The sequence below is a fragment of the Bos indicus genome, chromosome X (assembly GCF_029378745.1).
Source record: "Bos indicus isolate NIAB-ARS_2022 breed Sahiwal x Tharparkar chromosome X, NIAB-ARS_B.indTharparkar_mat_pri_1.0, whole genome shotgun sequence".
Taxonomy (NCBI): Eukaryota; Metazoa; Chordata; class Mammalia; order Artiodactyla; family Bovidae; genus Bos; species Bos indicus.
The window spans coordinates 150,076,924-150,221,102 of record NC_091789.1 but is presented as its reverse complement, the minus strand read 5'-3'; the positions used below and the strand labels follow the sequence as shown (position 1 = coordinate 150,221,102).

At 48.6% G+C, this 144,179-nt stretch overlaps 1 protein-coding gene across 3 annotated transcripts; it reads right to left on the bottom strand.

Annotated features, from left to right (window-relative positions):
- Window positions 1-58,026: 58,026 nt before the first annotated feature.
- PRKX (protein kinase cAMP-dependent X-linked catalytic subunit) lies at window positions 58,027-117,817 on the bottom strand. Of its 3 annotated transcripts, none has more exons than XM_019956123.2 (9): window positions 117,544-117,817; window positions 95,366-95,534; window positions 83,385-83,648; window positions 75,204-75,323; window positions 70,037-70,132; window positions 68,182-68,239; window positions 66,245-66,322; window positions 64,248-64,396; window positions 58,027-63,244 (listed from the first exon to the last, which is right to left on the bottom strand). In XM_019956123.2, the coding sequence occupies exons 1-8, from the start codon at window positions 117,674-117,676 to the stop codon at window positions 64,271-64,273; spliced, it is 1,044 nt and encodes a 347-aa protein (XP_019811682.1). In that variant the 5' UTR covers window positions 117,677-117,817; the 3' UTR covers window positions 58,027-63,244; window positions 64,248-64,270. The 3 variants fall into 3 exon arrangements, with proteins under 3 accessions (XP_019811682.1, XP_019811681.1, XP_070641537.1); XM_019956122.2 differs by having other exon boundaries at window positions 58,027-63,248; window positions 117,544-117,816; XM_070785436.1 differs by lacking the exon at window positions 117,544-117,817 and adding an exon at window positions 98,475-98,525 and having other exon boundaries at window positions 58,027-63,248.
- Between the last annotated feature and the right edge of the window lie 26,362 nt (window positions 117,818-144,179).

Sequence of the window (144,179 nt, the reverse complement as noted above, 5' to 3'; positions counted from 1 at the left end):
AACAAGTGGCTGCTCCTTGTCTATGGCATTGGAATGACACCTTTTTCTGCAGAAGTCTCGTATGGAAGACTCCACACACGTCATCTCCTGATATTTTTACACCTTTGGGGACATCTCGTCTGCAGCGCTCATGCCACCCGACAGACCCCAGCTGTTGCCATGAACAGGCGTGTCCGTAAATAAATCCCTTTTGGCTGTATTAGTAGTGTTAGTCGCTCAGTTGTGTTCAACTCTCTGCGACACTGTGGACTGTAGCCCGCCTGGGTTCCTCCGTCCGTGGGATTCTCCAGGCAAGAACACTGGAGCGGGTTGTCACGCCCTCCTCCAGGGGATCTTCCCAAACCAGGAACTTCTTCCTTGTGAGTAGCATCACATAGCCGTGCTCTGCACAGCTTTCATGGGTCTGACTCACCTCCTTTTAGAAACCTCGGGCCATCCCTCTTTCTCCCGCAAAGTGTCCAGGCCGCCGCATCCTCTCCCTGCCAAGCTCCCACAAACGGAGATAATCCTAATTGCTAAATGGATTACTGCAAATATCCATTTCGCAAGAACTTAAACCCCGACGGCCGCCCTGAAGCCCAAGGCGCCTTCCAGAGGGACGGCGTTGCGGGTGATTTAGGAGGAGCATTAAGGAGGTGATTGATGGGGGAAACATCTCCAAGAAGGGAGCTGAGAGGATGCAGGCGGGATCGTGGAAGCGGCCGTGGCGTCAGGAAGGAGACAAACGTGGAGAACAAGGGTCCTCTCTAGGGATCGTGGGCGTCTCAGGTCCCAGAGACGAGATATGTAGATATTAGATGATAGAGTAGGTAGATAGTAGATGACAGATAGGTATCTATCTACCTGTCTACCTGACAGATAGGTATCTTATCACCTGATAAGATAGATGATAGGTAGATGGGCTTGGCCTGGAAGCTCAGCGGGTAAAGAACCCGCCTGCAATGCAGGAGACCACAGTTCAATTCCTGGTTTGGGAAGATCCCCTGGAGAAGGGACAGGCCATCCACTGCAGTATTCTTGGGCCTCTCTGGTGGCTCAGCTGGTAAACAATCTGCCTGCCATGCGGGCGACCTGGGTTCCATCCCTGGAGTTGGGAAGATCCCCCCCACTGGAGGAGGGCATGGCAACCCACTGCAGTATTCTGGCCTGGAGAATCCCCATGGACAGAGGAGCCTGGTGGGCTGCAGTACATGGGGTCGCAGAGAGTCGGACGCGACTGAGCGACTAAGCACACACATACACAAAGGGAGATACACAGAGACAGAGATTAGACAGACAGACAGACAGACAGATAAGATACATGGTAGGTGAGATGATATACAGATACGATAGGCAGGTAGATAGACAAACAGAGCCATAGACAGATTAGATAAATAACAGTTAGAATGATAGACAGGTATGATACATGGGTGAAGCAAAGTAAAAGCCGCTCAGTTGTGTCTGACCTTTGCGACCCCACAGACTATACAGTCCATCGAGTTCTCCAGGCCAGAAGACCAGAGTGGGTAGCCTCTCCCTTCTCCAGGGGATGTTCCCAGCCCAGGGTATCGAACCCAGGTCTCCCGCATCGGTAAAGAAACCCAGGCAGATTCTTTAACAGCTGAGCCACACGGGAAGCCGGATACACAGGTAGGTAGGTATTAATAGGTAGACAGACGCACAGAGTCGGACACGACTGAAGCGACTTAGCAGCAGCAGACAGACAAATAGAGAGACAGATGGATAGACAGATGCTAGACAAGATGACAGATACTGGTAGGCGGGTAGTTAGGTAGATAAGATAGACGGTAGATAAGACATATGATAGACAGACGGATACAATAGGTAGGTAGACAGACAGACAGATAGGGAAGACAGACAGACAGACCGAGACAAAGGGAGAAGCAGCCACATACACCAGAGCTCACATCCCCTCTTGGTCTAAGCAGGCGTCATCTCCTGCTCATGAGACAAGATGGGTTCTCCTCCCAGCATCTCAACAATGATAACATCACCTTCTAGGTGAAGGCAGCCGTTGGTAGTCATTCCAGATACAAGAAGGAGGGGCTGGGGAAAAAGAACCATCAGTTTCCCACAACTCCTGTAAGTAAGTGAAGGCTGCTCAGTCATGTCCAACTATCTGTGACCCCAGGGACTGAAGCCCCGCCAGGCTCCTCTGTCCATGGGATTCTCCAGGCAAGCATACTGGAGCGGGTTGCCATGCCCTCCTCCAGGGGAATCTTCCTGACCCAGGGATCAAACCCACATCTCCTGCGTCGACAGGTGGATTCTTTACCCCTGAGCCACCAGGGGTGTCTTGCATATCAAAACTTAGAAAGCTGATGCTTTGGAAATTCTCAGTTTGCTGGCACACTCACTTTGGAAGAAGTGATGATGTCCCCTCCCTCCCCCACCACCACCATAAATAGGAATGATACCTCTGACCCCTCATCCCTCTGAGTGAGGGGACTCCACACGACCTCCTATTGCGTCTTCCCATTTGCTCCTAGAAGAAAACGTCTCCAGGCTGTTAATAATGGAATTCTCAGCTTTCCGCACTGAAAGGATGATCTGGAGCTCCAATGCGTTTGGAAAATCATTCTCAAGGCTGACCTCACCCGTCATCGACGTCTTTTGGCAGAGGCTGTGTGTGCTTCCGTGCCCGGTCTGCTCGGCAGACACACCAGATGGACGTGGAACGCTGTGCTCTCCACCGACTCGGAGGAGCGCTGACCTGAATCTAAAGGTCGAGTGTTTCCCGTTTCTGCTGCTGACTCGCCTTCGATCCCTCAGCATTTTCAGAGCTTCCGGGTTCCCAGGCAACAGCTTGGGCAGGGCGGGGCATCTGGACGGACAAGGACTTCCTGGAGGGTCAGAAGGCAGGAATCAAGGACCAGAAGGTTTGGGTGACGTCACGCCTCTGTTCTCAGAGCATGTTTGGAAAGGCCTCTCCCTGTTCATGCTCACCTCCATTCTCGCTTCCCAAACCTGCTGTGCATCCGGACAAAAAGGAGACACTGATTCGAAACAATAACATGCTCCTCAGTGTTCACGGCAGCACTGGGTACGACAGTGAAAATGAGGAAGTGAAAACCTAAGTGTCCACCGGCAACTGAATGGATAAGGAAGATGTAGTACATAGATATGCAGTGGAATATTACGCAGCCATGAAAAAGGATGGAAGAATGCCATTTGCAGTAACATGGATCAACCTAGAGAAGATCATACTCTGTGAAGTCAGAAAGAGAACGACAAATAGTCTATGTTACCATTTACACGCAGAATCTAAAAAGGAAATAAAGCAAATGAACGAATATATCAACACAGAAAAAGACCCACAGATATTACCAAAGGGGAGAGAGAAGGGGCAGGGTCAAGACAGAAGGCGGGGATACAAGGTACAGACCACTGTGTATAAAACAGACGAGCTGGAAGGATACATTGTACTTGGAATAACACGCTAAAGGATATACTGTCCAGCACAGGAAATAGAGCCAATATTTTACAAAACCTTAAATGGAGTATGCTGCTGCTGCTGCTAGGTCACTTCAGTCGTGTCCGACTCTGTGCGACCCCATGGACGGCAGCCCACCAGGCTCCCCCATCCCTGGGATTCTCCAGGCAAGAATGCTGGAGTGGGTAGCCATTTCCTTCTCCAACGCATGGAAGTGAAAAGTGAAAGTGAAGTCGCTCAGTCGTGCCTGACTGTTAGCGACCCCATGGACTGCAGCCCAGCAGGCTCCTCTGTCCATGGGATTTTCCAGGCAAGAGTACTGGAGTAGGGTGCCATCGCCTTCTCTGAGCATAATCTGCAACAATTACGAATCACTATGTTGCTCATACCTCAATAAAAAATTAAATCATAAATACATAAAAGCCAACAAAAAAATAATAAATAAAATTCTAACCTTGAATAGCTGGGATTTTCAGGCAGGGCTGAGCTCTGCAGGGACTTCTTGTCCAACAAACATCACATCCCCAGATTCTAGAGACGAGGACCTGATGTTTTCGGACACGGACTCAGGCCACGAGAGAAACAAGCTGTCACAATTGTGAAGGGTTACGCTTTTTTAATGATTACCAGTCCCATCACGGTTTAGCGAAGATGGGCACGTGGCTGGATCGTGGCCGTCTGTTTCTCTGCTGGAACGGAAACAAAGCTGGGTTAGAATGAAAACGAACCTCGGGAGTTTGCCCTTCAGAGTCTACAGACGTCTGTGAGAGGTCCCGGCGGGGGACAAAGGAAGACCAATTGCTGCTGTTTACTCTCTCCGTCGTGTCCAACTCCTTGCAACCCCGTGGACTGTAGCCCACCAGGCTCCTCTGTCCAAGGGGATTCTCCGAGCAAGAAGACTGGAGTGGGTTGCCATTTCCTCCTCCAGGGGATCTTCCTGACCCAGGGATTGAGCCCCCCTCTCTTGCGCCTCCTGCATAGGCAGGCAGGTTCTTTACCAATTGTAACTCAGCATGCGTGCCATAACTATTGAAGCCCACGCACCCCAGAGCTCTTGTTCCACAAGAAGAGAAAGCCCCTCAATGAGAAACCCACGCACCCCAACTGGAGAGTCGCCCCCAATCACCGAAACGGGAGAAAAGCCCACGCAGAGCAAACGAACACACAGCATAGCAACAATAAACAGAGAAATGCAAACGAATGTTAACACTCCAGGTGAAAAAAGAAAATCTTTAACAGCCATTGAAAGATGGCAACACCTTCAGGATAACCAGCTTCTCTCAAAGTAGCAAATCAACACTGCTACAAAAGAAGCTGCAGGAGGAAATGGCCACCCACTCCAGTATTCCTGCCTGGAAAATCCCCCGGACAGAAAAGCCTGGCGGGCTATAGTCCATGGGGTCGCAAAGAGTTGGACACAGCTTAACATACAGGCAAGCAAAAGTAAGAAAGATGAACAAACCCTAAAAGATTCTGACAGGATTCCAAGGGAAACACGCTTTTTTTAAACTTCTCACATCTGGAGCTTCCAGAATCTGTCCGTTGAGCATATTTTAAAAATGATGGACGCATCTGCAGCCTCTCCATATGAATTCAAGATGCCCTGACGAGGTGCTGGAGGCTTCACTCTCGTGACTTGAGAGAAGACGGTTCTATTGAAGAGGATGGAACGTCTGATACAAAGAGTGTAAGATCTCATCTTATGAACTTTTTATGCATCTTTTCATAGCTCCAGATAATCCCCCGCAAAGAGACGGGTCAATATCATCATTATTATCATTTTTTAATAACAGTTTCGCGTACAGCCTTGGGTCTCTCGTAAAACTCCTTTGGTGCGGGCAAAGGAAACTTTCCATCATTAATAAAAAGCACACAGTAAGGCTGAAATGACATCAATCTGATTCCTACGGGGCGACAGGACTTTGGGAATTCTGTGCAGCTAAACAAAGAAGAAAGGAAAGAAAAAAGAGGAGAAGCCATACAGCTTAGTTAGCACAGAGGAGGATAAAAGCCAGCAACGCTTGTAATCATTATCAAGGCCAATGAGAAGGGGGACCACTCTCAGCGAGGCTGGCATCTTTAGGATCCTAGCATCACTCAAGTTGCACCACGCCCGTCTTAGACTGCGAGCTGCCGACAGATCTTCCTAAGTTCTATGTCCAGCGTCGAGCGGCTGGTCGTCCCTCCCAGACCCCAGGGTCCTCCTTCTTTCCGGGCTCCCCGTCCCCCGACTTCATGACTCACGTCTTGACCACAGACGTCTCCTGCCCTGCACGTCACCACTGTGCCACCCACTCCTCGCCGGGTGGAGCGTCTCCCCGACACCCTGCTCTGCCCTTTTCTCCTCCTGTGCTTCCATCAACAACATTACAATAAATACCAGATGTTGGATGGGGCTGGACTTTAAAAAAAAAAAAAAAAGAAAATTTAAAAGAACATTGTCACAAACAGGTCTGCTGGCAAAAGCCACCTCGTGGAGGGCAGTTGGTTCCATTCTTCCCAGACTGACCCTCTGTCAAAGATGGTCTCACAGCATTAAGATGCTACGGGGAGAGGTCTCTTCATCTTTGGCTTATTCTTTTATGTCTTTTTCTTTTCTTTTTTTAATTGGAAAGTGAGAGTGAAAGTCGCTCAGGCGTGTCTGACTTATTGCAACCCCATGGACTATACAGCCCATGGAATTCTCCAGGCAAGAATACTGGAGTGGGTAGCCTATCCCTTCTCTAGGGGATCTTACCAACCCAGGGATTGAACACAGGTTTCCCACACTGCACGTGGATTCTTTACCAGCTGAGCCACAAGGGAAGCCCAAGACTACTGGAGTAGGTAGCCTATCCCTTCTCGAGGGGATCGTCCAGACCCAGGGATCGAACACAGGTCTCCTGCATTGCAGGCAGATTCTTTACCAGCTGAGCCATCAGGGCAGCCCTTAATTGGAGGAGATCTACCATATGACCCAGCAACCCCACTCCTGGGCATATAAACCCTGAGAAAACCATAATTCACAAAGACACACCCACCCCAATGTTCAAGGCAGCACAATTTATGACAGTCAAGACACGGAAACACCCTAAGTGTCCATCGACAAAGGAACAGATGAAAAAGATGTGGTACGTTTATACAATGGAGTATTATTCAGCCCCGAAAAGGAATGCAACTGAATAATTTGTAGAGATGTGGATGGACCTAGAGCCTGTCATACAGAGTAAAGTAAGTCAGAAAGAGAAAGAAAATCGTGTACTAACATGCATTTGTGGAATCTAGAAAAACAGTCCAGATGAACCTTCTTCTCCTAATCACTCTTTTTAAAAGCACTTGGTAGGGGAGTTCCGTGCCGATCCAGTGGTGAGGACTCTGAACTTTCACTGTGGTGGCCTGCGTTCAATCCCTGGTTGGGGGACTAAGATTCTGCGAGCCTTGGGGTAGGCAAAAAAAAATTTTTTTTAATAGAAGTTGTGATAAATAATTCAACATGTGAGATAATTATAGAGCGCTCATTACTTAGAGAACTGGCGAGCCAGAAATACAACTGAAAATGGTGCTCCTCCAAAGAGGCTTTTGAAAGATATCCAGAAGATTATGTTATAAAACGGTAGCAAGAATCCAAGGACTGCCCCAGAGAAAAGAGACAGAATGGACGAGAAGGAGAAAAGAGAACATCTGCACCGTTAACAGCTGAAAATTCCCCCCAAATTGAAAGAATTATATTAAAGGTTAAATTAAACCAACCCAAGCAGGTCTAACCATCCTTAAATCTGATCTGCTGTTCAGTCGCTCAGTCGTGACCATCTCTTTGCGACCCCATGGACTGCAGCAGTCCAGGCTTCTCCCATGTCCTTCACTATCTCCCAGAATTTGCTCAAACTCACGTCCCCTGACTCAGTGGTGCATGTAATCAAACCCTAACTGGAGGTTATCGAGCGAATATCATGCTGGTAGAAAGACAGCGTCGTGAAAGGAAGGCCCCTTTCTCACGGTACGCTCTTGAGAATCCGGAGGAGTACTGCGTTCCGAGGTACGGACCAGACGTGGGATGTTCAGAGCCCGGGGCACCTCGTGTAAAAAAGTGGCCATCGTAGTCAAGAATTCCAAGTCGGGTCCTGAAGAGTGTGTTTGTGGGCTGGCCCTGGCAGTGCCCCAGTGGTAAGGAATCTGCCTGCCAGCGCAATGGACGCAGCTTTGATTCCTGGTCCAGGAAGACCCCACGTGCCGTGGAGCAACAAAGCCCGTGTGCTCTGCAACAAAAGCCACTGCAATCAGAAGCCTGCACACCCCAGCTAAAGAAGAGCCCCTGCACGCTGCAACTAGAGAAAGCCCTTGAGCAGCAACAAACAGACAACACAGCCAAAAATAAAATATAACATCTTAAGGAAAAGGAGTGCGTTTTTGACCCCCCCCCCTCCAAAAAACCCAATGGGTCCAGAAAGACACAGGAAGGACTTTCTAGTGACCAGGATGTTACATCTTGATCTGACCTGATCCTTGGGACAGAAATGAATTTACAACAAACTCTCAGAAGGTGACAGAGTTTGCAGCAAGCCCAACCATCGACCAACGCAAGAGCAGAATGTCTGGCCATCGAAATCATCACAACATCCGACGGGTTGCCTTGGAGACAAGCGATTCTGGAAATTTTTACACACAGCTGGTCAATCCTCACTCTGGCCCTTAGAAACTAACCACAGAACGCTTGGACCATGAGCGGGTATCCGAATGCAGGAAAGTCTCAGCGACCGGGTAAGGGGAGCCAGGCTTGTCTGCTAAGTCATTCAGAACCTTCAGTCCAGTTCAGTCGCTCAGTCGTGTCCGACTCTTTGCGACCCCATGAATCACAGCACGCCAGGCCTCCCTGTCCATCACTAGCTCCGGGAGTTCACTCAGACTCACGTCCATCGAGTCAGTGATGCCATCCAGCCATCTCATCCTCTGTCGTCCGCTTCTCCTCCTGCCCCCAATCCCTCCCAGCATCAGAGTCTTTTCCAATGAGTCAACTCTTCGCATGAGGTGGCCAAAGTACTGGAGTTTCAGCTTTAGCATCAGAACCTTGGATCAGTCCAAACACTGTCAGATTTGCAATGTCTTTTCAAGTATTTCCTTTGAATGAATGATAAGACTATGCACTATTTCATCACTTGAAGGGAATGAGAAAATGCAAACATGTTTAGGTAGGCAAGGAAAAAAAATAAACACATTTTGGAAAGATAAATCCCAAATCCGGCATTATATGAGTAATCCACCTGAAAGAGGGCCAGTCAAATGGGGAATTAGGGATATTCTGAGATCATCTGAGGATAAAGCACGCTTGGCTTTTAAGATGTTCAGTTTGTTTTGAAAGAAGAGGGTTTTGTTGAAAGCATCCAGATATTGGCACTTGGTCTGAAATTACCATGTGTGATTTTGTTTATAGATGATAACAGCATCCACTTTCTCCACATGTATTGTCAAGCAGACTCTAGTTTCTGGAAACCTCAGATGTATTAAGGAAGATAACCTCATGTCTCTAAAGATCTATAAACAGGTGGGCTTTGTTCACCTCCAAAGTAAAAGAAAAAATTCCCTTAGTAACTTGAACCAGAAACTCAACTTGGACCAATCACGGCTGACATGTTCTGCTCCTTAAATGGTATTTCTTCTGGCTTGATACTGCTGTCAAACAACTTGTTTGGGATCTTAACAGCCCACACTAAAGGAAATCAACCCTGAACACTCATTGGAAGGACTGAGGCTGAAGCTGAAGCTCCAATACTTTGAGCACCTGATGCAAAGAGCTGACTCACTGGAAAAGACCCTGATGCTGGGAGAGATCGAAGGCGGGAGTAGAAGGGGACGGCAGACGATGAGATGGCTGGATGGCATCACCGACTCGATGGACACGAGTTTCAGCATGCTCCGGGAGTTGGTGATATATGGGGAAGCCTGGGGTGCTGTAATCCATGGGGTCGCAGAGAGTCAGACACGACTTAGTGACTGAACAACAACAAATCTCAGTTCTAGAAGGTTGGAGGCAAACAGTGTTCCTGTTCTCGGTATGTACAACTGGGATAAATGTATCAAGCTTTTAAATGCTTTTTTTTTGGTAGCACACATAAGTTTTATGGTGCATCTACATTGAGATTACACTCACCAAACAGTGAGGGTATCCAAGGTTAAAATGCCCCAAGGTTGTTAGCTTCGCTCCTCTCTCCTGGCGTCAAGAGAGCCACATCTTTGACCTACGATCCAAGCATCCCGCTCCTAAGCCTATATTCAGAGAAAACCATGATTCGAAAAGACACATACAGCCCAACCTTCACAGAAGCTCTGTTTACAATAGTTAAGACATGGAAGCAACCTAGGTGTCCATCAGGAGGTGAGTGGATAAAGCTGACATGGAGGTTGTTGTTCAGTCACTCAGTCGTGTCCAACTCTTTGCGACCCCATGGACTGCAGCACGCCAGGCTCCTCCGTCCTCCACTATCTCCCAGAGTTTGCTCAGATTCATGTCGTATGTGTATACAATCTTTGGGGGCTGCCCTGGTGGCTCAGAGGGTACAGTGTCCGCCTGCAATGCGGGAGACCTGGGTTCGATCCCTGGGTGGGGAAGATCCCCTGGAGAAGGGAAATGGCAACCCACTCCAGCACTCTTGCCTGGAAAACCCCTTGGACGGAGAAACAGTCCGTGGGGTCACAAAGAGTCGGACACGACTGAGCACCTTCACTTTCATACAATGTTTGAAACTACCTGAAGAAAGAGCCTGTGAAATGGACTCCAGGAGAGACACTGGAGTCTTTCCTCCCGTTATCTTTCCTCCTTTCAAATCGTCTTGTCCTCTCGTCTTTCCCAGCTTTTAGGGGGCCCCCATGCATTGCACAGAGTCGGACACGACTGAAGCGACTTAGCAGCAGCATGCATGGATTCTCTCATGACCCCTTCATCCACCTTCAAAAGCAGGAGCACAGATTCTTCCCATCTATGTCTCTCGATGCATCTCAGCCTCAATCTCTCCCCATGTCTCCCCCTGTGACTTCTGTCCTCCCACCTCCCTCTGGGACTTGACGCTCCTGCGACCCTCCTACAAGAACCCTGGCCAGGACATAGGGGGACCCGCCGAGTAAGCTCACTGGCAGCTCCCCCTCTCGACACCCTTAATTGAGTCACATCTGCAATGCCCCTTTTGACACGTAAGGTAACATATTCACGAGTTCCAAGTATTCGCGCGTGAACATTTGGGGACGGGAGGCGGGGGAGGGTTTATTCAGTTATTCGGCCAACCACATCCCCTCGAGGATTCTGAACAAAATGGCAAGCAGAATAGGTTTTCATCCAACATCCAATATATATCGGTGATTTTGGTGGCTGTTGGGGGTCTTTGCGGGTGGCTCAGACGATAAACAGTGTGCCTGCTAATCCAGCAGATCTGGGTTTGATCCCTGGGTCAGGAAGATCCCCTGGAGGAGGGCATGGCAACCCACTCCAGTATTCTTGCCTGGAGAATCCCATGGACAGAGGAGCCTGGTGGGCTACAGTCCATGGGGTCTCAGAGTCAGACACGACTGAAGGGAATCAGCACGCATGCACGCACAGGGCTTTGCTGATGCCTTTTAATGCACTGTTACATTTCAGGGTATTGTGTTCATCCTCTGCCTGACACTGGAATGTGTGGAAACACATTCAGTGGACGATGTTTCAACACGCCGAGTGTGTAAAGAGCTCCCCACTGTCATGGGCTGAAGTCATGATTTAGCATAGCTGGCGAGCACACATTTCCAAAAGAAAACAAGAAATCATTCTGTACCCTCCAGGAGAATATCCGCTGGACAAATGCGTCGCATTTCAGTTCAAAGAGCCGAGTCAAAAATGGGGAAGATTTGTTTCTGACATAAATGGGTGCTGGGTTTAGTAGGAGTTGAGAAAGCTGGGATGTAAGCAAAGTGTTAGGCTGACTGTTCCTCTTCAGTCTCTCACTCGAGTCTGACTCTTTGCCACCCTGTGGACTGTAGCCCTCCAGGGGCGTCTTGTCCATGGGATTCTCCAGGCCAGAATACTGGAGCGGGTTGCCATTTCCTCCTCCGGGGGATCGTCCCGACCCAGGGATGGAACCCGGGTCTCCCGGGTCTCCTGCATTCCAGGCAGGTCCTTTACTCGCTGAAACGTATAACTAAGTCAGGTTGCTATACACCCGAAATGAACACATACATCAACTGTATACTTCAGTAAAGCTTGCAGAAACAGCAAGACTTTTCTCTACTGTGAATTTTGACCAAATCACACTTTCTTAGGTGAACAAGATGGCAGAATCTAAGATGCTGAGAGAGAGACAGACGAGACCGACAGAGAGACAGCAGCCCCTGGCTCTTCCTAGTATATAAAGACACGTCACTAACCTCTAAGAGACTGGGTACACCGTGAAGTCACCTCCATCCTGGGAGGGGCTTGTACCGACATCCTGGGACGGGCTTGTACCATCTCCCGCCGATGCCTAAGGGAACAGAAACACCAAGATCAGGTAACGAGGCCAACTTTCCACAAGCAGTAAGTGCAGACATCCTTACGAGAACAGGTCTGCAATATGGCAAAGACGGTGGAGCACACCAGTTCCCTGGGGAGCACCCCAGAGACTTCAGGGGAAAGAGACTTCTCTCTGTGCTTTTCTTACTCTTGCAGCTCTCATCCGCCTGCGTTTAAATTACCAGTGCAGTTTCCATCGGACCGTGTGTATGTCCAATAGACGTCAGTGCAATTTCCATCGGACCGTCTGAATCTCCGGTGGATGTGGCACTCAGGTCTGAGCGCCCGATAAAGTAACGCACGTTTATTGCAATTGATGTTCTTAGAAGGAAAATAATGGAAGACAGATGTCAACGAAACACAAATTGAGCACATGCGTGCTGAGTCGAGAGTATCCCGTTTTTGTGGGTTTTTTTTTTTTTAATTATTTTTGCAGTAATGTAGCAATGCTCTCACACGCTCTGGATGACTCTGTCCATCTGTCTCCTACTTGATGAGCTCGGGCAAGGCGTCTTAAGCCGCCCACCTTCAATCCTACGCACGAGTGAACTGGAAAGACGTGGGCGTGTGTTCTACTGGCAAAAGGCTGCTTTCCTGTCCTGCTGAGGTCCGTGCGTCCCAGCCAACACCAGCGCATCCCAGGTGAGAGAAGAACCAGGCGCTGCCAGACGCCTAGACCCTCCCCAGGGGCACATGTGCAAACGCGGACACACCAATTCCAAGCAGGGCTTTTTCAAAATGTCACTTCACGTGAAAACACTAAGAACACGTTTTGAAGGTAGCAAAACGCGGCAGACATGCAAAGAAAGTTGAGCACCATCCGTGACCCGGAGAATGTGATGAAAAGGGAAAGCTAGTCTGGAACAATCACAGAAAAGAAAATAACATAGGGACCCTACACCGTTTTTATTCAAGAGCGAGAGTTTGGAAATGGTCTGAAACGCTGCGACCACCGCCTAAAATTTTCCACTTTCCTCAGCCAGACTAGAAACTGCATTAAATATTTAAAGAAAAAAAAAATATTTTTTTGCACCAAGAAAAATACTTGCATCAGTTCATCGTAGCATCTCATGAAGTACAGGCAGAATGGAAAAATCAGAAGCCAGCCATGGCTTCTCAGTTGATGCCTAAATGCAAAGAAAATGAGCCGGGGTTGCAGGTGAAACATTAAGATTTCCAGGCAGCGTCAAAACTTCTGGTCCTCATTTCAGCTGGAAGGAAGGGACTGGCTACCTTGAAGGTCTTCAAGGTCGGGTCTTTCCTCCGCAACAGCACCAAGTCTCTGAAAAACATTATTTCGAGCATCGCTTTATTGCCAAATAAGCTAAGAAGCCACAAAACGGTCGAATTCCTGGGGGCACGGAGACCATGCTTGGAGACATTGCCAGAGTTGTCATGATAAAGTACTCCAGATGACGGAGGCTGAAACAACAACTATTTATGTCTCCCAAACCACTCCACCCTAAAGGAAATCAGTACTGAATATTCACTGGAAGGACTGATGCTGAAGCTCCAATACTCTGGCCACCTGATGCAAAGAGCCAACTCGTTGGAAAAGCCCCTGATGCTGGGAAAGATTGAAGGCAGGAGGAGAAGGGGGCGACAGAGCATGAGATGGTTGGACGGCATCACCGACTCAACGGACACGAGTTTGAGCAAACTCCGGGAGCTGGTGATGGACAGGGCGGCTTGGCGTGCTGCAGTCCACGGGGTCGCAAAGAGTTGCACAAAGCTGAGCGACTCAACAGCAACAACAAATTTATTTCTTTGGTTGTGCTTGGACTCAGCTGAGGTATTCAGGATTTTCGATCTTAGCTGTGGCATGTAGGATCTAGTTCGCTGAACCAGGGATTAAACCCAGGCCCCCTGCATTGGGAGCAGGGTCTTAGCTGCTGGACTTCCAGCGAAGACCTAATAAGGAAGTGACTCTTAAAGACTGGCTGACATCTGCTGAACACGTAAAAACACCTCTCAAATCCCCCCACCCCGGGCAAAGACTCTCATCTGCCCTCTCCTGGACGTGATTTGAGCCAAAAAAAAAAAAAAAGACCCTTCAGGCCTGTGACACAAAATAGTTTTCAATTGCGAATGGGTTGTTTCCTGCATAAAGAGAGAACTCTGCTTGTCTTTCTTGTTAATTTATATAGTTGTTTTAATCAGGCACAAAACCACAATGGTCTCCGTCAGCAGATTCTTTGTATACAAACGACTGATACGCTGGGAGTTCAAATGACTCTCGAGTAAACTATTTCTTCCTTTCTGCGGGGAGATTAGGCAATGATGTATTTTTTTTCTTTTTCTTTCAATGTGCAACTTGGCCATGTTTAAACCTGCTGGGTGTACTTATCTTTGCAGAGTTTTGTAAGATCGGACAGCGGCTCCACAATCCATCAAAAACCACAGAATCAGGCCTGGAGTTTGTGCGGAAGTTTTTTAACAGTGACTAGAAGCACCCTGAGAGGTGCAAAGACCCCTGAAGGCAACAGACAGAGGAGGGGCAGGGTTTTCCGTTTCTACATTCTCCTGCTTGGTGGCTGCTGTTGTTCAGTCTGTAACTCGCTTCCGACTCTCTGCGACCCCATAGACAGCAGCCCGCCAGGCCTCCCTGTCCATCACCGACTCCCGGAGCTTACTCAATCTCATGTCCATCGAGTCACAGATGCCATCCAACCATCTCATGCTCTGTCGCCCCCTTCTCCTCCTGCCTTCAATCTTTCCCAGCATCAGGGTCTTTTCCAGTGAGTCAGTTCTTTGCATCAGGTGGCCAAAGGATTGGAGCTTCAGCATCAGTCCTCCCAGTGAATATTCAGGGTTGATTTATTATTATTATTATTCCTGGTTCCACAAGCATTTCTCGGAACTGAAAAAGTATTTCGTAATACTTCATCGCTGAATGTGAGCCCACTTGGAGAGCCAGGGACATTCTGAAGTGTTGGAAAGGAACATTTCGGATGCAAGAACTACGAGAAAGAGGGTCCTGCTCTGTTTTGTCTTTTTTGGGCGCAGTGAGTGACAGAGAAGAGACAAAATGCATCATATTCTAAAGGGGCCTCACTCTGTTCGCCTTGACCCGACGGTCCTTGAAGGAGATGAAGGAACCTCCAGAGGACACTTGGCAATGGCTGCAGCTTCCCAGGTGGCTCGATGGTAAAGAACCCCCGTGCCAACTCAGATCACGTAAGAGAATCAGGTTGATCCCTGGGTCGGGAAGATCCCCTGGAGAAGGGCATGGCAACCCACTCCTGTATTCTTGCCTGGATAATCCCACAGACAGAGGAGCCTGGCGGGCTGCAGTCCATGGGGTTTCGAAGAGTTGGACACGACTGAGCAACTAACACTTTCACTTTCCACTTTCACTTCGTGTGTGTGTGTGTGTGTGTTAAGTTGCTTCAGTCATGTCCAACTCGTTGCAACCCCGTGGTCTGTAGCCCACCAGGCTCCTCTGTCCACCGGGATTCTCCCAGTAGGAATACCAGAGTGGGTTGCCATGCCCTCCTCCAGGTCACTATGTCTCTACCGTTTATCTAATCTAACTCATCTGTTTCATACTGTATATCGTGACTTATCTATTCTATTTAGCCTTGTCTATGGTGCTGGGAGGGGTTGGGGGCAGGAGGAGAAGGGGACGACAGAGCATGAGATGGCTGGATGGCATCACTGACTTGATGGACGTGAGTCTGAGTGAACGCCGGGAGTTGGTGATGGACAGGGAGGCCTGGCGTGCTGCGATTCATGGGGTCACAAAGAGTCGGACACGACTGAGCGACTGAACTGACCTGACTGATTTTTATATCAGATAGGTGAGACAGATAGATGAATGGATAGAGAGACAATTTGTAAAATGTACAAGTACTTGAAATGCAACACCTTTGGTGGGGTGGGGGGACGGGGCACAGTGAGTAACGTAGTAATGGTCAAAACGGCTCTGGAAGGACTCAGCCAGGGATGGATCTGACTCCCACTGGATTCCCTCTTGTGCCCGGCACTGCCAGGCACCAGCAGGGGTGGGGGCGTCTCCAGGGCAGCGTGCCCTGCTCCCTCTGCCCACCGTGCCCGGCCCCCATTCCCCCACCCACCCCCTGGCCAGCCTGGTTTTGCAGAACCGGCCACCTTCCCTGGCCCTTCAACACATGTGGCTCCACTGTTAATCACGTCTTCTCTGTTTGCTGGTTATATGTTCATCCTTCCCGAACCGCTGCTTCCCAGCCCTCAGAGAGCTCCCAGACGCTGGTGGGTCTTCCTCCGTTGGCGGTCCCCACGGCTGGTGACCAACGCCGGCAGCGACGACCGCTCTGCGAACGTCCAGGCAAATGCTATGACTCCTCACCTCTCTTCACAGCTGCTACTGAAGGAGTCCTAGACGAGGCTGCTGACTCTCCACCCCTGAGAGCCATTCTGCAACACACAGGGAGTGTGTTTCTAGGCCCAGAGAAGAGCTGAGAAGGATGCTGAAGGCAGCTTAGTCCTCAAAGTTCCTTGAGCATAAAGACAGTGAAAGTGAAGTCGCTCGGTCGTGTCCAACTCTTTGCGACCCCATGGACTGTAACCCACCAGGTTCCTCTGTCCAAGGAATTCTCCAGGCAAGAATCCTAGAGAGGGTTGCCATTCCCTTCTCCAGGGGATTTTTTCAATTCAGGGATCGAACCCGGGTCTCCTGCATTGCAGGCAGATGCTTTACCATCTGAGCCACCAGGGAAGCCCCCTTGAGCATAATATGCAATAGAAGACAAGCCCTGCGATGTTTTTTTCAACCAGACCTTCTGCCACAGCGAATCCACGGCATCTGATTCTATTTCAGGGCAAAGGAAGTGAAGATGCTTTGTTGCAATGCTTCCTGGCATATGTGTGCAAGTACTGGGCTGCTTTGGGGGAATTTTCTGCTATTTTTTTCCAGTAGTCACGTACGGATGTGAGAGTTGCACCATAAAGAAGGCTGAGCGCTGAAGAATTGATGCTTTTGAACGGTGGGGCTGGAGAAGACTCTTGAGAGTCCCTTGGACTGCAAGGAGATCCAACGAGTCCATCCTAAAGGAAATCAACATTGAATATTCATTGGAAGGACTGATGCTGAAACTCCAATCCTTTGGCCACCTGATGCGAAGAACTGACTCATTAGAAAAGACCCTGATGGCGGGAAAGATTGAGGGCAGGAGAAGAAGGGGACGACAGAGGATGAGACGGTTGGATGGCAGCACCGACTCAGCGGACATGAATTTGAGCAAGCCCCAGGACATAGTGAAGGATAAGGAAGGCTGCTGTGCTGCACTCAATGGGATTGCAAAGACTTGGACACGACTGAGCGACTGAACAACAAAAAATGTGGAAGGGGGGTAGAATTGTGTGCCTCTCCCACTGACATATGGGCAAAGAACTGGATGTGAAATTCCTTTTCCTATCTCTGCTTTTCCTCACTTGGTTCAATTTCTACTTTCTCACTGGAAGAAACATGATTCAATTTTTCTGAAACATCACCACCAGATTGAGATCCTATAGCTCTTTTTAAGTGTCTCCTCATGCCAGGAGAAAAAATGTTTAAAATCATCGAGGTCATTTACATATTTCTGACATGTTTTCACGAGGTTACACAGGTTTTCATAAGAAAAATCGATGCTTCGTGTAACAGAATCATATGTAGATTGAAAAAAACAAACGTGTGTACATTTCGTGCGATGCCAAGGAACCCAAATCTGACATTCTCCTGAAATAAAAGGGACTCGAGAAATTCTTTTCTCCAAGTTTAGAAACCATTCAAACTTGATGAGTTTGCTGTTTTGATCATAATTTAAATTTCTTCCAGATTTGTACCCTTGTGGGGGGGCGGAATATGGCTTCATGCTTTTAACTAAGAAAGATCAAAATAGTATATTAAATGCTCTCAGAAGACTTTTTTGTACATAGAAAAAATATTCAGTGAGTTAATACAAATCAGAAACAGGCTGATTCTCCCTGAGATTACACAAGCATTTCAGCGTTAAGAAAAGGAAGGGTAAAAAAAAAAAAAAAAAAGATCAATAAAAAAATATCAGCTACCCAAAGAGCAACACCTTCTCATCTTTCATGGAGAAGATCAATGAAAACATATCAAATATGCAAAGAGAGAGACCTCAAAAGCTTTCATTATGGTTCAGATGCCCAACTTCCAAACAAAAACCAAGGTGGCCATGTCTCTGCTCCCTACACAAGGTGAGATCATAATCATGCGTACATGGAGGGGAGACCTGGCTGGGTAAGCAGGTTGGATTAAGCCACAAAGTCATCTGATGACTTTATCCAAGTCAAGTGATAAACAAAATCTCATCTGAAACGCGTACATTCCTTCCCCACGGTCCAACGTCCCCTAGTCTAAGGAAATCCCTCCAGAAATCGAAGCGGACCTTGGTTCGACTGTTCAACACGGCCACTTTGGAGAGACACGACCTCCCATGAACGTACCAGCTTCCACCTGCCAACAGGCTTCCCAGGGCCATCATGACGTCCCTTCAAGACCAGTGGCGACTGCTCGTCCATGTTCGAATTAATTATAAACAGTATGTGAGTTGCTCAGTCGTGTCTGCCTCTTTGCGAGCCCATGGACTGTAGCCCCCCAGGCTCCTCTGTCCATGGGATTCCCCAGGCAAGGATACTGAGGTGGGTGGTCATGCCCTCCTTCAGGGGCGCTTCCCCACCCAGGGATCAAACCCACGTCTCTTTACATCTCCTGCGTTGGCAGGCGGGTTCTTAATCACAGCGCCACCTGGGAAGTCCAACTATACTTGGACACAAATTAATTTTAAAAAGTCCTTGAAGCTCCTTTCTAGATCAAATGTCCTCCAAAAATGGGAGGCATGAGAAACCGAAGGCAGGTGATTCTTACGGTTTTTTCCATTAAAACGTGGATGGCGCGTGCTTATCACACTAACTCTATTGAACTCATGATGCTCGTCCAAACGAAGGCAACGTGGCTCCCCGGGGAGGATTCGATTTTGCTCAAGGTACAGACGACGCACGCAGAGTCAAGTCTAGACTTTAGTCCTCCTTTTCTTGATCCTGAGATTCATGACACGACCAGTATGAGAGGAATCTCTCACAATTAGGTCTAACACAAAAACCAGAGGGCTCTTGAAAAAGAAAAAGAGAAGGAATACTGTGGGTTTTGTGAATTATGTGCCTGCTCAGTTGTGTCCGACTCTTTGCAACCCTACGGACCGTAGCCCCCCAGGCTCCTCTGTCCATGGGACTGTCCAGGCAAGAATACTGGAGTGGGTTGCCATGCCCTTCTCCAGGGGATCTTCCAAACCCCAGATCAAACATGCGTCTCCTGCACTGGCAGGGGGATTCTTTACCACGGAGACACTGGAAGGGAAGCCCTTTGTCTAATACAGAGAAGGGATCTCTTTACAGGAGGTTAGACAGGAGCTGTCTTGAAAGAGCCTCCACGTGGCAGAGGGGAGTTGAACAGACAGGACTGCAGCAGCCGCCGTGCTGGGCTCATGGGTTGTGTGAACGTGTGTTATGTTTAACGGATTTAAGCCATCTCTCTACGTAGCTGAACCCACGTTGTTGGCGACAGACAGGCTCCCCCTCCGTGGCAGCCTTCTGAGTGTTCATTTCTGCCGTGGAAGCGAGATTTAAAAATGGAAGCTCAAGCTGCTGCATCTGGGTACCATGTGTCCAGAAGAACGTAGAGATGGGCTCTGACCTGGATGGTGTCAACTGGTGGGACTCTGGGGCTGTCCTGTTAGCCATGAACATATGCAGGGTTCACAGTCAACTGCGCAAACGAGGTCCTAGAAGCTGGCAGGTAATAGCTGGGTGTGGGGTATATATATTAAAACCATGCACAGTGGGAAATGGAAATTGTCCAAGATGGGTCCTCAGAGGAACGGCCGTTCACACTCAAGTGTTGAAAGCTGGGTTTCATTGGTAGACAAAACCCAGAGAACCAGCAGTGTGAGAAAAACTCATGCTGTGAATGATGCGAGGCATGAAATAACGTTTACGGAGAAGCAAAACCATCTAATTCAGGTGTCCCATAGTGCAGGGGACTGCAATCATATGCTGTTCATACGAGGAATATCGTATGTCATATCACTGTCAATCATAATGACGAATGGATCAAGAAGAGAATACACAGACACAACAGAATATTACTCAGCCATGAAGAAGGACAAGGTAGTGCCATATGAAGCGACATAAACATGGACCTACAGATTTTCACACTGAGTGAAGTCAGTCAGGCAGAGAAGGAGAAATGCCGTATGACATCGCTTATACGCGGAATCTAAAAAAGAAATGAGACAGAGGAAGGTGTTAGCGAGATAACAGAATTACATTTTTGGCTGACCAAAATAAAAACCGCCAGCCACGGACGTCAGTTTCTGCAAAAATCCACCAGTCAATGATGAGTTAATATGCCAATGTCTTCTCCAGATGTTATCTTCTTGAAAGACGTGAGAAAGACACGGTGCTTGTAAACTCATTCACATGTTCTATCCATTTGTTGCTTCTGTTTAGTCTCTAAGTCATGTTCGACTCTGTTGCAACCCCATGGACTGTAGTTCACCAGGCTCCTGTGCTCTCCACCATCTCCAGAGTTTGCTCAAATTCATGTCCATTGAGTCGGTGATGCCATCCAACCATCTCATCCTCTGTCGTCCCCTTCTCCTCCTGCCCTCAATCTTTCCCAGCAGCAGGGTCTTCTCAGATGCGTCAGCTCTTCGAATCGGGTGGCCAAAGGACTGGAGTTTCAGTTTCAGCATCCGCCCTTCCAATGAACATCCAGGGCTGATTTCCTTGAGGATGGACAGGTTGGATCTCCTCACAGCCCAAGGGACTCGAAAGAGTCTTCTCCAGCACCACGGTTGGAAAGCGTCAATTCGTCAGTGTCCCGCCTTCTTTACGTTCCAGCTCTCACATCTGTACCTGACAACGGTCTCTTCAGTCTCTCCCATGACACGGGGTTGATCAAATCCTAGTCCGATCAGCCTCCCGAAATATTTCAGGGGATGCTATCTGGCCAAGGCAGCTCTCTCGCTCTGCAGACAGGGATCCACATTCTTCCAGAGGGGAGGATCAATTGTGGTTTCCTGGGCAATCTGGAGCCTCACAGGATGTCGGATGAAGACAGTTGTGGGTTTCACACCCGGATGTTCCAGCTGACGGGGAAACACAGATGGCGGGGCTCATGCCGCTGTTAGGAAAATAAAGTCACTGCAAACAGCACAAAAGGAAATCAGAGTGCTGTCTGCAATCAGGGTGAGATGCTGCGTCCTTCTCCTTGCATATGGCCACTGACCTTTCCCAAGAGTGGTTTATAACAAAGTCAGCATGATGCCTTTTTCAGGACTGACCACACCTAACGTTTGCTAACTGGTGACTGTGGCTCGGCGGTCTGCAGAGGAGACAGCTGTTTGCCGTTAAAGGCATCGCCCGAATTTTCGGGGTGTCATCATGCTCCCTCAGGCTCCATTCCTGCAGCAAGTTTAGGGGCCAGCATGCAGCTTTCATGTCCCAGCACACAAAGGTCATCCCATTGGACACACACAAAAAATTACATTTATACTGGATCAATTTGGAGAAAAGGATACTCTTTCCAAAAAAAAAAGCCCTATTTTTAGTTTTCCTCTTTTTAGCAAACTGTTGAAGTAATCTCCTTCATTAGAGAAAGTAATAAAAGCAACAGTTTTTTATTAGCATCAGCATCTTTCTCCACAGAAGGATTTCATCAAAAACATGCTGCTTTTCGTCAAATACAAGGGTGAGGTGGGATATATTCCTGTTTGTTTGGTCCGCTGCTTACAAGGATATCTGCCTTTTTGAAGCCGAATTAAGAGACAAATAATAATATTTTTATCTCTTTTTAAAAAGTTTTATTATATATTTTTATTTTGTGTATTTAAATACACATATTATAAAATGACGGAGAAGGCAATGGCAACCACTCCAGTACTCTTGCCTGGAAAATCCCATGGACGGAGGAGCCTGGTAGGCTGCAGTCCATGGGGTTGCGAAGAGTTGGACATGACTGAGCGACTTCCCTTTCACTTTTCACTTTCATGCATTGGAGAAAGAACTGGCAACCCACTCCAGTGTTCTTGCCTGGAGAATCCCAGTGACGGGGGAGCCTGGTGGGCTGCCGTCTATGGGGTCGCACAGAGTCGGACACGACTGAAGTGACTTAGTATTATAAAATAAAAGTTTTATTTAAAAGTATAGTTGATTTACAATACTTAGTTCAGATATATAGCAAAGTGAATTAGTAATATATAGATGTATAGATATATATCACTAATTCACTAAAAACGAATATATATATACACGCACATTCTCTTTTAGATTCTTTTCCACATACGTCATTACAGAGGATTGAGTAGAGTTCTCTATGCTATGCAGTAGTAGGTCCTTATTAGTTATCTACTTTATATACTGTAGTCTGTACGTGTGGGCTCAGTCCCTCAGTCGCGTCCAACTCTTTGCAACCCCATGGACTGTAGCCCCGCCAGGCTCCTCTGCCCATGGGATTCTCCAGGCAAGAACACTGGAGTGGGTTGTCATTTCCTCCTCCAGGGGATCTTCCCGACCCAGGAATTGAACCCAGGTCTCCTTCACTGCAGGCAGATTCTTAACCAACTGAGTTACAACAGAATCCCCATGCTATACAGTAGGTCTTTATGAACCATTTTATCAATCTATTGACATATTAATTAACTAATATATAGTGTGTATGTCAACCCCAATCTCCCAATTTATCCCTCCCCACTTCCCCTCCTTGGCAACCTTAAGCTTGATTTGTACATCTGTGATTCTATTTCTGTTTTGTAGATAAGTTCAAAGGACAAATAATTATCAAGCCTTGCCTCATCTTGGGCACAGTGTGGAATCAACATAAGAATAGAAGTTGACATAATTTGTAGTGTGTGTGTGTGTGTGTGTGTGTGTGTGTGTGTGTGTGTATATGCACACACGCGCACTCAGTCGCTCAGTGGTCTCTGACTCTTTGCAGCTCCATAGACTGTAGCCCACCAGGCTCCTCTGTCCATGGGATTCTCCAGGCAACGATAGTGGAGTGGGTTGCCATTTCCTCCTCCAGGGCATATTCCCGACCCAGGGATCAAACATGCATCTCTTTCGCCTTCTGCATTGGCAGGGGGATTCTTCACCAATAAAGCCACCTGGGAAGCCCAATTTGTAATGTATATAGGGAGATAAGCGCTTTCCTGGTGGCTCAGCTGGTGAAGAATCTGCCTGCAATGTGGGAGACCTGGGTTCGATCCCTGGATTGGGAAGATCCCCTGGAGAAGGGAACAGCTACCCATTCCAGTATTCTGGCCTAGAGAACTCCATGGGTGGTGCAGTCCATGGGGTCGCAAAGAGTCAGACACGACTGAGCGACTTTCGCTTTCATAGGGAGACGTTCCTAGGAAAATATCAACCAACTTCTACGTAAAATTTTAATAAGCACGAGTTTGGGTATACAAGCCTAAAGACCCTCAAATATCGAAGTGGGCAGAATTGCAACAGCCTTATTTCCAATATGCCAAAGAATTTACAGGGTTTAGAACTTGGCAGATAAAACTGTACACAAGGTGGTTTGGAGAGGCTGCAGAAAAGAACCAAGCATGGGGTGAACACGCAGACACCCAAAGGCTAGAACAGTGGTGTCTTCTATTGTTGCTACACTGGGTCTTTTTCCTTTGAGCAGGCTTTCTGTAGTTGCGGCAAGCGGGGGCTACCCTTCAGTTGTGATGCTCAGGTTTCTCTTTACAATGGCTTCTCTGGTTGTGGAGCACGGACTCCACGCACACGGGCTTCACTAGTTTTTGGACATGGGTTCAGGAGTTGCAGCTTGCGGGCGCTAGGGCGTGGGCTCAGCAGCTGTGGTGCACGGGCTTAGCTGCTCTGCAGCATGTGGAATCTTCCTCGACCAGGGATCGAACCCGTGTTCCCTGCACTGGCAGATGGATTCTTATCTGCTGGACCACCGAGGAAGTCCCTAGAATAGTGGTATGTACTTTCTGGGTGAAGATAGCCCTAACAAAGCTCCCTTGGCAACCAATTCTGTAAACAGAGGAAGAAAAACAAACAAACAAAAAAACACTCCCCATCCAAAGGAGAAGGGGTTGCTGAAGGACTTCAGAAGGTGAGAAGAATTGGTTACTTCTGCAACCCATCTACTGGAAAAGCATGAGAAATGTTCTGAGAATGGGATGGAGCACATGTACGCAGGCTAAGTCGCTTCAGTTGTGTCCAACTCTGTGCAACCCCATAGACGGCAGCCCACCAGGTTCCCCTGTCCACAGGATTCTCTAGGCAAGAATACCACAGTGGGTTGCCACATGAAAACCCAGACACTCAAAAATGAATGACCATGGAGCGGCACACATCTCAGATCACATCCTACAGAAAATCACCTCCGAGAGGCAGAAGACAAACTCAAATGAAAACGTACAACCCAAAGGAAATGTTTAATGCAGTGAAAATGGGAAGAGATTTGCTGCTGTTTTGTTTGAGTATAGAGAAGAGATTGAGCTCCTCCATGTAAGAGGAATCACTCAAGAAGACAAGCCTATTCAACCAAAAGACAGTCCAGGAAGCATAATCCAAGAAAACCTTCCGGAGTTGGCAGACATGAACCCACAGAAGAAAGACGTCCACTGAATTTTAAAAAGTGAGAAATAAGTAATCCATCAATTCTGCCCCACATCAGAGAGCTGTCCAGCCCCAAATGTCAGTAGTACTGAGGCTGAGAAAGCTTTACTGAGCATGAAGCCAAGATTTTATCTATCTAATCCATCCATCCATCTGTCTCTATTATGTATCCATTCATCCATCTATCTATCCATCCATGTAGATACATCCATCTATCCATCATCTATCTCTACTATCTATCTATGTAGCTATCTGTACCATCAATCAGCTATCAATATACCTAGCTGTACTATCATCTATCAATCTATCATTTCTATCAACCCACCCACCCATCAAGTATCTATCCATCCATCCACCCATGTCTACTATCCATGCATCATGATCTCTACTATCTGTCTATCATCTACCAATCTCTACCACGTATCCATCATCTGTCTGTACTATCAATCAATCTACCATCTCTCAAGCTATTTAGCTGTACTACCTATCATCAAGCTATCATTTCCATCAATCCATCCACCCATCATCTATCCATCCACCCATGTCTACTATCTAATGTCTACCTCCACTATCATCTATGAATCCATCTCTATCTACCATCTATCGACCTACCATTTCTATGAATCCATCCACACATAATCTATCTACACATTCAGTTATCCCGACTATCTACGTATCCGTTCACCCATCGTCCACCTATCATCTCGCATCAATCTATCTATAAGTCCACAATCAACCTATCCATCTATCTGTGTGTACGACCTGCCAATCCATCATCTATCTCAACTATTTATCCACCGTCTATCTCTACTACCAACATACCATCTATCAATCGGTCTGTCTCTACCCTCTATCACTGACCAACCTATCTATCTGCACTATCACCTATCAATCTACCACTTCTATCAATCCAGCCACCCATCAACTATCTATCCATACATCTATCCACCCATTCAACCATCTGTCTATAATGTCTCTCTATCCATCCATCCGTCTCTACTACCTACCTATTTCTACTATCAATCTATGTAATCTATCACCTATCCATTTGCCTGTCTCTACTACCTACTTATCTATATGTCATCTACCTAATATACCAATCTATCTATGTATCTCTCTATTTGTCTATTTTTATATCTATCTATGTGTCTATAGCTGTGGTTCTCAACTGGAGATGACCATGCCCCTCAGAGGACGTATGACAAGGCATGGAGACATTTTTTACTGTCAGAACTAGGGCAAGGGTTTCCCCTGATACCTCGTGGGAAGAGCTCAGAGATGCTGCTCCACACCCCACAACACACAGGACATACCTTCCTCCCCATAAAGAATTATCCAGCCCCTAAACATTAGAGGTTCCAAGGTAGAAACACCCTGAACTACATCTCTCATGCTATCTTAACCTCTCAACTCTTTTCTGCCTCCATTCTGCGTTGACCTGGCTAAATGCCAGTTATGCATATATTTTTCTGGTTGTCATCAGCTGGACCACAGTCTCAAGAGTTGAAAGTGAAAGTGAAGTTGCTCAGTCGTGTCTGACTCTTTGCGACTCCGTGGACTGTGGCCTACCAAGCTCCTCTGTCCATGGGATTTTCCAGGCAATAGTACTGGAGTGGGTTGCCATTTCCTTCTCCAGGGGATCTTCCCAACCCAGGGATTGAACCCCGGTCTTCCGCATTGTAGACAGATGCTTTACCGTCTGACCCACCAGGGAAGTCAATAGTTGAATGATCCTTTAAATTTTCCACCACTCAGAATGGAGATTTCTCAAAAAGCTAGGAATAAAACTACCATATGAGTCAGCAATCTCACTACTGGGCATATACCCTGAGGAAACCATTAACAAAGACATATATAATCCAGTGAAAAAGACACTGGATTGAAAAAGACATATATAATGCAATGTTCATGGCAGCACTATTTACAAGAGCTAGCACATGGAAGCAACCTAAATGTCCATTGACAGATGAATGGATAAATAAGATGTGGTACATATATACAATGGAATATTACTCAGCCATGAAAAGGGACACATTTGAGTCAGCTCTAATGAGAGGGATAAATGCAGAGCTTATTATAAAAAAGTGAAGTAAGCGAGAAAGAGAAAAACAATTACCATATATTAACACATATATATGGAATCTAGAAAGATGAACCTATTTGCAGGGCAGCGATGCAGATGCAGACACAGAGAACAGACTTATGGACATGCCGGGGGAAGGAGAGGGTGGGATGAAGAGAGACTAGCAGGGAAAGAAGGACACACAGCATCTGTAAAACACCCAGCCAGTGGGAAATTCCTGTATGACTCTGGGGACTCAAACCAGGGCTCGGTGACAACCTAGAGGGGTGGGATGGGGTGGGAGGCGGAAGGGGGGTTCAAGAGGGAAAGGACATGTGTATACCTATGGCTGATTCATGTGGATGGATGGCAGGAACCAACACGGTTTTGTAAAGCAATTAATTACACTTCAAGGAAAAACAAGTAGATTTTTAAAACGGCCACCACCCGTGTCAAGATCATTCCCTGTTGACTTGTCTTCAACCTTCACCTGATTCCTCCCGTCAGCCCGCACAGCCTACGTTTCCCTCCCCCAGCCTTGCAGTCTGCTTGACACATGTCTTCCACGATGCCTGTGGCTTGTCAACCCCATCACACTGCTCTGCGAGGATGTGGTTCTCATTTATATAAATAGGATGGTGCTGTAAATCTCAGTGTTTGCTAAATGTCCCTCACTCAGCAAAATGCTTTTAGGACCTCATCACAGAGCCGAGCCTCCATCTGCGGGGCTCAACGTCCATCTGTAGTATCTGTCTAACACGCTCTGCGAGGGTCATGGGGTGAGGACCACCCCCAGGCAGCCTGGAATTCCCTAAGCCATGGGAGAGACCTGAGATGTGTCTGTTAAAAATTCCTGAACACAGGTCTGTTAAGAATTCCTCTGTGCTTTACACCCACACGGGGTATGGCTGGGTCATGAGACAGTCCACTCGGGGGAAAATCTAAAGTCTGGCTGGAACGCTCTTTAGGTGGGCAGCTGCGATGCTGACTGTCACTCTCAGCGTGGGGGTGTTCTCACCTTCTCAGGCCCTTGAGAACATCAGATGTGTTTCCATTGTTCACATCTTGCAACATCAAGGTGCACAAAAATCTCTCTCGCTGTTGCTTTCCTCTGCAATTCTCTGCTCATTAACTCATTGAATAGGGCTTATTCTTTTGTGCAGTGGAAACAGTGACAGACGTTATTTTCTTGGGCTCCAAAACCACTGTGGATGGTGACTGCAGTCATGGAATTCAAACACACTTGCTCCTTGGAAGAAAAGCTATGATCAACCTAGACAGTGTATTAAAAAGCACAGATACTACTTGGCTGACAAAGGTTCATCTACTCAAGGCTATGGTTTTTCCAGTAGTCATGTATGGGTCTGAGAGTTGGACTATAAAGAAAGTCAAAGTGAAGTTGCTCAGTCGTGTCTGACTCTTTGCAACCCCATGGACTGTAGCCTACCAGGCTTCTCTGTCCATAGAATTTTCCAGGCAAGAGTACTGGAGTGGGTTGCCATTTCCTTCTCCAGGGGATCTTCCCGACCCAGGGATTGAACGCGGGTCTCCCGCATTGAGGGGAGACACTTTACCATCTGAGCCACCTGGGAAGCTGAGCACCAAAGAATTGATGCTTCTGAACTATGGTACTGGAGAAGACTCTTGAGAATCCCTTGGACTGCAAGGAGATCCAACCAGTCCATCCTAAAGGAAATCAGTCCTGAATGTTCATTGGAAGGACTGATGCTAAGGCTGAAGCTTCAGTCCTTTGGCCACCTCATGTGAAGAACTGACTGACTAAAAAAGACCCTGATGGTGGCAAAGATTGAAGGCAGGAGGAGAAGGGGACAACAGAGGATGAGACAGTTGGATGGCATCACCGACTCGATGGACATGAGTTCGAACAAACTCCAGGAGATGATGAAGGACCAGGAAGCCTGGCGTGCTGCACTCCGTGGGGTCACAGAGTTGGACACGACCAAGCAACTAAACAACAATTCCTACACTTTACCTGTTTCTTTCTTTTCTAATAGAGCTTCCAGTGTTCTTTCCCCATTAATTTGCAGGAGTCTCACGTGTCTTCTAGATAAGAATCTCTTTTTCTGTTTTTATTTTTTGAGCTCATTTATTTATTTTTTATGGTGGTGCCACGCAGCCTTTGGGATCTTAGTTTCCTGACCAGGGATTGAACCCATATCCCCTGCAGTGGAAGCACAGTGTCCAAACCACCAGACCTGCAGGGAATCCTCCTTTTATATATTTGGATATCACAAATAACAGGTACCAACCACCCTCTCAACCAGCCACTAAACTTTGCTTATGATGCGCTTCACAGAAAGCCTTCATTTTAATTCAGTTCAGTTCAGTCACTCAGCCGTGTCCAACTCTCTGCGACCCCACGGACTGCAGCACACCAGGCCTCCCTGTCCATCACCAACTCCCGGAGCTTGCTCAAACTCAGTGCATCACGTCAGTGATGCCATCCAGCCATCTCATCCTCTGTCATCCCCTTCTCCTCCTGCTTTCAATCTTTTCCAGCATCAGCGTCTTTCCCAATGAGTCAGTTCTTCACATCACATGGCTAGAGTATTGGAGTTTCAGCCTCAGCATCAGTCCTTCCAATGAAGATTCAGGACTGATTTCCTTTAGGATGGACTGGTTGGATCTCCTTGCAGTCCAAGGGACTCTCAAGAGTCTTCTCCAACACCACAGTTCAAAAGCATAGCTTCTTTTTAACATGCTGTCTAGGTTGCTCATGGGCTTTTTTTCCAAGGAGCAAACGTCTTTTGATTTCATGGCTGCAGTCACCATCTGCAGTGATTTTGGAGCCCCAAAATATAAAGTCAGCCACCGTTTCCACCGTTTCCCCATCTATTTGCCATGAAGTGATGGGACCAGATACCATGATCTTAGTTTTCTGAATGTTGAGTTGGATTAAGTGAAATGCCTCTGTTTTTTTTCTTTACTCATTACCTTTTTGTTATGATTTTGTTGATAAAATCCCACCAAGGGACTTGCCTGGTGGTTCAGTGAGTAAGACTCCAAGCTCGCAATGCAGGGGGCCGGGGATTCAATCCCTGGTCAGCGAACTAGACCTCACATACTACAGGTAAAGGATCCTGTACGTTATAACTGACCCAGCTCAGTGAAATAAGTAAATATATTAAAAAAAAAAAAAAAAAGGAAATATTCGCCTACTCCTAGGTTAGAAAGATTCTGCTCCTTCAATTTTCCAAAACTAATTTTTCGACCAAAGTACAGTCGATTTAAAACGCTGTTAATTTCAGCTACGCAGCAAAGTGAGTCAGATATATAAATATACGTGTATTTTCACATTGTTTTCCACTCTAGGCGATTTAACAGATACTGAGTACAGTCCCCTGGGCCATACAGTACATCCTTGTGGGTTATTGTATACATTTGGTGTTTATTCTTTTTTAGCTGCTAAGTCATAGCTGACTCTTTGAGACCCCGCGGACTGTAGATGCGCCAGGCTCTTCTGTCCATGGGATTCTCCAGGAAGAATACTGGAGTGGGTTGCCATTTCCTTCTCCAGGGGATCTTCCCAACTCACGGATAGAACCCACATCTCCTGAATTGGCAAGTGGACTCTTTCCCACTGAACCACCAGAAAAGCCCATTTTATATATGCTCCCGTTGTTCAGCTGCTAAGTCGTGTCCGACTCTTTGCGACCACAGGAACTGCAGCACACCAGGCTTCCCTGTCCTTCACTATCTCGTTGATCTTATACAAATTTTACATATAGTGGTTTGTTTACATTAACCCCAAACTCCTAGTTTCTTCTTCTCCCCTTTCCCCTTCGGTAACCAAAAGTCTGGTTCCTATGTCTGTGAGGCTGCTTCTGTTTCATCAGTAACTTCATCTGTGTCATATTTTAGAGTCTGTTCTGGGACTCAGGACTGCAACAGCAAATAAAGTATGGGGACATCATAAATCCTAGAAAACCCGGTGTCCTCTGGTTCAGAAATGGCAGGAATGTAAGGTAATTAACCAAAAGGCGGACGGATCCCATTACTGCAGGCCCAAGCTTCCTGTCTGTTCATTTAAACCATGTTTTTGGTGTTTGAGCCACGAAATCCCTATGTCTCCCCGGTAGGGGATCTCCAAGAGAAGGCAGTTACAGAGTCCAGTGCGGTCCCCAAGAAGGCATTTCAGCGCGTGCCTGTCTACAGAAAACCATCATGGGCAATGGTCATCCGTAAGGAGTTTCCCTGAATACATAGCCTGGCCCTGGATGCAAAACTCTGAATCCTTCAACCCATGAACGGAAGTTCTCTCAGTGGTGACACTAACTGCCCCCTTGGCACATTCACCGTCCGCTTCCTTACGTTCATCCCACGAAATTCTGGATGTTTGTGAATCAAGACCGTCATGGTAACTAGACCATGAACTCTGTATGAGTATGTGTGTGTTAGTTGCTCAGTCGTGTCCAGCTCTTTGCGACTGCATGGACTATAGTGTCCCATGGCTCTTCTGTCCATGGGATTCTCCAGGCAAGAACACTGGAGTGGGTTGCCATTTCCTCCTCCAGGGGATCTTCCCCACCCAGCGACAGAACCTGCGTCTCCTGCATTTGTAAGTGGATTTTTTTTTTTTAACCACTGTGTCACATGGGAAGCCCCAGACCCTGAATACCTCTCACAATATTTATCTCCTTTCCATTCCTTTTATTAAGAGCAGGAAGGTGGGCAGACAGACAATAGGAAGGTGCATACTATTGTCTGGCTTCCCTGTTTCCTAGAATCTCAATGAAAACTTGATTGTCTCCAGAGTCCCATGGATACACCCAGTTTTCTCAGTCCCAGTGATGTTGACTGGGAAGCAAACCACAACAGGTAACCTACAAAATTCAGCAACCAGGACCTGGTGCATTTCTACTACGTTTGCAACAATGTAACAGCTGGATCATTAAGAAGGCTGAACACCAAGGAATTGATGGTTTTTCAGACTGAGGTGCTGGAGAAGACTCTTGAGAGTCCCTTGGACTCCAAGGAGATCCAAGCAGCCCATCCTAAAGGAAATCGCTCCTGAATATTCACTGGAAGGACTGATGCTGAAGCTGAAGCTCCAATCCTTTGGCCACCTGAGGCGAAGAGCCAACTCTTTGGAAAAGACCCTGATCCTGGGAGAGACTGAAGGCGGGAGGAGGAGGGGACGACAGAGGATGAGATGGTTGGATGGCATCACTGACTCGATGGACACGGAGTCTGAGCAAAGTCTGGGAGACGGTGAAGGACAGGGCAGCCTGGCTTGCTGCACTCTGTGGGGTCACAAAGTATTAAGAGATGACCTGTGTGCTTCTGGGTTTGCAGAGACGGTGCAAGGTGCTGGGGGTTTCGAGACAAAATGCTAAAACCGTGTGACTCAACAGACTTTTGCTTTCGAGGCCGCTGCTTCATGAAAACAGAACATCTCAGAAGATGGAAAGCCTTTGCATGCGTTCATTCAAAACGTTTTCCTTTGCCTGCAGAAACAACTCCCACCTGTGTAAATATTAGATGGCCAGGACACGACTGTTTACTTATCATTAAGAGAGTCTTCAGGACACCAAGAAGAAGAATGTTGCGTTTATTTTCCAACGTGAAGTAACACTTGAAAGCCGCTGAGATGGCAGGATGAGATGAGAGAGTCTACGTGGATAGGAATAGTTACAAAATTGGTACCATAGCCCAGATGTATCATCTGGTATTCACTGTATATGATGTTGAAACCACTATGGTTTCTCCTGGGTAGGACTGTGTTGGGCTTAGCGAACAGCTGGCCCCGACAGGAACTGAAGCCCAGCGAAATTTTTTTTTTTTTTGCTCTCTGGCATTCAGAGTGTTGCCGACCGGGGTAAATGCCAACTCACAGAAGAGAAGGAGATTGTCAGCCAAGAACCGTGAGGATATCTTGGGTGGACTGACGATGTCATTTCTATTTTAAAGGACTCTTTCTTTCTCTGCCAGTCCCCTCTCTTGCGATGAATGGGAGCCTTGTTCTCTCACTTGTGAAGGTTTGTTTTAAGGCAATCCTACTGAGACTTCCTTCTGAGTAAAAGCATCTGGGGACGGCGACATGATTATGCATCTTGTCACAGACGATCAGCAGCAGGAGCGCCCTATACCGACAGCGGCTGGTTTCCCGTCCACGGGGGCGAGTCTGTTCCCGATATTGCATGTAGGACACAGCAGCACTTATCAGCAGTGGTGACCACCAGTTAAATTTGAAGAGGAGATGAAACAGTGAACGATTTTTGTTTAAGCACGTATGTGAATCGGGGACAAACTTAGGATTTAAAAATTCATTCAAAGAGATATGGAGTTTGAGATGGACATGGACACACTGTTGTGTTTAACATGGAGAACCAGCAAGGACCTGCTGTCCAGCACAGGGAACTCTGCTCAATACTCTGTAATAACCTTATGGTTCCCAGGGGGAAGGATGAGGGAAGGGATAGTCAGGGAGTCTGGGATGGACGTGGACACACTGCTGTGTTTAACATGGAGAACCAGCAAGGACCTGCTGGACAGCACAGGGAACTCTGCTCAATGTCACGTGGCAGCCTGGATGGGAGGGGAGTTTGGGGGAGAATGGATACGTGTTTATGTATGGCTGAGTCCCTTCCTGTCTACCTGAAACCATCACAACATTGATAATCAGCTATACTCCAATACAAAGTAAAAAGTTTAAAAATAAATCACTCACCATTTACCCCAACTTGAAACGTAAGCAAGTTTCTTGTATTTTTATTGAGCTCCCGTACTTCTATGAACTGAAAAAATACCTTTTCCTTTTACTTTTTCTGTTAAGAAGCAGATTTGTTGTTCAGTCGCTCAGCTGTGTCCACCTGTTTATGACCCCATGGAGTCCCGCAGGCCAGGCGCCTCTGTCCTTCACCATCTCCTGGAGTTCGTTCAGATTCATGTCCATTGAGTCGGTGATGCTATCGAACCATCTCATCTTCTATCAGCCCGGTCTCCTCCTGCCTTCAGTCTTCCCCACCATCAGGGTCTTTTCCAGTGAGTCGGTTCTTCGCATCAGATGGCAAAAGTATTAGAGTTTCAGCTTCAGCATCAGTCCTTCCAGTGAGTACTTAGGGTTGATCTCCTTTAGGATTGACTAGTTTGATCTCCTTACAGTCTAAGGGACTCTGCCGCTGCTAAGTCGCTTCAGTCGTGTCCGACTCTGTTCGACCCCATAGACCGAAGCCCACGAGGCTCCCCCGTCCCTGGGACTCTGAGCTAGATTCAAATATACACGTGGTTGTCCAGTGCCTAAGACTCCACGCTCCCAATGCAGGGGACCTGGGTTCCATCCCTACTCAGGGAACTAGATCCCACATGCGTTAACTATGAGTTCATAAACCTACCTGCCAATGCAGGAGACGTGGGATCGATCCCTGGGTTGGGAAGATCCCCTGGAGAAGGAAACGGCAACCCACTCCAGTATTTTTGCCTGGAGAATCCCATGGACAGAGGAGCCTAGTGGGCTACAGTCCATGGGGTCGCCAAGAGTCGGACACGACTGAGCATTCAACACAAGACATGCTGGACCTCAAGATCTCACAAGCCGCAACTGGGAGCCAGCACAGCCAGATAAATAAATGAATTACCTTAAAATTAAAAACAAACAAACACACACACATTTGATGACAGCCCCCACTGCAGAGCTTCCTGGAGGAGGTGAGGCAGCGATGGAAGTATAAAGAACTTGGAAGATGCCTTGTCCCCTTGAGCCTGGTTGCCATGGCAACCCATTCACAGCAGAGGGATAAAATCCGACCAAGGCTGGTTTGACGGGGACAAGAGTAAACAGACTCACGTCAGTTGATCTGCATTCTCTTCTTGGACCCAAACACATAAAATCATTTTGTCTGCTTCTGTGTATGGATGTGAGAGTGGGACTATAAAGAAAGCTGAGCGTCGATTAATGGATGCTTTTGAACGGTGGTGTTGGAGAAGACTCTTGAGAATCCCTTGGACTACAAGGAGATCCAACCAGTCCGTCCTAAAGGAGATCAGTCCTGGGAGTGCACTGGAAGGACTGATGCTAAAGCTGAAACTCCAATACTTTGGCCACCTGATGTGAAGAGCTGACTCATTGGGAAAGACCCTGATGCTGGGAAAGATTGAGGGCAGGAAGAGAAGGGGACGACACAGGATGAGATGGTTGGATGGCATCACTGACTCGACAGACATGAGTTTGAGTAAACTCTGGGAGTTGGTGATGGACAGGGAAGCCTGGCGTGCTGCAGTCCATGGGGTCACAGAACATAGCACACGACTGAGCCGCTGAAATAAACTGGACAGTGGTAGATCAAATAAATGGAACAGAGATACTTCTAATAAGCTTCTCATTCTTAAACGGGGAAACCCTGCTTTGGGCCTTCCAGGGGCAAGCTTTCTAGAATTGGATCCAATGACAAAGAGCAGATTTTTCGAATAAAACAGGGGAGAAATGGGGCTTTGGTTCCCGTCTTATATTGTTATATAATGACGTGGGCGAGATGTTGGGAACATGCGCCCAGCCACCACCAGCTAATCATCCAGTCCTGAGTGGAAGAAATATGCCTCGAGCCTTTTCTGGATTCCCAAAAGCATGGAAAAAACCAGCATGTTGCCGACATTTATAAATAATGATAGGATATACGGGTGATATTGAAATTATTTACTTACGTTCTGCCCCTAGCAGCCTGGGGCAGTTCCTTCAATTCCTGGTCACGGCTAATCCTTTTGAAATTAGCTACACAGACCTCTTGGGATCAGCCCTGTCCGTGAACCCCACAAACAGTGCACTGTTGTTTTATTTTTCAATAACTGTGATTCTGGTCTCTCTGACCGCTGTTTGGTCTTTATTCTTTTTGGGGGGGGCGCTGTGCTGGGTTTTTGATGTTGCGCATGACTAGCTCTACTTGTAGAGAGCGGAGGCTACTCTCAAGTTTCAGGAGCTACTCTCTAGGTGCAGGGCAGGGGCTCTAGGTGTGCGGACTTCCACAGTTGCAGCACACGGGCTCAGAAGTCGTGCACAGTGTTAGCTGCTCCACAGCATGTGGAGTCTTCCCGGACGAGGGATCGAACCCAAGTTCCTTCCACTGGCAGGAGAATTCTTATCCACTGGACTGCGGGGGAAGTCCAGTCTTTGTTTTTTTGTAGCCAGTGTTTTCCAGTAAATGCGGCAGAAGAGAACTGTGGTTAGGAAGGTTTTTTTGCCCAGTGAAAGATGATAAATTCAATCATGGAAAGCTCTGCATATTCCTTTGGCTGGTAACAGCTCCCCTTATTGCTCAGTTGGTAAAGAATCTACGTGCAATGCAGGTGATTCGATTCCTGGGTTGGGAAGATCCCCTGGAGAAGGGAAAGGGTACCCACTACAATATTTTGGGCTTCCCTGGTGGCTCGGCTGGTTAAGAATCCGCCTACAGTGCGGTTCGGTCCCTGGGTTGGGAAGATCTCCTGGAGAAGGGAAAGGCTACTGACTCCACCACTCTGGCCTGGGTAATTCTGTTCATGGGTTCAGATACCACTGAGCGGCTTTCACTTTCACTTGGCTGGTAAATATTCTTTTGAAGTTGTCCTCATTGTCTACTGACTGTTAAATTGCTCAGCCGGGCTTGGCTTAAAAAGAAAGGCTTTTCACCGACAACAGCCAAGACAATCTAAATGTCCGCTGACAGAGGAATGGATAAAGAAGACACGGTAGATATATACATCAGAATATTACTTGACCATTAAAAAGAATGAAATAATGCCATCTGCAGCAACATGGATGGATCTAGAGGTTGTCACGTTGAGTGAAGTAAGTCAGAGAAAGGAGAAATATCGTGAGGTACCCCTTATATGCAGAATGGAAAAAGAAATGATACAAATGAACTCATTTACAAAACAGAAACACAGTCACAGACTTAGAGAAAGAAATTTTGGTTGCCAGAGGAAAAGTGTGGGAGGAAGTGATAGTCAGGGAGTCTGGGCTGGACATGGACACACTGCTGGATTTATCACGGAGAACCAGCGAGGACCTGCTGTCCAGCACAGGCAACTCTGCTCAATCCTCTGTAATAACCTTATGGTCATCACGGTTAAGGATGGGGGAAGGGATAGTTAGGGAGTTTGGGATGGACATGGACACACTGCTGGATTTATCACGGAGAACCAGCAAGGACCTGCTGGACAGCACACGGAGCTCTGCTCAATGTCACATGGCAGCCTGGATGGAGGGGAGTTTGGGGGAGAATGGATACATGTGTATGGATGGCTGAGTCCCTTTGCTGTTCACTTAAAACCGTCACAGCATTGTTAATCGGCTATACCCCAATACAAAATAAAACTTAAAAAAAAAAAAAATAATAAAGGCTTTTCTATCCAGTTCCCCAATGAGAGATACTGTGGAGCAATAAATACTGACATGTGTAAATTTCAGTCCCTTTCTCCAGGTAATAGTAACTCAGAAAGTGATCTCACATATTTTGGGTTTTTTTACACCTAAACCGTGCGTGTGCTCATCTGCGAAAAAGGGTGGAATTCGGAATACGCTCAAGCCCAAGCCCAAGCCCACGTCAATTTTTCACTCACATCTCAGAGGGCTGGCTCAACCACTGCGAGGAGAAAACCACATCTTCCAACCACATGAGTGAAGGCTTGAGATGCAGTCAAACGTATTTCAGAAATATACGATGCCTTGGCGTTCCAGAATTTTCAGAAATAAATCAAACCATGCGACGTGTCTCACAGGCCACAGACACCACACTGTAACCTCTAAACAGATCCTACAACGGTCTGGGCAAGAGGCATTTATGAAATAATGAGCAGACTTGAGATGCGATGGCCCCATAAAAAAAATTAGAAATCGTAAAAACCTATAATAATAATTTTCTTTCGTGAGCCAAAACTCAGAATGGAATCACTCCCCACCCCCCGACAATTTGTAATAAGCGGGTTGCAAACCGTCTCCTCTTACGTGGAATCTGTCATTATTTGGACTGAAATTTTTAATAATAGTCATTTTCCTATTATTGTGATTGAAGAGGGGTCTGATGCCTATTTTTAAGTATTGTAATTTATCCTCTTTTTTTTAAAATTTCTTTGCGCATGCATGATTATAATGCCTAACACATGTGTGTCTCTCAATCTTTGCCCTCCACCCACCCCCCCGAGAAGATGACAGGGCTGTAAAAAAAAAAAAAAAAAAGTAGGTGTTCAACTCAACTCTGCTAACACCGAACAAAACAAGTCATCAAAGTAAACGCACAGGGTATTTTTAGAACGCACAAGGGGTTCCCAGCATGAGGCAGGGGCCACACGGCTGAGAAGGAAGTGATATCTTCCAGGAAGAAGCTTTCAATCCGAGACAAAGAGCCCTGAAGCCAACTCCGAGAGAGAGAGAGAGAGAGAGAGAGAGAGAGAGAGAGAGAGAGAGAGAGAGAGAGAGAGAGAGAGAGAGAGAGAGAGAGAGAGAGCCCGTCAGGGTCGTGGTGAAGGAGCCGCTGAAGGCGAGGGGGGATATTTCAACACAAAGGGAGGCTTCATGGAAAAACGCGACAAATTGGAAAGCAGCTGGACTTTAAGAAGGAATCTGGAAAGTGGCATGGACGGATCTACTTGTGGGACAGATGTGGAGATGCAGACGTAGAGAACAGGACCTTCTGGGGGAAGGACAGGGTGGGACCAATCCAGACAGCAGCATGCAAACATACACGGGACAGTGTGCAAAAGAGACAGCCGGGGGCATTTGCTGTCTGCCTCAAACCAGGGGGCTCTGTGCCCACCCAGAGGGCTGGGATGGGGAGGGAGGTGGGACCGGGGCTCAAGAGGGCAGGGACCTGGGCCTCCCTGTGGCTGGTGCAAGCTGGTGCATGGCAGAAGGCAACACCTATTACAAAGCAATTATCCTCCGATTAAAAACAAAGACACTCAAATTAAAAGGCAAGGAAAACGCTGTACCAAGAAAGGTTATCTACTCTTGGGAGATGACCAGGCACCAGCAGAGCTGCACTCTGGAATCCTACGTGCCAAGAGAAACGAATCCGCCAGAGAAAAACAGAGACGTGAAAACAGGCCCTTCGAAAATGCTACCACGGGCGGTATAAATTCTGGCGGGCGTATTTTAATGTGGGGTTTGCTTTCCAAACTCAAGCCACAGAGGCATAAAAGGGAATAAGCCAAGCATTTCTGTTTACGATTGCCTTCAATTTTCCCCTAGCTCCATGTGTATCCTCCTACATCTTCCCTACGGATCTGGGTCTACAGACACATCCTGCTATTTCATTTCCAGTCGGTAACTCATGTCTGACTCTTTTGCGACTCCATGCACTGCTGTAGCCCAAAAGGCTCCTCTGTCCATGGGATGCTCCAAGCAAGAAGAGTGGAGTGGATTGCCATGCCCTGCTCCAGGGGATCTTCCCCACCCAGGGATGGAACCCACGTCTTCTGCACTGCAGGCAGATTCTCCACCACTGAGCCACTCAGTCATGTCCAACCATCTTTGTGATGGCATGAGCTGTAGTCCATGGGATCCTCCAGGCAAGAATACTGAAGTGCGTAGCCCATTCCTTCACCAGGGGATCTTCCTAACCCAGGGATTGAACCGGAGTCTCCTGCTTTGCAGGTGAATTCTTTACCAACTGAGCTATCAGAGAAGACCGAGCCACCAGAGAAGCCCCCCAACCCCCATGCAGATGCTGAAAAATGTGTAGTTTGCAAAGACATATCACTGTTACCCCCAAACACTGTAGTCATTATTCTGCAAGTTGCCTATTGACATACCAATATGTCTTAGAAATCTTCCCTCCAAATACAGGGCTTCCACCAATGTTTTTTTAAACTCTTGAAGTTTATTCTGTACATTGGTTACACTCTGATTTATTTTCAAATCCCATCCTAATTGTATGATTATTTCTCAGGCCACTTTTTTCTTCTTTTGGTTGCTAGTCTGTTTCTCAGTACGCTTGATACAAAAGAGTCAAAGAGCTCAAGCTCTCCGGCGACTGCATTACAGAGACATTTTTGCTGCTGTTGTTAAAAATAAGTCGTGTACGCCCATGGCAAGAAAACTCCAACTGTATGGAATCCCTTCCTTATCATATGTTTTCCATACATCAATTATTAAGATAATTAACGGAAAGAGCAGATGGCTTTCCACCGATTTTAAAAGCCACATGAACAAAATTATATGTTACAGATGGGCAGTGCGGTTCATCTAAAAACGTACGTCACGGAGGAGGAAATGGCAACCCACTGCCGTATTCTTGCCTGGAGAATCCCACGGACAGAGGGGCCTGGCGGGCTGTATAGTCAGTCCATGGGTTCACAAAAGAGTTAAGACGTGACTGAGCACACACACAGCAGAAGACAGGATCACAGAACGTGGGACAGAACGTCAGACGACATGGAAACTGAGTATGGTACGGAAACTGAGTAACAGATATCCGTAAGAATGGACAAACGGGAAAGACAATTCAGGAACACAGGGAGAAATAAAAAAGACCGCCCCTAACCTCCAATTAAAAGAAGTAAATTTATATTAAAAAAAAAAGACCCCCCCAAAACAAACAAAAGAAAGGACATCAGTGACTTGGAGGACACTGAATGAATGAAATGAGTCACAGACAAACGAGGGTCCCTTGGACTGCAAGGAGATCCAGCCAGTCCATCCTAAAGGAAATCAGTCCTGAATGTTCACTGGAAGGACTGATGCTGAAGCTGAAACTCCAATGCTTTGGCCACCTGATGGGAAGAGTTGACTCACTGGAAAAGACCCTGATGCTGGGAACGATTGAAGGCGGGAGAAGAAGGGGGATGAGATGGTTGGATGGCATCTCCGACTCAACGGACGTGAGTTTGAGTAAAGTCCAGGAGTTGGTGATGGACAGGGACGCCTGGTATGCTGTGGTCCATGACTGAGCGACTGAACTGACTGACCACGTATATGTGGAATCTAAGAAACACAAGACACTCTTGAATAGAAGAGAAAAGAAGCAGACTCAGAGATACAGAGCAGAAACTAGCAGTGACCAGGGAGGAGAAGGAAGGGGCACGGGCAACACAGCAGGAAGGGACTCGGAGGCACAAGTTACGATGTGTAAACTGCATAAGCTACAAGAATATACATTGTATATCACAGGAAATACAGTGAGACACGTGCCTCACAGGAAACGGAGCCAATCTTCTGAAATAACTGTAAGTGGAGCATAACCTTTAAAACTTGTATAAAATGTAAAAATTAAAATAGAAAGCACTTGAGAGAAAAATAAAAAATGGTTTTTAAATGCCCATCAAGGGAATTTCCTGGTAGTCCAGTGGTTAGGACTCTTGTGATTTTGCTGACAAGAGCCCAGCTTCGATCTCTGGGTGCGGAATTTAGACCAATTCTGGAACAGAAGATTGTTATTGCTCCTCAGTCGTGTGCAACTCTTTGCGACCCCATGGACTGCAGCATGCCAGGATTCCCTGTCCATCACCGTCTCCCACAGCTTGCTCAAACTCGCGTCAATTGAGTCGGTGATGCCATCCAACCATCTCATCCTCTGTCATCCCCTTCTCCTCCCACCTTCAACCTTTCCCAGCATCGGGGTCTTTTCCAATGAGTCCGTTCTCTGTATCAGGTGGCCAAAGTATTAGAGCTTCAGCCTCAGTCCTTCCAATGAATATTCAGGGTTGATTTCATTTAGGATGGACTGGTTAGAGCTCCTTGCAGTCCAAGGGACACTCAAGAATCTTCCCCAAGATCACTGTTCAAAGGCAACAAGTCATGATTAACTGTACCTAAAACAATCCAGACGACGCTGGTCCGAGCACCGATGACCAAGTTCAGGATGACTGTCAGAGCTGACTGTGCTGTTTCTGCAAGGAGCCCCCTACCTCTGCTGGTGGCCTGCCTGAAACTCCCCTTCAAAGTTCTTGTCCACTGCTGGGCAGAGGGGAGATGGCTTTTGGACTTGAGTCTGTTTTCTCCCTGAGGTGGCCAGCATGCAAAATTAAACCAAAGTTTCCTTCCAATGAGCACGTATCTCTTGAGTACTGCGTTTTGATCAGTGAGCCTGACTTCAGTAACACCCCTGCAGTAGGATCCTGTATTCTCAGTTCTTGAGAGAACCCACAATAATTACGTAGCGGGGAGTATTTATGACATTCCTTATGCAGTGGAAGCAGTGTCAGACTTTATTTTTCTGGGCTCTAAAATCACTACAGATGGTGACTGCAGCCATGAAATTAAAAGACGCTTACTCCTTGGAAGGAAAGTTATGACCAACCTAGAAAGCATATTCAAAAGCAGAGACATTACTTTGCCAACAAAGGTTCGTCTAGTCAAGGCTATGGTTTTTCCTGTGGTCATGTATGGATGTGAGAGTTGGACTGTGAAGAAGGCTGAGCGCCGAAGAGTTGATGCTTTTGAACTGTGGTGTTGGAGAAGACTCTTGAGAGTCCCTTGGACTGCAAGGAGATCCAACCAGTCCATTCTGAAGGAGATCAGCCCTGGGATTTCTTTGAAAGGAATGATGCTAAAGCTGAAACTCCAATACTTTGGCCATCTCATGCGAAGAGTTGACTCATTGGAAAAGACTCTGATGCTGGGAGGGATTAGGGGCAGGAGGAGAAGGGGACGACAGAGGATGAGATGGCTGGATGGCATCACTGACTCGATGGACTTGAGTCTCAGTGAACTCCAGGAGTTGGTGATGGACAGGGAGGCCTGGCGTGCTTCGATTCATGGAGTCGCAAAGAGTCGGACACGACTGAGAGACTGATCTGATGCCTGGAAAGCCACTACATGGTTTTCTAAATGTGATCAGGATGTGGCAGATGGTGGGGACTGTGGAAAAATAAATGAGGAACGAAACTCGCAGAAGCCTTCCAGGAAACACTCTTGAGTTTGTTGAAAGCTTCGGAAACCAAACCAGAAGACCCAAGACCTTCCCTGTAAATTTAGCAGGCAGCTGCCTCCCATGGGCAGCTTTCAGGTCAACAGAAAACAGAAGAGTCAACTCGAGAACAGGAATAGTCTCAATATAGAACAGAATACACTGTGAGCTCCATTGTTCGGAACAATCGGCAGGAACAACGATACCATGTCTGAAAACATCTGCTAGCCGACCTTCACACGTTATAGAAATATCTTAGACCTACGTCTGCTCACGTGTATTCAAACGCTGCTCATGGACTGTAAAAAGCTTAAAGTGGGTGCTAGTAATAAAAAAAAATAATAAAATTAATACAAGTTTTATGTGGCATTAATAACCTAAAATAACAAGAAAGCCCCTTTCCATGGGATTATTTGCCAAGTTCAGAAGTTGAAGAAACAGGGAAAGGTGACTTTTAATGATTTCTGTAAAAATTTTTTGCCCCAACGGAGAAGGAAATGGCAACCCACTCCAGGATTCTTGCCTGTAGAATTCCATGGACAGAGGGACCTGGTGGGCTACACTCCATGGGATGGCAAATGATTGAACATGACTGAGGCACTTGCAGTTTCATTCATTAAACTGGTTTTTACTATACTGACTTTCTTTTATGAATAACAGACTATCTCATGCTGCTGCTAAGTCGCTTCAGTCGTGTCCGACTCTGTGCGACCCCATAGACCGAAGCCCACCAGGCTCCCCCGTCCCTGGGATTCTCCAGGCAAGAACACTGGAGTGGGTTGCCATTTCTATCTCCAATGCAGGAAAGTGAAAAGTGAAAGTGAAGTCGCTCAGTTGTGTCTGACTCTTAAGTGACCCCATGGACTGCAGCCCACCAGGCTTCTCCGTCCATGGGATTTTCCAGGCAAGAGTACTGGAGTGGAGTGCCATTGCCTTCTCCATTACTATACTGACTTTCTTTTATCAATTACAGACTATCTCATCAGATCAGATCAGATGAGATCAGTTGCTCAGTCGTGTCCGACTCTTTGCGACCCCATGGACGACAGCACCCTAGGCCTCCCTGTCCATCACCAACTCTCAGAGTTCACTCAGACTCACGTCCATCGAGTCGGTGATGCCATCCAGCCATCTCATCCTCTGTCGTCCCCTTCTCCTCCTGCCCCCAATCCCTCCCAGCATCAGAGTCTTTTCCAATGAGTCAACTCTTCGCATGAGGTGGCCAAAGTACTGGTGTACCCTAAATTGGTCAATACACATTTTCTTTCCCCTTAAGGGAAAAAAAAAAAAGACATATACTTATATTCAACCATATGAAAACACGGTTTTGTGTGTGAAATGTAGGCTATCTTTAAACTGACAGCAACCTATGAATCTTATGTTGAATAAACTTAAATGTAATTTAAAAAAAAAATTTGCTTCAAAACAGGACTCCATTTGAGTGAAGAGAAATGAACTCTCAGATGTGTTAAGGGTACAGACTACAGACAGACTCATGGAAGCAAATACAGAGACTTAAATACTTTGGGAAGCTATAATGTGGAAAAAGTTGGTTCCTTACAACAAGGAAAAGATGCATTATTTAGTAAGTGGATTGGGAAAATCCATCCATCATAAAAAAAAAAAATCCCTACCATACTTCACCTATCAATGAATGACAAAGGCTTTAGCATTTTGATGTAAAAATAAATAAAACCAGAAAGCATGTTGAGCATAAAATAATTTGGATGAAACCCTAAGCAACGCCTGAGTGTGAGAAAAGATAAATTTGATGAAGTTAAATTTTTTAGAATTATATATGTTGTTACATGCATGCAGAGATACATAAAGATACATAAATATTTTGAGAAAAAGTATGTATATATATGTCATTGTTCAGTGGCTCAGTCGTGTCTGACTCTTTGAGATCCCATCAACTGTAGCCCGCCAGGTTCCTCTGTCCATGGGATTCTCCAGGCAAGAACACTGCAGTGGGTTGCCATGTCCTCCTCCAGGGGATCTTCCCCACCCAGGGATCGAACCCGCGACCCATGCATTGGCAGGTGGATTCTCTATCGCTTAGTACCACCTGAAGACAGAGAAGGCAATGGCACCCCACTCCAGTACTCTTGCCTGGAAAATCCCATGGACGGAGGACCCTGGTGGGCTGCAGTCCATGGGGTTGCAAAGAGTCAGACATGACTGAGCGACTTCACTTTCACTTTTCACTTTCACGCATTGGAGAAGGAAATGGCAACCCACTCCAGTGTTCTTGCCTGGAGAATCCCACGGATGGAGGAGCCTGGTGGGCTGCCGTCCATGGGGTCGCACAGAGTCGGACACGACTGAAGCGACTTAGCAGCAGCAGCAGCACCTGAAGAAGTGAAGTGAAAGTCGCTCAGTCATGTCCGACTCTTTGCAAGACTGTGGGCTATACAGCCCATGGAATTCTCCAGGCCAGAATACCGGAGTGGGTGGCCTTTCCCTTCTCCAGGGGACCTTCCTAACTCACAGATTGAACCCAGGTCTCCCTGCATTGCAGGCGGATTCTTTACCAGCTGAGCCACCAAGGAAGCCCAAGAAGACTGGAATGGGTAGCCTATCCCTTCTCCAGCGGATCTTCCCGACCCAGGAATCGAACCAGGGTCTCCTGCATTGCAGGCCGATTCTTTATGAACCGAGCTATCAGGGAAGCCTCGTACCACCTACTATGTATAAAATAAGTAAGTAATGAGAACCTACTGTTTAGCACAGAGAACTTGACTCAATGCTCTGTGATGACCTAAATGGGAAGGGAATCCAAAAAAAGAGAGGGAACATATGAATATGTACAGCTGACTTGCTCTGCCGCAGAGCAGACACTAACAAAGCGTCGTAAAGCCACTATATACTCCAGTAAAAATTAATTAAAAAAAAAAAAGAAAAGAGAACCCTCCCAGGCATGCAGCACTCCAAGGTCTGCACAGATCTTCAGTGAGAGCTGGAGACCTCTCCTGGAGGGGCTGGCTGCCCCTTGGCTGTCCCCGGCCGCCAAGAGCTGACAAAGACCTTCCACCACCGTAAGGAAGGCAAATCCATCCAACCAGTATCCCAGAGCGGGTCGTAAAACATTAACGGCCGCAGGCTGCGGCCCTGGCAATTTTGACCCAACGGTTGTAAAAGAAGGAAAAAAAAAAAAAACCAGAACTAACTCCCCCCACCAAAAAAAAGAAAAGAAAACCAACCCTGGACCAACTTTTGGTCAAAGTACAAATGTTGAGAGATTGTGAATACAGGCTGGAGAAAACCATGACTCCCCACAAAGACAGCGCGGTCATAAACATGCTCTAAAATGCACAGATGACTGGTGCGTGTCACGGTGAAGAATGGGAATGAAGAGAAGAAAAGGATCACGTTTTTAATGCACAGATGTGCTGGAAAAGAGACCCACGGTTGCCTTATGCACGCGTGCTAAGCTGCCAAAATCGTGTCTGACTCTTCAGCAGCTCCATGAACTGTAGCCCGCCAGGCTCCTCCATCCGTGGGACTCTCCAGGCAAGAAATACTGGAGTGGGTTGCCATGCCCTCCTCCAGGGGATGTTCCTGACCCAGGGATCGAACCCGCGTCTCCTGTACTGGCAGGCGGGGTCTTGACCACCAGTGCCACCCAGGAAGCCCGCAGCGTTCTTCGAGCCCCTCCCAACCATTCAGTCCCTGGTGAAGCTGGAAACTCAGAGCTTGGACTTTATGTGGGAAGAGAAAAAGATTTGGGGCAGTCACGTAGAGCGTTGCCACAACCGGCGGTTCTGCCAAATGTGCCAAAGCGGTCTTTCACCGGGACCACAGTGAGAGGTCTGGAAAGCACGAATTACGGGTTCTCTGATAAAGGGGACGACGGAAAGAGGACATGGTTGGATGGCATCACCGACTCGACGGACATGAGTCTGAGCAAGCTCCAGGAGTTGGTCATGGACAGGGAAGCCTGGTGTGCTGCAGTCCATGGGGTCACAAAGAGTCGGACACGACTGAGCGACTGAACTAACAGAGCCCTGATTCTCTTTAAAATGACATTCTGAAAAACAGCCTAAAAGTCTCACTATTAGGATACCAGAGGCCCCCGTCCTTCGGGGTAGCAGGAAAAGACAAGAAATTCCAAGGAAAAAAAAAAAAAGCCAAGGAGCTAAACATCTGGCCACTGGGAAGTGCAGAGCTCTTGGGTATCAGAATGTACTCTGCAAGAAGTGAATCCTACCCTCCTACCTTTCAGGCATCTGGGCCGAGATTCTCCACGTGGACAAAAATAAGCACAGTGCACAAGAAGTGCCAGAATTCAGAACTCATTGGGCCAAATTATTCTTTGTTCCTCCCTCACTTACTGGAATGACATCATTTAAAAAGCGCTGCCTTTTCTGGATTTCTTCCCCAACCCCCCACCCCCCCACACCTTCCTCTAAGACACTGGTGTTTTAACAGCCTGCACACAGACTCTGATTCATGAGGAAGAATGATTGTTCAGCCAGTGGCTTTCCAAGACACGGCCCTCCCGCCCCCCACCCCCACCCCAGGGGAACCGTAAATGCTGAATTTGCAGCCGGCTCCAAGCCAGACCTTTGTAACCCAGATACCAAAAGCTGGAGTCTATTCTCCACGATGTTCTTGAGAACTGAAAAAGGTTTCTGGGGAAATGTGAAACCCGGCCCCAGTGGTGGCTGCCAGGGTCAGCGGGTAGAGAGGAAAGGGGGGGGCGGGGGGGGGGAACCGGTCACTCATATAAGGTTTCAGTTCTGAGTACAATGGATCCTCAAGAGCTGCTGGCCAACACACCGGTCTATGTAACAGGGAAGAGGCAAATCTGATTCCATATTAAATCTGTTCTTTTTTAACTTTTGTGTTTCCTCTGCTTTCTCGGGCTGTCTCTGCACCATCTGTAAAAGAATTCTGTCTCTAGCCTGAAATATACATAGTAGCACATCCTCAAGGCTCTTGACTTTCAGAGTGTAACAGTGTTCCACTCCTAAAGAGATAAAACGTTGCAGAACAGACCATAACATTTGTCCCATTGGAGGTTTACAGGAACACGGGGCCCTGACCCACTGTGGACAGCCCCAAGAACAAAGGATTCCAACACCAAGACTTTTGCAACAAGTAAGCACACTCTCCCTTCCTCCTGCCTTTAAAACTGCTTTGCTGACACCATTCCAGGAGTTAGGGGGATTTTTTTGACCACAAGCTACTGGTCTTCTTGCTCAGCGCCACAATAAAACCCTTCTCAGCTCCAAAGTCTGACATTTTTTAGTTTGTTTCGCCTCACTACTTGTCGGGCACATAAACTTGTGTTCAGTAACATCTATACTTAATAACTGTCCATCCTAAAGGAAACCAAACCCTGAATACCCACTGGAAGGACTGATGCTGAAGCTCCAATACTTCGGCCACGTGATGTGAAGACCCAACTTGTTAGAAAACACCAAGATGGACACTGGGAAAGACTGAGGGCAGGAGAAGCAGCAGGTAACAGAGGATGAGATGCTTGGAAGGTATCACCAACTCAGCGGACGTGAGTTGAGTAAGCACCAGGAGATAGTGAAGGGCAGGGAAGCCTGGCTTGCTGCAGTCCATGGGGTCGCAAAGAGATGGTCACAAGCTACTGGCTGAACAACAAAATACGTAACACTCAACACTTTATTGAGGGTAGATCTCATGTGATGTGTTCCTTACTGATTCTTTCCTAAAATCGTAGGAACACTTCAGGTAATTTTAACTAGAAATAAGCAAAAATAAAAAACGAGGACATATTCAGACAGAGAAAGAGAAATATTGTAAACACTATGTGGAGTCTAAAAAGAAATTATACAAATGAACTTATTTACAAAACAGGAACAGACTCACAGACTTAGAGAAGAACTTATGCTTATCCGGGGGAAGAGACAGGGAGTCTGGGATGGACATGGACATACTGCTCTATTTAACATGAAGAACCAGCAAGGACCTGCTGGACAGCACAGGGGACTCTGCTCAGTGTCAGGTGGCAGCCTGGATGGGAGGGGAGTTTGGGGGAGCATGGATACATGTGTATGTCTGGCTGAGTCCCTTTGCTGTCCACTTAAACTATCATAATATACTTAATTGGCTACACCCCAATTCCAGTTGAGCTATTTCAAATCCTGGAAGATGATGCTGTGCAAGTGCTGCACTCAATATGCCAGCAAACTTGGAAAACTCAGCTGTGGCCACAGGACTGGAGAAGGGCAGTTTTCATGCCAATCCCAAACAAAGGTGATGCCAAAGAATGCTTAAACTACCGCACAATTGCACTCATCTCACATGTTAGTAAAGTAATGCTCAAAATTCTCCAAGCCAGGCTTCAGCAATGCATGAACCGTGAACTTCCAGATGTTCAAGCTGGTTCTATAAAAGGCAAAGGAACCAGAGATCAAATTGCCAACATCCGCTGGATCATCAGAAAAGCAAGAAAATTACAGAAAATCATCTATTTCTGCTGTATTGACTACGCCAAAGCCTTTGACTGTGTGGGAAATTCTAAAAGAGATGGGAATACCAGACCACCTGACCTGCCTCCTGAGAAACCTGTATGCAGGTCACGAAGCAACAGTTAGAACTGGACATGGAACAACAGACTGGTTCCAAATAGGCAAAGGAGTACGTCAAGGCTGTATATTGTCACCCTGCTTATTTAACTTCTATGCAGAGTACATCATGAGAAACGCTGGACTGGATGAAGCACAACCTGGAATCAAGATTGCTGGGAGAAATATCAATAACCTCAGATATGCAGATGACACCACCCTTATGGCAGAAAGTGAAGAGGAACTAAAGAGCCTCTTGATGAAGTGAAAGAGGAGAGTGAAAAAGTTGGCTTAAAGCTCAACATTCAGAAAACTAAGATCATGGCATCTGGTCCCATCACTTCATGGGAAATAGATGGGGAAACAGTGACTTTATTTTTCTGGGCTCCAAAATCACTGCAGATGGTGACTGCAGCCATGAACTTAAAAGACGCTTATTATTTGGAAGCAAAGTTATGACCAACCTAGACAGCATATTAAAAAACAGAGACATTACTTTGTCAGCAAAGGTGCGTCTAGTCAGGGCTATGGTTTTTCCAGTGGTCATGTATGGATGTGAGAGTTGGACCCCAAAGAAAGCTTGAGAGGCAAAGAATTCATGCTTTTGAACTGTGGTGTTGGAGAAGACTCCTGAGAGTCCCTTGAACTGCAAGGAGATCCAACCAGTCCATTCTGAAGGAGATCAGCCCTGGGATTTCTTTGGAAGGAATGAGGCTAAAGCTGGAAACTCCAGTACTTTGGCCACCTCATGCCAAGAGCTGACTCACTGGAAAAGACCCTGATGCTGGGAGGGATTGGGGGCAGGAGGAGAAGGGGACGACAGAGGATGAGATGGCTGGATGGCATCACTGACTCGATGGACCTGAGTCTGAGTGAACTCCGGGAGTTGGTGATGGACAGGAAGGCCTGGCGTGCTGCGATTCATGGGGTTGTAAAGAGTCGGACACGACTGAGCGACTGAACTGAACAACATAAAAGAAGAAGCTTAATTTAAAAAGTTTAATCATATACACGTTACTGTACATAAAACAGGCAATCCGAGTCTACTGTATAGGCCAGGGAACTGTACTCAGTACTCTGTAATGGAAAAATAATTTTAAACAGTGGATATATGTTGAACAAAACATAAATCCTAAAGTGTGGCCTGATGGAAAAATTGTGGGTGGAACACAAAACCCTGTTTCTGTCCTTACCTCGCTCAATGACCCTCTTATTTTCACATCAAAAGCAGTATCCATTAAAGGCTGAAGTGTTAGGGAAGGGTTAAAACCATCATTGAAAATTTAAAGGAACAGGGGCTATTAATTCCCTCCAACAGTCCCTACAACACTCCTATTTGGGGTGTAAAAAAGTCAATTGATAAATGGAGACTTATTCAAGATTTACGAATAAGTAGGGTCTAATCTTTATACTTTATTGTCTGAAATTCCTGAACGAGCCAAATATTTTTCATTCGTTGATATGAAGCTTGCTTTCTAGAGTTGAACCTATACTAAATTACCCTGTACCTATGACTTTTAAGACAATTGAGAGGTTTCTTGGGCATTATAGGCTATTGCTTCAATCCCCATGGAAAAGAAATGTCAAAAAGCAAAATGGCTGTCTGGGGAGGCCTTACAAATAGCTGTGAAAAGAAGAGAAGTGAAAAGCAAAGGAGAAAAGGGAAGATATTCCCATTTGAATGCAGAGTTCCAAAGAATAGCAAGAAGAGATAAGCCTTCCTCAGCGAACAATGCAAAGAAATAGAGGAAAATAACAGAATGGGAAAGACTAGGGATCTCTTCAAGAAAATCAGAGATACCAAGGGAACATTTCATGCAAAGATGGGCTCGATAAAGGACAGAAATGGTATGGACCTAACAGAAGCAGAAGATATTAAGAAGAGGAGGCAAGAATACACAGAAGAACTATACAAAAAAGATCTTCACGACCCAGATAATCACCATGGTGTGACCACTCACCTAGAGCCAGACATCCTGGAATGTGAAGTCAAGTGGGCCTTAGAAAGCATCACTACGAACAAAGCTAGTGGAGGTGACAGAATTGCAGTTGAGCTATTTCAAATCCTGCAAGATGATGCTGTGAAAGTGCTGCACTCAATATACCAGTAAATTTGGAAAACTCAGCAGTGGCCATAGGACTGGAAAAGGTCAGTTTTCTTTTTTATTTTTTTTAATTTAATTTTATTTTTTAACTTTACAATATTGTATTGGTTTTGCCATATATCGAAATGAATCCGCCACAGGTATACCTGTGTTCCCCATCCTGAACCCTCCTCCCTCCCCATACCATCCCTCTGGGTCGTCCCAGTGCACCAGCCCCAAGCATCCAGTATCGTGCATCGAACCTGGACTGGCAACTCGTTTCATATAATATACATATTTCAATGCCATTCTCCCAAATCATCCCACCCTCTCCCTCTCCCACAGAGTCCAAAAGACTGTTCTATACATCAGTGTCTCTTTTGCTGTCTTGTATACAGGGTTATTGTTACCATCTTTCTAAATTCCATATATATGTGTTAGTATACTGTATTGGTGTTTTTCTTTCTGGCTTACTTCACTCTGTATAATAGGCTCCAGTTTCATCCACCTCATTAGAACTGATTCATATGTATCCTTTTTAATAGCTGAGTAATATTCCATTGTGTATATATACCATAGCTTTCTTATCCATTCATCTGCTGATGGACATCTAGGTTGCTTCCATGTCCTGGCTATTATAAACAGTGCTGCGATGAACACTGGGGTACACGTGTCTCTTTCCCTTCTGGTTTCCTCAGTGTGTATGCCCAGCAGTGGGATTGCTGGATCATAAGGCAGTTCTATTTCCAGTTTTTTAAGGAATCTCCACACTGTTCTCCATAGTGGCTGTACTAGTTTGCATTCCCACCAACAGTGTAAGAGGGTTCCCTTGTCTCCACACCCTCTCCAGCATTTATTGCTTGTAGACTTTTGGATTGCAGCCATTCTGACTGGCATGAAATGGTACCTCATAGTGGTTTTGATTTGCATTTCTCTAATAGTGAGTGATGTTGAGCATCTTTTCATGTGTTTGTTAGCCATCTGTATGTCTTCTTTGGAGAAATGTCTGTTTAGTTCTTTGGCCCATTTTTTGATTGGGTCATTTATTTTTCTGGAATTGAGCTGTAGGAGTTGCTTGTATATTTTTGAGATTAGTTGTTTGTCAATTGCTTCATTTGCTATTATTTCCTCCTTTTCTGAAGGCTGTCTTTTCACCTTGCTAATAGTTTCCTTTGATGTGCAGAGGCTTTTAACGTTAATTAGGTCCCATTTGTTTATTTTTGCTTTTATTTCCAATACTCTGGGAGGTGGGTCATAGAGGATCCTGCTGTGATGTATGTCAGAGAGTGGTTTGCCTATGTTCTCCTCTAGGAGTTTTATAGTTTCTGGTCTTACGTTGAGATCTTTAATCCATTTTGAGTTTATTTTTGTGTATGGTGTTAGAAAGTGTTCTAGTTTCATTCTTTTACAAGTTGTTGACCAGTTTTCCCAGCATCACTTGTTAAAGAGATTGTCTTTAATCCATTGTATATTCTTGCCTCCTTTGTCAAAGATAAGGTGTCCATATGTGCGTGGACTTATCTCTGGGCTTTCTATTTTGTTCCATTGATCTATATTTCTGTCTTTGTGCCAGTACCATACTGTCTTGATGACTGTGGCTTTGTAGTAGAGCCTGAAGTCAGGCAGGTTGATTCCTCCAGTTCCATTCTTCTTTCTCAAGATAGCTTTGGCTATTCGAGGTTTCTTGTATTTTCATACAAATTGTGAAATTATTTGTTCTAGCTCTGTGAAGAATACCGTTGGTAGCTTGATAGGGATTGCATTGAATCTATAAGTTGCTTTGGGTAGTATACTCATTCTCACTATATTGATTCTTCCAATCCATGAACATGGTATATTTCCCCATCTATTAGTGTCCTCTTTGATTTCTTTCACCAGAAAAAGGTCAGTTTTCATTGCAATCCCAAACAGAGGCAATGCCGAAGAATGCTCAAACTACCGCACAATTGCACTTATCTCACACGCTAGCAAAGTAATGGTCAAAATTCTCCAAGCCAGGCTTCAGCAATATGTGAACTGTGAACTTCCAGTCATTCAAGCTGGTTTTAGAAAAGGCAGAGGAACCAGAGACCAAATTGCCAACATCCGGTGGATCATCGAAAAAACAAGAGTTCCAGAAAAATATCTATTTCTGCTTTATTGACTCTACCAAAGCCTTTGACTGTGTGGATCACAATAAATTGTGGGAAATTCTGAAAGAGATGGGAATACCAGACCACCTGACCTGCCTCTTGAGAAATCTGTATGCAGCTCAGGAAGCAACAGTTAGAACTGGACATGGAACAACAGACTGATTCCAAATAGGAAAAGGAATACGTCAAGGCTGTATATTGTCACCCTGCTTATTTAACTTATATGCAGAGTACATCATGAGAAATGCTGGGCTGGAAAAAGCACAAGCTGGAATCAAGATTGCCCAGAGAAATATCAATAACCTCAGATATGCAGATGACACCACCCTTATGGCAGAAAGTGAAGAGGAACTAAAAAGCGTCTTGATGAAGGTGAAAAAGGAGAATGAAAAAGTTGGCTTAAAATTCAATATTCAGAAAACGAAGATCATGGCATCCTGTCCCATCACTTCATGGGAAATAGATGGGGAAACAGTGGAAACAGTGTCAGACTTTATTTTTCTGGGCTCCAAAATCACTGCAGATGGTGACTGCAGCCATGAACTTAAAAGTCACTTACTCCTTGGAAGGAAAGTTATGACCAACCTAGACAGCATATTAAAAAGCAGAGATATTACTTTGTCAACAAAGGTCCATCTAGTCAGGGCTATGGTTCTTCCAGTGGTCATGTATGGATGTGAGAGTTGGACTATAAAGAAAGCTGAGCGCTGAAGAGTTGATGCTTTTGAACTGTGGTGTTGGAGAAGACTCTTGAGAGTCCCTTGGACTGCAAGAAGATCCAACCAGTCCATCCTAAAGGAGATCAGTCCTGGGTGTTCATTGGAAGGACTGATGTTGAAGCTGCAACTCCAATACTTTGGCCACCTGATGCAAGTAACTGACTCATGTCAAAAGACCCTGATGCTGGGAAAGATTGAGGGCAGGAGGAGAAGGGGACAACAGAGGATGAGATGGTTGGATGGCATCACCGACTCAATGGACATGGGTTTGGGTGGATGCCAGGAGTTGGTGATGGACGGGGAAGCCTGGCGTGCTGCGGTTCACGAGGTCACAAAGAGTCAGATACGACTGAGCAATTGAACTGAACTGAAAGTTCCTAAGTTTACTAATGGGCAAAATCTTACCATACTGACTTCTCAAGATGGAAGTGGGATCTTCAACTCTCAAGTTCAGAGCAACAATGTTCCACCTTTAAAGCTACTGTAACTCAAGGGCTGTCAAAACCTGTAGGAACAGAATATCATTTACACTGTTCCTGGAGACCCCAATCTTCAGGAAAAGCTAAAACGGCTGATTACATGATTAAGAGGCATCTGCGTAAGCTAACTCGGGATACACAAGAAAGTTGCTTCCAAGTTTCACCAGTAGTTTTAATGAGGGCTCAAACTGTTCCTAAGAAGGGACTGTCTCTATGACAGAACGCTTTCGTGAGCAGATATTGTCACAGATCCTGAAGCCTTAAAATTAACTATGTGACTCAGCTTTCAGCTTTTCAACTGACCCATCAATTGAAGGCTTCCCATGGTGGGTTTCTGCACCTCAAGTAAAGGACTTTCCTCAACTCCAAGATGACATCTAACAATCCTAAGATATTGTACATTAACTATGGATATAATGTAACTTTTCATTTTGATTATGTTTTAACTTGGCTTAATGACTACTTTGCCTTACATCTGTAACTGTATAATGTGGTTTGTTTGTAACTGAAAGCTTTGAAGTCACAAGTGCTTGTCCAGGCTCCTTTGAGTGCCACAACCTCCTTCAACTTATCATCTTGGGGTCCCTGGCTCAGAGACCCTCAACATGAGGGTCAGGAGAATATGTTGCCTCAACAATTTAGGGATGATGCCCCTCAACAGCAGGAAGCAGTTATGGAATGAAAACGACACCCCTTTCCCTTGGCAACATAATTCTCTTAAAAGAAAAGGGGGGATTGAGCGAGTCAATTCCTAGGCAGATTGATAAGTCTGGGGTCCCCAAGGAGGAGAAAGGTGTCGGGGGTCCCCAAGAAGGAGATGGGTCTGGGGCTTTCAAAGAGGAGACAGGGGTCTGGAATTCTCAGGGAGGAGGAAAGGACAAACGCCTTTTTTTTTTTTTTCCTACATTCCTTTGTCTTAGTCACATAAAACTAAGCTGGGAATTAATGGTTACACAACAAACAACTCAGTTTAATTCTGCTCTAAGGATTATATAAACCAGTGCATCCTGCTTGAGGACAGTTTCTCCTTCCTGAAAACCTTCTGACTAATCCTGATATCTCAGAATGTGTATGATGGGAATGGGTCTGGTAAGATCTTCCTATTGATAAGTTCCAATCCTCCCATCTTAAAAGGTAAAGTGTGGGAGTGGGTCTGGTACAATTTTTTTACAACCTTGAGACATTCTTTTGCTTTATTGTAATAACCAATTAAAAAAGTGTATAACTCCCTTGCTAACAGGAGCAAGGGCGGGGGGCAACTCTCCATCCCCCTACTGATGTCTATGTCAGAAGCTTTCTCAGCTGCTTTTCATACTTTAATAAAACTCTGCTACGAACACACACAGAGAGTGGATACATGTATAACTGATTCAGTTCTCTGGAACTACTGCAACATTGTAACTCAACTATCAGATCAGATCAGATCAGATCAGTCGCTCAGTCCTGTCCGACTCTTTGCGACCCCATGAATCGCAGCACGCCAGGCCTCCCTGTCCATCACCAACTCCCGGAGTTCACTCAGACTCACACTATACTCCAATTAAAAAAATTTTTTTTTTCTAAGTTTCTCTGAACTTGTAGCTTTACCAGGTTCTAAAACAGCCTCTGGTCTATATTTTTGGAAGGTAATTTGCCGGTAATAAATGTGACCTGGGTTGACGGACCCGGGTTCCAGCAGCTCAGGGCTTTCTGCCTTAAGGCAAACCAAAGCGTGCAATTCTCCGTATCAGTACAGTGACTGGGGGTCTTCGGCGTCCAATGCCGAATACTGAGAACCTACTTTCTCCTTTCTTCATGTAGTATTTTTATTACTGAGATGTCGTGCGGTACAATGGAATGAGTGCGGATCGGATGGGAGTTTGAATCTCAGCTCCAAGATCTATTAACTACGAGACTCTGCGTGACTAACTTAAGTCTTTCTCAGCCTCCATTTCACTACCTTTAAAGGAGACAGGGGGAGGAGAAAATAAGCATTTGTTAAATGTTAAATCATAGCGTCCGCCCAGGAGTGGAATTGCTGGATCTCATGGTAGTTCTTGATTCCCCTGGAGAAGGAAATGCCAATCCACTCCAGTGTTCTTGCCTGGAGACTCCCGGGGACAGAGGAGCCCAGCAGGCTACGGTCGGTGGGGTCACAGAGAGTCGGACGTGACTGCACACATCAACGATACTTCTACTTTTAATGTTTGAGGCCCCTCCGTGCCGTTTTGCACCGCTCTACATTCCCACCCATGGCGCACGAGAGCTCCCTCTCCTCCACACGGTCACCATCATTTGTCACGTCTCGTCTTGGTGATAAAAGCCATTCTGATGGGTGTGAGTTAACACCTCACAGTGGGTTTGAGTTCCATTTGGAAAGAGAGATCTGGAGCCATGTGTTCATGGCAGCATGACTCACGACAGCCAAGAGACGGAAACAATCTCAGTGTCTGTACACAGATGCATGGATGAAGAAGCGGTAGATACATGCCACGGAATATTACTCGGCCATAAAAAGGAAATCCTGCCATTTTTCCACTGTGGAAATGGACCTGGAGGGTATTATTAACTGAAGTAAATTAGACAGACAGACAAACACTGTATGATCTCATTTATACGTGCAATCTAAAAAGGCTAATTAAAAAAAAAAAGACTGAAATGGTGGTTATCAAGGGTTCTGTGCCTACTGAGTGCCTCAGTCACGTCCGACTCTTTGTGACCCCACGGACTGTAGCCCCACCAGACACCTCTGTCCATGGGCTTCTCCAGGCAAGAATACTAGAGTGGCATGCCATTCCCTTCTCCCAAAAGAGATAAAACCCAAGTTTCCTGCATCCCAGGCAGATTCTTTATGGTCTGAGCCATCAGAGAATCCCTGTGAAGTCTGATACTCAGCTGCAACAATGTGATTCAAGTGTTATAAATCACACACGGGTTTGACTTACAGTGAAAAAGGCAGGATTTTTTTTTTTTTTTTTCAAACCAAACTGCAAAGGTGACTTGGACAGCTGGGTGTCAAGCCACGCTATGTGAGTGAGTGAGGAGAAGGAAATTTTAAAATACTTTTGTAATTTTTGTAATTTTGTAAATTTTGTAAACGATGAAGGAACACTTTGAACAAGCTGCAAAGGTGACTTAGTAAAGACACCACAGGCCACCAGATGAGAGGCTGGCAAACCCGGCCCCCCAGCCTCCGTTTATAAATAAAACTTTATTTCAACACAGCCACACCCCTTCATTTTACACACTGCCTGAGGCTGGTTTTGCACACTGCACAGGGAATGCCAAAATTACTGGCCATCTGGCCCTCTGCAGAAGAAAATACAGTGCTGTATCATACCTACAGCTTGTTTTAAAGCAGTAGAAGGTGAACGATCTCAGCACAAGAAAAACATTTTGTAACTGTGTAAGGGGATGGATGCTACCAAGATGTACTAGAATCTTTTTTGTTTCTCTGTTTTGCTTTATATACACATGTAGAATGACGTATGTTGTAAACCAGAAACAAAGATAATTTTGTGGTCACTTACATCTCAGCAAAACATAAAAATTTTAAAAGAAAGATTGCCACTGGGGGCTAGATGAAAGCAGAGAAGCTATAGCTTTTCCCATGACCAAAGAAACAAACCAGAGTCAGACTTTTATCTGAAAAGATACAAAGTTTTATTAAACAAACCTGGAATCAATGGTATCATTCCATAAATTAGACAGCAGTAAAATCTTCCCAGGGTGTGTGTGTGTGTGTATATATACACACACATACATACACAAATCACAGTGATTTTTCATTGTGCAAGGAATGGAGAGGTGTAGAAACAGGCTTTTTTATTTTTCTTTCTTTTTTAAACCACGAGAAGCTGAGACGATCAGGGCGGGGCTCCCAGTATGACTCGAGCAGGAAGGTGGCACACCAGCCCTGGATGCTTCATCCCTTGAGAAAGAAGGAATTTCCGACCGCCCTGTAGAGCCGGAGAAAGCATCTCAGGGAGCCAGGAAAGGCAGCTGGTGAGCAGAAACGCTTCTGATCCCAGTTGCACAACAACACACGTGCCGTGAGTTTTATTTAAATAACACAGGAGTCCACCATGGAACAGCAAAGAGAATATCAACACAGAAGGTCTCCAGACACAATAACTTAGAGGGAACGGTTCCAGAATATTTCCTTTTTGATTATCAAGGATTGCATGTGTGGTGGTGACCACACGGGGTCAGCAGGAACAAGCTCGGTATGAAAACATGATGCTTGGTGGAAGCATCGGCCCACCACTCGACCTCCACCAAGACACAGACACACACACACACACAGACTCAAATATATTAATTAAGACAATCGTACACGTGCTTTTTCTCTTTGTTCTTGGTGAGTCAGCAATGCCCACGCGAGTTAAACCGATTAGTCAGAAACAGATAAGAAAGGGTACAGCGTACAAGATGTTTCAGGAGGTTTAGAACACACGCCAGGCAGATGGACCACCGGAAAAAAAAAGAACACGGGCACCTCACTTCAAATCTCCACTGGGAGCGATCAAGAGACTTGCATGATGCTGTCAATTTGTGATGCAAAATCAGAGGACTGGGGACAAAAAGAAAAATTTCCAATCTTTCCAGCACCTGAAGCTACAGCGAGGATTCTGTTGTTACGATGGGGAGCGAGTGCAGTCTGCAGGGTTCACCCAGGTGGGGTGGCCCTCAGTGCCTGCAGAGCACAGTGTCGGGGTCCTGCATGAACAGGATGGAGCCAAATCTCACAGCTAACAGTGGTTTCCCATCGAGAGGCAACGTGGGTCGTAGGCAGAAACAGCGAACGCAAGTCGAATGACTCAACTGCGTGGGGCTGCCGGTGACTCGGATGGGTGGCAGGCTGGTCCTCAAATGCAGATGCAGAGAAGGAAACCAAACGTCGCCGGAGATGGTGAAAAACAGGTGATGTCAGACCTGCCCGAGGAGCAAGAATGGGAGGAGTTTTAAAGTATCATGATGGTGTGACGTGCGTGCCGGTTATCGGGGTTTTTTCCTTTGCGTATTTTGACAAATCGACAGCAGAAATCATGGGTTTTTTTTTTTTTTTTCTTCCCATTGCTGGCCAATGATACAGGTCTGCTGAGCAGGATATCCCAACGGCCACGACCATAAACAATATGCCGTTATGACCAGCTAGCATTTTATCTCCTTGAGAGTTTTACAGATGGCTCTCAAACCAGGCTGGCTTTATTCTTCCCTGAGGAAAACAAGACCCACCCCGATCCACCTCTTGAAATCAATGCATTTCCTAAAGACTTTACAAGATATTTTGGGGGGGAGGGTGGGTGGAATAAGGACCATTTTTAAAGTCTTTACTGAATTTGTGACATTGCTTCTGTTTCGTATTTTTGGCTTTCTGACAGTAAGGTTTGTGGCATCTCAGCTCCGCCAACCAGGGGTTAAACTCACATCACCTCCCCACCAACTCTTGAAGGTGAAGTCTTAACCACTAGGCCACCAGGGCGGGGGGTGGTGGGGGAGTCCCGAGACTTTTTAGAGTATTGTCACTTAAGGAGATATTGCCGACTTGTCAAACGGCAGCAAACAAAAAACAGATCTCTCCTTTTCCGGTTCGGAATGTTGTCACGGCGGCCGTGAACTGTCTTCTAAACCTTGCACACTCTGATTACTTTGGATCCGAGACTCGAACAACACAGAATGCCTCCAGGCAGTGAACGCTTTTCTGGTTGCATGCGGTGAGCCATCCATGTGTTCAAGACTCATTTTGATCGCGCCCAGCACTGCATGACGTCAGACCATTTAATCTACGGCCCAGCCACCAGCACATAATGCGTTCAATAACTAAATGGGTGGCAGGGGTGTGAAAGGTGAGGTAAAGCCCGCCTGGCAGTGTTGGAATTCCTCTTCCTTCACAATGTGCTTTGCATGGCGGATGGTCAACGACCATGCTTTTATAAAGAAGCGAGCCATCCGTGGTATTTGAACCTTTGTTTTCCCTGCATACGTCTTCAAAATTAAGGCAACACATGTGCGTCCTTGTGCTGTTTTCATCTCATAAATTACTAGAGAGGAAGAACGAAGCCAAAAAAATATGCATCAGGATCAACATGTGTATTTACAATTTTTTGTATTGTGTTCAAGAAAGGTGTTTCATTTATTTCGTGTTTTCTCAAGCATAAGGCTCCAAAGAATACTCATTTATTTTTACAGTCAGAGGACACAGGACTGAATGCGTTTCCCCGTGGAGGCTGTATCTCTGCGCAGGTTCGCGCTGCTCATTTAACCTTCTAACATTCAGTGATGTAACAGTTCAGAAACGGCATGATAAAACTTTAGTCCCAGTTGGCTCACCGTTTAATCCAAAGAGCATGTGGTGATTGAAAAGTTACAGACTCAAAATAACAGTTCTCTGGGAACGTTTATCCAAGTGCACCCTTTGAAAGTAAATTTTTAATGAGCTGCCCATTGTAAGGTCCGTTTTAGTTAATCCTGGACTCACTCTCACCTACGGAATGGACCGCTCTTTGAAGATGAGGTCATTTATGAGAAGGGGGTGATTTAGTGCCTTCAGCTCGAAGCTTTTATAGGTGTCATTTTTCTTCACATCTCCTTCAAGCACACACAGCCCTTGTCTTCTGATCCAGGAGTTGCTGTTGTTGTTCAGCTGCTCAGTTGTGTCTTTCTGTGACCCACAGACTGCAGCACGCCAGGCCTCCCTGTCCATCACCAACTCTCAGAGCTTGCTCAAACTCATATCCATTGAGTCGGTGATGCCATCCAACCATTTCATCCTCTGTCGTCCCCTTCTCCTCCCGCCTTCAATCTTTCCCAGCATCAGGGTCTTTTCCAATGAGTCCGCTCTTCACATCAGGTGGCCAAAGGATTGGAGCTTCACTTTCAGCATCAGTCCTTCCAATGAACACCTAGGAAATCCTTTAGATTGGACTGGTTGGATCTCCTTTAGAATGGACTGGTTGGATCTCCTTTAGAATGGACTGGTTGGATCTCCTTGCAGTCCAAGGGACTCTCAAGAGTCTTCTCCAACACCACAGTTCAAAAGTACCCATTCTTCAGGGTGCAAATGGTCAAATGTGATAAATACATGTATGTCCTTTGACATTTGTGCTACGTTTAAAGAAAAAAAAAACGGATACTTTTCCCAAACATCAGCTCTCCACACCCCTAGATGTGCCTGCAGAAGCGGGGGAAGCAAAAGCTGGGAAAGACACACTTTTCTGGCCCAGCACAGGAAGGAAACAGTGTCGGCAGCAAAGAACTCACCAGGTGACCCAAGAATACCTGAGTTGCAGAGACCTGAGAAGAGTTGAAAGCTGAGGGCGCACCCAAGCCTTTCTAGCAACATATCCCGAGGACACACTGCCTGGAGCCCTGAGGTCCAAGGAGCTGAACCTTTCTGGGCTGGAAAAGGGACGATGAAGGGCTTGGGGGGAGGGAGGGGCCTGGGAGGTCTACTGACTGATCCCCCGCAGCCACGGAAGGCTCTAGAACCGACTGCTTAAATGCACAGACCTGCGCCGGGAAAGGGCATGGCTGGACCCTACGACTGGATTTTACACAACGGGTTTGAGCCACTCTGGCCTTTCCAGCTGAGTCCCGTTTAGCTTTTTTCCCACAGCAAAGGTTAGAATCAGAAAGCAGAAGGGAAAGAGGGTAAAGAAGGCAGTGAAGGAGGATGCCCAGCACCTCTGACCACGTCCTGCTTCTGGGAAGATGCAAACTTCAACAGCAACACTTGCGCACGGCCACACGCTTGACACCTGGCTTTCGTGATCGACAGGGTTCACGGTCCTCACCCAACCCTCGGACCCAAAGGGAAAGCAAAGCTCAGCCCAGGCTTGTCCGGCACAGGCCTGGCAGGTCTGTGAAACCAGAAGCATAGCGAACACTGCTGAAGAGAAATAAAACCAAGCAGAAACAAGCAGGGTTCAAACGGTTCCATCGTGCCCCTTCCGTTCCTTGCTTTTCCCAAAACCAAAGGGGAAAAGAAAATCATGTGCGTTAAGTTCCTCGAGCCAATGCTGAAAAAAGACTCTTCTGTATTGGGAGATGCAATTTTGGTCTAGGGATTGAACCTGGAATATGAATAGCTAGCCATCTCCCTACAGAGTCTGAAATTTTTTTTAATGCCACACACAAAATACCTTGAGAAAAGCATTTGTGGTCAGCGGCTAGTCTTGGACTAAAATTCAAACTCACATCTCCTTCCTTTGCCTTCTGGTTTCAAGACCTCAGGCTACCAGACACAAAGCATTAAAAATCCTGCATACAGACTGTCGTAGGATATACCCATAAAATGCATAGAAGATGATAAAAAATGCATATATCATAACTTTTAAAATGTTGTCCAGCAAGAGAACAGATTCATAAAAAAAAAAAAAAAGAAAAGAAAAATCTGAAACATAAATATAATCTCTGGAAAGTAGGAACATGTACATCACAATTTCTGTGCTCCAAGCATACCGCCTTTTTTTATACACAGACGCGAGCAAACGTACAGACACACACACCATTTGTGGTTATATCTGAACAAGTTGAGATTAAACTTAAAAAGTCAAGTCTATGAGGGGAAAAAAAAAAAAACAACGAAACCCAAGATATTCCAGTAGGAACACACAAGGCTAGAAAGAAGAAAACCTGCAACCAAACGAATGTTCAAAGTGTCCTACTGTGCAGCCGATTTCCAGTAGGTTAAATAATTCCAGGGCCACGAAGGTCAACAGCTCTGCAGTCTCTTTACACACACCCAGGCGTATACACACGCGGAAGCATCCTTACTCCAAGAAGAAGACAGTTGCCTCCTCGGGTCGGCGTGGGGGCCACCGTGTATCCCAGGCAGGCTCAGATCACCCTGTGTCTGGCTTGAAATAAAACAGAGGATTCGGTTACTTTTCTAAATGTTTATTCTTTTTTATCTTTTGCTTGCGCTGTGTGGCACACGAGATCTTAGTTCCCCAAGTAAGGATTGAACCTGCGTCATTGGAAGCATGGACTCTTACCCGCGGGACTGCAGGGAAGTCTGGGTTTTGTTAAGTTTTCAAAACACCTGGGCACCATTTGTCATCTTAACAGTAACAACAACAACCGCAGCAAAAAAGAAGCCCAAGATTCCTTTCACACTCTTATTGCAAAGACCCACAAGCCTGAATTCTGTGGAGCGAGAATGCCGCATAAAGTACATTGAAAGATTCATTTAAAAGGTGGTGGGTTCTCCATGTTCCACAGAACTAGCCCAACCTCGTCCACAATTTGAAAAGAGATTTAGCCCAGAAGCAAGAGTGGGTCCCCGTTTCCTTGTACTCTGCCATAGGACCTCACCATCAGACAAAACATTTTACGATGAAGAAAAAACTGCAGGGTCCAGACCCGCAATCTAACTCTGCTTCTGTTTGGTAAATCAGTTCAATCCACAAGGACCCACCGTATAGCACAGGGAACTCTGCTCACTACTCTCATAACCGATATGGGAAAAGAATTTGAAAAAGAAGAAATACACGTATATGAAAAAATATATATACATACAAGAAATTTAAAAATAAACAGAATTCAACTGATACAGGGCTTGCCAGGTGACTCAGATGGTAAGGAACTCGCCTGCCAATGCAGGAGGCCTGGGTTCCATTCCCTGGGTTGGGAAGGTTCCCCTGGGGAAGGGCAGGGCAACCCACTCCAGTAGTCTCGCCTGGAGAATCCCACGGACAGAGGAGCCTGGAGGGCTACAGTCCAAGGGGTCACACAGAGTCAGACACGACGCAGCGACTAACACTTTCACTTTTGTATACTTTCAAGTGATATCACGAATGCATGAAATAAAGGGTGCCTTGATATGTCAAAAATCAGTACATAAAATAAAGATATACCTTCCAGGCGGGGAGTCCCGAGCTCAGAAATTCTTGAAGACATCCAGCTCTTTCTGTGACACCGGCGGGGCAGAAGTCCAGTCGTTCTCAGGATAGGCTTCGAAGTTGGAGGTATCGTCCTCACTGCACAGCTTGGGGATAATTGGGGGCTGAGGAACCAGCAGAGATACAGCGCCGTGGTTACAGAGGAACAGTGTTCACCAGTAATCTTACCTTCAGCCACGCTTCAGCTTTCCCGCAATTTGCAGATACTGTGTTTTTTTAATAAATCAAAGCTTTGCAGAAACCTTGCCAGTCTGCACCAGGAAGTTGTTACATTCAGGCAAGCCCAGTTTTATCACACTTTTAACACTGTATTTGTTCTCTTTTTTTTTTTAAATCAAAGCTTTGCAGAAACCTTGGATGGAGCAAGTCTGTATCAGGAAGTTATTACATTCAGGTACGCCTAGTTTTGTTACACTATTCAGATAACTATGTTTTGTTTTGTTTTGTTGATAAATCAAAGCTTTGCAGAAACGTTGCAGGGAGCAAGTCTGCACCAGGAAATTGTTACATTCAGGCACGCCTAGTTTTATTGCAGTTTATAGCTCAGTTGGTAAAGAATCCACCTGCAATCCAGTTCCATTCCTGGGTTGGGAAGAACCCGTGGAGAAAGCATAGGTTATCCACTCTAGTGTTCTTGGGATTCCCTGGTGGCTCACACTGTAAAGAATCTGCCTGCAATGCAGGAGACCTGGGTTCCATCCCTAGGTTGGGAAGATTCCCTGGAGGAGAGCATGGCAACTCACCCCAGTATTCTCGCGTGGAGAATCCCCATGGACAGAGGAGCCTGGTGGGCTGCATCCATGGGACTGCAAAGAGTTGGACACGACGACTCCGTGACTTAAGCGCACACACCGTACATACCCTTTTTTTTGTTGTTTTTTATGTAATCAAAGTTTTGCAGAAACCCTGCACGGAGCAAGTCTGACCCAGGAAGTCGTTCCATTTAGGCATGCCTCAACCAGTCCATTCTGAAGGAGATCAGCCCTGGGATTTCTTTGGAAGGAATGATGCTGAAGCGGAAACTCCAGTACTTTGGCCACCTCATGCAAAGAGTTGACTCATTGGAAAAGACCCTGAAGCTGGGAGGGATTGGGGCAGGAGGAGAAGGGGAGGACAGAGGATGAGATGGCTGGATGGCATCACCAACTCGATGGATGTGCGTCTGAGTGAACTCCAGGAGTTGGTGATGGACAGGGAGGCCTGGCGTGCTGCGATTCATGGGGTCGCGAAGAGTCGGACACGACTGAGCGACTGAACTGAACTGAACATTTAATTACACTTTGTACATACGGTGTTGTTTGCAAGCTGAAGCTTTGCAGAAACTGTACATTGAGCAAATCTATCTGCGTCCTGCCTCCAACGACACCGCCAGACTTCTTGCTCTGTGTCACCTTCTGATAATTCTCACATTTCAAACTTTATGATTATACTTGTTGGGTTGATCTGGGACCACTGATCTTTGATGTAACCACTGACATTGGTATGTTTTGTTTTGTAATTTTTCAATTAAGGTATAGATGTTCTTGAAGACTCTTTGCCACACCATGGACTGCAGCATGCCAGGCTCCTCTGTCCATGGGATTCTCCAGGCGAGAACACTGGAGTGGTTAACCAGTCCCTTCTCCAGGGGAATCTTCCTGACCCAGGGATCGAACCGGGGTGCCTGTGTCACAGGTCTCTTTACCAGCTGAGCCACCGGGGAAGCCCGACTCTTCAGCTCAGGTCTTCCCTCTCAACACTGTGAACTTCACTTATTCACGATCTGAACCACTTCATTAGGTACTCATCCTAAGGAACCGAGCCACAGACTCAGAGCCCGAGTCTATGTCTGAATCACTTCATTAGGTACTCATCCTAAGGAACCGAGCCACAGACTCAGAGCCCGCGTCTGTGTTCAGGACAGCTTGCGGCTGCCCCGGGTGCGAGCCGCCAGACTGGACAAACGGCCGTACCTTCAGCTTCCTTTCAGGGACCGCGCCCCAGTCCACGACCCGGAACCATCGGTGCTGTTTGACGTCCTCGGCTCCGTTCTGCAAAAAGGAACAGCCGTCGTCAGCGCAGAGAAGGCCGGCAGGACAGGAAAGTGCGTAGCCCAGAGAAGCTCTGGATGATTCCACACAGAGAGAAACAGTGATTCGCTGTGACTCGAGCCTTTGTCCCCGGACAAACCACCAAGGAAGGCATGGGAGCGGCATTATATGCTTTTGCTCATTATAGGAAGAAATGCAGTCGTGGTGTTCAGGCTTCCCTGGTGGCTCAGGGGTAAAAGAACCTGCCTGCCCAGGCAGGACACGTGGGTTCCATCCCTGGGTCGGGGAAGATCCCCTGCAGGAGGGCATGGCAACCCACTCCAGGGTTCCTGCCTGGAGAATCCCATGGACAGAGGAGCCTGGTGGCCTATACTCCATGGGGTTGCAGAGGGTCGGACACGACTCAGTGCCTAAATACCAAAAGCCTGCTGTTGATGTGTATACTGCTCTGCACCACAAAGACCAAAGGGTGATTATGGTTCAGGCCCTCCCCACATACAGTGGTATTTTCACCTTGACAATTTCCTGCAGCTGAAGCTTTCCTCATTGCGTGTGTGTGTGAGTGTGTTAGTCGCTCAGTCATGCCCAACTCTTTGCGACCCTATGCACTGTAGCCCCGCCAGGCTCTTCTGTCCATGGGGATTGTCCAGGCAAGAATACTGCAATGGGTTGCCATTTCCTTCTCCAGGGGGTCTGCCCGACCTAGGGATAGAACCCGGATCTCCTGCATTGCAGGCAGGAAGCTTTACCACCTGAGCCACTTTTACAAACGCATAGAAGGAGGTTCACAAAATGATGTCATTTGCTCACTGTGGGCCAGAGATTAAGTCACGTGACTACGATGCAACTCGAGGATGTCACACTTGAGACGTGGGTTTTGCTTTTTTTTAAAGACTTGGCAGCGAGTGGGATTTTAATTCCCCAAGCCGGGGTAAGAACCGAGTCGCCTGCAGTGGAAGCCTGGCCTCTTAAGCACTGGGCCACCAGGGAAGTCGGAAACTTCAGAGAAGTGGTAGCTACAGGTTACTGGTTCTTTTGGAAGGAACGAACCTGTTATTTAAAACTGTGGTGACGAGTTCATCATTTTGCAAACATATCGCAAGCCATCGACTGTCGGATTCAAAGGAGTAAACTGCATGGCGTGTGAATGACGAGAGGGAGGTTCAGGGGGAGGGGACATGGGTATCCCTATGGTGGATTCGGGCTGATTCATGGCAGAAACCAACATAATATCGTAAAGCAATTATCCATCAATGAAAATCTTAAAAAATATTCAGAAACAAAAAAAAATATGTAAGTAAATAAAGAAAGCGACGATTAGTTAACTTATAGATCGCTGCTGAGTCACTGACTTCTTTGGAGAGACGAGGAGACTCGACTCTGGGTGAATCAAATCTGAAGTTTGGCCAATGAAACGGTAAGACTGTTCTGCCATTGTTGACACGTCTGAAGTCAGATGAGAGGCATTTAAAGTGAGTACAACTTAATGCGTGCCAAGACACTCAGTCGTGCCCGACTCTGCGACCCCTGTGGACTGTAGCCCTCCAGGCTCCTCTGTCCAGGGTGATTCTCCAGGCAAGAACACTGGAGTGGGTTGCCTTTCCCTTCTCCAGGGGATCTTCCCAACCCAGCGACTGAATTGAGGTCTCCCACATTGCAGGCGGATTCTTTACCAGCTGAGCCACCACGGAAGCCCAAGAACACTGGATAGGGTTGCCATGCCCTCCTGCAGGGGATCTTCCCGACCCAGGGATCGAACTCCAGTCTCTTATGTCCCCTGCACTGGCGGGCGGGCTTTTTACCACGAACCTCACGTGGGAAGCCGCTACCGTTCCACACACAGGGATACAAACACTCACCTTCATATTTCCCAGTCTCCTTGTTCTGTCGGTAACAAGCAGTTTCCTGATGAGGTCTCTGTTTGGGCCGGGGGTGGGGCAAGGAGACAGAAACCAGACATGTTGATATGGACCCACGCAAACACAGCAGGTCAACAGCAATAAAACCCACACCACGCGACAAGGACACCCGCCCCGTGGTTCAGTCTTCACGATGACTGAGCGTCTTCTAGCCTTTCTCACCACTTTTGAGTGCTAAGTCACTCCAGTCCTGTCTGACTCTCTTCGACCCCATGGACTGCAGCCCGCCGGGCTCCTCCATCCATAGGATTCTCCAGGCAAGAATACTGGAGTGGGTTGCCCTCCTCCAGGGGAATCTTCCCCGACCCAAAGATGGAACCTGAGTGTCTTATGTCTCCTGAATTGACAGGCGGGTTCTTCACAACTAGCTTCACCTGGGAAGGCCCTTTCTCACCATTATCTGTTCCTATATAACCTAAACAATTTACGCGATGCAGAGTTGCAACCCAGCTAAGGCACAGAGGTTGGTCAGATCATCGTAGAGATGAACAGCCTTTGAACATCAACAGGAGAAACCCTGTCTGCCCTGGGGATGTCTGACCTTCATTTCAAATACACCAGCCAGGCCAACCCCAGCCAACTACACTATGTGTGATTCTATCAAAATCAGTCATCACACTTGGCACGGTGGGTCTGCTTATCTGTGGGATTCTTGTCTGGACTCCTTGCCTTCCCGGAAGCAAGGCAAGTATTTTTGTGTGTGCTGGGTCACTGAGATTTCCCTTCTAAATAGCAGACGGTATCAGAATACTGACTCACTGAACATCAACCCTGAATATTCATCAGAAGGACGGATGCTGAAGCTCCAAGACTTTGACCACCTGATGCAAAGAACTGACTCATTAGAAAAGACCCCGATGCTGGGAAAGATTGAAGGTGGGAGGAGAAGGGGACGACAGAGGATGAGATGGTTGGATGGCATCACTGACTCGATGCACATGAGTTTGAGTAAGCTCTGGGAGATAGTGATGGACAGGGAAGCCTGGCGTGCTGCAGTCCAGGGGGTCGCAAAGAGTCAGACATGACTGAGCGACTGAACAACAATAAAAAAATCACAACACAGAAAGAGAGAGAAGCCTGCATTCACACAGCAGAGGAGGACTCGACACAACTGCGTCAAAGCATGTTTCAAGAAATCATTTCCTTTTATTTCCCACTTAAAAATTTTATTTAAGTAACATAATCGCTCACAGTACTTACACATTATACAAGGGCTTCCACAGTGGCTCAGCAGTATAGAATCTGCTTGCCAACGCAGGAGATGCAGGAGATCCTGGTTTGATCCCTGGGTCGGGAAGACCCCCTGGAGGAGGGCATGGCAACCCACTCCAGTATTCTCGCCTGGAGAATCCCACGGACTGAGGAGCCTGGCGGGCTACAGTCCATGGGGTTGCCGAGAGTCAGACACAATCGCAGTGACTTAGCATGCAAAGTCATCGATGCCCACACCACCCACCAAACTAGCAAGAACAAGGGCCTTCTTCTCGAATAACAAAGCTGCTTCCTTATTCAATATGATCACAAACAGCCTTTATTCGCTAATGATAAATACACAACTATATCAAAAGATGTAAAATACGGCTGCAAGTCACCAAGAGGTGAAGTGTCATCCCAGCCGAGTCATGAAAAGCTTTCCCCTTTTTGAGGGGAAAAGATGACCCAGCCAAAGAGCGTCAGTTCAGCTCAGAGGAACAAACCAGGATGGGACCTAGCTGGGCAGGACGCCTGCACTGGGGGTTTGTCACAGGCTTTAGAAATACACACCTCCGATGACCAGAGAAGACAGCTGACTTACTTGACACTGAACTCCAAGTGTCTGGGGAAGTCTATCTTGCCAGCAAGAATCTTCTGATAGATGCCAAAGGCGTTGTCATCGAAAAACGGAGGAAACCTGTTAGAAAGATAAACACGTCTATTTTTAGTGGCCAGTGTGGGGGAAAAAAAAAAAACCACCCCCAGGCTTTATAAGGATGGCTTCCTTCCGCCTGCCATGGGCAGAAGAGAATTTTATTCTGCGGAGTGCGCTTTCTCCTCTCACCCTGGAGTCACGGATGACTCAGGACCAGCTATGGAAGCACGGTTCCAAGAAGCCAAGCATCAAGCACTTGTCCCAACTACAGAGGACGGGCAAGTCTAGAAAAGGCCATGACCACGAGGCTATGTGACTAGCGAGACAACACACAGCCACTTGTGTGTTGTCTAGTCTCTGAGTCGTGTCCCACCCCCCCGCCCCAGTCTCTGAGTCTTTGTGACCCCATGGACTGTAGCCCCACCAGGCTCCTCTGTCCATGGGATCCTCCAAGGCCCGAATACCGGAGTGGGTTGCCATTTCCTCCTCCAGGGGAATCTTTCCAAACCCCGGGATCCAACCTGCGTCTCCTATCTTGGCTGGCAAGTTCTTTACCCCTGAGAGCACCTGAGAAGCCCATTATGGTCTCAGAACTACAACTAACCCGGCCAGCTGAACTTCTAGAGTAACCAGCTTCCATGGATCGTGAACCTACCGCGGCCAAGAGACACCCAGCCGTCGGCGAGTGTGAACGCCTTGGAGTGAATAAACCCCCGAGTCGGCCCTCCGCCCCTGAGCCAGAAGCCAGTTCCAACAGCAGCCGGGGGTTCGTATCCCTGCCTTGGGCGGTGGCTGTGAATGAGGTTACGCGCGGGACGGTTTCCATTCAGAAACGGGCCCGGGAGAAAACGCATCATACATTCCTCCACGGGCTCCCGGAGAACACGGCATACGGAGCCCCGAGGAAGCTGGCGTGAGACGCCGCCGTCACGGGAAAGGTATGCCAGCAGTGGCTTTAACGAGCGGAAAAAAGTCATCACGAGGCAGCGCTCACAGATGGAGCCCGAGAGAAAAACCAGACGGAGCGCGCATCCGAGACGTCGGAGTGCGGAAAGCGGCCAAAGACGGCGCCCGGATCTCACGTCTGTGTTAGCCGCTCAGTCGTGTCCGACTCTTTGCCACCCCATGGACTATATATACAGTCCGCTATATATACAGTCCACGGGATTCCCCAGGCCAAGAATACTGGCGTGGGCAGCCTTTCCCTTCTCTAGGGGAATCTTCCCAACCCAGGCATCAAACCCAGGTCTCCCTCATTGCAGGTGGATTCTTTACCAACTGACCAATAGGGAAGCCCGCCCAGATTTGAAAGTTATCTTCAAGTGTCTATCTTTAATTCAATGGAAACCTTTGAATAATTTATTTATTGGCTGCATGGAACAGGATATGGGGTATTCCTTCCCTGACCAGGGACAAAAGGCACACTGCTCTCAGTGGAAGCTCAGAGTCTTAACCACTGGACTTCCAGGGAAGCCTCCCTCCTTCTAAGCCTTTTTTTTTTTCTTTATTTGACTAATTTAACTGAAGGATGACCAACCTAGACAGCATGTTAAAAAGCAGAGGCATTACTTTGCCAACAAAGGTCCATCTAGTCAACGCTATGGTTTTTCCAGTAGTCATGTATGGATGTGAGAGTTGGACTATAAAGAAAGCTGAGCGCTGAAGAATTGATGCTTTTGAACTGTGGTGTTGGAGAAGACTCTTGAGAGTCCCTTGGACTGCAAGGAGATCCAACCAGTCCATCCTAAAGGAAATCAGTCCTGAATAACTGGAAGGACTGATGCTGAAGCTGAAACTCCAATCCTTTGGCCACCTGATGCGAAGAACTGACTCACTGGAACAGACCCTGATGCTGGGAAAGATTGAGGGCAGGAGGAGAAGGGGATGACAGAGGATTAGATGGTTGGATGGCATCACCAACTTGATGGGCATGAGTTTGAGCAAGCTCCAGGAGTCAGTGATGGACAGGGAAGCCTGGTGTGCTGCAGTCCACGGGGTCACAAAGTGTCGGATACCACTGAGCATCTGAACTGGAGGATAATTACTTGACAATATGGCGACGGTCTTAATAAAACAGGTAGTGAGTGCCATTCACGCATGTGGGCACGACTTGCATCTTGACATCAGCCGTGGTGAGCTGTAGACAGAAGGGATCACCTGTACTGCCCCACGAAGGCCAGCTCAAGAATGTCATCTTAGAAAATGCATGGCCGGGAACTTTTATGGCGGTCCAGTGGTTGAGAATCCGCCTTACAACACGGACGGCGCCAGTTCCATCTCTGGTCGAGGAACTAAGGCCCTGGAGCAAGTGAGCCCAATGTGCTGGATCCACGGAGTCCAAGCTACATAACCAGACTGTCTGCAGGCCGCCGTGAAAGAGCTGGCAGGCTACAACCGACAACCAACCCCCAACTCAGCCAAAGAAGTGTTCTTTTTAAAAAATGCACATCAGGGCCTCCCCCGGTGGGTCAGTGGTAGACAATCCGCCTGCCAATGCAGGAGACACGGGTTCAGTCCCTGACCCGGGAAGATCCCACATGCCTCAGAGTATCTAACCCGTGCCCACCCGCCACAAAATACATATATATGCCAATTTTGCAATTTTTTTTTCCCCCCATCACCTATCCGTGATCTTTTTTTTATAGACATCTTTGACCTACCTCAATGTTCCTGGTGGCTAAGAAGGTAAAGAATCTGCCTGTCAATGCAGAAGACCCGGGTTTGAACCCTGGGTCAGGAAGATCCCCTGCAGAAGGGCATGGCAACCCACTCCAGAATTCTTGCCTGGAGAATCCTGTGGACAGAGGAGCCTTGCAGGCTGCGGTCCATGGGGTCGCAGACTCAGACACGACTGAAGGTATAACAGATAGCACACATCCTATTACGATACTCCCAGGATCAGTTCAGTTCAGTTGCTCAGTCGTGTCCGACCACTGGGATACAGTGTATTAAAATAATAGACTTCTAATAATCATCTTTACATAATAACTGCAATAATCATTCTAATATATCCTATATTGTATTCTAATTCTACTCTCTTGTATTTTAATAATTTCTATTGTAGTATATTTGAATACACTATAGAATATGTAGGTTCCCACAGTAAAAGAACATAGCTGCTCAGTCGTGTCCTTCGCTTTCTGACCCGGTGGACTGCAACCTGCCAGGCTGCTCTGTCCATGGGATTCTCCAGGCAAGAACACTGGAGTGGGTCGGCATGCCTTCCTCCGGGGGATCTTCCCGACCCAGGGATCCAACCCAGGTCTCCTGCATTGCAAGCGGATTCTTTACTGTCTGAGCCACCAGGGAAGCCCCATATGTCCTAATAATATGCCATTATCTTCCAACGACATATCTTCCAATCGTATACTATATTGCAGCGTTATCTCTGCTACATTATTCCATATTCTTGTATTCCGTGAAATTACATTTTTTCCCCCCGTAATAATACAGACAAAAAAAAAAAAACAGAAGACACAGGAAGTCCATTCTAGCAAAACGTCTTACGGGCAGCGGGATTCAATTCTCGGGCAATGCTACCCTCTGCTGGTCAGAAACGCTCAGGAAGGAACACAGCCACCCGTGGCTGGGACATGTTTGGAGCACTGATCAAACACAGGTGCAGAAACATGCACACTTCTTGCATTTCTTTTTACATCTTGCATTTCTGATACCGTAGGGAATGCATTTCAGTCTTGTGTTTCTGACCGGGAATTCCTGGGCTGGGATGCACGGGAAGGGATTTTTTTTTTTTTTTTTGGTCTATGGGATTGACTACAGAGGGCAAAGAGACAGAGAGAACAGAAGAAGGGCAAGGGGACGGGGGAGGGGCAGGTGGGGGTGGGGAGGAGTCCTGGGCGGACACCGCTACCCCTCCCCTGCCTGCCGGCCAAGCACAGCACCCAACAGAAGAGCCCTGTGAGCACAGGACGGCCAGGAAGCAGCGGGTCCACGGACGGCTACGGGGAGGACGCTTGCTGTCTGCCCAGTGTGGGGAAACCTGGTGTGCGTGCGTGCTCAGTCATATCCGACTCTTTTGCGACCCTGTGGACTGTAGCCCACCAGGCTCCCCTGTCCGTGGGATTCTCCAGGCGAGGACACTGGAGTGGGCTGCCATTCCCCTTCTTCAGGGGAATCTTCCCGACCCAGGGACCGAACCCGCCTCTTTCCGCTCCTGCATTGCAGACAGATTCTTTACCGCCGCACGGAATTCCTAGCAACACCTCACGAAAATGCCAGACTTGAGTAGTTAATCATGCTGATACAGGGTGCATCTCTCTGGAATCTGGACCGGGGAGGTAAATGGAATTCCAAACATTCCCAGGCACGTCTGGGGTTTTCAGGAAAGAACGCACTCTTTCATTTCTGTAGCGCTGTTCCTTCCAAATGTCCAAAAGAGCATTTCTTTATCCAACATGCCCGCTACCCAGCTCGGGGTTCCCTGGTGGCTCAGATGGCAAAGAATTTGCCTGCAATGCAGGAGACTGGGTTCCACCCCTGGGTCGGGAAAATCCCCTAGGGGAGGGCATGGCAACCCACTCCAGTATTCTTGTCTGGGACAACTCCACGGACACAGAAGCCTGGTAGGCTACAGTCCACGGGGTCGCAAAGAGTTGGACACGTCTCAATCACTAACATATACACCCAGCTCTGGGAATCAGTCCGGAGTGATCGGTGTGTGATGAATCGTATATTCTTGGCAGACAGGGACACTCAGAGACAAAAGATCTCAAGAGACACACCCTGCTGGTCCTCCAAGCTCCTGCTGTTTCTTCTTTTGAAAGCAAGCCGAATGGTCAGTTCATACCATCATCACCCACAGTGGGAAACTTTCGAAGACTCCACTCCAAGTATGTCCATCCCCTGACAATCCCTGCACCAAATCCTGGGGGCTGCGCACCCTGGGGAACTGTGGGAGACCCCACTCCAAGCATGTCCATCCCGACCCCCCGCACCAAATCCTGGGGGCTGCGCACCCTGAGAACTGTGGGAGACCCCACTCCAAGCGTGTGCATCCCTGACCCCCTGCACCAAATCCTAGGGGCTGAGCACCCCAGAGCAAGCGAACAGGACAGGGAGCTGCAGGCATCTTCCTCACAGAAGCGGTACTCACCCTGAGAGCATCTCGAATATCAGGATGCCAAGTGCCCACCAGTCCACCGCTCGGCCGTGGCCCTTGCTCTGAATGACCTCAGGGGCCAGGTACTCGGGGGTCCCGCAGAGGGTCCACGTCCTGTGGGAAGAAAAGAAGGAGGTGGGGTCCACAGAACTCAGCTGTCATTGGCCGATGCATGCGCCTCAGGAGCGGGGAGGCTACATCACTGAATTAATCTACGTGGAGCCTTAGACCCCAACCCCATAGATAAACACGGCGATGCTGTCCTCTGTGATGCTGCTCCTTTTATAGACACTTTTTTTTCAATTTAAGGTTTTTAACTTTTACTCCGTATTAGCATATAGCCGACGAACGATGTTATGATGGTTTCAGGAGGACACCGAAGGACTCAGCCACGCATACACATGTACCCATTCTCCTTAACCCTAACCCTCCACCCAGGCTGCCACGCGACACTGAGCAGAGTTCCCTGTGCTGTCCAGCAGGTCCTTGCTGGTTCTCCATGTTAAATACAGCAGTGTGTCCATGTCCAGCCCAAACTCCCAAACTATCCCTCCCCCCATGCTTCCCCCTGGGAACCATAAGCTTATTACAGAGCACTGAGCAGAGTTCCCTGTGCTGGACAGCTGGTCCTTGTCTTTATGCTACCCCATACATAAAGACAATAACCTTGTCTCCCCTGAGTTTCTTCCTTTTATGACCATGACGAAATGATGAAAGTCACTCAGTCACGTCCAATTCTTTGCAACCCCATGGACTGTGGCCCACCAGGCTCCTCTGGGATTCTCCGAGTAAGGATTCTTGGAGTAATTCTTCTCCAAGTAAGATTCTCTAAGTAAGAATACCAGAGCGGGTTGCCATTTCCTCCTCCAGGGGATCTTCCTGACCCAGGGATCGAACCTGAGTCTCCTGCATGGCAGCTAGATTCTTTACAGTCTGAGCCACCAGGGAAGCCCTGCTGCCTTTTATAAACACTAATTAAGCAAAACAGACTTGAAGTAACAGTCCCGTTACCACGGCCGTGTGTTGTTCTTGGTGTTTCTCTTCACTGCTCAGAAGCAAAACCCCCACAGTCCTGTTTTCCAATAAAACATTATGAAAACAGATTCAAGCCACTGACTCGTGAAGCCCGCTGTACCTGGGAGTGACTATCAGGAACCCATATGTCTGCTTTATAAATAAATGAACTGGTTCTCTTCTCCCAGAGGAAAAGCAAAACATCAGTGAAACATCTTTTCTGCCGTCTCTGCAAAAGGTCTGAAGTGTGTGCTGAGCTTTTGTGGGTCCACTGACACGTTAGTGTCAGCAGCGGCATTTAAACTCTTGAGGTTAAGGGGCTCTGGGATGTCTGGGGTAGAAACAGGGCTGAGAACTTTGGAACGGATTTTCTCCCCCAGATGAGCTGAGACCTGCAAAAAGTTAGCTTTTGGCCCCACCTAGAGGACAGCCAGGAAAAGACCCTGATGCTGGGAAAGACAAGGCGGGAGAAGGGGGCCACAGAGGATGAGATGCTTGGATGGCATCACCGACTCGATGGACATGACTTTGAGCAAGCTCTGGGGGTCGGTGATGGACAGGGAGGCCTGGCGTGCTGCAGTCCATGGGGTCGCAAAGAGTCGAACGTGACTGAGCGAGTGAACGACAACACAGCACATCAGGCTGAAAGCCGGAGATCCAACCAGCAAAGACGGACCCAGCAGAGAAACTGTCTCCCCTTAAGTCTGCTGCAGCAGCAGGCAATTTAAAAAAAAACCACTATCACCACCTCATTGCTTTGGCTCACGAAATTCTTTAGTTCTGCTGGCCGATCCCGTCAGAGCTGGGTTTCCAGCCTGGGGGCACATCCAAGGTTGCCTGAATAGGGCTGGAAGCCTGGGCCTCAGCTGTGAGGTCCAGACCAGCTGGAGGCGGTAGCAGGTAACTAGACCCTTTGCCAGGGGTGGTTTCTCCGCTTACGCGTGGAAAGTTGAGTCTGTCTGGCTGCAACCTCAGGTGAGGGGCCCACACATCAAAGGCTGTATGACTTAGCAGTTTTCCAAGAAGACTCAGGTAGCCTGACACCTTTTTCTTTTTTTAGCTCTACCAGTTTATTGCTACCAACCCATCTCCCTCCAACCTCAGGCACGCGTGCTCAGTCATGTAACCCCACGGACTGCAGGCCACCAGGCTCCTCTGTCCATGGCTCTTTCCAGGCAAGAACAATGGAGTGGGTTGCCATGTCCTTCTCCATATCTTTTTGAAGCAAAAGCTTTTACCAAAAAGACTCCATGCTTCTTGGAAGCTAGAGAGGCATGAATTGCTAGAAAGAGCTTCAGAATAGAGCAAACCTTCTTAAAACTTTACATCTCAAAGCGGAATTGCAGTTCCCTGAAATGTTGCAACAGAATTTCCATAAGCCCCGGAAATGTCAGTCCTCACTTAATATCCCCAAAGAAAACTGAAAGCTGGGAGCTGAACAGACTTGTGTACACCCCCGTTCGTAGCAGACAGTTACTGAAAAGTGGGAACAGTTGTCTTCTTCTTTTAAGAGAATTCTCTTTATACTTAAAAAATTTTCCTAATCCTCTGGGGCACAGAGACGTACATTGTTAGAAACAAGCTTCTGATTGCAGGAAATATGGAAAGACACAGACAGACAGCTATCGATGCTGGTGGGAAAGCGCTGGTCCTGGCTGTGAATTATCAGTGCTCTGGTGTTCTCTTTTTTACTCACTCAGCTCATGGAGAGAAGGCAAGGGGATATCCACCGGTGTTACTTTTCTCAGTGTTATTATTTCCACTAAGACATGGGGCTTCCTGGGTGGCTCAGACAGTAAAGAATCCGCCTGCAGTGCGGAAGACCCGGGTTCAATCCCTGGGTCAGGAAGATCCCCTGGAGGAGGGCATGGCAACCCACTCCAGTATTCCTGCCTGGAGAATCCCCATGAACAGAGGAGCCTGGCGGGGCTACAGTCCTTGGGGTTGCAAAGAGTCGGACACGACTGAGCGACTAACACTTTCAGCGGGTAGGAGAGAGAAGTTGGTCTGTAAAACAGACGTCCAGCTGGTGGTACATTCATGTTCCCAAGTGCCCACCATGGCATCCATATTGGGTTCAGCTGGGTTCCACCCAAAAGTCCTAACAAAAGGCTGAATGTGATCTTTCTTGGAACAGGGTCTTGCAAGATGTAATCAAGAGAAGACTGGAACTAACCCAGTGACTCCTGTCCCTGTAAGAACAGGGAGGCGGACAGAGATTTCTCTTTACCACGGGAGGACATGGTGCGAATGAGCCGGGAAGAGACGGTCATCAGGAAGTCAGGTCAGTCAGCAGGCTGATCGTGGACTTCCAGAACCGGGGAGGGTAATAAACGGCTCACAGGGTCACACGTCCTGTGGTTCTAAGACCGCACTGCCATGACGTCACCTGACCTTAATTTCCCTTGCAACAAGACTATCTCCAAACAAAGTCACAACTGGGGGTAGAGCTTTAAGACATGGATTCTGGAGGAACATAAATGCAGTCCACAGCAAAGGAGGGTGATCACGATGCTGGTGATGATGGTGGTGGTGATGTTAATGGTGGTGGTGATAATGATATGGTGATGGTGGTGATGTTAATGTTGGTGGCGATGTTATGGTGATGGTGATGTTAACAATGGTGGTGATGTTGATGGTAATAATGATATGATGGTGGTGATACTGAAATGATTGTGATGTTGATGATGGTGGTGCTGTTCATGGTGATAACGATATAGGGATGGTGGTGACGTTAATGATGGCGGTGACGATAATGACGGCCGTGATGTTGATGGTGATGATGGTGCTGATGCTGATGACGCTGGAAGTGGTGATGAAAGCGAAGGTGACCATTGTGGAGACGACGTTGGTGCCGTGAGAGTGGACGGGATAAACTCAGAAGCACTGACTCTCTACTCGACATTCACTACCTGATGAGACTGTTTTTAGGAAACATTTTCCAATGAGCAGATCCAGCCATCCTTACCTGTCACCCCACAGGGTAGGAACAGCTCTCATTTCACAGATGAGATGAGCAACGCAAGGAACACAGGAGTGACCACAGCCTACGACACACTCAACCCGACCCTCTAGAAACGGGCAAACACACGAGTCCTACGCAGACAAGCAGTCCCCACAGCAAGCCTTCACTCCTCAGGCCCCTCCGAGGCGCTTCCACCAACAGAGCTTCTTGGTAAGGGAAATAAACTTAACCTGAAACTCATAAAGCACTCTCGCTTGGCAACCGTGGGAACACGGGCAGACCGTCTCACCTCTCAGAACCACAGATTTCTCAGCTGAGAACTGGTGCTGGTCGGGCAAACTAATCACCCAGCAAATCTGTGAAGCATTTTACTGACCGTTTGTTGCAATCAGGCTTCCAAACAAAATGACTTTGGGAAAAAAAAAAGAAGACTTTCATGTTGATGTGTGGTAGACATCAACACAATACTGGAGAGCCATTATCCTTCAACTAAAAATAAATAAATTTAAAACAATGAAATTCTGTAAAGCAATTATCCTTCAGTTAAAAAATAAATCATGGAGAAGGAAATGGCCACCCACTCCAGTATTCTTAGCTGGACAAGTCCATGGACAGAGGAGCCTGGCGGGCTGCAGCCCATGGGGTTACATGACTGAGCACGCATGCATGAGGGTTCAGGGAGATGGGTGGGGAAAAATAGACTGGTATAAGCAAAAATAAATAAATAAATACATTGTTACAAAATTAATTAACTAATTAAAAAACAAAAAGCTGGCCTCCCCTGGAAGTTCAGAGATTGGGACTCCACTGCTGGGGGTGGTCACAGGTTCTCATCACCCCTGCCTCCTTGCTTTGTCCCCTGGGTCCCATCCCTGGTCCAGGAAGACTGCACATTACACAGGGCAGTGAAAAGCCCCCGTGCCCCCGTGAGCGAGCCTGCTCTAGAGCCCGTCCTCCGCAACGGGAGAAGCCACTGCAGTGAGAAGCCCGCGGATCACAGCCGGAGAGGGGCCCCCTGCTCGCCACAACTAGAGAAAAGCCTGTGTGCTCTGCTCAGTCGCTCAGTCGTCTCTGACTCTTTGTGACCCCATGGACGATAGCCTGCCAGGCTCCTCTGTCCATGGCGATTCTCCAGGAAAGAACACTGGAGTGGGTTTCCATGCCCTCCTCCAGGGGACCCGCCTGATCCAGACATGGAACCCAGGTCTCCCAAATCGCAGGCAGATTCTTTACCATCTGAGCCACCAGGGAAGCCCAACAACACTGGAGTGGGTAGCCTCTCCCTTCTCCAGGGGAAGTTCCTGACCCAGGAATTGAACCGGGGTCTCCTCCATTGCAGGCAGATTCTTTACCAGCTGAGCCACCTAAGTACAGCAATGAAGACCCAGTACAGCTTAGAACAATTTTTTTTTTTTTTTTTAAAAAGGGTGGACTTTATACCCAACACTGCCAATAGGTGGCAGCACCGCTATCATCGACTAAAACCGAGGTTTAAAGCTACCTGCACTCTTTCGGACAGCGGAGCCTGGTTGGCTGCCGTCTATGGGGTCGCACAGAGTCGGACACGACTGAAGCGACTTAGCAGCAGCAGCAGCAGTCTTTCTACATAAACTGAAAGTCACTCAGTTGTGTCCAACACTTTGTGACCCCACAGACTATACGGTCCATGCAATGCTCCAGGCCAGAATACTGGAGTGGGGAGCCTTTCCCTTCTCCAGGGAATCTTCCCAACCCAGGGATAGAACCCAGGTCTCCTGCATTGCAGGCGGATTCTTTTCCAGCTAAGACACAAAGCACCCCGTTTTATTCTTAGCCATGTAAGTGATGAAATTCTACAGGGGAAAAGGATACTGACTTTAACCGCATCAGAGAAAGTAATCCCAGGATGGCCCCGGTCTAAAAGCCATCAGACATGAGCTATTTAATGTTAAGTCAGTTCAGTTCAGCTGCTCAGTCGTGTCCAGCTCTTTGCGACCCCATGAATCACAGCACGCCAGGCCTCCCTGTCCATCACCAACTCCCAGAGTTCACTCAGACTCACGTCCATCGAGTCAGTGATGTCATCCAGCCATCTTATCCTCTATCATCCCCTTCTCCTCCTGCCCCCAATCCTTCTCAGCATCAGAGTCTTTTCCAATGAGTCAGCTCTTTGCATGAGGTGGCCAAAGGATTGGAGTTTCAGCCTCAGCATCAGTCCTTCCAATGAATACCCAGGACTGATTTCTAATGACTATTCAGGATTGATTTCCTCGAGGACTGACTTCCTTGAATGTAAAACTGCTCCCCAATTGTTTGCCACAAACAGATGTTTCTGCAGCATGAGGAACAGTACCCACGTGAACGAACCCCAGCTCGTCACAGGAACGGACACCGCAGGCATGTGTTCCAGATCTAGCTTCTGATACGGAGTCATCAGTTGCCCTTTCACTGCACACAGTGAAATTCTAACCCGTTTTAATTTGAATTTAAATGTAACAACCCACACTCAATGCACGGACTGAAAAATGCACGTGAATCTGCTTTCTTTCCAACTGTTTCAAGCGTCACGGCCAATATACACACATTGAGTGTTTCATATGGGAAATCAGCTCCCTCCTTAAAGACTCACCAAAAGAGAAATGGTGTTTGGAATTTTAAAACCTGAGTACCAAAGATTCACGGAGGACTTCCCTGGAGGTCCAGTGGTTCAGAGTCCACGCTTCCAAAGCAGGGAGCATGCAGGTTCCATCCCTGACTGGAGAACTAACATCCCACACGCTGTGTGGTGTGGACAAAAAATATTCACGGAGAGTCTGTCAACGCTGATATGGACAATATGTAGAAATGGTCCCATCTTGGACATCCTAAATTAAATCAAGTTCTGAATGCAATCATTTATGCCTGGTTTGACTTTTTGAAACGAGGCTTGTTAAAAACGTGAAATAATACAGATCTGTGCTGAATTTGTTTTGGACAGCAATGCTCTCGATAGCAACGTTAGGAAGTTAAATTAGTAAAATCGTGCAGAGGAAGAGAACACACCTCTTTGTCCTGGGAAATATGGTACTGTATGCTCCTCTGTGTGCTAAGGTGGGACCGACTCTTCGTGACCCCAGGCGGTGTCAGAAGGACTGGGCCCTGGGGCTGTCTGTAAGATTGTACTGGGCTTGTGGGGGCAAAATCACACACCTGTACCTCTTAAAAGTTCATCATCCTTATTACAGACAATAGCCAAGGCATGGAGACAACCTCACTGTCCACCAGCAGAGGAAAGGATAAAGGAGATGGAGTACAGATGAGATGGAATATTACTCAGCCATGAAAAAGAATGAAGGCATGCCATTTGCAGCAACATGGATGCCCCTACAGACGGGCACATGACGTGAAGTCCGTCAGACAGAGACAAAAGCTACACAATGTCAGTTATAAGGGAGAGTGTTAGTTGCTCAGTCACGGCTAACTCTCTGCCATGAATTGTAGTCTGCCAGGCTACTCTGTCCATGGGATTCTCCAGGCAAGCATAGTGGAGTAGGTTGCCATTCCATTCTCCAGGGGATCTTCCCGACTCATGGATCGACCCTGTGTCTCCTGCTTGGCAGGCAGAATCTCTACCACGGAGCCACCGTGGAAACCCCGTGTATATCTACATGTATATTGCTGTGTGTGCGTGCTCAGTCGTGTGCAACTCTTTGTGACCCCATGGACTATAGCCCTCCAGGCTCCCCTGTCCATGGAATTCACCAGGCAAGAACACTGGAGTAGGTAGCATTTCCCTTCTCCAGGGGATCTTGCGGACCCAGGTCTCCCGCGTTGGAGACAGATTTTTTATTGTCTGAGCCACCAGGGAAGCCCAAGAATACTGGAGTGGGCAGCCTTTCCTTTCTCCATGGGGTCTTCCTGATACAGGGATCGAACCCAGGTCTCCCACATTGCAGGTGGATTCTTTACTATCTGAGCCACTAGGAAAGCACAAGAATACTAGAGTGGGTAGCCTTTCCCTTCTCCAGCGGATCTTCCTGACCCAGGGATCGAACCGAGGTCTCCCACATTATAGGCAGATTCTTTACTGTCTCAGCCACCAGGGAAGCCACCCATCACTTCTTCTGAGATGCGGAATCGCAACAGAAAGGAACTCCCAGCACAGAAGATGGAGTGGAGGCTGCCAGAGGCAGAGGGAGAGGAAAAGGAGAAACACGGGGAGAGCAATGGTCACTCACTTGTCCACCAGCTTCTTGGCGAACCCGAAGTCGGTGAGCTTGACATGGCCGTCTCTGTCCAGCAGGATGTTCTCTGGCTTCAGGTCCCTATAGACGATGTCCCGGGAGTGCAGGTACTCGATGGCACAGACGATCTCGGCCGCGTAGAACAGCCCGGTGTTGCTAGAGAAGCGGCCACGGTTCCGCAGGTAGCTGAAGAGCTCACCGCCCGGCACGAACTCCATCAGCATGTACAGGAAGCGGTCGTCATGGCCCGTCCAGAACCTGCACCAGGGAAGGGGGGTGGATCACAGAGAGACTGAGCGCTGTGCCTCGGCCGGACAGACAGAGGCTGAGGTGGGGAGAGGACTGAGTTCATGGTACACGAACAGGTCATGCGAAGAAACATCTATAGGGGCGGGCTAGCAGTCACGTGTGGATGTGAGAGCTGGACCAGACAGAAGGCTAAGAGTCTGAGAATTGATGCTTTCCAACTGTGGTGTTGGAGAAGACTCTTGAGAGTACCTTGGACTGCAAGGAAACCCAACCAGTCCATCCTAAAGGAGATCAGTCCTGAATATTCTTTGGAAGGACTGATGCTGAAGCTGAAGCTCCAATACTCTGGCCACCTGATGCGAAGAGCTGACTCAATGGAAAAAGACCCTGATGCTGCGAAAGATTGAGGGCGGGAGGAGAAGGGGTGACAGAGGATGAGATGGTCAGATGGCATCACGGACTCAATGGACATTGAGTTTGAGTAAGCTCCGGGAGTTGCTGAAGGACAGGGAAGCCTGGCGTGCTGCAGTCCATGGGGTCGCAAAGAGTCGGACATGACTGAGCAACTGAACAACTTCCTTGGTTCTGCAAGTGCTGTCTTCATTACATAGGAGGGTGACAGACTCTAAGCAGAGGTGAGAAAGGCGTTGGAGAAAGAGAGAGAAGAAAAGAACACACTGGTAGATTCAACAGCCAGCACAAGGCCCTCAGTCATGAGAAAACCAGGGACTGCAGTCCCTGGGTGCACAAAGCACTGGACACGACTGACCAGCTGAATGACACACACGGTCAGAGACACGTATGTGTGTCTACATACACACGTCATGAAAAGTGAAGCCGCTCAGATGTGTCTGACTCTTTGCAACCCCATGGACTGTAGCCTGCCAGGCTCCTCCGTCCATGGGATTTTCCAGGCAATAGTACTGGAGTGGTTTGCCATTCCCTTCTCCATCTATTGGAATAAACACAATTGTATAAGATACGGCCCTGGAAAAGATACCCATAAGAAAGAGATGGTCATACTAAGTGAAGCCAGACAGAATCACAGAAATACTGTATGATGTTACTTATACGCAGAATCTAAAAAAGAATGACAAAGTCCCCTAAACAAAACTTTCATACGCACTGGGAAACCAAAAGCCTCTTGTGACTTGCTTTATGACACTCTCTGCTTTACTGAGGTGCTCCGCCGCTGAATCCGCTCTCTCTGAGGTCTGCCTATATAGCAAACTGTTACCAATATATACACGAAGCACTGGAGGAGATCGCGTGCAATGACCCAAAACGTAACTGGAAGGGAAATCGGAAAGAAGAAATCAAGTGCGGTGGTCTGGAAAGTACATGTGCTTAGTCGCTCAATCGTGTCTGACTCTTTGTGACCCCATGGACTGCAGCCCGCCAGGCTCCTCTGTCCATGGGATTCTCCAGGCAAGAATACTGGAGTGGGTTGCCATGCCCTCCTCCAGGAGACCTTCCCAGCCCAGGGATCAAACACAGGTCTCGCACTGCAAGCAGATTCTTTATCATGTGAGCAACAGGGAAGTTCCCAGGGAAGTATAACTTTATGCAATAAAAAAAAGATGAGGGAATTCCCTGGTAGTCCAGCGGTGAGGGCACTGCGCTTTCAGTTGCTGAGGGCGTGGGTTTGATGCCTGCTGTGAGAACTAAGATCCCACAAGCTGCACAAGGTGGCCAAATTAAAAAAAGAAAAAAGACGGGCTGCAGAGACGAAAAACTTTTCTATGTCCAAGGAAAGCCTTTCAAAAAGAAAAAACAACATACTGTTCTGATGTTCAAATGAATGTCTGTTTCACTCATCACTGCGGTTATCAGTTAGAGAAAAGTATGGGTCCTGCATACAAGAGGCTTTCTCTAAGTGTGCATTTAAATGTGAAGACTCTCCGAGGCTAGCCTCAGACGCATACTTAGTCACTCACTCCTGTCTTACTCTTGGCAACCCTATGACTGTAGCCCTCTAGCTCCTCTCTCTCCATGGGACTTCCCAGGCAAGGAGACTGGACTGCATTGCAATTCCCTTCTGCAAGTGGATCTTCCCAATCCAGGGATTGAACCTGTGTATCCTGCATCAGCAAGCAGCATTCCTTACCGTCTGGGCCACCTGGGGAGCCCGCTACGCTCAGACAGAGCTGCTGTTACCATAAACGCAAGCCCATCTGCCTGACATCCAGTGAGACCAACAATACTAGAATACTGGAATTTGGAACACAGAAAAGTTTGTTACAGGGCCACACAAGGAGATGGGTGCATCAAGCCTTAAGAAACCCAAAGTTACTGGAAGCTTTCAGCAAAGCCCTTTTGTACTGAAGGTGAGGGATGGGCGTAGTTAGCTGCTGACAACTTCTTGGCTTCCCAGGTGGCTCAGGGGTGAAGAATCCCCCTACAATGCAGGAGACCTGGGTTCGATCCCCAGGTTGGGAAGATACCCTGGAGAAGGAAACGGCAACCGACTCCAGTGTTCTCACCTGAAGAATCCCACGGACAGAGGAGCCTGGCAGGGTTACAGTCCACGGGGCCGCCAAGAGTCAGACACGACTGAGCACATTCACACGCACACACATCCTTTGCTCTTGAGGTCCCGTCACGGTCAGTGGACAAGGTTGCGCTAAATCTCTACCAGACACGTGTTATATTCTCTGTTCTGAAAACAAAGGGCCAGGTCACCAGGCACAGGTTTCACCCTTCAGGGTCCCAGGCCTGGCTCAGAAGGGACAGAGCTCAGCGGGCAGCTCCCTGAGGGCCAGGTCCCCAGACCCCGCCCAGCTGTCATCACTGAACTGACCCTCGGGCTTCTTAGGGTGCCCAGGTCAGGGGAGACGGGGTCCCTTAGAGATCCCTGACTGCATGGTAGCTAAGACAGACGCCCACTGTAGTTAGATCGCAGACCCAAGGATGGGGGAGACCCCCAGGCTTCTCAGTGTGTCCAGACGGGGGAGACGAGGTCCCATGGGGGTCCCTGACGGCAGGGTAGCCAGGACAGACGCCCGCTCTAGTTAGATCACAGAACCCAGGACGGGGGGAGACGGTCACCGTGGCCTGAAGCCCCGGGTCCAGACAGTGGGTGGCCCTGGCAAGCACCCTGGAGCCCCCCAAGCCATAATCCCCAGCTTGTTCCCGGGGCCCTCCGGGCTCTCCCACTGGACCAAGGCTGGGTGAGCTGGAGGGCCCCTGGGGGGTAAGGCCAGGGCACGTATCTGGACTCTGCGTCCACCTGATGACCATCAGTTCACACACCTTTGGATGAAAGCCCTAAGGGGCATTGAATGACAGCTGCTGGCCTGTGGGCGGGAACCGCTGCAGTGCCGTCCAATGGCTGAGCAGCATCACTAAGCGCTGTTCATTGACGCTTCCTTGCCAGTGGGTGGGGCCCACTCGGTGCCGTCCAATGGCTGAGCAGAACCACTAAGGGTCGCTCATTGGCAGTTGGCTGCTTGTGGGCGGTGTCCACTGCAGAGCCGACCAATGGCTGAGTGGAGACACGAAAGGTTGTTCACTGACAGTAGCTTGTGGGTGGGGCCCACTGAGGTGCTATCCAATGGCTGAGCAGGACCACTAAGGGTCGCTCATTGGAAGTTTGCTTCTGGGCAGGTCCCATTGCAGAGATGACCAACGGTTGAGTGGCACCAAGAATGTTACTCATTGACAGTTGGTCCCACTGTGGCACTGCCCAACGGCTGAGCAGGACCATCACCAGGACTTCACTGGGAGTTGGTTGCTTGTGGGCGGGGCCCACTGAGGTGCTGGCCACTGGGTGAGCAGGACCACTAAGCGTCGCTCATTGGCAGTTGGTTGCTTGTGGGCGGGGCCTTCTGAGGTGCCAACCAATGGAGGTGCGGTACCACTTAGGGTCTCTCATTCATAGTTGTTTGCCAGTGGGCGGAGCTCACTGAGGCATCAACCAATGGCTAGGCACGACCACTAAGGGTCACTTATTGACGACTGTTTCTGGGCTGGTCCTTCTGCAGCACTGACCAATGGCTGAGTGGGACCACCCATGGGCGCTCATTCATAGTTGGTTGCGGGTGGGCTGAGCCCACTGAGGCCTCAACCCATGCCTGAGCAGGACCACTCAGGGTCTCTTATGGACAGTTGGTTGCTTGTAGGCGGGACCCGCTGCAGAGCTGACCAATGGCTGAGCAGGACCTGTTGCCTAGTAACGGTGCAGGGTAATGATGTACATTGAGGGCTGCATGCTAAGTGATGTATTCTCCTCACTTTGTTACACTCCTATAAATGCCTTTCTTTCTGCATTGCTAGATTTCTGCCTCTTGCGGCCAGGGCTGCCCAGGGACCCCATCTTTAGGAGGCACAGTGGCAGCCTCTTCTAGGGGTTTCTCTTTCCCCAGTTCCCATTCCCAGTCTCAAGGCTCGAGATCTGCAGTGTTGAGATGTGACAGAAGATAGGAGGCAGGAAGAGGGCTTGGGGTGAGGTGGGGGTGGTTTGTGGCTGTTGTTACTGGAAAAGGAACAAAACCTGCCCTCCCCCAGTATCTCTCTGGCATGCAGATTATCTCCAGCTGAAATCAAACAAGGTCCAGCAGACGCAAGGGAAAACTTGGACCGTCTCCCTGAACTGCCTAAAAGAACATAGAGGAGCTGCTCCTGGACTCCCTAGTTTCAGCAGAGATGTCTGCATAGGATATGGGCCCCTCTGTGGTGGGGCAAACAAAGCCTGGAGACCAGAGTTCACAGAGTCTATCTCTCTCCTGGACCAGCAAACATTTATTTATAAAACTTTTGTTTTTTCTCCGTCTCTATGTCAACTGCCCTTCCTCCTCTTTGTTATCTCAAACCACTACCCCCAACATCCTGTTTTTGTCTTCAGCTGGAGACGGTATTTAAGGGGAGTGTTAGGGCCATTTGGGGAGTCCCAGTTGGCTCAGGGGTAAAGAGTTCGCCTGCTGAAGCAGGAGACGCAGGAGTTCTATCCCTGGGTTGGGGAGATCCCCTGGAGGAGGACATGGCAATCCATTCCAGTATTCTGGCCTGGAGAATCCCATGGATAGAGGAGCCTGGCAGGGCTACAGTCCATGGGGGTCATGAAGAGCTGGGACACAAGTGAGCATGCAGGCTACACGTTGGGCCATTTTCAGGAGTGACTCCATTTTTGTAGCTCTCTCCCATGTATAGGTGAGATTAAATTTTTGTGTGCTTTTTCTTCTGGTTCATCTGTCTCAGGTCCATTTCATTCTTAGACCAGCCAGAAGAGCCTGGAAGGATCAGGAACATGTCTTCCTCCCCGGCATCACTGTCTAGAGAAACCAGGTGACCAGACGCCCGTCTTTTTTCCATCATTTATAATCGAGACAAGTCTCTTTCTCTGGGCTGCACACACTCCTTCTCTGGGTCACATCATGACATGTCTGGGTCTAGCTAGCCTGTTTCTTGCCGTGATGCTCAAAGAGAAGCACACAGAATCCCAAAGGTATGACAGCCTCACTGTTCTTTCTTGGGAGAGCTTAGCACCCAGCGACCACTTTTCTGATGGGGAAATTTCTTCTAGGGTCCCAATGACACCTGACTGATGACCCTGCACAATGAACCTCTATAGAAACTCATGAGAAATGGAATCATTTCCAGCCATATCAGTAAACCAAGGATGTCACAGCCATGAGTGATTGCAACCACGATGGAGTGAGTCCATTAGCCCTGAAGGAACTCAGGAAACAACACTTGCCTTCTAGCAGCCACTCCCCATGGTGAGCCCTGAGGAAACTCACAAGGTGAACACACGGGACGCTGGCCCCAGGTAGCTGAGATGCAGAATAAAGGAATGACTTCAGTGAGTCCAGATTCTTGCATCTTCCTATACATCAGTTCAGTTCAGTTGCTCAGTCGTGTCCAACTCTGCAACCCCACGGACTGCAGCATGCCAGGCCTCCCTTTCCATCACCAACTCTTGGAGCTTGTTCAGACTCATGTCCATAGAGTCAGTGATGCCATCCAACCATCTCATCCTCTGTTGTCCCCTTCTCCTCCCACCCTCAATCTTTCCCAGCATCAGGCTCTTTTCCAATGTGTCAGCTCTTCGCATGAGGTGCCCAAAGTATTGGGAGTTTCAGCTTCAACATCAGTCCCTCCAATGAACACCCAGGACCGATTTCCTTTAGAATGGACTGGTTGGATCTCCTTGCAGTCCAAGGGACTCTCAAGGGTCTTCTCCAACACCACAGTTCAAAAGCATCAACTCTTCAGCACTCAGCTTTCTTTATGGTTCAACACTCACATCCATACATAGAAAAGCACTAAATTCCTTATATTCGGATATCTGATTTCCTTCATTAACAATCATCTTCTGATGTTCACACTACCTGCTCTCTGTTGCAAAACGTCTGTATAACTTGGCTCCCTGCACCCCATCCTGCTTCCTCAGAGCAATTCTCAGGGTTAATAGAGATGCTGCCTCCTGGGCTTAAGTCCTAAAAATGTCAGCGGTGCTGAGAACACCTGTCATGGTGCCACTCTCAAAAGAACAGATAAGTGTTAGCCACTCAGCCGTGTCTGACTCTTTGTGACCCCATGGACTGTAGCCCACCAGGCTCCTCTGACTATTGGGATTCTCCAGGCAAGGATACTGCAATGGGTTGCCATTTCCTTCTCCAGGTCCCACTCTTGCTGCTGCTGCTGCTAAGTCACTTCAGTCGTGTCCGACTCTGTGTGACCCCATAGACGGCAGCCCACCACGCTTCCCCACCCTTGGGATTCTCCAGGCAAAAACACTGGAGTGGGTTGCCATTTCCTTCTCCAATGCAGGAAAGTGAAAAGTGAAAAAAAGTGAAGGCACTCAGCCGTGTCTGACTCTTTGCGACCCCATGGACTGTAGCCCACCAGGCTCCTCTGACCATGGGATTCTCCAGGCAAGGATTCTGGAATGGGTTGCCATTCCCTTCTCCAATGCATGGAAGTGAAAGTGAAGTCGCTCAGTCATGTCCGACTGTTCGCGACCCCATGGACTGCAGCCTTCCAGGCTCCTCTGTCCATGGGATTTTCCAGGCAAGAGTACTGGAGTGGGGTGCCACCGCCTTCTCCGGGTCCCACTCTTAGATGCCAGCAATTTCTATACAGCAGAAAGGACAGGGAGCAGACACAGGGTAGCCTTCTTCAGACAGGACCGAAGCCATCCTCCCCTGGGAAATCTTGACTGTGTCACAATCCTTCAACACCCTGGACGCTGAGTTACTCAGCTCTTCTAAAATTATCTCTCCGCTGGCTGCACTGACCTTCGGAATGGCTTTATTGCAGAACAGAAGAGTTCTGTCCTCTATCTATGTAGTGAACCTCCTGGCAGGCTTTCAGAAAAATGCAACCAGTAGCACTTCAAATCCCGAACTTGCTGATAACACCCTGGGCGAACGTGCCAAACCCGTTCAAGCAGAAGTTCAGACTGGAGTCTTCCTTCGGCATGATCTTCCGTGCTCCACACAGCTTCATGTAAATACAAGGAAAACCCACTCGGGGTTTCTGGACAGTGTTTCAAAAGGCAGATATTAGGAGAAGTGACTCACTTCCAAGAGAAAACTGCACAGCTGGGAGGATTCAACAGCTGCTCACCTCCTGGTTTTCTTCCCACTCAACTGCATGCTTCACCCCGTGGCTGCGGGCGTCCCCTGCCGTCTGTTCCCAGGGCTGGTCACACAGATCCCTCTCCCCACTGCTCTTTGTACGGGGACACATCCAAAGCCTGCTGGCCCTGGATCAACGCAATCCCAGTTTTCAAACACAACCTGGTCTCTGAAGTGATAATGCACGGAAAAACATCCCAAACCTCAAGGACCTTATAATAACACCCTCATGGGCTCAAAGACCTGCACTGAGCAAATTAGTAAGTAGGTATTCTGGGCTGGATGGTCAAAGTGTCAGTCACTCGGTCATGTCCTGAGCTTTGCGAGCCCACAGACCATAGCCCGCTGGGCTCCTCTGTCCATGGGATTCTCCAGGCAAGAATACTGGGCTGGGTTGCCATTTCCTCCTCCAGGGGATCTTCCCGACCCAGGGACTGAACCCGTGTCTCCTGCCATTTCAGGCAGATTTATATACATATATATACACCATCTGCATCACCCCAAATCCATAAATTGAACTGCTAACCCCCCAGGACCTAGGAACATGACTGTATTAGGAGATGGATCTTCAAAGAGAGGATAAAGGTGAAATGACGTCACTAGGGCGGGTCCTGATCCCAAAGGACTGGAGTCCATACAGAAAGAGGAGGTCAGGAGACAGGCACACAGAGAGGCACAGCTGTGTAGACTACATTACAAGGGAAAACCCCCATCTCCTTCTCCTGGGATTCTTCCCAACCTAGGCCTCTTGGTATAAGGCCACCCATCAAATCGGATGACCAACACATTTCTACCTCAACAACTTAATTCTACCTGCAATACCCCAATTTCCAAACAAGGTCACTTTCACAGGTACTTATGGTATATTTCTGGGCTTGGGTGCTAGTTGCTCAGTCATGTGTGACTGACTCTTTGCGACCCCATGGACTGTAGCCTACCAGGCTCCTGTGTCCATGAGGTTCTCCAGGCAAGAACATTGGAATGGGTTGCTATTTCCTTCTCCAGGGGATCTTCCTGTCCCAGGGATCGAACCCAGGTCTTCTGCATTGCAGACAGATTCTTTACCGTCTGAGCCACCAGGGAAGACCCATCTTTTGGGGAGGCAAACACAATTAAACCCAGAATGAGGTGGGATATCCAGAGCTGGAAGCCCCCGCAGCGCAAGACTCACAAGAGCATCACCCCAATGTTTCCTGAGTCCAGAGCACAAGCAACGAGGTCAACTCAGCATCTCCACTCTGCCACTCCCAGCCCTGAAAAGAGCTTCTCCCACCGGCTTCTTGCCTCTTTTCCAAACTCTTGTCTTCTCAGCAACAACATCTCGGACTTTTCCTATTCACCATCAAGTCTATCTGCTTCTCTTCCATGTGTTAGTCACTCAGTCGTATCCAACTCTTTGCGACCACACAGACCATAGCCCACCGGGCTCCTCTGTCCATGGGATTGTCCAGGCAAGAACACTGGAGTGCGCTGCCTTTCCTTCTCTTGCTCCCAGCCCAGGGACTGAACCCGAGTCTCCTGCACTGCAGGCAGATTCTCTAACCATCACATAAGCTAGCACAGCAGCTCAACAGACCACGAGGTCTCCAGAACAAACAGGAATCCGGCCACCAGGAGGCCTGTCTTCCTGGGAAAACTGGGCCACGAAGCACCCTTGGGGACACACCCTGGGGTTCTGGTTTGAGGACTTCCTGTATTTGGTTTAAAAGAAAAAAAAAAGGCTCAAGCCAGTTCTCCTAAATCACGTGAGAATGCCTTGGCCACAGACAGAGCAGTCCACATCTCCTTTATAAAAGATTCATCGAAAACCGCTGGGCAACAGGAGTGCCTTCCCAGAATCTCTGAGTTCACAGGAGAGACACCGTTAAGAAGAAGCTTTGTTTTGTTGCAGAGGAAGACACACACGCATTCCATTGTCTACAAGTCTTCCCGTCAGCCACCTGGAGGCTCAGACTTGACTGGGGTCAGGGGGTTGACTCCGATGCACCAATGACTTCTGTTCTGATGACTCAAAAGCATGAGGCTCTAGTGACCCGTCCACACGGGCCCCACACTGCCCTTCGGCTCCGTAAAAGGAAAGTCAGACACACGCACAAAAAAGCCAGCTGCTCCCTTCTGTCCCCCATCAAACATGCCTCTACTCGTCTGGAGACATTGCTCCGGTGGTTTTGAGTTTACGGGTGTTTTCGTCTGTGCGTGGGGGCGGAGGGGGGGACACGCAAGATGCTCCGAGACCATAGTAAACGGTCCTGTGTCTGCTTGCCTGGGCGAGTGGATCGCAGAAGGCAGGTGTGGATGGCTGAGTTGGGAGGTGGTGAGGGGCAGGGCAAGGCAGAGGAGGCGAGCATCGCAGTGGAGGCGTGATCCTGGGCTGACCACGTGGCTGGCACCCCCACCTTCCACTGCGGTCACTGTGCTGGGATGATGGAGGGAAGGGCATCTCAAAAGGGTCACCGTGCCCGCGTGCTCAGTCGCTTCTGTCGTGTCCGACTCTCTGCAACCCCGTGGACTGTAGCCGCCCGCAGGCTCCTCTGTCCGTGGGGATTCTCCAGGCAACAACACCGGAGCGGGTTGCCATGCCCTCCTCCAGGGGATCTCTGCAGAGCCGGGGATGGAACCCACGTCTCCTACACTGGCGGCTGGGTTGTTTACCCACTGAGCCAGGTGTTAAGCCCGAAAAACAGTCAAAGCCAGGGACAAAGCCAGAGCCCGTGACCAGCCGTCTCGAGGACACCACTAAATAAAGCCCCTGGGATCATTCTCTCCGGACCTGCAAACACAGACGCAGATGGCTGGCGAGGCGCGGCGTGGGGTGGGTGGACCCCGATGACTGCAGGGAAGCGAAGGGTGCCTTGTAAGCAGTCAGGTCGGGGAAGCCAGAACAGCTGTTAACTCCGAACACAGGCTGGGCTGGGGGACAAGGGGGATTGAGAGGAATACAGTGGAGGCAGGAGCTGGGAGCCAGGAAAGAAGCTTCCCCCCACCTCCCCCCAGGGATGGGGACAGACAGCCTGCTGTGGACGCCTACACGTCTGGGCCGTGGGCCAGGGTCGTACCTTTCAGTAGCAAAGGGCGTAGGAGAGCCACTTCCCTGGTGGCTCAGTGGGAAAGACTCCACCGGCCCGTGCAGGGCAGTGAGTGAAAGTCACTCCGTCGGGTCCGACTCTTTGCGACCCCGTGGACTGTAACCCCTCCAGGCTCCTCTGTCCGTGGGATTCTCCAGGCAAGAATACTGGAGTGGGTCACCATGCCCTTCTCCAGGGGACCGTCCCAACCCAGGGACTGAACCCGGGTCTCCCGCATTGCAGGCAGATTCGGTACCCAATGAGCTACCAGGGAAACCCCAGAATACCGGAGTGGATTGCCATTTCCTTCTCCCTGGACTGTAGCCCACCAGGCTCCTCTGTCCATGGGATTCTCCAGGCAAGAATACTGGAGTGGGTTGCCATGCACTTCTCCAGGGGACCTTCCCAACCCAGGAATTGGACCCGGGACTCCTGCACTGCAGGCAGATTCTGTACCCTATGAGCCAACAGGGAAACCCAAGAACACTGGAGTGGGTTGCCATGCCCTCCTCAAGGGGATCTTCCCCACCCAGAGATCGAACCCATGTCTCTCGGATCTCCTGCATTGGCAGGTGGGTTCTTCACCACCAGCAACACCTGGGTAGCCCAATAATCATGCACCTCAGCCCCCAAATCATAAATCAACCAATAAAGCAAACTTCAAAGAGTGTGGGAGACAGAGGCATGTATGCGCTGCATGCCGGGCACCATCAACTGGACAACGCCAGGATACATCCATGTGACGATACTCGAGACTCCACGAGACACCCCAGAGAGGATGGGAGTGGGCAGAGGGGAGCGGGTGACTGAGGTCCCAGGAAAACCCAGGAGATGAGAGCTCTGGCGATGGGAGGCGGGGAGCCCACGTGGATGTCTTGCTGGGGCAGACAGGCACCCCTTCTCCCCACCGACCCTGGGCAGGCACTCGGTGGGAACAGCATCCTCTCTTGTGTTAAGATGGGGAGCCTGAGGTGCGTCAGGACCCAGCGGGAACACGCTCTGTCCCCAGCACACACAGGAGACTCCCACGTTGGGGGGTGCGGGCGAGCAGGCAGGCAGGGACCCAGAGCCAAGGACTTACAGTTTGACCAGGAAAGGATGGTTGACTTCCTTCAGCACCGACTTCTCATTGTGGACGTGCTGCTCCTGCTTCAGGCGGATGATGTCGGGGATGGTCATCACCTTCAGGGCGAAGAAATGCTTGCTTGTCTTCTCCTGGACGAGCTGCACGCGGCCGAACGTCCCTGTACCTGCATGCGGAGAGCAGAGTTGGGGAGAGGCGTGCTCAGTGACCATGGCTCCCCGCCACCAGGAATGTCGGACAACCTGGCAGGTCAGACGACTCCATTCCCTACGAGACACCAGGCGACACACACTCCTCTGCAACAGTCAAGTTAAATTCGTGCACACACAGCATCACTTGACTACGACGAAGCTACCAAGAGTCACAGCTGTGGTTCTCCCAGGAGCGACGCACAGACGTGCGAGCTGCACCATAAGGAAGGCTGAGTGCACTTAAGCATTGATGCTTTTGAACTGTGGGGCTGGAAAACACTTGAGAGTCCCTTGCAAGGAGATCCAACCACTCCATCCTAAAGGATCAGCCCTGGGTGTTCATTGGAATGACTGATGCTGAAGCTGAAACTCCAATCCTTTGGCCATCTAATGGGAAGAGCTGACTCATTGGAAAAGACCCTGCTGCTGGGAAAGATCGAAGGCAGGAGGAGAAGAGGACAACAGAGGATTAGATGGTTGGATGGCATCACTGACTCGATGGACATGAGTTTGGATAAAGTCTGGCAGTCGCTGATGGACAGGGAGGCCTGGCGAGCTGCAGTCCATGGGGTCGCAGAGAGATGGACACGAATCAGCAGCTGAAGGACAAGAAGCGTAACTTGCCCCTGAATTGTCCTTTGATGAGAGTGACTGACTATCGTTTCTGGAAATGAGTCATCCCAGAGAAAACACACACGTAGGTAAAGGCAGAATGGGAAAGCACACCAAATACATTCCTTTGACGTGTCTTTTTCTTGACACTTTTCTAAATCAGGACGAGACACAGAAAACAAACTTACGGCAACTGAAGGGGAAAGGGTTGGGGGAGCGTTAAATGCGGAGTTTGGGATGAACAGACACACACGACTACGTGGAAAACGGACAAGCAAGAAGCTCCTACTGGACAGCACAGGGAATTCTCCTCCACATCTCGTATGACCGTGTATGGAAAGAGAATGTAAAAAAAGCACAGATACGTAACTGACTCACTGTGCTGTACACCTGAAACGAACCCAACACTGTAATTAACTCTCGCTGCCGAACTGACTCTTTGCAACCACGTGGACTGTGACCCGCCAGGCTCCTCTGTTCATGGGGATACTCCAGGCAAGAACACTGGAGTGGGTTGCCATGCCCTCCTCCAGGGAACTTTCCCGACTCAGGGACTGAACCCCGGTCTCCTGCATTACAGGCAGACTCTTTACTGTCTGAGTCACCAGGGGTGGTCGTAAACCCAAGGACAGGGTCCTCATAAGACACAGGACAGGAGAGACAGACCCAGAGGAGAAGCCACATGGAGACGGAGGCATAGACGGGAGGGAGGCGGCCACCAGCCCAGGGACGGACGCCTGGAGACCCCAGAAGCTGGAAGAGGTGCGAAGGACCCTCCCCTGGAGCCTCTGCAGGGAGCTCAGCCCTGGGACACCCTGACCTCAGACGTCTGGTCCCCAGGGTTCAGAGAAGATGAATGTCTACAGTTTCAAGCTTCCCAGTTTGGTGGAAATTTGTTATGGCCGCACCAGGCGGTACGAATTCAACCAAACAATGCTCAGGAATTGTCCGAGCATCCTTGTTGTTTAATCACTTAATACCACACGTTCATGTCTTTGCGGATAGAACCTAACACAACTTTAATCTTCCTCCTGTTTGAGAACAGGTCTGGACATGGAAATGTACATGTTTCAAGTGCCCCAACGGAGCTCCGCTCAGGTCTCTGGATACGCTGACGTGGTCTGGGAAAATCTGGGGAAATTAAAGGCCAGTGGTGAGGACACCACACTCAATTGTCTTTGTCCAGATTAACGCTGATGAGGACAAATTTGCAAGAAAGACAATGAGAAATCATAAAAAGAGAAGCCAGCCTGTTCTGGAAAAGTGATGAAGTTTGCAAAAGCTTATCAAAAGAAGTATGCACAAACAGTGTGTCTGCTTCTGGCTAATAATAACATTTTCTTGGCAAAGGAAACGCTGCTGAGTTTCTGCTACCCGTGGGGTAAGCCCCTGGGCAGTCCTTACTGGGAACACACCCTGGCTAGAAAGGGGAATTACTCTCAGACTTCCTAAAAGAAGTTTCTCCCAAAAGACTGCTACAAAAAAAAAAAAAAAAAGACTGCTACAGTCCACGTTCCTTTTTATGAACTTCACTTGCACTGTACATTTTAATTAGTGGAAGGGAAAGGATTCCTCATGTTATAAGAAAATGTTTCTAACTGTACCTATGCATGGTATCTCATGCAGAAAATGGACACAGTAACACTTCTCTTAAGACATAAAGTCTTGCTTCCCAATAACTGTATTTTTTATCCTTGAGACTGCAGGAATCAAATATGTGATGACACTGTATCTTTCTTTTATTTTTAGATACCTCTGACACAATTTGGAAGAAATCGCATTGGTTTTAATGGTTCTACATCATGGAGACCACCAGTAGCATTTTCTTACATATTTCTCTCTTGTGTTTATGAACGAAAAGACCCCGTCCTGAAGGACATATTCACTCTTTCATGATCAAAGTATAATGAGACTAATGGAAGTGTTACTCGATCAGTCATGTCCAGGTCTTTACCACCCCCACGGACCGTAGCTCACCAGGCTCCTCTGTCCATGGGATTCTCCAGGCAAGAATTGTGGAGTGGGCTGTCATGACCTTGATGATGAAAAGATTAGAAACAAACCATCTGAAGACACATTTAAAAAGAAACATTATTTCACACATAAAGGAAAAGACGTGGTCAAACAACAGGATGATGGTAACAACCGGTGAATTGAGAGTCCACATGGAAATCCCACCAAGGCAGAGGTTTACCAAAGCCTGGCTAAACGTACAAGAAGATCCTACACGGATGAATTTAATCTCCTGTGTTCTGCTGAAAAACAGGGAACTGGACTATGTCTTTCGCCTGATGAGAAATTACCTTTTCTTCCTGTTTCAGACACTCATAAGCACTGGGTGGACCAGAAAGTTCATCCTGTTTTGAGTAAAAGTGAAAAACATTTTTCATTTTCACCAAGAATTTTATAGAACAATCGGTTTGCTAGGCAAACGAACTTTTTTTGGCCAACCCCGATAGCCCTGGTTCCTTGAAAATGCCCTAGTTTGTGCTTTAAACGGGCTTCTCTGGTGGTTCAGAGAGTCAAGAATGTGTCTTCAATGCTGGAGACCCAGGTTTGATCCCTGAGTTGGGAAGATCCCCCTGGAGAAGGAAATGGCACCCCACTCCAGTCTTCTTGGCTGGAGAATCCCATGGACAGAGGAGCCTGGTGGGCTACAGTCCATGGGGTCGCAAAGAGTCAGACAGGACTGAATGACGGAGCACGCCCACACACCCACACACACACCCACACACACACACACACACACGATGCAGAAAACAGATAATGAACAAGGCTGTACTATATAGCGCAGGGAACTCTATTCAATACTCTGTACTGACCTATATGTGAAAGAATCTTTAAAAATAGAGGAGATATATGTATAACTGACTCACTTTGCTATATACCTGAAGCTAGCACACCACTGCATGTCAACAGGAGAAAAATGAACATAACAAAACAGAAAGAGACGCACGAGACTTAGAAAACAAACTCATGATTGCCAGGCCGAAGAGATAAGTTAGGAAGTGTGGGATGGACATGGACACACTGCTGTATTTAACATGGAGAACCAACAAGGACCTGCTGGACAGCACAGGGAACTCTGCTCAATACTCAGTAACAACCTTATGGTTCCCAGGGGGAAGGATGGGGGAAGGGATAGTCAGGGAGTCTGGGATGGACATGGACACACTGCTGTGTTTAACATGGAGAACCAGCAAGGACCTGCTGGACAGCACAGGGCACTCTGCTCAATGTCACATGGCGGCCTGGATGGAGGGGAGTTGGGGGAGAACGGGTACATGTGTGTGGATGGCTGAGTCCCTTTGCTGTCCACCTGAAGCCATCACAACATTGTTAATCGGCAATACTCCAGCATAAAATAAAAAAGATTAAGAAACACAGAATAAAAGTTGGCTTTTGGAAATTATGGCTGCAAACCAGTACCAACTCCTGTTTCACTGGGCGCGGGGGAACCTTCAGGAGTTCTGTAAAGAATGTGTGCTAACTTTGATTAAACTTAAAACCATGGAACTGGACCCCTTCCAACAGGTGAATTTTATTGATTTGGGAATTCTCTCTTAATAAGCAAAATCTACCCTCAAAAAAATGTGTGCTTTGGATAAAGTCATGAAGGTTTTTTGTGTTTTTTTTTTAAGCTTGGAATCTTCAGCTTCAAAGATCAGCTGAATAAGCTGGACACAGTTCAGCTGGGCGCTGGGTGGGGCAGACCGCCCTTGTGAGTCCACTCGTCTAGACAGGCTTTCAAAAACAAAAACCAGTCATTCCCTCAAAATGCTGCGGAGTCAAGCCGCATTCCATTGCACAGTCACCTCCTTCATTCTGTAAGATACTTATTTTTAAAAGATAAAAATAGAACAGATACTTCACAGCACCCTCCCAATTCTTCTAGTCACGGGCTATTTAAGTTACGCCGTCTCCTATCAAAGATACCAAGTGTGCAATCACAAAAGAAAACCAGGAACAAGGGAAGTTGCCAGCCCAACTCCCACTGCTAACAAATGTTACACAAGGAGATGCCTTGAATTCCTGCTCTTGCACTGGGCTCCCTGAGAGAAGATATGAGCTGCTCTGAACCTCGCCTGGTAACTCTTGACCCAGAGGCAAAGGTTGGTCTCTGTAATTTGATAACACGAGCTGGCCACTTTAAAAGTCGAAGCTGCATCCAGGGTGGGACGTGACAATGTCACGTGGTCCGTGCTTTGTCGTGTCCGACTCTTTACAACCCCATGGACTGCAGCCCACCAGGCTCCTCTGTCCATGGGATTCTCCAGCCAAGAAGACTGGAGTCAGTTGCCATTTCCTCCTCCAGAGGAGCTCCCCGACCCAGGGATCAAACCCAGGTCTCTCGCATTGCAGGCGGATTCTTTATCGACTGAGTCACCAGGGAAGCCCTCTCGGAGGCTAGACTTACATTTGGCTGTACTGTGCCTCAGTTTGAACACACAGTATATTTAGTCATGGCGTGTGGGATGTAGTTAGCTGACCAGGGATGGAACCTGTGTCCCCCTGCACTGGGAGCGTGGAGTCTTTAACACTGAACCACCCGGGAACTCCCAAGACACTGTCTTTGGAGGAAGCCAATCCTAAAGGAAATGAGTCCTGAATATTCATTGGAAGGGCTGACGCTGAAACTCCAATCCTTTGGCTGCCTGATGCAAAGAACGGACTCATTAGAAAAGACCCTGATGCCGGGAAAGATTGAAGGCGGGAGGAGAAGGGGACGAGATGGCTGGATGGCATCACCGACTAGATGGACATGAGTAAACTCCGGGAGCTGATGATGGACAGGGAGGCCTGGTATTCTGCAGTCCATGGGGTCGCAAAGAGTCGGACACAACTGAGCAACTGAAGTTTGCAGTGGAAACTGGGGAGGAGGGAGGAGACTGGAGCTTGCGGTCTAGTTGAAATGAGCGTTGGTGACAGCCACAGACAAGAGCTGAGATTCAAGGGGGCGGAGGAAACGCGGGCAGAGAAGGGCCGGCCTTTCGAAAGCCTTCCACCAAGTTCTTTGGGAGAGGCAGTTCCAGGAAGTCACGGGGCAGACACAGGGGAAGTGGCCTGGCTGATCTGAGCTCTAGTGTGTTTTCTGTTTGTTTCAGAGATTTCCCTGTGGCCACAGAAGGCAGCGAGAAGAACCGAAAAAGAGGAGCTTGCAAACTCAAAGAGAAAATGCTGCTTGGGAATCGGCGGGGATGGGGCTGGCAGAGGGAGCCAGGGCAGGGAGGACGACAGGGGGTGGGTAAAGCATCTGAGAAGGTCCTGATGGTCCCCTCGCAGATAGGGGAACCCTGGTGGGTGTCCAGAGGGGTCTGCGGAGTTGCTTTGTTTTGGGGAGAAGCTGGCGACAAGTTCCATGCTGGAGCCTCCGGACAAGCGGAAGGTGTGGGATATGGTGGCTGGAAGGTTGTCTAGGCCCGAAACAAGATTCCCGTCTGCCTGCAACACCCCCCCTTTTTTTAAAAATATTTATTTATTTTAATTTGGCTCAGCTGGTAAAGAATCCGCCTGCCATGCGGGAGACCCAGGTTCAGTCCCTGGGTGGGGAAGATCCCCTGGAGGAGGGAAGGGCAACCCACTCCAGTATTCTAGCCTGGAGACTCCCATGGACAGAGGAGCCTGGTGGGGCTACAGCCCATGCGGTCCAGAGAGTCGGACATGATTGAGCGACTAACACACACTCTTTTAATTTACTTGGCTGAAACTTGGTCACAGCTGCTGCATGTGGCAACTACTTCCCTGACCATGGATCAAACCTAGGCCCCCTGCGCTGGGAGCACGGAGTCTTAGCCACTGGACCTCCAGGAAGTTTCCCCCCTCCCCCGCCGCCAAACTTTAGAATGGGGAGTTACTTGGAAAGAAGGTATTTGCAGACATGATGGAGTGAAGGGTCTGAGATGAGGTTCCTCTTGGATGGGGGTGGCCCTAAACCCAAGAACAGGCTCCTTATAAGACAGAAGAGGAGAGACACGGACACAGGAGAAGCCACGTGGACACAGAGGCGGAGACGGGAGGGAGGCGGCCACCGGCCCAGGGACAGACACCCGGAGCCCCCAGAAGACAGAAGAGGCGGGAAGGACTCTCCCCTGGAGCCTCTGCAGGGAGCCCAGCCCTGGGACACCCTGACCTCAGACGTCTGGTCCCCAGGACTCAGGGTTTCTGGTCCCCGGGACTCAGGGTACAGGGGGGATGGATGTCTGTAGTTTCAAACCCCAGGTTTCATCTGTTACTATAGACTATGGAAGGTCACGAAGGTTGCAACAGCCCCGGGGATGGACGCCTGGAGCCCCCAGAAGCTGGAAGAGGCGGGAAGGACCCTCCCCTAGAGACTCTGCAGGGAGCTCAGTTCTGGGACACCTTGACCTCGGACATCTGGTCTCCAGGGCTGGGGGAGGATGGATGGGTGTGGTTTTAAGCCACCTGGTTAGTAATGGTTTATAACAACAGCTCCAGGAAGCCAACACAAGGGGACCCCTGGATGTTCACGGAGAGAGATGGACCCCCAGCAAGCACCGCCTTGTGGATACCCCACCAAGCCCACAAGAGAAAGCTGTAGATGAAAGCGGTGCCTTTGGGAGCCCCCAGCTCCAGAACGAGAACAAAATTCACCATAATGAATAAGACCCTCCTCCTTTGTCATGTCCATCCAGCCTGCCAAAAACTGACTGTGACTTACTGCCACCTCCTGCTTTTGTTCAACATAGTATCTTGTCAAACTGCTCTGAAAATGGGACTCAAAGTGAGACTTGTTAAAAAAAAAAAATTCCTCTCAGGTTCCCCTCTTGGTTTTTATCGTCTCTTAGGTTCCCTGAATTCTTCGTCTGTTCTGGGATCCCAAGCCTTCTGCTATCTTGATGTCTCGGACAGTTGTCAACGTACCGATCACAGTTAGGTTGCTTGTCTTCTCCTTTTAAGGAGGCAAGAAAAAGGACTTCCCTGGTGTTTCAGTGGTTGAGATATCGCCTTCTAACACGCAGGTTTGATCCCTGTTCAGGGAACTAAGAGTGAAAAAGCTGGCTTAAAAGCCAACATTCAAAAAACTAAGATCACGGATTCCGGTCCCTTCACTTCATGGCAAATAGATGGGGAAACAATGCAAATAGCGGCTGATTTTATTTTCCTGAGGCCTGAAACCACTGTGGACGCTGACTGCACCCATGAAATTGAAAGACGCTTGCTCCTTGGAAGAAGAGCTATGACCAACCTAGACAGCGTATTAAAAAGCAGAGACATTATTTTGCCAACAAAGGTCTGTCTAGTCAGAGCTGTGGTTTTTCCAGTAGTCCTGTATGGATGTGAGAGCTGGACTATAAAGAAGGCTGAGAACCAAAGAATTGATGCTTCTGAACTGTGGTGTTGGAGAAGACTCTTGAGATTCCCGTGGACTGCAATGAGATCCAACCAGTCCATCCTAAAGGAAATCAGTCCTGGGTGTTCATTGGAAGGACTGACGCTGAAGCTGAAACTCCAATGCTTTGGCCACCTCATGCGAAGAGTTGACTAACTGGAAAACACCCTGATGCTGGGAGGGATTGAGGGCAGGAGGAGAAGGGGATAACAGAGGACAAAATGGTTGGGTGGCATCACCGACTCAATGGACACAAGTTTGAGCAAACTCTGGGAGATGCTGATGGACAGGGAAGCCTGGCGTGCTGCAGTCCATGGGGTCGCAAAGTGTCAGACACTGGTTAGCAACTAAAACAAGAACAGCAGAGAACCAGATGCCACGTGACTAGGAGCTCGCATGCCAGAGGTAAGACCTGGTGCAGTCAGATAAATACATAAATGAGTAGTTTTTTTTTAAAGATGCTGAAGCACATTAAACAAAAAAGTCCCCCATGACCCCGGATAGGGTAAGCACCCAGCCTTCATTTTTGCCCGACGCATGCTAACCGTGTTCTGGGCAAGCCCATGGGATCCGTACATCTATGAGGCAAAACAAACAGCAATGTGTCTCCAAACGCCCCTGGCCGGAGCCAAAGAGCGCAGTCATCACCAGGACACACACACTGTTCTGCAAGCCCAGGCACGGCGTTGGTGCAGAGTCTGGACACGCCAGAGGTCTGTTTTCAAAGGGCGATGCCACGCCAAGCCACTTGGGAAAGTTAAGTTCAACACCGGCAACTAATAAAAAGCCACTGAAAGACGACATCTCCATTCCTCAAGTTTACCGAAAATGTGTGCTGGTTTGCTCAGTCGTGTCTGACTCTCTGCGACCCTGTGGACTGTAGCCCACCAGGCTCCTCTGTCCGTGGTATTCTGCAAGCAAGAATCCTGGAGTGGGTTGCCATGCCCTTCTCCAGGGGATCTTCCGAACCCAGGGATTGAGCCCAGGTCTCCTGCGTGGCAGGTTGGATATGTTACCCCTAGAACCACCCCAGTCATTCCTCAAGAGTCCTAATAAAACCTGGTCACTCCATCTTCAAAGCCCGCCTGTCAATCTGCCTTCCTATAAGAATCCACCTGCTCTCAGTGTGGCTGGGTGGTTCGTGCGCTGGGCTGACATCCTGCCACTGCCGCTAAGCCGCTTCAGTTGTGTCCGACTCTGTGCGACCCCATAGACGGCAGCCCACCAGGCTCCCCCGTCCCTGGGATTCTCCAGGCAAGAACACCGGAGTGGGTTGCCATTTCCTTCTGCAATACATGAAAGAGAAAAGTCAAAGTGAAGTCGCTCAGTCTTGTCCGACTCTTAGCGACCCCATGGACTGCAGCCTACCGGGCTCCTCTGTCCATGGGATTTTCCAGGCAAGAGTACTGGACTGGGGTGCCATCGCCTTCTCCGGGGCTGATATCCTAATTTTACACTAATGCAGTCTTCTGTTCTCATATCACTGCGAGATGTTTGAAACCATTCACTGGCGTCTTTTCTGGGCTGCGAACGCATTTGAAACCATTCACTGGCGTCTTTTCTGGGCTGCGAACGCAGAAGCCTGGAACCCCGACTCTCAGAGGTCACACTGCTTCCAAACTAAGACGTTCTAAAGAGACAAATAACAACCCACCTTCCGGGGCAGGTTTGGGACTGTCTACCTGGGAACTTGCCTGGTGGCTTAGGTGGTAAAGAATTCGCCTGCAATACGGGAGACCTGGATTTGATCCCTGGGTTGGAAAGATCCCCCTGGAGAAGGGAAAGGCTACCCACTCCAGTATTATGGCCTGGAGAATTCCATGGACTGTACAGTCCATGGGGCTGCAAAGAGTCAGACATGACGGGGTGACTTTCACATACACACACACAAACACACCTGGGAACTACCTGCCCAGGTAGGAACTACCTTCGAGCTGACTCAACAGTCAAGCCAGGCACTGAGTCCCAGAGCAGAGGATGGGTTTCCCATCCTAAGAGGCAGCGGGCTTCAGGTTTCGTCCAGAGTTATTTGTCAACATGCAAAGAACCGTTAGGGAAGTTGGGGACTGTTCTGCACGCCACCCCCACCCCACCTTGGCCAGAAACCTTCCTACGTATACGGGTGTGTGCTCCAACTCGTGTGGGCAGAAAGAAAAGCCCACGAAATCGCTGGACAATGAAAAGCAGCCGCTTTCTTCCTGCACAAAGGCAGACCTTACCCAGGAGGTCGAGAGCCAAGTCCACCCGACCACACACCCAGCCGTGAACAGCATCCCAGGTGCCAGACGGCGATCCTAAGGGTCGTCGAAAGCAGTCGTCCCGGGCAGTTTTACTTTTGCTTTTAAAGGAAGCCGTGCCAACTGTCCCGAAATGGACACCTCTTAGAAACAGGCTTCTGGGAGAACACTAAGAAGAGCCCTTAAAAAAAAAAAAAACTAGGAATACAACGAGTCAACACAACAAATACCCCAAAATCTGTTACCCAAAAAAAAAAGCTAACTAATCTTTTTGAGGACCAAGTAAATGAACGTCTTTGTGACTAAAATCACATCCCAACAGTAACTATTTACATTCAAGCATCCACGTAATCCTCTGACTCCTTGGTGGTTTGTTTTTTTTTTTAATAACAAACGGTAAATTTGCTTTTTTTTTTATGAAGGTGTTAAGGATAAATGGAAACTGTCACTCAAGTAGACTTTCCAAAAAATGAAACCGTAGTTTCCCATGTTAAACACAGCAGTGTGTCCATGTCCATCCCAGACTCCCTGACTATCCCTTCCCCCATCCTTCCCCCCGGGAACCATAAGGTTATTACAGAGTATTGAGCAAAGTTCCCTGAGGTGTCCAGAAGGTCCTTGCTGGTTCTCCACGTTAAATATAGCAGTGTGTCCATGTCCATCCCAAACTCCCTAACTATCCCTTCCCCCATCCTTCCCCCTGGCAACCATAAGGTTATTACACAGTATTGAGCAGAGTTCCCTGTGTTATACAATAGGTCCTGAGGCAAAGAGCTGACTCACTGGAAAACACCCTGATGCTGGGAAAGATTGAGGGCAGGAGGAGAAGGGGACGACAGAGGATGAGATGGCTGGATAGCATCACCGACTCGATGCACATGAGTTTAAGCAAGCTGCAGGAGTTGGTGAAGGACACGGAGGCCTGGCGTGCTGCAGTCCATGGGGCTGCAGCAGTTGGACACGACTAAGCGAGTAACACTTTAGTTTACTTTAGACTCCAAGCTTGAGTTTTCAACCTGAACTAAATAATTTTATTTTTTTGAGGCGGGGGAAGGAATTGCTCCCAAACATAAGCCAGTTCCCTGTCCACCTCTTCCCTGCTTCCTGCAAGCCTCAGGGCTAAGCATGCGCGCGCGCGCGCGCGCACACACACACACACACACCGCTCAGGAACACAGAGCCCTGCTTCCATCTGTCCCTCCACACTCAGACTCCGGGCGCCCTCACCACTACAAAGGCCAGCTTTCTCTGCAGCCGGAGCCCCGCTGGCCACACCCAGCCTCAGATGCGCTGGCTCCTTTGTTCGCGAAGAGGCTCCCCAGAGAAGGAACCAGCAGGGTGAAGCCATCCGTTCAAGTCATCGTCCGCCTTTTCACAGGAACCCCAGGGAGGCTTCCCTCCAAACTCCTCCCCTTCGATGAGCTGCTTCATCAAGCAAGTGTCCACATGAACCATAAGGAGAGAATTCAGAGACCAGCAGAAACCCAACTACACTCAGCAACACGGAACTGAACCCCATTTCTCATACAAGGTTAAAAAGCACACTGTATTTCCTTCCTGACCACATGCCCAGTCCCCGGCTCTTGGAAAGAGACACGCTTGAACTGAATTATTTCATCTGATGGATGACTCACAATTATGACTTTATTGCTACTTCTCTCTTGGGTATTCCTTCAGAAAAGGGGTGTCGACGCACGTATTCTAATGTATTGTTTACAGATTGTAAGATAAAGTCAAGCATAGTGTACCTGCTGATCATTCCTCACCTCATACTTAGAAATGTCTCCTCAGTTCAGTTCACTCACTCAAGTCGTGTCGGACTCTGCGACCCCAGGGACTGCAGCACGCCAGGCCTCCCTGTCCATCACCAACTCCCGCAGCTTACTCAAACTCATGTCCATCGAGTCAGTGATGCCATCCAACCATCTCATCCTCTGTCTTCCCCTTCTCCTCCAGCCTTCAATGTTTCTCAGCATCAAGGTCTTTTCCAATGAGTCAGCTCTTCACATCAGGTGGCTCAAGTGTTGGCACTTCAGCCTCAGGAATTTAGCAAAAGATGCCGCATTCTGTCCACCCAATCCACCATAGTATCGGAGATCCCAGCCCTGAAATGTGGGGAAGACTATTTCTGCAATTAAGAGTAGCTTACAAGCATTCATTAATCTCCCTTGTGGCTCAGACCATAAAGAATCCGCCTGCAAAGGAGGAGACTGGGGTTCGATCCTTGGGTCGGGAAGATCCCCTGGAGAAGGGAATGCCTGGAGAATCTCATGGACAGGGGAGCCTGGTGGGATACACTCCATGAGGTCGCAAAGAGTGAAACACGACTGAGCCACTGACACAGAAGCACAAGAGTATCTGTAGTGTTGGTTTGGTTATTCTTCAAAGGGTAGCCTCAGAAAAATAAAAACAGCCTGAGTTTGCCGATGGACATGAGTTTAAGTAAACTCGAGGAGACAGTCAAGGACCGGGAAGCCTGGAGTGCTTCAGTCCACGGGGTAATAAAGAGTCAGACAGGACTTCCCGACTGAACAAAGCTTACCAAAAAAAAAGGGAAGTAAATGGACTCGTGATGTTCAATCAAGCGACGCTCTAAAGGCTCCTTGCGAACAAGCCTCCCCTCCATCAGCCGCGTCTCTGCCGCCCGGCTGATACGGATACGAGCGTGGTTTCCGGGATTCCACGCAGCAGCCTGCCCAACGTCCCCACTCCAAGACCCATGGCTCAGAGCTGCGTGTCTAAAGGCGCATCCCAGAGCCAGAAGCTCCTCCTCAAAGGGAAGGTTTTGCGTCTTGTCCAGGAGCAGTCCTGGGGCTGGGGCCCTCCTGTAACATTCAGAACTGGTTCTATTTGTCCAGCACCAGCGAGGGGCCTGCCTGGTGGAGGTGGCAGTTAGTGGACAGTCCAGTACAGCCCGACAGCCTCAAGTGGTCATGAATACCGTCCCCACTGCGCACACACGCACACCTCCAGCCCCATCTTTTGGTCATCGTGTTTCCCATTTGTCGTAAGGAAGAGCTTTTTTTTTTTTAAGTATTTATTTATTTAGCTGCGACGGGTCTTAAATTGTCCCAAGGCTTTCCCCGGTGGCTCAGATGGTAAAAAAATCTGCCTGCAATGCAGGAGACTCAGGTTCCATTTCTGGGTCAGGGAGATCCCCTGGAGGAGGGCATGGCAACCCACTCTGGGATTCTTGCCTGGAGAATCCCACGGACAGAGGAGCCTGGTGGGCTACAGTCCCTGGGGTCGCAAGAGAGTTGGACACGACTCATCATCCTGGTGGGATGGTAAACGGAGATGAAATCTCTAAGGAGTAAGGATGTCCTTAGGGTGGAGCCCTAATCCAGGAGGGCCCGTCTACATGTCCTCAGAAGAGGAGACCCCAGAGATGACACTTCCTTCTCTTGGTAGACACAGCACGAACACAACTGTCTGCCAAACCAGGAGCCACATGCTCTCATCGCAAACCCCAATCAGCTCACATCCTGAGCGTCTGGGGAGGACACCCCGAAACGCCCTGGTCGCCTCCCTTTCCTCCCAGAGACTCCCATGAAAATCCAGGGAGATGCCTGTGGCCTTCCCTGGGACCGGAGCTCTCAAAGAGTGAACCTTGCTTTTTCCCGGTATTGACTGGTTCTTCCCGGCAAGAAAAAGCACTTGCAGTTTCAGCAAAAAGAGGACAAAGGGAAACATTTTCGAATGCTCTGAGGGTGGTGACATGTGGGTGTCTAAAAAAAAAAAAAACTTGGGGAAAATACCAGGAAAGCCCCACAGCGCGATGCCCAAAGCGAATGAGGAAGGTTTCCTGAGAATTGTGAATGCGGCTGTTTTTTTTCTGTTCTCTCCCCAACAGGAAGGACAAGGTGGTTACAAGGCTCAAGTGACCCAGGGAGGGGATGGTCACGCCTGTGCCACATACTCTTCTGGCCCTTTCCTTAGAGACAGACGCGACCTCCTTGGTGGTCCCCATCCCAGGAGCAAGGCTGACATCAGCATCATCCACCGTGTCCTGGTGTACCGGATGACCCGGGAGGGCGTCAAGGAGGCTTTGTCCCCAGCCCCAGGGGGACAGGTGCTCTCCTGGGAGGATTCTAGGATGTGGCAACGTGAAGGTGCTGCTGGAGACAGCCACCTGTAGCCCCAAAGGCAGGTCAACCTTCGACCTCAAGGGAAGGTAGGTCAACATGCCAGGAGACGTCAAGCCCGGTCTTATGGACTGAATGTGCATGTCCGCTCAAGATGCTCAGGTGGAAGTCCAAACACCACCCACACACACACCCACACACCCACGGACACGTGATGGTGTCTTGAAGTGGCTCTCTGGGAGGGGATGAGGCTGACAAGAATTCACGAGGATGGGATTACCATCCTTAGAAGAGCTTCCTGCTACCCAGCACCCTTGAGGACGCTGCTGGAAGCCAACCCAGGAGACATCTCAGAGCAAAATCCAACCACCCTGACTTTGAACTCCCAGCCCCCAGAACCGTGAGAAGCTGATCTGTGTTGCTGATAAGATACCCCATGGATGGTGTTCCTGGTGGGCCCATGCCCCACCAAGACACCAAGGTCGGCACAGATTCCAGATGGTACCCGTGGGCCTGACCACACAGGAAGCTGGTGGAGACTCTGCCCCATGGAGCTCTGCCAAGCAGTGAATGAGGGACGCCTCATCCTCTGAAGGGGCTTCCCCAGGTGGCACTAGTAGTAAAGAATCCACCTGCCCATGCAGGAGACGTCCGGGACGCGGGTTCCACCCCTGGGTCGGGAGATCCCCCTGGAGAAGGAAACAGCAACCCACTCCAGTGTTCTGGCCATGCAAAGAGGTCACCTGGCGGGCTACAGTCCACGGGGTCCCAAAGAGTCGGACATGACTAAGTGACTGAGCATGCACGCACAGTCCTCTGAAATGAACACGTGGCTTTCTGGCTTCAGACACCTTCTGCGTGGGATAAGAATAACCTTGGAAAACACTCGTCTGACATGGAACGGGGGATCCTCGACCTCCAAGGATTTAGCCTAACCCATTTTTCACGGACCGAGCTCCAAAGTCACGTAGAAAGCTACTCTGCAGTCCTTTCTGGTAGTTGTATGAGCTTCCTGGAGCTCCTACAACGTGGGGGCTTAGCAACCACACACATCCACCCGGCCCCAGCCCTGGGGACCAGACGTCTGAGGTCAGGGTGTCCCAGGGCTGAGTTCCCTGCAGAGGCTGCAGGGGAGGGTCCTCCCCGCCTCTTCCAGCTTCTGGGGGCTCCGAGTGTCCATCCCTGGGCTGGTGGCCGCTTCCCTCCCGTCTCTGCCTCCGTCTCCATGTGGCTTCTCCTCTGCGTCCGTGTCTCTCCTCTTGTGTGTCTTATAAGGATCCTGTCACTGGGGTTTAGGGCCACCCCCATCCAGGAGGACCTCATCTCAGACCCTTCACTCCACCACGTCTGCACAGACCCTGTTTCAAAGTAAGGTCGCACTGTGAGGGGACATGATTTGTGTGTGTGTCCGTGGCCGAGGGTCTAGCCTACCCAGGAGCACAGGCTTTGTGTGGACATACCTGTGGGTTGTTAATTCATTCCTGTCCCCCTCTTTCCCCGAGTGAGAACGAGAATGCAACTGTTTTTCGTTGCACATTTCTACTCCTGGATGGTCCTCCCACCCCGGTATTTTTGTTTCCTCAGGCTAGTGTTCCTTTTCTTTCTCCCAAACAGGGAACCATCGCCTCTGCACCTCCCAAGCTTCTCTTGAAGCAAAGTGTCAGTCGCTCAGTCATGTCTGACTCTCGGCAATCCCATGGACCGTAGCCCACTGGGCTCCTCCGTCCATGGGATTCTCCAGGCAGGAATACTGGAGTGGGTTGCCATTTCCTTCTCCAGGGGAATCTTCCCGACCCAGGGGTCGAACCCGGGTCTCCTGCATCGGCAGGTGGCTTCTTTATCCGCTGATCTACAACCCTTGGAGATGAAAAGTTTACAAAGGCCCCGCCCTGCAGAGATGGAACCTGACGAAACAGAGTCTGTGTGAAGATGACAACACGGAACAGGCAAAACCATGGAGACAGACAGCAGACAGGGGGTTCTCAGAGGCTGGAAGAGCAAGAAATGGCTGGGGTGCGGGGCGGGGATGACTGGGAGAGAGTCTCCTCTGCGGGGGACAAAAATGTTCTGCAACCTCACAGAGGCGAGGGCCACGCACTCTGAATATGCAAAAGGCCAGTGGACAGTTCTCTTGAAAACAGTTCCTTTTATGTCACATCAATGTCACTGCAGTCTTTAAAAAAAATGAGAAGAAACGGAGACTTCCCTGGTGGTCTAGGGGTCAAAACGCCATGCTTCCGACACAGAGGGTACAGGTTCGATCCCTGGTCAGGGAACTAAGATCCCACAAGCCACACAGCATGGCCAAAGGGTAAAAAAAAAATTAATAAATCAACTTTTTTTTTTTTAATGAGGACAAAGAGCCTGCAGGACTTCTGTAAGAAGCAATATTTTTTTTCTGGTCTGTTACCTAGCTTGCGAAGTTGCCGTGATGCTCTCAGGATGAAACTATCATCCGCACCCACGCAAGGTGAGTTAAGATTAAAAGGGGCACACGAACATTATCGTGGGACAAGAAACCACAATCCCTCCTAATGGCAGCTCCTGTCAACACCTCCCGGACAAGGAGTCATTCACCAGCATGGGAGATCTCGCCCAGCAGGATTCCACCGGCCACGGAGGTTATGTTTGTGTTGTGGTTTGGGAGCAGGAGCTCGTCCATGTGGGAGGGAGAAAGAGTACGGTCGATTCTGGGGAACCAAGAGGCGTAGCAGTTGAGAGGAAAACAATCGTAAGAGAGAAGAGTATGGGTTTAATTATTCACTACGGAAGGACTCCCAGATCGTAAGAACACACGGCTTTCTGACAGTGTGATGCTACGCTAAAACGAAAAAAATTAAAAAAAAGTCAGGTGTGAGCACACTCCCATGGTCAGGGAATGAGTTTCGTGCCTTGATCTCGATCTCAGACATGGGAGGGGGCTGCCCAGACGGACGCACAGGATAAAACTGCAGAGAACTACACACACACACACATGCACACACACACCCTCCTCACACACTCAAAAGAGCTTCCATGAAAAGTGGGCACAGTGATCGGGGCTATGCTCTCTCAACACAATATGGAACCCATTCCAACATCCTGGTTCATTTTCTAAAAAAAATAAAAGATAAAAAGCTTTATATTTTATACTGTAATATAGCTGATCAACAACATAGACAGCAAAGGGATACATATATATGTACATGTACATATATATATGTAGATACATATATACTCAGGCATACATATACAAGCATCCATTCTCCCCCAAACTCCCCTCCCATCCAGGCTGCCACATGACATTGAGCAGAGAGTTCCCTGTGCTGGACAGCAGGCCCTTGTTGCTCATCTACTTTAAATATAGCCGTATGTACAGCCAACATCCTGGTTTTAATATCGTATGATAGCTAAAGAAGATGCCACAGGAGGCAAAGCTTTGTGATTGATACACGAGCCTAGGTGTGGGTTTTGGGAATCCCCTGCGCACCTGCTGTTATTCCAAAACACTTCTTTTTAATAGAACCACTGTTTGTGCTCATGGCAAGAAATCAAGCGTGGCTGCAAACCATTCCTGCTGTACCTGAGCCTGAGTTTCCCAATCCAGGAAATCAGTTTAGCCAAGATGGTACCCCACCCCCACCACTCCAAGCCCTTTAAAAAATGCCCTTCATGGACTTCCGTGGTGGTCCAGTGGGTAAGACACCACACTCCCAATGCAGGGGGCCCAGGTTCACTCCTCGGTCGGGGGACTAGATCCCACGAGCCACAGCTAAAACCTGGTACCGCCAAATAAACATTTTTAAAATAAATAAAGAAAAATGCCCTTCGTGAGATTTTTCACCAATACAAGCTGAGCTTTCTTCCAAGCTGTTTGAATTCGTGGAGAACTCGTCAACAATTCTGGACAGTTTCCCAGAGAGGGTTTATCCAGGAGCACAGAACAAGAGCATCTGATCACTGACTGTCCTCCTTAGTCAAGCTCTCCAAGATGTTGTGGACTCCCCAAGAACTGGGCCGTCTGCTGCCAGCTGGCTTCTGAGGTCACGGTCCCTCCGCCCAACACCGGGGAGGCTGGGGGGTCAAGGAGGGTGTCCCACCATCTGAGAAGCCCTGGCCCCCCCCTTTTTTTTTTTGCTAAATCAGGATGAAGCACACCTGTGCCCACCTGCCATGTTCCACCTGCGCTGAGAGATCAAACGTCAGCACAACCATCCTTGGGGGATGGTGAGTCAGAAATTCAGTCCCACAGGTCACTCCCCTGGGGCTCAGCCCACAGGCGAAACGAAAAGATGGAAAAAAAAAAAAAGTGTGTTGGTAAGAAAACAGAAGAGCTGACCCACTGGAGTGGACACGAGACCAGTTGAAAATGCCTCCCTATGCAAAGCCTGGGCGCTAATACACCCTTCAGGGTGGTGGCTCAGTTGGTAACGAATGTGCCTGCCAATGCAGGAGACCCGGGTTCAACCCCTGGGTCGGGAAGATCCCCCTGAAGAAGGGAGTGGCAACTCACTGCAGTATCCTTGCCTGGAGAATCCCCCTGGACAGAGAAGCCTGGTGGGCTACAGTCCACGAGGTTGCAGAGAGTCAGACACAACACAGCAAGCGACACATTCAGGCTGGGGAACAGGTCCGGCCACCCTGACTCATTCTGGAAGTTTCCGAGGGGGTGGGGCCCGTGATAAAGGCTGAGAGGCTTGTGGGAGCGGTTAGTTTGTGTTGTGTGTGTGGGTTCCTTTCATGGCATGCAGAAAGGCCTTCCTCAGCTGGAAGAGTGCTCACAGACAGTTCATAGACACCAGGGGAGCCAGTTTGTGATGGGGGCTGGTGAGGCATGGGTCCGTGACCACTGAAAAGGGAAACTGTACTTTCCCCAAGTGGAAACTTGGGATGAAGAGACAGCAGGCTAGTCTGGACTGCATTCTAACAGCAGGCAGCCTCTCACTTTTGTCCCAGACACCGTATGATATCAAGTTACTGGAAACTGTGACACCTCCGGAGGATTTAGGACTTTTTCAAGCTCATTCTGACTTTCTTAGCATCTCAGGCAGTGCGTCTGCCTGACTTTTCTTTAATGTTAAAAGATTCTCAAAAAAAAAAAAAGATTCTCTCACACGAATCTTTTTTAACATTAAAGAAAAAGGTCTTGGCAAAAGGTGATTTCGAAACAAAAAGTCAGCAATATACCAATAATGGCTGATTCAAGTTGAGGTTTGACAGAAAACAACAAAATTCTGTCAAGCAATTATCCTTCAATAAAAAAATAAATTAAAAAAAAAAAGTCAGCAAAGATCCAAAGCGACACACACACACACACACACACACACACCCTGGTTCCACACCTGAGCTAGTCCAACATCCTGAATATGGATGACCTGGCTCTCCCTTCATACCCTTGGAGCCCACAGGAAGTTATCCTTGAAGCATAAGCATCTTCTTCATTAAGAAAGGCAAAGAGAGCTCGTCTTACCCTACCTGGCCCCACTCCGTCCCCAGAAGCGGTGGCGCTCTATTTTTAAGGACCAGATGACTCACCAGGGCTCCCCATGCCCACCAGGCAAGCGCCCAGAGTGTCCCCAGGGGGCTGCAGACACCAGGCTACGTCACGGCCCGCAGTCCACCCACCTGCCCCCAGGGGGCCCCCGCCGGATGCCCTGGCATCTTTCACGAGAGACTGGCTTCAGTGCCCCAAACAGATCCAATTGCCAGAGCTGTGTGCCAAGGGGCCGGCGGGGCCTCCACTAACTTTCCATTGCTGGTGTGTGTTTTAGCTAGAGGGGGCGGCGGGGGTGGGGGGATGGCTGCCCCTTGATCTGGGGTTTCTCACCTCCTCTGCTGCCTGCAAAAAAAAAAATAACATGGGCAGCTTCTTAAATCAGCCCAGTGGAGTGCCCCAGAGAGAGGAAGAGAGAGAGAGAAGACAGAAAAGGTGAGAGACACAGAGAGTGAAAACGGGAGAGAGATGAAATTGAGGAGGGACAGAGACAGGAAAGGGAAGAGACAGATGGAGACAGAGAAGAAGGAAGGAGCAAGAGAAGAACCGGGCAGACAGGGAGAGGAGGTGAACGGCAGGATAGACGGAGGGTGCCATCGATTCACTCTATCCCAAACCAGGCTTCCTGGGGACCCTTTCCTCACTGCTGACTACACATGGCCAAGAGGTTTCAGATTAAAGGGGAAGTTTCAAGGCCACTCTGGCTGTGCCCTTTGGTCTTATGAAGCCTCAAGCGTGACCCTGAACTCAGTGCTTCCTCCCTTGAAAAAGAGGGTGGAGATAGTGGTGGGTGTCGAGTTGCTAAGTCATGTCTGACTCTTTGGGGGTGACCCCATGGACTGCAGCACACCAGGCTCCCCTGTCCTTCACTGGCCAACCACTCCACTATTCTTGTCTCTCCACAACGCCACAACAATATGAAAAAAAGGCAAAAGAGGGACAGGTTGGCACAAGGCCCTTAGCAACAAAGAGTTGTCAAGAAGTCACAGGCTGGCTTGAGCCCCCGGGGCTGAATGAAGCGCCCTTGTGGGGTTGGGACATTCTAACCACTCGGGGGCGGACTCCAGAAACCAACATGTCTGGGGACCGAGGCGCAACCTATTCAGTTGCGTGGGAGTGGTCAGGTACAGAGGTGGAGGTGGAAAGTTAGTGTTGCATTAAAAAAAAAAAAAAAGAAATGCCAAGTTTCAAAGGTACACAGGAAAAGTACCACGGCTGTCATCTACTTCCAGTGCCGTCCAATGCCCCCCCAACTTCACGGGCCACCCCAGATGTTCAAATGCACACAGGAAAAGAACTGCGATGTAAAGAACTTCCCCCCAGAACGCCAGGGAGGCACCCCAGAATTCTAAAGTCCAAGCGGGAGCATCCTGCTGCTGGACAGGGGAAGAGGAGACTAACCAAAGTGAAGTCGGCAGGTGTCTCCACAGAAGCTGCCTGTGTGCCCAAGAGTCCCGACCCGGGTGGGCGGCGGGGTGGGGAGGGCCCGCGCGAGACCACCAGTGTGAACTGATCCCCGGCAGGCTTTGTGACGTCGGGATGGGGGGGCGGGTGAGAGCGGCCAGACAAGGAGATGGTTGCTGGGGGGGCACCGCGCGGTGCTGGGGCGGGGGTGGGGGTGGGGGTGCCGGAAATCTCAATAAAGAGACTTTGAAAGATCGAGAGAGTGCGCCCGCAGGTGGGGAGACGAGATCTCAAGGGGCGGGGTTGGGGGGGAGCCTTCTAAATCTATGAGTGCTGGGGAGACAGTCCCGAGAAAGGAATGGTTGCTGGGGAGGTTGGGGGGACGGGTGTACCGGGCGGGAAATCGCAATAAAGAGACTTTGAAAGATCCTGAGAGAGTGCCCGCAGGTGGAGTGGCTCTTAAGGGCCAAGGTGGGTAGGCCTTCTAAACAGAGGAGCGCTCGGGAGGTAGGGGGGCAGTCCAGACAGCGGCAAGGCTGCTGGGAGGTGGGGGGCTCTGGGGGGTGGGGAGAGATGTAAATAAAGTGAGTCTGGACGATCGGGAGAGAGGGAAGGCTCTCCAGGACCAGGGGGGTAGGGGGGGCGGGGAGAAGCCCTCCAAGTGTAGGGGCGCTCGGGGACCCCCGCGTAGGCAGACGGGGAGGGACCGCGCCAGAAGGGCGCGCCCGGGGAGGCGGCGCTAGAGGGGCGAGCGCACGCGACCCTTTTGTGTGCCGGCCCGAGTCCCCCCCGGGGGCGGCGGCGGCGGCGCACAGAACTCACCCACGGTAGCCCGCATGTGGAAGTCGTCCGGCCGGTAGGCGAGCGGCTCGGGCTCCGGCGCGCCCGCGGTGGGCTCCGCGGGTCCTTCTCGGGGGCCGGCGGCGTCCGCCTCGGCCAGCGCGCGCGCCTCCATGTGGGGCGCGCAGAGATCCCGGGGGTCGCGGGGCGCGGGGAGGGGTCCGCGCGGGGCCGGGCTCCTGCGGACGCAGCCTCGGAGGGCGGCGCGGAGGCGGCGGCATCAGCCGGGCCCCCCCATGCGCGTCCCGGGGGGCGGCCGAGCGCGCCGGGGACAAAGGCGCGGCGCGGCGCGGCGCTCAGTGCAGGGGCGGCTGGAGGGAGCAGCCCCCGGCCTCCAGGGGCGGCGGGGGGCGCGGCCGGGGCGCGCGGCGGCGGCGGCGGTGGCGGCGAGGCGGGGTCCCGGAGGCCTCGGGAGCCGGGCTGCGAGTGCATTCCTCGGGGCACGCGAGCGCCGCCCCTAACGCCGGCCGCTGCGAGCGCGCTACTCGGAGGGAGGGAAGAGCCGGCGGAAGAGGGCTGGGCGGGGCCGCGACCGCGCTCCCTGAGCCCGCCCCGGGCGCCGGCCCCGACCCTGCTCGCGCGGCTCGGGCGTAGGCCCGCCTCGGCTGGCCGCGCCTCCGTTAGCCACGCCCCTTCCTACCCTATGTTGGCCTGTGGCCCGGCTCCGCCACGCCCCGACTCCGCTAAGCCACACCCCTTCCTACGCTACGTTCGCCTATGGCCCGCCTCCGCTGGTCCCGCCTCCGGTGACAACGCCTCCGCTAGTCCCACCTCCCCTGGCAACGCCCTGCTAAGCCCCGCCCCCTCCGCGCTCGGTTTCGGCCGGTCTCTGCTAGCCCTGTCTCCGACGGCCACGCCTCCGCTGGCCACGCCTCCTATAAGCCCCGCCCCTTCGTACTGTACGCTCGGCTATGGCCCGCCTCCTGTAGCACCGACTCCACGGGCTCCACCTCCGCTAAGCCACGCCTCTGCTAAATTACGACCCCTCTGCCTACGGCTACGCCCCGTCACCCTCCCCCCGACTACGTCGATTCGACCCTGCGCGCGCGGCTCCGGCGTAGCCCGCCTCCGCTAGCCACGCCCCTTCCTACTGTACGTTCGACTACGGCTCGCCTCCGCCCCGCCCCACCGCCGCTGGCCACGCCTCTGCTAGCCACGCCCTCCAGCACCGCCCTCCTCTGCGCTCGGTTACGGCCTGTCTCTGCTAGCCACGCCTCCGCTAGCCTCGTCCCGTCCTATTCTACGTTCGTCTGTAGCCTGCCTCCGCCCCGTCCCACCTCGGCTAGCCCCGCCTTCGCTAGCCCCTGTCCCCTGTCTGCGCTCGCCTACGGCCCGTCTCTGCCACGCCTCCGCTAAGCCACGCCTCTGCCTCGCTATGTCCCCCCCCCTCTGCGCTCTGCTATGCTCCGCCTCGACCACGCCACGCCCCCGACAGGCCCCGCCTCCGCTAAGCCCCGCCTCCCTTGCGCCTCCACGACTCTCCGCCACCGACAAGTCTCCCCTAAACCCCGCCTCCGCCTCGCCCCTCTTCCTCCACGCCCGGTCCCCGGCGCTCTGCTAAGCCCCGCCTCCGCCGCTGCTCGCCTCAGCTAAGCCCCGCCTCTTCTACACCCCGCCTCCGCCCCGCCCAGACGCTGGATACCACTCCCTCCCCCGCTGCCCACGCGACCCTCCACACCAGTGAAAAGGCCGCTTACGTCCATGTACCTACGTTAGTCTCTAAGTCATGTCCGAATCTTTGCGACCCCGTGGACTGCAGCCAGGCCTCACCAACTCCAGCAGTTTGCTCAAACTCATGTCCATCGAGTTGGTGATGCCATCCAAGCATCTCATCCTCTGTCGCCCCCTTCTCCTCCCGCATTCAGTCTTTCCCAGCATCAGGGTCTTTTCCAGTGATTCAGTTCTTCACATCAGGTGGCCAAAGCATTGGAGTTTCAGCTTCAGCATCAGTCCTTCCAATGTATATTCAGGACTGATTTCCTTTAGGATGGACTGGTTGTATGTCCTTGCAGTCCAAGGGACTCTCAGGAGTCTTCTCCAGCACCACAACTCCAAAGCATGAATTGTTTGGTGCTCAGCCCTTTTTTATCGTCCAGCTCTCACATCTGTACATGACTATTGGAAACACCATAGCTTTGACTGTACGGACATTTCCAGACAAAGTAATGTCTCTGCTTTTGTCTACAAGTCTGTTTTGTCATTGCTTTTTTTCCAAGGAGCAAGCGAGAGCAGGTGTTCATAGGGGGAGGTGTGTACTTGGCCTCCACATCCCGGGGGACCCCAAGGGTGGAGTCCCTGCCAAGCTCCTCTGGGAGACTCATGGGCGTGAGAGGTGTCACCGGCCCAGGAGTCTGAGGGTGTGGTTCAAAGTTTAAAAAAAATAACTTTTTTGAAGAGCTTTCCTGGTGGCTCCCTTGGCGTTCCCTTATAGCTCAGTTGGTAAAGAATCTGTCTGCAAGGCAGGAGACAATGGGTTTGATTCCTGCATGGAAAAGATCCCCTGGAGAAGGTAATAGCAACCCACTCCAGTATTCTTGCCTGGAGAAGTCCATGGACACAGAAGCCTAGTGGGCTACAGTCCACAGGTTCGCAAAGAGTTGGACACGACTGAGCGACTATCACTTTACACTAAAAAATAAAACTGGAGTTGACTGAGTGCTCAGCTGACTACGCCATGCCCATTAGTCCACAACAGGCAGTAGACAGATCCAGCGAGTAATCAGCGGGACTGGGGTGAGTTCAGCCCAGCCTTGCCAGACAAAAGTGATGTTATAAAGATGTGCACAGTGGGGGAAGCGCGGAGCTGCACAGGGACCTCTCTTGAGGGTTTCTTGGCAGCTTCAGATAAATCTTTGTTTTTTTTTAATTTATTAGGCTGCTCCAGGTCCTTGTTGCAGCATATGGGATCTAGTTTCCTGACCAGGGGTCAAACCCTGGTCCCCTGCATTGGGAGCACAGCGTCTTAACCACTGGACCACCAGGGAAATCCCTGATAAATCTTTAATTATTTCAAAAGAACTATTTTTAAAAATACTAAGAGGCAGATAATAGAACAAGCAAGAGCAGTGCATGGGAGCTGATGGGCTGCTGGTTTAAACATACCTGAGATGATTTGGGGAAAGACATGCAAGATGATCAGATACATTAAAATTTCAGACACACAAGGATAGTTTTTGTTCTCTTTTCTTTTTCCCTAGTGGAAGTCTGTCTCAGGCCATCTGTGATTATAGCTATACCACTTGTACCAGCCAGCCAGTTTCTCTGGCTGTTATTCAGTCGCTCAGTCCTGTCCAACTCTTTGCAATCCCGTGGAGTGCAGCACACCAGGCCTCCCTGTCCATCACCAACTCCTGGAGTTTACTCAAACTCAAGTCCCATTGAGTCAGTGATACTGTCTAACCACCTCACTTCGCCCTCTGCCGTCCCCTTCTCCTCCCACCTTCAATCTCTCCCAGCATCAGGGTCTTTTCCGATAAGTCAGCTCTTCGTGTCACGTGGCCAAAGGACTGGAGTTTCAGCTTCAGCATCAGTCCTTCCAATGAACATCCAGGACTGATTTCCTTTAGGATGGACTGGTTGGATCTCCTTGCAGTCCAAGGGACTCTGAGGAGTCTTCTCCAGCTGCAGCTCGGCTGGCCCAACTAGAAACGCCTCGAATGAACCTTTCTGAGCCGTCCCCGCCGCACCCTCACCCCCAGGCCTCCGCCAACCCGGCTCAGCCGGCCGCAAATCCGCGGCCCACAATCTGAGCACCGTGCCAGTGTATAGTTTGGCGCAGTTCCAGCCCTTCCGCCCTAGGAAGGGAGTGTCCTGCCCCTGCGTCCTGGGGGTTGGGGTGGGGACCGCCTATCGCAGGGGTCGGGATGGGGACCGCCCATCGCAGCGGCAAGAACTTCAGAAAGGAGGCGTGGGCCCGCTGGGAGCGCGAGGCAGGAAATCAGAACCGACTCTGGGTGTGGCTTTTCTGCCGGCCTCACCTCAGCCCTGTTGTTCCTTTTGTGGGTGGCTTTTACCTCCGGGCGTGACTCTGGTCAGGTTGCCAGTCCTTGGGCTGGAATGCAAAGAATGCGCTCCGGGAGCGGGCGGGGCGAGGGGAAGGGCTGCTCGCCCCCGCGGCTGGTTTAGACAAAAGCCGGTGCCCCGGAGCTCAGACCACCCGCCAGGTTCTGTCCCGCAGAGGGATCGCCTGGGGGTCTGACTGGCTGATGAAGGTCGGTGGTCAAGGCTGGGGTTTTACACCCAGGGAAAGGCACGCCTTCCCCTTCTGAGTCCAAGCTTTCTCTGCTTAACGGCTGCTGCTGCCAAGTCGCTTCAGTCGTGTCGGACTCTATTCGACCCCATAGAAGGCAGCCCGCCAGGTTCCTCTGTCCCTGGGATTCTCCAGGCAAGAATACTGGAGTGGGTTGCCATCTCCTTCTCCAGCTCAACGGCAGGACAGGCCAGTGAATCCGAGCGAGGAGGTGTTGAGGCAAGAAGCGACTTTAAATCCGGGAGCCGGGAGATCGAGAGGAAGGGCAGGCTAGCGCCTCCAAATAAGCATCTTATTGGGGTCTGGATGCCAGGTTCTTTTATAGATCCGAGAGAAAGAAGCAATCAGGAACTAAAGTCAGAAGGCAGCGCGGAGGGAGAGGCACTGGGGAAGTCAAGAGAAAGGATCTTCAGTCTTGCAAAAACATCTCCAAGGGAGGGGTGTGTTCATCTCATCTATTGAGAGAGTCCCCGGGACTGTGAGGAGATCCAACCAGTCCATCCTAAAGGAAATCAGTCCTGAATATTCACTGGAAGGACTGATGCTGAAGCTGAAACTCCAATCCTTTGGCCACCTGATGTGAACAACTGACTCCTTGGAAAAGACCCTAATGCTGGGAAAGACTGAAGGCGGGAGGAGAAGGAGATGACAGAGGATGCAATGGTTGGATGCCATCACTGACTCAATGGACATGAGTTTGAGTGAACTCCGGGAGTTGGTGATGGACAGGGAGGCCTTGGCGTGCTGCAGTTCATGGGATCACAAAGAGTCAGACACGACTGAGTGACTGAACTGACCTGAACTGAATCTCATGTATTCACAGGTGGGCAGAGACAAACCATGTCTCGCTGAGCTGAACAAAAGCACTTTACTTTCCAGTCCAGCAGAGGGGCAGGGTCCTCCAGGCAAGCTCCTGGGTATGATTATAATAATTAAAGCAAGTTAGACAAACAGGTTTCCAACCTGGAGTCAGAGTTGGCTTTCTCCCTGCAGCAGTGATATCCCAGGAGGAAAACTGTTAACAGAGACACTTTGAGGATTAAAGTCTGGGTTGCGGGTTGGATCTGACCCTTGCTCTCCGGTCCAGGGGAGTGATCACGGACCTACCTGTTGCTATAAATATCCTGGGCGGGTCTCATCACACCCTGAAAACAAAGCAGCTTTCATCTGCACGGTTCATAAAAATTCAGCAACCACAGCAAAAAGAAAGGGGGTAGGGGGGAAGCCTTTTAAGCAAGGCATTATACAGTCATAACCACCTTTGTGATGAGCTTGAGGTTGTGATCAGGGACAAGGAGTTACTGAGCTTTGTAATCAAGAAGGAATGACAGCCACCTCTAGCAAGGATGAGGTGTCAATTCAACACCATAACAGGTGTAGGCAGTGTTGAAGAGAGGAGAGAGACAACGGGTGGTCTGGGAGTGCAGCTGGACACTTCTCTCAGGATGGCCTGCATGCTAAGTTGCTCAGTCTTGTCTGACACTTGGCAGCCCCATGAACTGCAGCCCTGAGACTGAGTGAGCTTCCCCGATGGCTCAAATGGTAAAGAATCTGCCTGCAGTGACCTGGGTTCGATCCCTGCCTTGGAAAGACCCCCTAGAGGAGGCAATGGCAACCCCGTCCAGTAGTCTTGCCTCGAGAATCCCATGGACAGAGGAGCCTGGTCCATGGGGTCACAAAGAGTCGGATACGACTGAAGCAACTTGGCAAGGACTGCAGCCCACCTGGCTCCTCTGTCCGTGGGATTCTCCAGGCAAGAATACTGGCATGGGTTCCCATTGCCTTCTCCGGGAGATCTTCCCAACCCAGGGATTGAACCCAGGTCTCCCACACTGCAGGCACATTCTTGACTGTCTGAGCCACCAGGGAAGCTCATGAAGTATTATAGTCATCCACATTTTCTAACAGACTCTGATCTTCATTGTATAACAAGAAGACTCACCCACCCAAAAAGTAGGAAAATATCCAAAAAGTTTTATCTGGATTAGAAAAACCTTTACAGTAAATTTTCTATTGTGCAGATTATCTGATTCTGAGGACACAGGTTTTGGAATACACAAGATTTCACAGGAGATACAGATGGAAAACGCTTGGAAACCTGCTTTTTTATATATTTTTTTAAATAGTGATGGATTAGAGTTATCTTCAGGTCTTTTTCAGAAACTGTGGTTCTGTAGTTTATCTTAACTTCCAGGAGGGACATCAAGAACATTTATTAATCCTTATCTGAGAAAGATTGTTGTCACTGGTCATCAGTATTTAATGGGTACAAAGAGGAAACTTGAAAACTCCTAAAGGATGTGCGGAAGATATGACTAAGTAGAAACAGTCCCCAGACCTTGGAGGAAGGCATCTGTGGCTAGAATTCTCCCTTCATGCATGATTCAGGCCAATGCCACAGACCACCACAGTAATTCCCTCAGAGGTTTGGTGGTTAAATGAAAATGAAGAGTCAGTTGCTCATTCGTGTCCAACTCTTGCAGACCCTGTGGACTGTAGCCCACCAGGCTCCTCAGTCCATGGGATTCTCCCGGCAAGAAGGCTGGAGTGGGTTGCCATTCTCTCTTCTCCAGGGGATCTTCCTGACCCAGGGATCAAACCCGGATCTCCTGCATTGCAGGCAGATTCTTCCCCAACTGAGTCACCGGGGAAGTCCATGAAATGAAACTATTTCTTGCTGTATTGGTGAGCAAGAAAGATCACAGCCATGAGTGATTCCTGGCCTCCAAACATGAATGAGGGCTCCCAAAACGCTACACAATGCCTTCGACCAAACGAATGCTGTCCCCTAGCCCTGCCCTCCCCAAAGTGATTGCTGATGACCAGGGGGCAGGGGGGAGGGTAAGATGGAAGAAGCAGTCATCTGCCATCTCTGCCACTCCTTCAGGTGAACTAGAGGCTTCCTACTTGGTGCTAGTGGTAAAGAACCTGCCCGCCAATGCAGGAGACATAAGAGACTCCGGTTTCATCCCTGGGTTGGGAACATCCCCTGGAGCAGGAAATGGCAACCCACTCCAGTATTCTTGCCTGGAGAATCCCATGGACAGAGGAGCTTCGCAGGCTGCGGTCCATGGGGTCACAAAAAATCAAACATGACTGAGGTGACTGAACACACATAACATATATAAAATATACAACTTATGCCTATACATATTATATGTTATACACACATTGCACATGTATAACTGAATCACAGATGTACAGCAGAAATACAACATTCTAAATCAATACACTTCAATTTAAAAAATAAAATATGAAGAAAGTTTTCTTATTTCATATTTGAAATATAATATGTTCAAATTGCAGAGAAGGCAATGGCACCCCACTCCAGTACTCTTGCCTGGAAAATCCCATGGATGGAGGAGCCTGATGGGCTGCAGTCCATGGGTCGAGAAGAGTTGGACACGACTGAGCAACTTCACTTTTTTCACTTTTCACTTTCATGCATTGGAGAAGGAAATGGCAACCCAGTCCGGCGTTCTTGCCTGGACAATCCCAGGGACGGGAGAGCCTGGTGGGCTGCCGTCTATGGGGTCACACAGAGTTGGCCAAGACTGACGAGACTCAGCAGCAGCAGCAGCATGTTCAAATCGTGGTGCTGGAGAAGACTCTTGAGAGTCCCTTGGACTGCAAGGAGATCAATCCAGTCCATCCTAATGGAAATCAGTCCTGAAGAATTGATGCTGAAGCTGACGCTCCAAGACTTTGGCCACCTGATGGGAAGAACTGACTCACTGGAAAAGACCCAGATGCTGGGAAAGATTGAAGGCAGGAGGAGAAGGGGACGACAGAGGATGAGATGGTTGGATGGCATCACCGACTCGACGGACATGAGTTTGAGCAAACTCTGGGTGATGGTGAAGGACAGGGAAGCCTGGCTTGCTGCTGTCCATGGGGTCGCAAAGAGCTGAACAGGACTTAGCGACTGAAGAAGAACAAGAAAACTACACCCAGACCCATAATTAGGACAATTTGTGTTGTTCCTGTGATTTGGTCTGTATGTATGAATTAGATGGAGGCAAAAAAAAAAAAAAAACACCTGAAATAAAGACAGGGTATAAAACCACCTAGTCCATACTGGATGCATTTAATGATCTTGTGGCTCTAATTTTGTATTTTTTATGATTTCTCCTGTATAATTAGGCCAACCCACTTGAGACCCAAAATGATGGGCTATAAAAAATCATGCCACTAATTGCTGTTTATTAATTTTTTTAATTTATAAGCACAGCACATAAGATGCCTTGAGATGGAGGATGGGATAGAAGACACTCACAGAGAAATAAATAAACTGGGGGCTCTTCATGTCTTTCTAAGGAATATATGTGGCTGGTTTTTAAGGTAATACCCAGCTCTGCACTTGGGAAAGAGAGTCAAGAACTGAACCCTTTGTGCCATTTCTGGGATGTGGAACTGAACTGAGAAGATATGGGAAACTTTTGAAAGTATCCAATGTTTGTTCCATTAGAACAGGGCTTTGCTGATTTCTGGAAGCTGCCAGATAAGAGATGTGTGTGTTAGTCACTCAGTCGTGTCCAGCTCTTTGCGACCCCCTGGACTGTAGCCCCCCAGGCTGCTCTGTCCATGGGATTCTCCAGGCAAGAAGACTGGAGTGGGTTGCCATTTCCTTCCCCAAGGCATCTTCCCTACTCAGGGATCGAACCTGGGTCTCCTGCATTGTAGACAGATTCTTTCCCTTCTGAGCCACCAGGGAAGCCAGATAAGAGACAGGAATGGGATTCTGGAACTTTCTGTGAAAGGAGAAGTTTTGGCTTTTGTTTCTGGTTGGTTGGTGGTTTTTTGGCTGCACTGCAAACAAAGCACATGGGATCTTAGTTCTCAGACCAGGAATTGAACCCATGTACTCTGCATTGCAATGGTAAGTCACTAAGTCACGTCTGACTCTTTGCGACCCCATGGACTGTAGCCCGCCAGGCTCCTCTGTCCATGGGATTCTCCAGGCAAGAATACCAGAGTGAGTTGCCATGCCCTCCTCCAGGGGAATCTTCCCGACTCAGGGATCGAACCGAGGTCTCCCGCACTGCACGTGGATTCTTTACCATCTGACCCACCAGAGAAGCCCAGAAAATGTGCATAGACTTGAATAAAAACAGGTAATGTACTCCAAAAGAAACATTCAGACATCATATCCCATAATGCGGAGGAACAGTCTTCGATCAGTTCAGTTCAGTCACTCAGTTCTGTCTGACTCTATGTCACCCCATGGCCTGCAGCACGCCAGGCTTCCCTGTCCATTACCAACTCCTGGAGCTTGCACCAACTCATGTCCACTGAGTCGGTGGTGCCATCCAACCATCTCATCCTCTGTTGTCCCCTTCTCCTCCTGCCTTCGATCTTTTCCAGCATCAGGGCGTTTTGCAATGAGTCAGCTCATCGCATCAGGTGGCCAAAGGATTGGAGCTTCAGCTTCAGCATCAGTCCTTCCAATGAATAATCAGGACTGATTCTACATGTCTCCAGAAATCAAGAATGCCAGCAACACCTGATGCCTGGAGTTAACATGAAAGATCTGTGCGCAGGATAAAAGACACCCCAGGTCATATCCATCACGCACAGATGGGGTCTGTCTGGGGCCACCGTCCCCAGCACAACCACTTCACGACAAAGTGTATAATGAACCATGGAACTTTATGACAAAACAACAGTTTGTTTTCCAGTGTTTAGAATTTTGCTCAATTGATGGCTGCCCTCTCAGAGAAGACTCTTGGATAGCAAGGAGAACAAACCAGTCCATCCTAAAGGAAATCAGTCCTGAATATTCATTGCAAGGATGGATGCTGAAGCTGATGCGAAGAGCTGCCTCATTTGAAAAGACCCCGATGCTGGGAAAAATTGAAGGCGGGAGGAGAAGGGGATGACAGAGGAGGAGATGGTTGGATGGCATCACCGACTCAATGGACATGAGTTTGAATAAATGGACAGGGAGGCCTGGCTTGCTGTGCTCATGGGAAGGACTGAGGCTGAAGCTGAAGCTCCAATACTCTGGCCACCTGATGCAAAGAGTCGACTCATTGGAAAAGACCCTGATGCTGGGAAAGATTGAAGGCAGGAGGAGAAGGGGATGACAGAGGAGGAGATGCTTGGATGGCATCACCCACTGCATGGACATGAGTTTGAGCAAGCTCCGGGACTTGGTGAAGAACAGGGAAGCCTGACATGCTGCGGTCAATGGGGTTGCAAAGAGTCGGACACGACTGAGCGACTGAACCTGAACTCTCAGTGGAACACAGAGATGATGCAAGTGTGGCTGATAAGCCTGAGGGTAAATACAGAGAGAAAACGACCTTCGTGGGATAGGGACCTCGAGTGGTGTGGAAGCTTTGAGGGACACAGAACCGACAACAAGTTAGAAATGAATCTGATGCGCTGTGTTGACTTAGGCTGACCTGGAGTTCACTGAATTTCAGACATAGTGCTTTAGTTTTATATATATATATATATATATATATACACACACAAATTTATTTATTTATTAGTTTAAGGATAATCACTTTGCAGAATTTTGCTGTTTTCTGTCAAACATCAACATGCATCAGCCATGGGTATACATATGTCCCCTCCGTCTTGAATCTCCCTCCCTTTTGAACCTCCTTCCCAAGCTCTTTAAGTTTTAAAAGTGAGGACTAGATGTGTGGGCTTGTCCAGAGGTGGAGCAAAGAGTTTCACATTTCCAAAAGAAACTATATTCTATGGCCTGGGATAAGCCGTAACCAGAAAGAACACATATATACATTCTGGGCTATACATATGTGTATATTGGCCTTCCCTGGTGGCTCACATGGTAAAGCATCCATCTGCAATGCTGGAGACCTGGGTTTGATCCCTGGGTCGGGAAGACCCCCTGGAGGAGGGCATGGCAACCCACTCTCGTATCCTTGCCTGGAGAATCCCATGGACAGAGGAAACCTGTGGGCTATCGTCCACGGGGTCGCAAGGAGTTGGACACGACTGAGCGACTAAGCGTTTCACTTTTTTCTTGGAGGCGTGGGGAGATAAAAACAGGAGCACAGGAGGTGTCGGGTCACCTCTGGAGCACGCAACCCACTGCAGACCTCAATCATGGGTGTTTCTCAGGGACCGTGGAGAAAGATGAGGTCGTCCGTTGGAAGGAGTCCACTGAGATGCATCGCGTCAACCAGGACATGCCAGGGAAGCCACGGCGGGCATCTGATACCCTTTGCTTCTTCATAGCGACAACCTCACCTGTCAGACCACTCGGACCACCCACACCCAGCCCCGCCCCTGACATTCCCTGCTTTGGTTTGCAAACAAAAGCTATCGGGATGTTTTTCTAAATCTGGATGTGTCAACATTGTGTGCTCTGAAGTTGGAGGGGTTGGGGAGGGGCTTTTGAAAAAAATGTTTTGTTGCCATTAAAAAAAAAAGGAAGAGCAACATTTTGCCATTTGCAACAACAGGGATAGACCTGGAGGGGATGAGGCAGAGTGAAAGAGATCAGAGAAAGACTGAGGGTATCCCTCAGGGGATACTTGAGGGTATCCCCTATATGTGGAATCTAAAAAAATACCGCAAACTAGTGACTATAACAAGAAAAGAAGCTGAGTCACAGGGGATGTTCCCGACCCAGGGATCAAACCTGGGTCTCCTGCATGGTAGGGAGATTCTTTACCACTGAGCCGCCAGGGAAGCCCAAGAAACGAAGAACAAAGTAGTGGAGACCAGTGGGGAGAGGGGAGGTGGAAGAGGCCCCTGTGGGAGGGGAGGAAGACATACAAAGTGTTATCTTTGTAACAAATAAGCTACAAGGATGTGTGTTGCGGCACAGGAAGTATAGCCAATATTTTATAGTAACTATAAATGGAGTATCAGTTTTAAAAACCTGTGACTCACCATGTTGTACAGCTGAAACTAATGCAATATTGTACAGCAGCTATACCTCAATTTTGGTGTTGTTGTTCAGTTGCTCTTTGCATGTCTGACTCTTTGCGACCCCGTGGACTGCAGCACGCCAGGCCTCCCTGTCCATCACCATCTCCAGGAGCTTGCTCAAACTCATGCCCATTGAGTCGGTGATGTCATCCAACCATCTCACCCTCTGTCGCCCCCTTCTCCTCCCGCCTTCAATCTTTCCCAGCATCTGGGTCTTTTCCAGTGACTCAGTGCTTCCCATCAGGTGGCCAGAGTATTGGAGTTTCAGCTTCAGCATCAGTCCTTCCAGTGAATATTCAGGACTGATTTTCTTTAGGATGGACTGGTTGGATCTCCTTGCAGTCCAAGGGACTCTCAAGAGTCTTCTCCAACGCCACAGTTCAAAAGCATCAATTCTTCGGCACTCAGCTTTCTTTGTGGTCTAATTCTCACATCCATATGTGACTAGTGGAAAAACCACAGATTTAACTGTACGGACCTTTGTTGGCAAAGTGATAGCTTTTTAATACACTATCTAGGTTTGTCACAGCTTTCCCTCCAAGGAGCAAGTATTTTTTGTATGTTTTTTGTAGTTTCTGTATGTGCCCGTGTTAAATAGGCTTTGACAGATAGGTAGATTGATAGGTGAATAGATAGATGATAGATGGAAGGTTCTTGCGTGTGCTAAGTCCCTTCAGTCGTGTCCAACTCTTTGCGACCCCATGGACTGTAGCCGGCCAGGCTCCTCTGTCCATGAGACTCTCCAGGCAAGAATACTGGAGTGGGTTACCATGCCCTCCTCCAGGGGATCTTCCAGCCCCAGGGATCAAATCCACATCTCCTGCATTGGCAGGTGGGTTCTTTACACTAGCACGATCTGGGAAGGTGGATAGATAGAAATTATGTTCAGACATTTATTGTATAATAATAAGACAAATTAGATAGGTAGATAGATGGAGTGACGGGGGGAGGGTGGGTGGGGAGCCCAAAGTTGTCTTTTTAAATTTGGCTGCAGTGTTCTCTCTGTTAATTTTTTTTTTTTTTTTTTTTTTAATTTATTTCCTGGGTTTCACCTGCTCTTTGTTGTGGTTTCGGGACCTAATTCCCCGACCAGGGCTCAAAACAGGCCCCCTGCATTGGAAGCATGGATTCTTAGCCACTGGACCTCCAGGGAAGTGCCTTGCAATTGGCATTTTGGGGGAAAAAAAAAACTGTAAAATTTATTTGTCTCCATTTATTCTTAAATAATCATTCTACTGACTTAGCTAGTAGCCCCGTATCTGCCCTCAGACAATAAAACTCAATGAAATATTTTATTCAGGGTGTTTTAGGGAGGCGGGCAGACTTCTCATGCTCTGAGAGACTCTCCAGTTTGAAAGAGGCTCCATGTAGGGAAGCTGAAATATTTCCATAGAAGACAGTACAGCTAGAAATCCAGTCGGAAATCACAGTGACCAAAACCAACAAACACAAGCATTTAATCCATCCATTTTTTTCCTCTTTATAGTGGGATACCAGGGGTTCGATCCCTGGGTTGGGAAGATCCCCTGGAGAAGGAAATGGCAACCCACTCCAGTATTCCTGCCTGGAGAATCCCATGGACAGAAGGGCCGGGCGGGGTACAGTCCATGGGGTCACAAAGAGTCGAACACGACTGAGCGACTAACGCTTTCACTTTCCCTTCATGTGAACAGCTTAAAATGAGTTTGAAGCCAGATAACGATGACTATTACAAAATACGTAGACACTGGTACTGACTTTTGAGGCATTTTAAAATGTTTCCGGGACTTCCCTGCAAGGTCAGTGGTCAGAACTTCACCTTCCAAGGCAGTGAGTGCAGGTTCGATTCACGGGTAGGGCAGCTAAGACTCCCCCATGTCTCGAGGCCTAAATGCGAAAACTTAAAATGTTGGAGCTGAGCACCCCTAAGGCATCCATAGATACGCCCATATTCTCTTGGTTCGTGGTGTTTGGTTTAAATGGAGCCACCGGGACTTAAAGGGAAAAGTGTGCTCCGTCTATGGAATTCTAATCTTATCTGTCTGACGAGTCTCTGCCTTTCCTGGGGGTTGAGAGGGTTTATGTCAGCTGATCTTACTGTTCCTGACATTAGGGCTAAACTCACAGTGACTCAGAAGGAAAAATCTAGGATCAGGAGTCTGACTCACAGGTTGTTGATTGACCCGGAGGTCCTTTTAACAATGGAAAAAAAAAAAAAATGGAGAAAGTCCAGTTGTATGAACAGAGAGATGCTGCCGTATTCATTTAATATGAATGCATTTAATCTTTTATTAAGAGTAAATATTCTAATGAATATTAAATTAATTTGATATTCATTTAACTTAAATGTTCATTAAAGATCCACTGGAGAAGGGTTAGGCTACCCACTCCAGTTTTATTGGGCTTCCCTGGTGGCTCAGCTGGTAAAGAATCTGCCTGCAATGCGGGAGACCTGGGTTCGATCCCTGGATTGGGAAGATCCCCTGGAGAAGGGAAAGGCTACCCACTCCAGTATTCTGGCCTGGAGAATTCCATGGACTATATCGTCTTTCTGGCTCTTTGCACTCTGTCTGACTCTATGGACTGGAGCCCTGCCAGGTTCCTCTGTCCATGGGGATTCTCCAGGCAAGAATACTGCAGTGGGTTGCCACGCCCTCCTCCAGGGGATCTTCTCAACACAGAGATCGAACCCATGTCTCCTGAATTGCAGGTGGAATCTTTACTGTCTGAGCCACAAGGGAAAAATGCCACTGGCTTTCTCTTTTATACACTGTGATGTGTATAGTTTTTAAAAGGAAGAGGAATCAGCTATGTTACGTTGATTGTTTTCATAAAGGGTTTTTAAAAACATGAGACAATGTGTCGGTACATCTGTACTATTTAAGTGGAATTTTATGAAGACACAGGTAAGCTGGATGTTTTCCTAACCATTGTCGTTACTGTTAACGACCCCATGGGCTGCAGCACACCAGGCTTCCTTGTCCATCACCAACTCCCGGAGCTTGCTCAGACTCACGTCCAGGGAGTCGGTGACGCCATCCAACCATCTTATCCTCTGTCGTCCCCTTCTCCTCCTGCCTTCAACCTTTCCCAGCATCAGGGTCTTTTGCACTGAGTCAGTTCTTTGCATCAGGTGGCCAAAGTAGAATTAGCAGCTAAAATGAAACCTCCTTTATTGATTTAAGTTGGAATTGAAATGTGCTGTCATTTCAGTGCTGAGCTTAGCTTTCATCCTCTCAATTTTCCTGAGATACCTGAGACTGCTGTGTTTATTCCATAGGGTCGAATAGCCTCTGATTCTCCTAAGAGGTCTAATCTGCTATTTTTAGCTAGAGAAATAGTCATGAGCTCTACTCCCGAGGCACTTACCTGTATTACAAAAACACACTGGCAAACCCAAATGCATTTCCTAAAATACTGTGGTGTTGGAGAAGAATCTTTAGAGTCCCTTGGACTGCAAGGAGATCGAACCAGTCCATTCTGAAGGAGATCGAACCAGTCCATTCTGAAGATCAGCCCTGGGATTTCTTTGGAAGGAATCAATGTAAAGGTGAAACTCCAGTACTTTGAACACCTCATGCGAAGAGTTGACTCATTGGAAAAGACTCTGATGCTGGGAGGGATTGGGGGCAGGAGGAGAAGGGGACGACAGAGGATGAGATGGCTGGATGGCATTGACTCAATGGACATGAGTCTGAGTGAACTCCGGGAGTTGGTGATGGACAGGGAGGCTTGGCGTGCTGTGATTCATGGGGTCGCAAAGAGTCGGACACGACTGAGAGACTGAACTAAACTGAACTGAACTGAAAATATAGTTTGGATATTGGAGTGGAATAAAATGCTTCAAACAAATGAAGCAAAAAATCATTTTAAAAGGTCTAAAGTGTAAAAGACAGGGAAGTTTGCAGTCTACGGGGTCGCAAAGAGTCGGACGCGACTGAACGATTGAACTGAACTGAACTGGAAGGATACATCCTTAAGAACTGAAATGTGAAGTATGCTTGTATGGTCCATTTGAAAGGTGTTTTAGGATTCCGTGTTTGTTTTCTTGCAAGCGATAGAGAAAATTTCGCAAACGTTTTATTTCTGGACAAGAAGATCTAAAACAGAGTGCTTGCTTAAGAGATGAGACGTGAGCCCAGAGAAACTGTATGTGGCTCATTCCCCCTGCCCCCAAACCAAAATACACTGATGTGACCGCGTGTGAAATCACTCTTCCCTAACCTCAGCCTGTCTGACGTCTGGGGCTGGATGAGTCTCTGTTGTGGGGCGTCAGTGGGCCCTGTGGGGTGTGGAGGAGTGTCCATGGCCTCCACTCGCCACGTGTCAGGAGCACCCCCTCCCCCAGTTTTGGAAGCTAAAAATGCCTCCAGATATGGTCATATGTCCCCTCAGGGCAAAGTCGTCCCTGGATGAGAACCACATCCATAGCAGATAAATGGATGGGTGGATGGATGGATACATAGATGGATGGATATATAGAGACAGATAGACGGATAGATAGACTCAGTGGATAGATAACCAGACAGTCTCTTATGCTAGTTCAGGACTTCTCAACCTCACTGTGATGGATGGATGGATGGATGGATGGATAAATGGATGGGCAGAATAAGTAGATAGATAATGAGACAGTCTCTTATGCTAACTCCAGATTTCTCAACTTCATCCTAGTGGATGGATGGATAGATGGATGGATGGGTGGATGAATGGGTGGATGGATAGATGGATAGATGGATGGATGGGTGGATGAATGGGTGGAAGGATAGATGGATGGATAAATGGATGGATGGATGGATGCAGGTATGGATGGATCAATAGATGGATGGATAGATAGATAGATGGATAGATGGATGGATAGAATAAATGCTGTGCTTACTTGCTCAGTCATGTTTGATTCTTTGCAACCCCATGGACAGTAGCCCGCCAGGCTCCTCTGTCCAGGGGATTCTCCAGGCTTGAATACTGGAGTGGATGGCCATGCACTTCTCCAGGGGATGTTCCCAACCCAGGGATCGAACCCAGGTCTCCCACATTGCAGGTGGATTCTTTACCATCTGAGTCACCAGAATAACTAGATAGACAATTTGACAGTCTCTCATGCTATGTTGGGGTTTTTCAGCCTTACTCTGAAGGATGGATGGATAAATGGATGGAAGGATATGGATAAATGGAGTTGGGTGTGACTTAGTGACGGAACAACAATATGCTTTACCAAGAAAGGGAACTCTGAGCTACATTTCAATTCTTTTTAAATAGCTGTTTTTTTTGTTTTTTGTTTTTTGTTTTTCAGAAACAACCACGCTTGAAAAGGACTTTTTAAGGACATGGGGGAGAATTGATTTAACATCTATGTTTTTCAAGGAACATCGGCTCTGTGTTGTATCACTCAGCCCCACCAAGCAATTACATGGTTTTGATACAGACTGAACCGGTTGCTATAATTATGCTAACCATCTAATCCAGTGCATAATAAAAGTGCCATTACAAGCCTAATTACTATATAGTTAAGTATAATCTGAAGGTTTCCAGCTAATGGGACCACATTCTTTGCAAGGAAAGGAATGTGTGTGTGTATGTGTGTGTCTGTGTCTGTGTGTGTGTTTGCATTAGTAATTATAGTGCTATTACAGTGGTTTGGAAAAAAGAAGGTGGGTTTTGTTGTACTTTGCGTGTGTGCTAAGTTGCTTCAGCTGTGTCCAACTCTTTGTGACCCTGTGGACTGTAGCCCGCCAGGCTCCTCTGTCTGTGGGAGTCTCCAGGCAAGAATACTGGAGTGGGTTGCCATGCCCTCCTCCAGGGGATTTTCCTGACCCAGGGACCAAACTTGTGTTTCTTATGTCTCGTAGTAAAGAACTTGACTGCCAGTGCAGGAGACATAAGAGATGTGGGTTAGCTCCCTGGGTCGGGAAGATCCCCTGGAGGAGGGCACGGCAATCCGCTCCAGTATTCTTGCCTAGAGCATCTCATGGACAGAGGAGCCTGGCAAGCTAGAGCCCAGGGGGTTACAAAAGACTTGGATACAACTTCGCAACTTTCTCGTCACTTCATATTGTACGTCTGAGAGTTAGATTGTACATGAATATTTTGTTGTTGTTGCTCAGTCACTCAGTTGTGTCCGATTCTTTGCGACCCCATGGACTGCAGCACGCCAGGCTTCTCTGTCCTTCACCATCTCCCTGAGTTTGCCCAAGTTCGTGTCTATTGAATCCGCCATCCAACATTAACTATACCTCAATTAAAAAAAAAAATATATATATATATATTTAAAGAGAAGGGGGCTTGCGCAGGGAGGGACACTGTCTCAATCACCCTCCGTCTTCAAAATCAGCACAAACAAGCCACCATCTCTTCCATGCAGAAGATTCTCAGAAGCTTGTAGCATCTTTCATGAATCATGCCATCTACGTGCAAAGACACAGGCGTGAAAACGAATTCCCTTCCGTGCTTTCCCTCTGGGTCTTGTTTGTGCTATTTTGGGTCACCTAGTCACACGGTCACAGATGCTTTTAGCAAGGGCAAAAGGAAGGGAGATGTGCCTGCCTGCTTCTTTTGTTCAAAAAATATAGGTCTCCCCTAAGGGGCTCCGGGAATGTTGTCGATTCAAAGTGTGGTGCTGGAGAAGACTCTTGAGAGTCCCTTGGACTGCAAGGAGATCAAGCCAGTCAATCCGAAAGGAAATCAGTCCTGAATGCTCATGGGAAGGACTGAGGCTGAAGCTGAAGCTCCAATACTCTGACCACCTGATGCAAAGAGTCGACTCATTGGAAAAGAGCCTGATGCTGGGAAAGATTGAAGGCAGGAGGAGAAGGGGACGACAGAGGATGAGATGGTTGGATGGCATCACTGACTCAGTGCACATGAGTTTGAGCAAACTCTGGGAGATAGTGAATGACCAGGAAGCCTGGTGTGCTGCAGTCCACGGGGTCGCAGAGTCGGAACAAGACTGAGCAACTGAACAACCACACGTCTCTTATAGTGATGCCTTTCTATTATAGAAATGAAAAAAAGTATCTGTTCTTTCCAAACTTACCGCCGAGAATAGAGAAGAGAGTGACCTTCACATGGGGCAAATGTTTGTCCTTGGAACTCAACTGCGCCCATCTCTTTCCTGGGACAATCTCGTTTTCCTGAGAAAACATCTGGGAGTTCCATTTTCGGCTACTTGGTGCCCATGTGAACGGTTTAGAAGCCGTGGGACGCACACAGGTCCCGTGGAAAGGTCCAGGCTTTGTGTCAGGAAGGGAGAACTGGTGTCAGAAAGAAGAAAAGAGAAGAGTCTGACCTGTGAGGTTGCAAAGAGTACAACAGAAAACACATCCTGGGAACAGAAAGGAAAGTGAACAGCAGTGTACATTATGTTAAATAATAATAAAATAAGACCAAAGGGAGGAAGCAGAGGGCGGGACTGAAGGAGAGAGGAACTTGAAAGCATATACTCTCCCACAGGTGAAACGGATAACCAATGGGAATTTGCTGTTTGACACAGGGATCTCAAGCAGGAGCTCTGTAACCACCTAGAGGGTGGGATGGGGTGGGAGGTGGGAGGCAGGTTCAAGAGACAGAAGACACACGTATAGCTGTGGCTGACTCATCCCGACGTATGTCAGAGGCCAACAGAACATTGGGGAGCAATTATTCTTCAATAAAGAATAAGTAAATTTAAAAAATAATCAAATGATCCTCGTGGTCAACATTAAAAGCCTTTAAAATTTTTTACTAAAATCCACTGAAAGTGAACATTGAATTTTGCTAAAATTACTGTTATTTAAGAATGCACTTGTAACACATTCGTTTAGAGTTTTATCTGTTTATATATTATTTTGGTGGCACCATAGGACTTGCAAGATCTCAGTTCACCAAAAAAGGATTCAACCCGAGACCCCTGCATTGGAAGCACACAGTCCTAACCATTGGGCTACGAGAGAAGTCCCTCCAATAAAATTAGAAAATAATAATAGTAAAGGCAATGTCAGATGATGCAGATCAATAAATGAAACAGGCACACGTATCTTAAAGTCAGCATGATCTGTTCTTTCTTATTACTTCCTTGTAGAAGACTGGGGCCTAGAGTAAGGATCACAAAAATAACAAGTGAATTCATTTCTACCGCACGCCCACACCATTCAAGCTGGTAGTTCCCTTTTCTCAATATTAAAAAAAAAAAAAAAAGCACATTTCCGTTCAATCCTGCCGGGTCCTAAAGGGGACGTTATCTGTGCCTTTGTTCTCTTTTTTCTGAACGCGGGTCATCGCCACATCCTGTTGACTGTGGTCTTATCAGGTCCTTCAGATGGAAACCTTTCTCCCCTAATCTCCGCCATCAGCCTCCCAGCTGGGACTGTGAGGGGCCCATACCTGTGTGCCGGCCACAGCCATCCTCTGGGGTTCTCTTTGGACTGTCACACGCCCTGATGAAACAGACTGAATGATTTTTCTTAGATAGTGCTATTCCATCCATGGATGGATAGATGCTCATCCATCCATCCACCATCCCATGCATCCATCCGTCCACCAACTCATCCATCCACCTATCCATCCATCCATCCGTCATCCATCCATCCATCCATCCATCCATCCATTCATCCATCCATCCACCCATTCATCCAACCACCTGTCCATCCTTCCACCAACTCATCCATCCATCTATCCATTCATCCACCAACCCATCCATCTATCCACCCACCTATCCACTCATCCACCCATCCATGCATCCATCTATCCATTCATCCACCAACCCATCCATCATCCATCCATTCATCCACCAACCCATCCATCTATCCACCCACCTATCCACTCATCCACCCATCCATGCATCCATCTATCCATTCATCCACCAACCCATCCATCATCCATCCATTGATTCATCCACCCTTCCATCCATCTACTCATCCATCCATCCATCATCCATCCATTCATTCATCCATCCATCCTCCCACCTATCCATTTAGCAACCCATCCATTGATCCATCCACCTATCCATCCATCTACCAACCTATCCATCCATCCACCTATCCATCCATCCACCCATCCATCCACCTATCCATCCATCCATCCACCATCCATCCATCCATCCATCCATCCATCCATCCATCCATGCATCCATCCACCTATCCATCCATCCATCCATCCATCCATCCACCAACTCATCCATCCATCTATGCATTCATCCACCAGCCCATCCATCCATCCATCCACCTATCCACTCATCCACCCATCCATGCATCCATCCACCAATCCATCCAGCCATATACCCCTCCATTTATCCACCCATCCATCCATCCATCCACCAACCCACCCATCATCCATCCATCCATCCATCCATCTACTCATCCATTCATCCATCCATTATCCATCCATCCATCCACTCACCCATCCATACATCCACCACCCATCCACCCATCCATCATCCATCCATCCATCCATCATCCATCCATCCATCCACTCACCCATCCATACATCCACCAACCCATCCATCCATCCATCCATCACTCATTCACCCACCCATCCATCCATCCATCCATTCATCTATCCATCTTTTATTCTCTGTTTGTCTTTGTGTATATTGAAGCCAAAACTGAATTTAATGCTCCTTTCTTTTCTGCTGACCAGGGAAGGTGGAGATAGTTTACGATGGAGAAATGCAAACACTTTTTCTCCCAGGTGAAAGTTCCTGTTTGTAAACATATCCTCTGGCTTCCTGAAAGTTCTTCTCCTTTTCCACTGATTCTGCAAATTTACACTGCTCTCCCCAAGGCACATATCAAATCCCTCATAAGACCCAGAATAACATCAAGATTTCTGTTCAGGGAGAGTCCCTTTTCTTTGACCACCCGACGCGAAGAGCTGACTCATTAGAAAAGACCCTGATGCTGGGAAACATTGAAGGTGGGAGGAGAAGGGGACGGCAGAGGGTGAGATGGTTGGATGGCATCACCAACTCAGTGCACATGAGTTTGGGTAAACTCTGTGAGTTGCTGATGGACAAGGGAGCCTGGCGTGCTGCAGTCCATGGGGTCACAAAGAGTCAGACATGACTGAGCGACTGAACAACAACAACCTCTTAAAATAGGTGTAGTTATAAATGCATACGTGTGTGTCCGACTCTTCGCAACCCCATGGACTGTAGCCCGCCAGGCTCCTCTGTCCATGGGATTCTCCAGACAAGATACCGAAGTGGGTTGCCATTTCCTTCTCCAGTGGATCTTCTTGACGCAGGGGTCGAACTCAGGATAAATAGCATTTTTTTTTTTTAATCTTTTGACATGCAGGATCTTAGTTTCCTGAGCAGAGATCGAACCTGTGGCCCCTGTATTGACAGCTCAGAGTCTAAACCATTGGACTCAGAGAAGTCCCAAATAGCAGCATGTTTTACATTGAATGTGTATGTTTTTATCAGACTGTCAAGGCTAAGAAAACTGGCCTTCAAGCCCAACCAGCCTGACGTTGCTTCCTGGCTACAAACCCATGTGATGCAAACAGAAAAAGATATTTCCTGTAAAGAGCTTATGATAACGTCTGATGTGTAGTGAGTAACCAGAAATAAACATTGCTTAACAATAACGATAATAATCTGTTTTGTGGTACTTTGCACACTGAATAATAATAACAATACTTACAAATTTCATGTTTCATACACTGCTTGATGGGCTTCCCTGGTGGCTCAGTGGAAAAGAATCCGGCTGCCAATGCAGGAGAGGTGGGTTTGACCCCTGAGTTCGGGAAGACTCCCCTGGAGGAGGAAATGACAAGCCACTCCAGTATTCTTGCCCGGAGAATCCCATGGACAGAGGAGCCTGGCGGGCTAGAGTCCACGGGGTCAAAAAAGAGTCGGACACAACAGAGCGACTGAACAACATCATGGGGTTAAAGAAGCCTGGCAAAGAGGCTTATCTGCTCGGGGTGATCGTCGTAGAAAGGGAACAGGCAGTGGCTCGTTTGGTTCTGCAGACCTTGATGGTTAAGGTCCAAGGTTCTAGAACGCAGGGCTGTAAGAGCAGCCAAGAGATGGTGCAGGGAAGAGTCGCCCTGGTTTGCAGAGTGACGAAGTTCAAGGAGAGAGAGAGGGGGTTTCATCTGGAGGGTTCTGACCCGCTGGCAGAACCAGGCAGTGGGGGTGGGGCTGGGCTGATGACTTGCTTTCAGCACAAGCCAGAAAGAAGGGCATCACAGACGATTCCTTAAAGAGAGCTAAGATGAGTTGTTCATTTGTGCATTTGAAATTTGTTCCTCTTACCCTGGCTTTAAAGCTCTGTCTGGAATCCAAAACTGATTTTTTCCTTTATTTTTTTTTTTTTTAAGACATCCTTCCATAGTGGCTTTGTTATAGGAAAAAAAAAAAGAGGGGGGAGAAAGAGAGAGACTGAGGCAAATCAGACTGGAAGAATCAAACAGTTTTATCTGGGAGTTTCCTAGAGGCTGTTTAGCTGAGACCTCTGTGTTGGTTCCCTGGTGGCTTAGACAGTAAAGAATCTCTCTGCAGTGCAGGAGATGCGGGTTCCATCCCTGGGTCAGGAAGATCCGCTGGAGGAGGAAATGGCAACCCACTCCAGTGTTCTTGCCTGGAGAATCCCATGGACAGAGGAGCCTGGAGGGCTGCAGTCCACGGGGTCACAAGGTCTTGGATACGACTGAGCAGCTAAGCTCACACACACACTGCATTGGTCCAGACTGTGTATGCATTTTTTTAGCTTAATTTTTATTTCATATTGGAGCAGAGTTTGATGTACAGTGTTTTGTCAGTTTCAGCTGTACAACAAAGTGAATCGGTTATACATATACCTATATTCATTCTTCCTGTATGGATTTTAAGAAGCAGAGTCCCAGGCAGTCTTCCCAGGAGGTCCAGTGGTTAAGACTGCTCATTCCAAAGCAGGTGGGTGGGGGTTTGATCCCTGGTCTGGGAATAAGATCCCGCAGGCATTGCAGTCAAAAAAAAACATCAAAACCTAAAAGAGAAGCAATATTGTAACAAATGCAGTAAGTGGTGATGGTTTAGTCGCTAAGTCCTGTCGGACTCTTGCAGCTCCCTGGACTGTAGCCCTCCAGGCTCCTCTGTCCATGGGATTTCCCAGGCAAGGATACTGGAGTGGGTTGCCATTCCCTTCTCTAGTGCATCTTTCCAACCCAGGGATTGAACCCAGATCTCTTGTATTGCAGGCAGATTCTTTACCATCTGAGCCACCTGGGAAGCCCCAAGAAATTCAATAAAGATTAAAAAAAAAAAAACACTCCACATCTTAAACAAAAAAAAAATATTGGAAGCATACCTGAGCACAGGCAAGTTCCCTTCGACAGGTTTTACTTTAATTGCTCAGTACGAAAAGCTTAGAGCTGGAAAGTTCAGTTGCTGGTGATGATCAGGGCGTTGTCTTGGAAGGCTTCTGTGGTCAGTAATGCAGAAGGCAAAGAGAACAGCAAAGTGCTTCCTTGAGAATCTCCAGACTTTTCCATATTAAGAATTTAAATGGATTTGTGATCAAGCTCTGGTGTGAGGCAGAGATTCGTACTTTGAAAATAAAATGGAAAATGTAACTGAGTGGGAAATAGATGATCTACATGAAGTTCACATATCAGCTGAAAGCTCTCAGTAAACTCTTAGGAGTGGTTGCATTACTCTAGGTCAAGCGTCTGCAGGCTATGAACTGTGGGCCAAGTCCGGCCCTCGGTCTGCTTTTATAAATAAAGTTTTATTGGGACACAGCTGCATACATTCATTTGTAGATGGGTATGCAATAACCTGTGGCTATTTCCTGTTACAATGACTGAGTTGGATATTTTTTGAAGGAGATGGTATGGTCCACAAAGCCCAAAGTGTTTATTCCCTCCCCCCCCTTTTTTTTTTTTTTTTTGCTGTTCATTTTGTTGTTGCAGAAAACATCTGCTGGCACTTCCTTGGGGGTCTACTAGCTGAGAACTCACCTTCTAAAGTAGGGGGTATGGGTTTGATCCCCGGTCAGGGAACTAAGATCCCACCTTCCTCACTGCCCAAAAAACCAGAACATAAACAACAGAAGCAATATTGTAACAAGCTCAAAAAAGACTTAAAAGAACAACAACAACAACAAAAAGAAAACATTTCTCTATTTGATCTAACTTCACTGCCTTTCAGACAGAACCCTCTGTGTCCACGGCTTTGGAGGTAAAAATGAGCACTTGGGAAATCTTCCCTTTCTGTGTGTAAAGCTTGGACAGGTATATTCACCTTCCCCACTCCACTCCCAATATTTCCCACACCTACTTGGCTGCAATGAGACGCTGTTATAATGCAATGGTTAAATGCCATGAAACATGGAAAGTGCAACTGAAGGACTGAGTCGTTTTAGTGGTTCATTCCAGATGGAAATACCTGAAATAGCCATTAATTTTTGCCAACATGCAAGGCTTCCTTTCCCAAATCGGCCTCTTTACATAGCAGCTTTCCTACTAAAGGACGTTAAGGAGTCGACATCCTTGGGATGCTTCAGTTTGCACTAATTTCTCCAGTCTGAAATATCTCATGATACAGCAAGAGTTCTCCTAGGTACCCTCAGCTTAGTTCAAAAATTTCCAGTCCTGGGACTTCCCTGGTGGTCCCATAGCTAAGACTTTGCTTTCCAATGCAGTGGGGTGTGGGTTTGATCCCTGGTCAGGGAGCTAAGATTCCACATTCTTTGCTGCCAAAAAAACCAAAACATAGCCTTGAAGCAATGTTGCAACAAATTCAATAGACTTTAAAAATGATCCACATAAAAAAAATCTTAAAAAAAAAAAAAGAAAGTTGCGACTCCCTGCCTGTGACCCATTGGTCTTAAAAACCAAACTAAATTACAAGAGCATGACTGTAGAAATTACTCTTTATTCCCTGCAGTGAGCATTGTACTATCAAGTCCATTCGTAATGACAGGTTTCACACAGCATGTAAATAAGGCACGGGGCTGTCCGAGTCCATCAGACATTAAGTCCTTTTCTCGTCGAGAGTCTCCCGTCAGTCATTTGAAATCCACTCTTCAAACATCATCTCAAATCACCTAACGGCGTTTCTGTGGTCGTTGAGATAGTCAGAAAGAAACCGCGGTCAACAGGCTCACCCGCAAACGGGGCAGAAAATGAACATGTTGACAGTGGGCGGGTTTCATATTTCGGGGTTACGGTCACGTAGAGCAGTCGACGTCTGAGCACGGAAGCCAGCCAGCAAGTTTGCTTCCAAACGTGGGGGACGCTTAAGCGGGTGGGCCCGGGTTGGAATACACAGGAGCCTTGAGTTTTGCGATCTGAGGATGACTTGTAAACAGGAAATTCATTTGAAAAGTCTGGGAAAGACACGGGCAAGAACGCACGAGACTTACCTGCTGGTCCTGCGGTTACGAGTCTGCCTTGCAACGCAGCGGACGCGAGTTCAATCCCCGGTCGGAGAGCTAAGATCCTACATACTCCGGAACAGCGAAACCTGTGTACCACAGCTAGAGGGCTACGTGCCACAAGCAATGATTCCCGCCTGTGA

Bases quoted from the DNA above. Each gene is read 5' to 3' on its own strand.
- PRKX (XM_019956123.2), bottom strand. From the start codon at position 117,676: ATGGAGGCGCGCGCGCTGGCCGAGGCGGACGCCGCCGGCCCCCGAGAA. The intron at 83,649-95,365 runs GTAAGTCCTTGG...TCCCTGGTGCAG, and splicing joins CATCCTTTCCTGGTCAAACT to GTTCTGGACGGGCCATGACG. The intron at 66,323-68,181 runs GTGAGTGTTTGT...TCCTTTTTGCAG, and splicing joins GGAGACTGGGAAATATGAAG to AACGGAGCCGAGGACGTCAA.